Below are 140,824 nucleotides of genomic sequence, written 5' to 3' on the forward strand. Positions count from 1 at the left end.
CCCACGGGAGAAATGCAAAGAAAGCACCTTTAGGACCAAGAGGTGCTAATGTTTTAGGCATGTTTTATTTTAAGGTGTTTAAAAAAAAAAAGATCTGTAGTCGTGTCTGTGCCCTTTAAAAAGTTTATATCTCTGCTACCTAATCTTACATAGGTACACACGTGGTTCGGCCCAATATGGTCTCATTTTTGTCAGATCTGGCCCTCTACATGAGTTCAGCACCCCTGCTCCAGTGTTTCCAGCTGCTCAAAGCATCTCATTTCCGTCATAAGCAACAGTCCTGCAACGTAGGCCAGGATTAGCACTCCCCCAGTACAGCAGGTGGTAGAGTCTGCTCAAGGCCACCCTATGCCTTTGCAGCTGCAGTGAGATGCAGGCAGGACCCGCCTGGTTTGCTTCGCTTAGATCACCTGCTATCCCCCCCCCCCACAAACTGCTGTGCTAACCCCATTCAGGGCCTTTTTTTAAAATCAGGAACTCCTTTGCATATCAGGCCACGCCCCCCCTGATGTAGCCAATCCTCCTGCAGTTTACAGTCAGCCCTGTACTAAGAGCCCTGTAAGCTCTTGGAGGACTGGCTGCATCAGGGAGGTGTGACCTAATATGCAAAAGAGCTCCTGCTAGAATTCCAACCCTGGACCACACCCCTCTGATGTAGCCAATCCTACAAGAGCTTACAGTAGGCCCTGTCAGAAGAGCCCTGTAAGCTCTTGGAGGATTGGCTACATTGGGGCGGGGAGGGGGGCGTGGCCTGATATGCAAAGGAGTTCCTGATAAAAAAAATAACTGGGAGGAAGCCTGGGGGTCAGCAAGTGAAGGTTCCAGCTGCGCTTTTGAGATCTTTTGCTCCCCACCTGCTGGCAAAGACAAGGCACAAAGGAAACAAGAAACCAAGTCCAACTAATGGACAACCTGGCTGCAAGAGCAAGCCTTGCTCCCTTCCACATGGGTCAGAACAGTACCTTTCTGGATGTTGTAGTCAGAGAGTGTGCGCCCATCTTCCAGCTGCTTCCCTGCAAAGATCAGACGTTGCTGGTCGGGAGGGATACCTGCCAAGCAAAGGGAAAGCACGGGAAGCTGGGATGAATGTTCTCTGCCTCTACAGACACTGCTAATGCTTTATTGCAGGGATGGCCAACGGTAGCTCTCCAGATGTTTTTGGCCTACAACTCCCATCAGCCCCAGCCAGCATGGCCAATGGCTGGGGCTGATGGGAGTTGTAGGCAAAAAAAAATCTGGAGAACTACCACTGGCCACCCCTGCTTTATTGTTGTTGATGTGTTTCTGCAACTGGCATTCCCTTGGAGGCAGGCAAGGAATGCAGAACACCCCCTGAGGTCCTCATTAACAGATGCCGGATGTTTGCGATTATACACTCAGAAGAAAAGGAGAAAGAGGAGGAGATGAAGACTGCAGATTTATACCCCACCCTTCTCTCTGAATCAGAGACTCAGAACGGCTTACAATTTCCTATATCTTCTCCCCCCACAACAGACACCCTGTGAGGTGGGTGCGGCCGAGAGGGCTCTCACAGAAGCTGCCCTTTCAAGGACAGAGTCGCAGAGCAGCTCACAATCTCCTTTATCTCTTTTCCTCACAACAGACACCCTGTGAAGTGGGTGGGGCTGAGAGAGCTCTCCCAGTAGCTGCCCTTTCAAGGACAACTCTGCCAGAGCTAAGGCTGACCCAAGGCCATTCCAGCAGGTGCAAGCGGAGGAGTGGGGAATCAAACCCAGTTCTCCCAGATAAAGAGTCCACGCACTTAACCACTACACCAAACTGGCTCTCCTACACAGGGGCAATTGGCTGCTTGGTATCCCTGCTTTCTTGGCCATTGCAGAGGGTCACCCTGAGAAAGAGATCGGAGGCCCTGACCTGATCCCTCAAGCAGACAACTAGTTCTCCAGAGGGCTAAATTGAGCTCGGTTGCCAACCCTAAGGACTAGAATAAGAGAAGAGGAAAGCTCAGGTTGACTGAGATGTGGTGGTGGGGAAGCGGGGGCCACTCCAGCAGTTGTCCCTAAAGAGTCTAAGAAACACTGCTGCAAACAAGAGGTTTTTTCACATTTATTCTCAAGCCTTAACATAAGAAGAGGGGGATGGGCCAGGCTGGGCTAAGTTTCTGTGTCGAAAAGCTGTGGTTTTAACCCATATTTACAGTTCAGACAATCTTAGGGTCTTTCCCATAATACTAGCACTGAGCACGTAATGAAGATCCAAGGGATTGACTCAAGACCAACAAAAGGTTATAGCATTTCACACGGCGATAGAACTTGCCACCACAAAATTTAGTGACAGTGGCTAGCTTAAGAGTTTGTTTTTTAAAGGCGCTGGACAAATTCATGGATGCAAGTCTCAATGGAGAATTAGCCAGGAAAGCTAAACAGCATTTCTTTGTTCAGAGGCAACAAACCTTGGACGCCATTTACTAAGGCCTTTGTGACGTTTTTAGGAGGTGTCTGTTTGGCAGATATGGCAAAGAGAATGGAACATGGTTATAACCTAGCAGTGCTCAGAGTTCTTCGCTGCAAACCAAAGTTCCCTCTAAACTGTGGAGTCTTGCGAGCAAAAATTCTGCTTTATGAGCTACTGGCATCAAAATTGTGAGCTGCTGCATCAATTAGATTGCTCTGGGGCCATCCTTCCTGAGCTAAGACAAAAATGTGTGAGCCGGAGGCTAAAAAAACTGAGAATAGCTCACACTAACACAGCAAACAGGGAACAGTCCTCCTAACCTATTGCCCACACCACCCTGTTCCTTCTTTCCCCTCCACTACCCTGCTCGTTTTTGAACAAAATTCTTGGTGGACTGTCAGAAGGCTCACCTTCCTTATCCTGAATTTTGGCTTTCACATTCTCAATTGTGTCACTGGGTTCCACCTCAAGGGTGATGGTTTTCCCAGTCAGGGTCTTCACAAAAATCTGCATGGTGGCAGCTGAATATCACCTGGTGGAGAAGACACAGTTAAGAAGACCAAAGATTTATACTCCACCCTTCTCTCTGAATCAGAGTCTCAGAGCGACTCACAATCTCCTTTTTGTTTCCCCACAACAGACACCCTGTGGGGCAGGTGGGACTGAGAGAGCTCTCCCAGAAGCTGCCCTTTCAAGGACAGAGTCCCAGAGTGGCCTATAATCTCCTTTACCCTGCCCCCCCCACAACAGACATCCTGTGAGTGGGTGAAGCTGAGAGAGCTCTCCCAGAAGCTGCCTTTTCAAGGACAGAGTCTCAGAGCAGCCTATAATCTCCTTTCCCTTCCTCCCCCACGACAGACACCCTGTGAGGTGGGGGGGGGGGGGCTGAGAGAACTCTTACAGCAGCTGCCCTTTCAAGGACAGAGTCTCAGAGCGGCCCTCTTCCCTTAATATAGATACCACTAGAGGCCCCTCCCCCCTTAATATAGATACCCCCAGAAGCCCCCCTTTAAATAAATACAAATGCCCCCAGAGGCCCCTCTCCCCTTAATATAAACAGAGGCCCCTCCCCTTCTCCCTCCCCCAGCCCAGGGGTCCGAGGCGAGGCCCCCTCTCGTCACCCACCCGCCACGCGCTCCCGCCAGCCTCCCTTGGCCGAACGAAAAGAGAGCGAGCTCCCTGCGGCGGAAGCGGAAATACACCCCTCTTCCGCTTCCCTGCCCTCCCTTGCTCTATATTCCCCGCTCTGTCCGTCACAGGCGTCGCCCAGGCGACGGCCTCGCCTTTCCGCCGCTGTCCAACCAATCAAACCGCACGCTGAGGAGTGGCGTCATCACGCAGAAACCTCCCTCTCCTTTTCCCCCCTTCTCCGCTGGGACGGGACAGGGAGCCAAAGAGGGAAAGGTACTCGGTTACAGTGGAGACTTCCCATTTCCAATTGAAGGAGGGGTAGAGAGTGGTTAACTGCTCCAGTGGCCAACAAACTGCTCTTTGTTGCCGTTTTCAAAGTGGAACCGGAAGTGTAAAAACTCTAGCTTTATCTCTTTAAAGCAGAGGGGAGGAGCGAAGCTCCTTCTCGGCGCCGAACTAGCGTCACAAATAGCCACGCCCCCTCCAAAAGCATGAGCCGGAGCTCACTTACTCCTTACTGCGCAGGCGCGCAGGTCAGTGTCTCGTACAGTAGTGGCTGGAGTTTGTTCTTTCGCTAGTAGATTTCGATGGGTTTGAAGATTGTAACAATAAATAATATTTCATGCTCTGGATTTATGTCTGAAGACCTCTTTTAAGAAATCACTAAAATACAGCTTGCCTGGCTCATAGGGTTGCCAGGTCCGACTCAAGAAATATCTGGGGACTTTGGGGGTGGAGCCAGGAGACTTTGAGGGTGGAGCCAGGAGCAAGGCTGTGACAAGTACGACTGGAAATCATATTTAAAGGGCCCGCATACATTTTTAAACCGACCACAACGCCTCCATTGGGAATAATGAAGGACAGGGGCACCTACTTTTGGGACTCATAGAATTGGACCCCCTGGTCCAATCCTTTTGAAACTTGGAGGGTACTTTGAGGAGAGGTACTGGATGCTATGCTGAAAATTTGGTGCTTCTACCTAAAAAAAAGCCCCCCCCCCAGAGACTTGTGGATCAATTCTCCATTATACTCTGTGGGAATGGGTCTCCATAGGGAATAATGGAGGGCCCAGCAGACACGCCCCCCCCTGCTTTCCAATGACCCTGGTGGAGGGAGGGCCTCCAAACCTACAGATCCCCTGCCCCCACCTGGGACTTGACAGCCCTATGCCTGTGTGACCCTTGACATTTCCTTCTCAACATTTCTCTTAATAGGTTTAGAATTTACGGTTGAGGGAGCAACCGGTCAGAGAGCATGGGCAGTTAGTAAAGTCGCTCACAAGAGCAGTCAGTCTGGCCTGCAGCAGAAAAGAGAAGGCTCGGAGCCTGACGCAGGGAATCAGGGCCGGATTAACGAGGCCAAGTAGGCACTGGCTTATGGGCCCCCATGCCTTTGGGGCTCCGGACCAGCTTCCCCCCCTGCTTGCAGCCCTTGGAGCTTGCACGCACAGCCAACAACTGAGCCGCTCTTTGTCCCTATGGGAATAAATCTCCATAGGGAACATTTCCCTCCCCTCCCCCTGCTTTCTGATGACCCTGAAGCGGGGGGGAGGGCCTCCAAACCGGGGACTCCCCTGCCCCCACCTGGGGATTGGCAACCCTATGGAGTGGGGGCCATGGGTGGTGGGGCAGGCACTCTAAGATATTTGCAAGGCCCCCCCCCCCAAGATTTTGACTGCCTAGGGGCCTCTACAGGGTTTAATCCGGCACTGCAGGGAACTGTTGATCTCTGTACAGATATGTGGTGGGCCCAACCAGGGAGAAATTTCATGTTAGGATTTCCCTTTAGGAGCTAGATCAAGATGAGTAGCCACGTTAGTCTTGTCGCGGTAGAAAAGGGCAAGAGTCCCGTGGCGCCTTAAAGACTAACAATATTTGTGGCAAGATAGCTTTTGTGAGGGACGGTTCACTTCTTCAGAAACCTTTGCAGCGGCAGAAAAGAGCAAGAACCCGGTAGCACCTGAAAGACTAACACCATTTGTGGCAGGGCGGGAGCTTTCGGGAGTCCCCGCTCACTTCTTGAGAGAACTATAAAACAAAGGGTTTGTCAAGCTTTTAGTTGTTTCCATTAAAGATGTGGTTTAAGGCTCTTTCACCAGCAGGAGGCTTAAGGGAAAGAAGGTAGTCTCCTGTGCAAGCACCAGACATTTCCGACTCTGGAGTGACATCGCATCATGACGTTTTCATCGCAGACTTTTTTAATGGGGTGGTTTGCCATTGCCTTCCCCAGTCCTCTATCCTTTCCCCCCAGCAAGCTGGGGACTCATTTAACCGACCTTGGAAGGATGGAAGGCTGAGTCAACCTTGAGTTGGCTTCCTGAACTCAGCTTCTGCCGGGATTGAACCCAGGTCGTGAGCAGAACTTGGGACGGCAGTCCTGCAGCTTTACTACTCTGCAGAAGGAACTGCTAATTTCTTTGCAGGACCAAGCCTGAGAAAACTGCAACAGCGACCTCAGAAGAGCACATGTAGCTAGGTTCATTGCCATGGTGATTCAGGTTCACCTGCAACTATAAAGCAGGTGGGTTTAGGATAAATGTGCTACCTTGAAAAATGGTAATACCTTGAGTGTTTCCTTCTTTTTGGAAGCAATTTCATAATTGCTCGCCAAGCCATAAGGGTACTTCCCAGGGGTCATTTTGTAGAATAGGTGGTGCTCATTAGCATATGCCAACCCCCCCCCCCCCAAAGCAACCCAATGCAAGAAAGGAGAGCCCCGGGTGAGCGAGGCCTGCTTGCACTGGCTAAAGATTCAGCCAGGCCAAGTAGGCCTTGCTCATAGAGGGCTCTCCTGGGACGCCCCCCCCCCCCCCCCGCTGAGTCAAATGGCCAGCAAGCTACCCGTCACCCAAAATCACATAAGAAGTAGAGAAAGGGTGGCACGGGCTTCTCTAGGGGTTCATGAGGGCTGCTGGGGGCATGGTAAAGCCCCTGCTGGCTGCCTACCCGCTCTCCTAATCCAGGGATTGATATGCAGCTGCACCTCCTATTCAGTGGACAAGGTAGGTAGGTGGGGAGGAAGAGGGGGGAACCGTCAGAAAGGTTCAGCTGCGCTCCGGTGAGCTTCTACTGAATCTGAGGCCTGGTACTTCCCTTCATTGACTTGTTCCACCAATGGGAAAAGATAATTTAGGAAAGGGATTTTGTTTGGATAAATGCGCATAGCTTGTGACAAAGGGTGAAGAGACTGGCCTTCTGGAGAGTCAGTTTGGTGTAGGTTTTTGGTTTGCCTGTTGTTCACGTGATTTCTCTTTTTGTTTTGGGCCTGTGTAGAGCAAAGGTTTCCCATCCCCCAGAACACCTGCCTCTGAAATACGTATCTTCCTTACACAATGACGGCCTCCTCCTTTGTTGCCTCTTGGGACCCAAGCTGCATCCACCTCTCTGCCTTGACTGGCCAGCAGAGCACACCCTCACGCGACAGATCGGCACAGACCGGCATCCTGCCTTTGGCTCACAACAGCGAGGCAGCCCTCCGATTCACGCAACTCTCTTATTGGTTATCGCCTCTTTATTAGTCTCTGTAAACTCGAAGCCGTACAAAAATATTTCTTTCTATAGATTTTTGCATCTCGTGAGATCGCGTCGGGGGGGGGGGAGGAGGAGGGTGTCCGCGCATCACCCTCTCTGCGCACAAAACGTCGCCGTTCCTGTGCCAAAGTCTGGCAAAGGAACTTTTAATACAGACAGTGGTGCCACGGAGGGTGGGGGGTGTATACGCCTGCCAAGCCCCGGTTCGGGCGGGGGCTATCCCACCTGGGAGGTTCCCAACCTGCTGGCGCAATGACGTTACTTGCGAGTGAAGTCATCGTGCCGGTGACGTCACGCTCTAGGCTTTTCTGGGAAAGCTCTATGGTTTTCCCGGATGCTCTAGCAATTTGGGAGGGAAAACTCTATGGTACAATAGGCACTATAGAGTTTTTCCCTCCCAAAATGCTAGAGTGTCTGAGAAAACCATAGAGTTTTCCTGGAAACGCCTAGAGCAGCCGGCGCGTGTGAAACAAGTCCCCTGCCAGAGGCTGGGGGGGGGGGGGACTTGGCAACTCCAGGGGTGTATGTGTGTGTGTGGAGACTAAACCCCAGGCAAAGAGCGTGTATGAACTTTGTGGTGCTGTAACAGAAGGCAGGGACTGTTAAATGGGGCTTAAGAGGACAGAAAGCGATCTGATTGTTAAACGTGACGAGTAGTAGTTAAGATTCCTGCAAGGTGGATAGTTCGATGCACAGGGGCCCCTTTTTAAGCTATTAACGTGCATCGCTAGAGGCCAGGAGCGGACACATATATCTTTACACTGAATTAGAGGGAGCGGCGGTAGAGATGACGGAGCCCTTATGCCCTGTTGAGATAAGCAGGCCGGTAGGGAAATGGGGGACCACGCCTCAACTAAAGCAACAGAGGTCTTTGGAAATAACCGTTGCAGCAATCTACCGGGAACTGCCCACGTGAGCCCCGTATCTGAACAGGACCCATGTGTGAACGTGGCTTGTAGAGAAGGAGACCTGGGCAGCGACTGCTTCCGATGAACTGGACTCCGGGGAGAGACCAAAGCTAGCAGAGAGGCCACGCCAGGGGGACGTACGCATGACTGGAGAAAGCTGTCCGTCCTCACCTGCTCACCTTCCTAACCGTTTCCTTGAGTGCCCTTCCGCTCTCCAGCTACGGGCTGCAGCTTGGAGAAGCCGGCTTTGTACATTTTGCCCAAGGGCAGACCGGAGTACAGCAAATGGGAGAGGGGCAGGCTGCGTACTTCGTTGCCGGTCTGCAAGGTAGCCTAAATGAATCCCCGTAAGGGGAACGCAGCGTGGCCCAAACCCAGCAGGCGCTCCTTTGTGCAAGCAGCGGGCGATGCAGCTGGGCCCATTCCAGCTATTTGGGTCCTACGAATGTACAAACCCGCTCCACGTTTAACTTATTTGGCAAGTGAGGGATCGGTGCCATAAGGGTAAATGACAGTTCATGCATAAGCCCCTGTGCCCGCTCTGGCTCCTCTCTCCGGGGACACAGAAATAACTGGGCAAGACAACACAGAGATACAGAGATAAAGGGAAAGGGTCTCCAACGTGTGGTCCTGACGGCAGAGGGAAGGGAAAGCCTGTCGCGCGCAGGCCTTGCCCGGCAGGCTAGTCTGACTCGTTGCCGTCGTCGTCTGTGACGCTCTGTCCGTTCACTGCCGGCGAATCGTAGGGGCCCTGGGAGAGGTCTTCGAAGTCATGGCTCGTAGTGGGGGAGATGATATCCGGGCTGGTGTCGCAAGATTCAGTGCTCTGCTCTGAGGTAGCGATGGTCGTCGTGGTGCTCTTGGGGATGGGGTCGAAGTCGTCGTCTTCCAGGATGGGGGATTCGTGGATATCTACGAAGGGGAAGGGAGAGGCAATTAAGAACATAAGAATGTAAGAGAAGCCATGTTGGATCAGGCCAGTGGCCCATCCAGTCCAACACTCTGTGTCACACAGTGGCCAAAAAATCCAGGTGCCATCAGGAGTCCACTAGTGGGGCCAGGACACTAGAAGCCCTCCCACTGTGCCCCCCCAAACACCAAGAATATAGAGCATCACTGCCCCAGGCATAACATAAGAGAAGCCATGTTGGATCCAGCCAGTGGCCCATCCAGTCCAACACTCTGTGTCACACAGTGGCCAAAAAACCCAGGTGCCATCAGGAGGTCCACCAGTGGGGCCAGGACACTAGAAGCCCTCCCACTGTTGCCCCTCCCAAGCACCAAGAATACAGAGCATCACTGCCCCAGACAGAAGAACATAAGAGAAGCCATGTTGGATCAGGCCAATGGCCCATCCAGTCCAACACTCTGTGTCACATAAGAACATAAGAGAAGCCTTGTTGGATCAGGCCAATGGCCCATCCAGTCCAACACTCTGTGTCACAGAAGAACATAAGAGAAGCCATGTTGGATCAGGCCAATGGCCCATCCAGTCCAACACTGTGTCACACAGTGGCCAAAAAACCAGGCGCCATCAGGAGTCCACCAGTGGGGCCAGGACACTAGAAGTCCTCCCGCTGTTGCCCCTCCCAAGCACCAAGAATACAATGCATCACTGCCCCAGACGGAGCTGTGGCTACTAGCCACTGAGGGACCTCTGCTCCATATTTTTATCCAATCCCCTCTTAAAGCTGGCTATGCTTGTAGCTGCCGCCACCTCCTATGGCAGTGAATTCCACGTGTTAATCACCCTTTGGGTGAAGAAGGACTTCCTTGTATCTATTCTAACCCGACTGCTCAGCAATTACCCATGAGTTCTCATATTGTGAGAAAGGGGGGGAAGTCCTTCTTTCTCTACCTTCTCTATCCCAGACATAATCTTGTAAACCTCTATCATGTCACCCTGCAGTCGACGCTTCTCCTTTTTTAATTCGACAGCCTGGAGCGGTTCCTGCTTCTTGCTTACTGACACCGAGGGCAGGAGAAGAAGCAAGGAATCCCTCAGGAAGTCTTTGGTGAGGTACCCTGTCCAAAGCCCGGCCAATCACTGACCTTCCGTGTTACAGATTGCCGAGATAAGGTTTGCAGGGCGAGAGCATCCGAAAAGCAGCATTCCAGCATTATCATCCATTGCATTGCTCTCGAGTGTGAGTAAGAAACAGAAATTGGAGCTGAGCTACGCAGACAGGATAGAACAAGGGTGTCAAACATGCAGCCCGGGGGCCGAATCAGGCCCCTGGAGGGCTCCTATCAGGCCCCCAAGCAACTGGCTGTCGTCTGCGCCCTTCTCCCTCTCTCTTGCTTCCTTCTGCATAACGGCTTGCTTTGCCAGGCTTGCTCAATCGCACAGGAGCTACAGAGCAAAACCTCTATTTTCTCCATTAGCTGAGGCTCCTCCCTTGGGGAGGAAGGGGGAAGGAATAGCTTGCTTTGCCAGGCTCTCTCAATACCACAGTGGCGCTACTGAGCCAAGCCTCTCTTCCTTCTATTGGCTGAGGCTCCCCCCCTCCTCAGTCCCCTGGGGAAGGAAGGAAAGAGCCAGAGCTTCCTTGGCCCAGTTCCCTGGATCCCATGGGAGAAACACAAAGAAAGCATCTTTAAGACCAATGAGTGCTAAAGTTTTAAGCATGTTTTTATTATTATTTTTAAAGAAAACTGTCTTTGTATTCTTTATAAAATTTGTTTCTTTGCTACCTAATCTTAAATAGGTACACACGTGGCCCAGCCCAACAAGGTCTCATTTACGTCAGATCTGGCTCTCATAACAAACGAGTTCGACACCCCTAGGATAGAACTTAATTCTCCATGGTTGGAGTCGACAGGAGCAGGGCACGGTGTCCCTTTTCCCCTTGACAAGGTGGTTTCAGAGCATGTGCAGAGAGAGCAGAAGGCCCTTAAAGCTTCCCTTGAGCTTTTAATACGCCAAAGCACATGTGCAGAGTTATCTAGGACTGACCCCGTATCTAATAGTTAAAGCACCTGGGATCCATCCAGAGTCCCACGTACAGCAAAGCGAGACATCCACACGCAGGGGTGGAATTCTAGCAGGAGCTCCTTTGCATATTAGGCCACACCCCCTGATGTAGCCAATCCTCCAAGAGCTTACAAGGCTCTTTTTGGTAAGCTCTTGGAGGATTGGCTACATCAGGGTTGTGTGGCCTAATATGCCAAGGAGCTCCTGCTAGAATTCCACTCCTGCCCGCACAGAAGGTCTGTACCTACTCAAGGGGGAAGCCATGCTGGTCTGCGACAGAACAGCTAGATGCCATCCAGTCTAGGAGGTCCTTAAGGACCAGGCTAGAATGTTTTGGGCATGAGCGTTTCAGAGTTGAAGCTCCTTAACAAAGCTCATACTGCAAAACAGCCAGTTTGGTTGCGGCGGTTAAGAGCAGAAGACTCCAGTCTGGGAGAACCGGGTTTGATTCCTCCACACACAGCCAGCTGGGTGAGCTTGGGCCAGTCCCAGTTCTCTCAGAGCTGTTCCATCAAGAGCAGTTCTTGAAAGAGCTCTCTCAGCCCCACCCAGCTCACAGGGTGTCTGTTGGGGGGGGGGGGAGACAAAAGGGGAAAGAAGAGGAAGATATTGGATTTATATCCTGTCGTATATTCTGAATCTCAGAGCGGTCACAATCTCCTTTCCCTTCCCCACCACCCAACAACAAACACCCCGTGAGGTGGTTAGGGCTGAGAGAGCTCTCCCAGAAGCTGCCCTTTCAAGGACAGAGGCTCAGAGTGGCCTACAATCTCCTTTCCCTTCCTCCCCCACAACAGACACCCTGTGAGGCGGGTGGGGCTGAGGGAGCTCTCCCAGAAGCTGCCCTTTCAAGGACAGAGTCTCAGAGCGGCCTACAATCTCCTTTCCCTTCCTCCTCCACAACAGACACCCTGTGAGGCAGGTGGGGCTGAGGGAGCTCTCCCAGAAGCTGCCCTTTCAAGGACAGAGTCTCAGAGTGGCCTACAATCTCCTTTCCCTTCCTCCCCCACAACAGACACCCTGTGAGGCAGGTGGGGCTGAGAGAGCTCTCCCTGAAGCTGCACTTTCAAGGACAGAGTCTCAGAGCGGCCTACAATCTCCTTTCCCTTCCTCCCCCACAACAGACACCCTGTGAGGCGGGTGGGGCTGAGGGAGCTCTCCCAGAAGCTGCCCTTTCAAGGACAGAGTCTCAGAGCGGCCTACAATCTCCTTTCCCTTCCTCCCCCACAACAGACACCCTGTGAGGCGGGTGGGGCTGAGGGAGCTCTCCTGCAAGCTGCCCTTTCAAGGACAGAGTCTCAGAGTGGCCTACAATCTCCTTTCCCTTCCTCCCCCACAACAGACACCCTGTGAGGCGGGTGGGGCTGAGGGAGCTCTCCCGCAAGCTGCCCTTTCAAGGACAGAGTCTCAGAGCGGCCTACAATCTCCTTTCCCTTTCTCCCCCACAACAGACACCCTGTGAGGCGGGTGGGGCTGAGGGAGCTCTCCCGCAAGCTGCCCTTTCAAGGACAGAGTCTCAGAGCGGCCTACAATCTCCTTTCCCTTCCTCCCCCACAACAGACACCCTGTGAGGCGGGTGGGGCTGAGGGAGCTCTCCCAGAAGCTGCCCTTTCAAGGACAGAGTCTCAGAGCGGCCTACAATCTCCTTTCCCTTCCTCCCCCACAACAGACACCCTGTGAGGTGGGTGGGGCTGGAGAGGGCTCTCCCAGAAGCTGCCCTTTCAAGAACAAATCCTACGAGAGCTCTGGCTGACCCAAGGCCATTCCAGCAGCTGCAAGCGGAGGAGTGGGGAATCAAACCCGGTTCTCCCAGATAAGAATCCACGCGCTTCACCACTAGACCAAACTGAGATTGGAAGCCGCTCTCGAAACCCCCAGCGAAGAGCAGGGTAGAAATCCAATCTCTTCTTCTTCTTGCTGATCTCCCATGTGCTCCTGGAGTGGAATTGACTCAAGGGATTCCCTCGAGGTGCAGAACAGTGGGGCTCTGGACTGCCCACACAACAAAAATGGTCTCGATGAGGCCTGAGCATGCTTCAGGAGGCTGGGAAAGCAGTTGGAAGTGCCTTAAAAATAAGTGGAGTTGAGGTAAAGGAGCTGGACGTGGGGCGGGGGGGGGGCTTCAACTGAAAAAAGGAAAGTTCGGGGAGGGGATTTCCAAACAGTTACGCTTCTACTCCACAGTCCCCCAGGCCTCCGATATGTTAGTGCTAAGCAGGCCTTTTTTTGTAGCAGGAACTCCTTTGCATATTAGGCTACGCCCCCCTGATGTGGCCAGTCCTCCTGGAGCTTACAGTAGGCCCTGTAAGCTCCAGGAGGATTGGCTACAGCAGGGGGCGTGGCCTAATATGCAAAGGAGATTCTGCTAGAATTCCTTACAGGGCTCTTCGTACAGGGCCTACTGGAAGCTCCAAGAGGATTGGCTACATCAGGGGGTGTGGCCTAATAGGCAAAGGAGGTCCTGCTAGAATTCCTTACAGGGCTCTTCTCACAGGGCCTACTGGAAGCTCTTGGAGGATTGGCTACATCATGGGGGCGTGGCCTAATATGCAAAGGAGGTCCTGCTAGAATTCCTTACAGGGCTCTTCTCACAGGGCCTACTGGAAGCTCCAGGAGGATTGGCTACAGCAGGGGGCGTGGCCTAATATGCAAAGGAGGTCCTGCTAGAATTCCTTACAGGGCTCTTCTCACAGGGCCTACTGGAAGCTCTTGGAGGATTGGCTACATCAGGGGGGCGTGGCCTAATATGCAAAGGAACTCCTGCTAGAATTCCACCCCTGACCATCAGTCACTGATGAGGTCATTACCTGCTGGCTCAGGATTGGAGTTACGCAGTTGTGTCATAACCAGGCCTTTTTTTTTTGCAGCAGGACTCCTTTGCATATTAGGCCACACACCCCTGATGGAGCCGATCCTCCAAGAGCTTACAGGGTTCTTAGTACAGGGCGTACTGTAAGCTCCAGAAGGACTGGCTACATCCGGGGTGTGCGGCCTAATATGCAAAGGCGTTCCTGCTACAAAAAAAAAAAGCCCCACTGCTAAGCAGAATGCAACATTTGGCGTGGAGGGTTAAGACGGTTGTGCCTTGTTCAGGAATCGAATTGGAGACAACACACATGAACACGCAATGAAGCTACCTTAAACCAAATCAGACTACCATATGAACATATGAAGCTGCCTTCTACTGAATCAGACCCTCGTTCCATCAACTTCAGTCTTGTCTACTCAGACTGGCAGCGGCTCTCCAGGGTCTCAAGCTGAGATTTTTCACGCCTACTGCCTGGACCCTTTTGAGTTGGAGATGCCAGGGATCCAAGCAGATCCTCTACCACTGAGCCGCCGTTCCTCCCCAACAACTGAACACACGAAGCTGTCCTAAACTGACCAAGACCCTCTGTCTTATCTACTCAGACTGGCAGCGGCTCTCTGGGTCTCAGGCCTTCCACATCACATATGAACATATGAAGCTGGCTTAGAGTGAATCAGACACTCTACCACTGAGCCACGGTCCCTCCCTAAAGTCAGTATTGTCTACTCAGACTGGCAGTGGCTCTCCAGGGTCTCAAGTGGAAGTTTTTCACGCCTACTTGCCTGGACCCTTTTTAGTTGATGCCAGGGGATTGAACCTGGTACCTTCTGCTTACCAAGCAGATGCTCTACCACTGAGCCACCATCCCACTTTAGAATGGGTTTCTATTCTCATATATATGAACATATGAAGCTGCCTTATACTGAATCAGGCCCTCGGTCCATCAAAGTCAGTCTTGTCTACTCAGACTGGCAGCGGCTCTCCAGGGTCTCAAGCTGAGGTTTTTCATGCCTACTTGCCTGGACTCTTTTTAGTTGGAGATGCCGGGGGACTGAACCCAGGACCTTCTGCTTCTCAAGCAGATGCCCTACCACTGAGCCACCATCCCTCCCCAAAGAACATATGAAGCTGCCTTATACTGAATCAGACCCTCGGTCCATCAAAGTCAGTATTGTCTACTCAGACTGGCAGCAGCTCTCCAGGGTCTCAAGCTGAGGTTTTTCATGCTTATTTGCCTTAATCCTTTTTAGTTGGAGATGCCAGGGACTGAACCTGGGACCTTCTGTTTCCCAAGCAGATGCTCTATCACTGAGCCATTGTCACTCCCAGAAAGGTCAGTACTGTCTACTCTGACTGGCAGGGGCTGCCCAGTGTCTTTCACATCACCTCCTATCTGGTCCTGTCAACTAGAGATGCCGAGGATCGAACCCATGCAGTGCAGAGGCTTTTCCACTGAGCTGCGGCCCCTCCCGATATACAACATGCTCATACTTACTGCTAAAGGCCTCTGGATACTGTTTTGCTAGTTTCCCTTTCAGTGTCCTGCAAGAGACAGAAGGTAAGCTGTAAGTGGGATGAAAGTAATGGGGAGACAATTTTACTTAAATTATAGCAGTCCCCAGGGGTGGAATTCTAGCAGGAGCTCTTTTGCATATTGGGTTACACCCCCCTGACGTAGCCAATCCTCCAAGAGCTCACAAGGTTCTTTTTTGTGAGCTCTTGGTGGATTGGCTATATCGGGTGTGTGTGTAGCCTAATATGCAAAGGAGCTCTTGCTAGAATTCCACCCCCGGCTGTCCCCAATTTCCATACTTCATTCAAAGCAGTCCTGTTAAGTCATGGGTATCAAACATGTGGCCTGGGGGCCAAATCAGGCCCCGGAAGGCTCCTATCAGACCCCCGAGCTACTGACTGTCATCTGCTTCCTTCTCCCTCTCCCTTGCTTCCTCCCACATCACAGCTTCCTTTGCCAGGCTTGCTCAATTACACAGGTGCTACAGAGCAAAGCCTCTATTTTCTCCATTGGCTGAGGCTCCTCCCCTTCCTGGTCCCCTGGGGAAGGAAGGAAAGAGCCAGAGCTTCCATTGCCCAGTTCCTTGGATCTCATGGGAGAGATACAAAGAAAGCACCTTTAAGACCAATGAGTGCTAACGTTTTAAGCATGTTTTATTTTTTTAAAGATCTTTACTTGTGTTTATCTGTGTCCTTTATAAAGTTTATATCTCACCTGGTTAGATAATCAAGATTTTTAAGATTCTCTGGTGTGAACTTATTTTTTTCTTCTTTTTTCCTGTATTTTATACTGTAAGATTTACCTTTATTGGAATCGTCAAAATTATTAGATAACTTTATCAAAAGGTGTATACTATAAAATTTGAAAATGGATTATATACAACTGAGTCAAAATAATAGGGGACAATTTAGGTAAAGAAAAATTGTAGAATTAAGCTTCTTAAAAGTATTTTTTAGGCAAAATAATACCAGAACGTATTGTGCTTTTTATTTTCCTATTCCCCATCCCTTTCTTTTTCTGAAACTAATAAAACTTTTTGAAAACTGAAAGTTTATATCTCAGCTACCTAATCTTAAATAGGTGCACACATAGCCCAGCCAGACATGGCACAGCCCGGTCCGACAAAGTCTCATTTATGTCTCATAACAAATGAGTTTGACACCCCTGTGTTAGGTTATGCATCGCACAAAATATATTGCCCAAGAATCAAAGATGCATTCGCAAGGCTTGGTGAAATCCCAGGACCCAGATGAGGGGCCTGGCAGAGAGGGCCCTGCAGCTGAGGGGCAGCTGGCCTGCCCACCTGATTCTCCGGAAAATGCTGTCCAGGTCTTTCTTCATCTCCACCAGCGTCCGGGTATGGTGGAGGAAGCGCTCGTTCATCTGCTGCATTCGCATGCAGGACAGGTTGTTGAAGTTCAGCAGCATCTCATTGGTCTTCTCAAACCGGTCAAGCCTGGACAAGGAAAGCAAACCGTTTCAAACTGCGCTGGCTCAGAAATCTTTCTGCGGACCTCCTCTGTCACTGCTACCTGTCACAGACCTACCCTTGGGGAGGAAAGCAGCAATACAGAAACAGAGTTACAGGAAAGATCAGTCCTTTCTTCCTTTTGAAGGATCTCAAGCCAGTTTCCTGGTCGAAGAATGGATAGACTACCGCAGAGCTCAGGATTGGGTCCAATGCTTGTTAACTTTTTCATTAATGATTTGGAGTTGGGACTAAGCAGTGAAGCAGCTAAGTTTGCGGATGACACTACTGGTGAGAACCAGAGAGGATTGTGAGGCACTCCAAAGGGATCTGTCTAGGCTGGGCGAGTGGGTATCAACAAGGCAAACGAGGTTCAATGTGGCCAAGTGCAAAGTAATGCACATTGGGGCCAAAATCCAAACTACAAATACAAGTTGATGGGGTGTGAACTGGAGGAGACTGACCAAGAGAAGATCTTGGGGTTGTGGTAGATAACTCAGTGAAAATGTCGAGACAGTGTGTGATTGCAATAAAAAAGGCCAACGCCATGCTGGGAATTATTAGCAAGGGAATTGAAAACAAATCAGCCAGTATCATAATGCCCCTGTATAAATCGATGGTGTGGCCTCATTTGGAATACTGTACTGTGTACAATTCTGGTCACTGAACCTCAAAAAAGATATAGCATTGGAAAAAGTGCAGAAAAGGGCAACTAGAATGATTCAAGGGTTGGAACACTTTCCCTATGAAGAAAGGTTAAAATGCTTGGGGTTCTTTAGCTTGGAGAAACGTCGACTGAGAGATGACATGATAGAGGTTTACAAGATTATGCATGGGATAGAGAAGGCAGAGAAAGAAGTCTTTTTCTCCCTTTCTCACAATATGAGAACTTGTGGGCACTCAATGAAATTGCTTGTCAGAACTTGTAACTGTGATTTCTGTGCTTAGCCAAACTGCCTCCATGCTGTAACTTAGAAAGCTGACAGTGGTCATTGACCCGGGCCTCTCTGCTATGCCAAATATTTAGGGCAGTAAGACAGGCGGCAGAGAGTCTCTGCTTAACATCCACAGGTGCCCTTTGAAGCCGAGCCGTTTGGCCTTCACAATAGGGGGGCATCCTCCTTTGCTGATAACGAAGGCTGGGAAGGAGAGACAACTGCTTAGGACCCGTGTGAATTATTGTTTTATTATGCTTTGCTGTGGGCATAAAATGTAACCAACTGCCCAGAATCGCCATTACTGTTATTTCGTTACTATAGTACTGTAGTTCTTCCAATAAAGATTCCTAACTTGCAACAAGTATTGGACTCTTCTGAAGTTCATCCAAGTTCTGACATTATAACAGTAATCCCTTTGTTTGGGCTTATCGGAGCTGGCAACCTGGCCCCATGGCGGCACTGGAACCAGACAACGGAGAGCCCAATATCCCACCAGACGAGGAACCCCTCGACCCGAAAGTAACCGGAGCGAGGAGGAAGATTAAAGTTCCGGCGCCGTTCACCGTCGACGCTTTCCCCTCACGAACCTGGAGCCCGCGGAAATCGACGGCTGCTATGGAGGCCGCGGAGCAACGCTACCGACTCATCGCCACGGGCGAAAGGGAAGGGGACGAGGACGAGCCCAGAGACGAAGGGCTCGGGACCTACGGAGGAGGGGACCCGATCCGAACGCTGCGCAACGAGCTGTTCGATTGGGTGAGAGAGATCCACGACGAGGTTCATGCCTCCAGAACCCTGATGGCGGAGGAGATGCAACAGAACCTGGGAGCGATCCGCGACCAAATCCGCACGCTCCAAGGGGTCATGGCAACAGGACAAGCCCCGGGAGGAGGGCCCGCGGGCCCGCCGGCAGGCGCGCCGGCTGGACCGCCGGTTGGCCCTCCAGCAGGGCCACCGGCCGGACCGCCGGCCGGCCCCCCAGCAGGACCCCCAGCGGGGCCGCCGGCTGGGCCCCCCGCGGGACCCCCAGCCGGACCGCCGGCTGGTCCCCCAGCAGGTCCCCCGGCTGGACCACCACCGGGACCCCCGGCGGGCCCTCCGGCGGGTCCGCCGGCCCCGCCGCCGGCTGGGCCGGTGGCTCCGGTGGCCCCCGCTCCCGCCGCCCCGGCCGGGGGAGACGGGGGAGGACACCGGGAGTTGAAAATCACGTTCGACGGGGACGGAGAAGCGGTGGAATACTTCACGATCCAGTGCAACACGTTTTTTACGCACTGGGGAGCGGGGTACCCCACGGAAGCAAGCCGCGTGGCCCACATCGCCTCCAGACTGAGGGGACCGGCCCAGAAGTGGTACGTGGGGCTCTACACGGGGCGGAAGCCCGAACTAGCCACCGTGGCCGATTTTCTACAGGCGATGCTCCGACAATACGGGGATCCCCTGCGAGAAGAAAAAGCTGTCGCGGCCCTCCAAAGGATCAAGCAAGGCAACCGCACCACTCGAGAGTACGCCACCGAGTTCATGGGCTACTGCGCGGCAGCCAGGGGGTGGAATGAAGTTATGAAATACACCGCGTTCAAGAACGGCCTGAACGCCAACATCCTAGACCGGTGCTACCACCAAGGACGGCCAGATACCCTCGTGGGATGGATCCAACTGGCCGGGGAGGTAGAGACCGACCTCCAGCACGTCGGGATGCGACGCCAGCAACAGAGCAAGAAAGGAGGGAAACTAAGCCCCGCGCCGAGCAAGACGGAAGGGAAGCGGGGGCCCACAACCTCAACCCCGGGGTCGGCAGCAAGAAAGTGCTTCAGATGCGGGGACCCGAATCACCTGGCCGCAAACTGCCCAGTGAAATCGACCCCTACTCTGACGCCATCCAAAACGACGCCCACCGCACCGAAGAAGAAAGGCGGACGAGCGAAAGAGCCCAGTCGGGGCACCGTCGCCACTTCCCTGGCGATTGACGAGGATATTACCACCGTAGAAGAATCCAGTGAGGAGTCCTGGGAGCAAGAGTCGGCGGGAAACGACAGCGACCTGCTTTAACCAGTGCCGCGAGGCAGGTCGACAAAACGCCGGCACTACTGACGGTGAGAGTTACCGGGGGGTTGTTGTTCATGGCGGTCACTCTTTTGAACCCCAACTTGAAAAGATTTATGCATGCCCGAGCCCTAATTGACTCTGGGTGCATGAGAGACATTATCACCCCCCGCTTAGTGGAGGCGCTGGGGTTAGCCACGGCCCCCCTTCCCCATCCCATCCAGTTCGAGCAAATGGACGGGACACCGATGAGGGGGGAACCCTGCACTCTAGAAACCCAGGCTATCCCAGTGGGCACTGAAGAACACTGGGGGGTGGAAGCTTTTGTCATAGCCCCTTCCTGCTCTTTCGATGTGGTGGTTGGGTCAGGATGGCTAGCAAGGCACCAGCTGGACATTCGTTGGGCAGAGCAAATAGTGCGGTTCCCGGACTGGCGGTGCGAGCACCACCACTGGCGACCTGAGTGGGGCCCGAAGGCACCCCCGCAGAATGAAAGACTCTGCCTTACCCTCGAGGAGGTGGGATCGATCCCCAAGGAGTACAGGGACTTGAGGAAAGCGTTTAGCGAAAAGGAGGCGGACGAGCTCCCCCCTCACCGCCCTACAGACTGTGCCATTGAACTCATTCCAGGGCAGGCGCTACCAAAAGCAAAGCTGTACTCCATGGGCTGGGCAGAGAAAGAGGAGTTGAGAAAGTTCATTGACAAAAATTTGAAGCGGGGCTTCATTCGACCAGCTACCGCCCCCCACGCGGCCCCCGTGCTTTTCCGCAAGAAAAAGGATGGGGGGCTTAGGCTTTGCACAGATTTTCGTGGGATAAACGGGATTTCTATGTCCAATGCTTACCCGATCCCGCTGATAAGGGACCTTTTGAACACAGTGGCAGAGGGGAAGATTTTCACTAAGCTCGATCTCAGAGACGCGTACTTTCGCGTGCGGATTAAGGAAGGAGACGAGTGGAAGACTGCGTTCAACACTCCTATGGGACAGTTTGAGTATCTAGTGATGCCATTTGGGCTTCAGGGGGCACCAGGAGTCTTCATGAACTTTATAAATGAAGTGTTGAGAGAATTTTTATTTAAGGGGGTGGTGGTGTACCTGGATGACATCATTATCTATTCGAAAGACCTTGAATCCCATGTGCCCCTTGTGCGAAAAGTACTGGCTACCCTCTGTAAAAACAAACTGTATGCTAAACTGTCTAAATGTGAATTCCACAAAACGGAACTAGACTACCTGGGGTTCCAAGTGTCGGGGGAGGGACTAGCAATGGACCCCGCCAAAATCCAAGCCGTCCTAGATTGGGAACCACCCCGAACCCGACGGCAGTTACAATCTTTCATCGGGTTCGCAAATTTCTACCGCGGGTTCATTAAAGGGTTCGCCCGGGTGATGCTCCCCCTCACAGAGCTCCTGAAAACAAAGGAAAAAGGGGAAGCGGTGAAAAAACCCGGGGCGCGCCTGGCCTGGACGCCAGAATGTCACCGGGCGTTCCGCGAACTTAAGCAACTCTTTACCTCTGAACCAATACTGGCTCACCCCAATGAATTAAAACCCTTCGTGGTGCAATGCGATGCCTCCGACGTCGCCGTAGGAGCCATATTGATGCAGAGGAACGAAGAGGGGGAACTGCGTCCCTGCGCTTACATTTCTCACAAATTTTCAAATGAACAGAGAAACTGGTCGGTGTGCGACAAGGAGGCTTTTGCGGTGATGTTTGCTTTAAAAACTTGGAGATCCTGGCTAGAGGGTGCCCGAGTCCCTTTTGAAATCTGGACCGATCACAAAAACTTGGAGGCCCTCACGGGCCGTCGCAAACTGACCGCCAAACAAAGCCGGTGGGCGGGATTCTTCGCCAAATTTGATTTCGTGCTGAAACACATCTCAGGCACAAAAAACTTCTTGGCCGACGCGCTATCGCGCATGCCCCAACACGAAAGCCAGAGGGAGGAAGTGGTCGACTCTCTCATCCCCCCATCGGCAGTCGCGGGAGGGGTCACCACACGTTCCGGGAAAACGACCTGAGCCCCGGAGTTGCCCCATAGGGAGCGCTTTGCGTCAGAAGCAGACTTAGAAGGAGCAGAGCGCCCTGAAGGACTAGAGCAAGGGGAGGGGGGACTCTGGCTCCACAAAGGGAAAATTTACGTACCAAAGTCTATGAGGAAGGAGGTATTAGAGCAGGGCCACTCCAACCGCCTGGCCGGTCACTTTGGGTATGTGAAAACGCTCCACCTCATAACCCGACAATTCTGGTGGCCGAAATTAAAAAGAGTCGTTTCTGAATTCGTGCTGGCGTGCCCTACTTGCATCATGTCCAAACGTAGGGGAGGGAAGCCCCCCGGTCACCTAGTCCCTCTCCCCACGGCCAGCAGACCCTGGGCTGTAGTGTCGATGGATTTTATAGTGGAGCTACCCCCGTCCCAGGGGAAAACGGTGATACTGGTGGTGGTGGACACTTTTTCAAAACAAGCACATTTCATCCCTTGCAAGAAATTGCCCACCGCTAAGAAATTGGCCCAACTTTTCTTTAATCACGTGGTCCGCCTACACTCATTCCCTGAAAAGGTCATTAGCGACCGCGGGCCACAGTTCGTTGCCAACTTCTGGCGGGAGTTTTGCAAGCTAGCTGGCATCGAACAAGGGCTTAGCTCAGCCTATCACCCGCAGACGGACGGACAGACGGAGAGAGTGAATGGGCTTCTCGAACAATACTTGAGGTGTTACATCAATTACCAACAGACGAATTGGGTGGAACTGCTACCATTCGCAGAATATGGGTACAATAACAGCCTCCATAGTTCCACCAAAACCTCCCCTTTCCAAATCGTCAACGGCTACGAGGGGAGACCTTTCCCTAACCTCCCCCTTCCGGCAGGACCAAAAGAACCGACTTCCTGCCTCCAATGGTGGGAGGGAATAAGGGAGGGGTGGAAAGTGATTCAAGAAAACCTGGAAGAAGCAAAAAGGGAGTACAAACGGTACTTTGACAAGAAGCATGCCCCACAGTGGGACATGAAAGAGGGGGACACGGTATTCTTATCTACAAAAAACTTGCCCCTTCCACAAGGGTGTCGCAAACTAGCCCTCAAGTACCTGGGTCCATTCAAAATAAAGAAGGTGATCAATAAAGTGACTGTCGAACTGGAATTACCCAAATCCCTTAGTAAGATCCACCCTGTTTTTCATTGCAGCCTTCTTCGCAAGGATCCTGGAGCTACGCCATTCCATCCCCGCCCCCCGGAACCGCCGCCGACATTAGTGAGGGGTCAGAGTCACCATGAGGTGTTAGATATCCTAGACTCTAAGGTCCGGAGAGGGGTGCTGTACTATCTCATTAGATGGAAATACTTTCCCCCTAGCTGTGATGAATGGGTAAAAGCCGCCGATGTATCTGCACCGCAATTGCTAAAAAAGTTTCACCTACTGTACCCACACAAGCCCAAGCCGAAGGTCTTAGGGGGGGCAGTATGTCAGAACTTGTAACTGTGATTTCTGTGCTTAGCCAAACTGCCTCCATGTTGTAACTTAGAAAGCTGACAGTGGTCATTGACCCGGGCCTCTCTGCTATGCCAAATATTTAGGGCAGTAAGACAGGCGGCAGAGAGTCTCTGCTTAACATCCACAGGTGCCCTTTGAAGCCGAGCCGTTTGGCCTTCACAATAGGGGGGCATCCTCCTTTGCTGATAACGAAGGCTGGGAAGGAGAGACAACTGCTTAGGACCCGTGTGAATTATTGTTTTATTATGCTTTGCTGTGGGCATAAAATGTAACCAACTGCCCAGAATCGCCATTACTGTTATTTCGTTACTATAGTAATGTAGTTCTTCCAATAAAGATTCCTAACTTGCAACAAGTATTGGACTCTTCTGAAGTTCATCCAAGTTCTGACATTGCTGAGCAGTCAAGTTAGAACGGATAAAAGGAAATATTTCTTCACCCAAAGGGTGATTAACACATGGTATTCACTGCCACAGGAGGTGGTGATGGCTACAAGCATAGACAGCGTCAAGAAGGGATTGGATAAACATATGGAGCAGAGGTCCATCAGTGGCTATTAGCCACAGTATATTGTTGGAACTCTCTGTCTGAGGCATGAAGCTCTGTATTCTTGGTGCTTGGGGGGGGGGGGGAACAGTGTGAGGACTTCTAGCGTCTCGGCCCCACTGATGGACCTCTTGATGGTGCCTGGTTTTTTGGCCACTGTGTGACACAGAGTGTTGGACTGGATGGGCCACTGGCCTGATCCAACATGGCTTATCTGATATTCTTATGTCTGGGGCAGTGATGCTCTGTATTCTTGGTGCTGGGGGGGGGGGCAAGAGTGGGAGGGCTTCTGATGTCCTGGTCCCACTGATGGACCTCCTGATGGCACCTGGGTTTTTTGGCCACTGTGTGACACAGTGTTGGACTAGATGGGCCATTGGCCTGATCCAACATGGCTTCTCTTATGTTCTTGTGGGTATCTCAACCCCCCCCCCCCCCACCATGGCCAAACTCCATGCAGGGAAATCAGTCTTCCAAGAATTCAAAAGAAAGCTGGTCAACAAAGAAGGTTACGAAAGAGGTTTCTTCCAGTGGCCTGGAGTTCCTCAGCTTTCCCTCTCGTCTGGAAAGAGACTGTCCAGGACAATCCTTGCGCCCCAAAAGTTAGAGTTGGGCAGTGCCATGCCTTTGTTTCTCCCACCCTCCTTGAGCAAACTATTAAACAAGAGAACATCAGTAGGAGAGGAAACCATGCTGATGCTGCTCCATTCTCTCTGCTGCCAGTGAAGCCCAGCTCACTTTTAAAGGCTCTGTACACTGACATCCGAGTGAGAAGAAAGGAAAGACAATGAAAGCTAGGGCGAAGAGACACGGATCTTTTAAAAAAGCAAGCTACTCACATATTCTTCTGAGCCAGGATGATGGCGTTCACATCTTCCGAGTTCACCATGCTGAGCACCCGGCTGCAGAAAACACCAGAGGCAGAGGGCTCCATCGTACTGCGAAGAAGAAGACCAGAGAAAGACGGCCGAGAGACAGTGAGATATGGGGTTAGCAAAACACAAGACCAGGTTCAAATCCCCTCACCAACATGACGCTCACTGTATGATACGGAGCCAATTACTCTCTCTCTTTTTCTTTGCCAAAGTTACCTCCCAAGGTGGTTACGAGAATAAAAGTGGGGGAGGAGGGCCATGGACACCACCTTGCATTTTTTGAACAAGGAAAGGAAAGGTCCCCTGTGCAAGCACCAGTCGTTTCCGACTCTGGGGTGACGTCGCTTTCACAATGTTTTCACGGCAGACTTTACGGGGTGGTTTGCCATTGTCTTCCCCAGTTGTCTACACTTTCCCCCCAGCAAGCTGGGGACTCATTTGACCGACCTCGGAAGGATGGAAGGATGGAGTCGACCTCAGGCCGGCTACCTGAACCAGCTTCCAGTGGGATAGAACTCAGGTCGTGAGCAGAGAGTTCAGATCACTGCTGCTTTACCACTCTGCGCCACGGGGCCGCTTTTTTGAACAAAGGGCAGGATAAAAATCTAATTCTTTTTTTCAATTTCTATTATTTTATTACATCCTTCGAATAATACAAACACAACCAAATAATTTTCATTAGCAGATAAACACACAAAATTATATACTCTCAATAGGATTATCCTTATCCTATAACAAACAACATACATCCCAAGTGGGGTGATACTGTGGTATTAAAGTCCCGAATCGATAGTTAATATCTTTCCTTTCTCTTTGATACAATCACAATATAAATAATATTGAAACAGTTATCATTAACAATTACAATTCAATTCTTTTCCAACCATGCATATACTTTTCCCCATCTTTTTTTTGCTTCCTCCTTCAAATTTCCTTTAATAATATTAGCTAATATATCCATTTCGGCCACCTGTACTATTTTTTGAATTATTTCTTCCCTCTTTGGAAGCGTTTTAGACTTCCAATTTTGTGCAAATAATATTCTAGCCACTGTTATTATATATACTGAGATAAATTCATCCTCACGTGGAACCGTCCCTCTAACCAACGATAATAACATAAATTCCGGCTTAAAAGAAAAATTAACCTTAAGAATGTCTACCAACATTTTATGAATATTTTTCCAATACCTACTGGACACACTACAGGTCCACCATATATGATAATAGGTTCCTAACTTTACTTCGCATTTCCAGCATTTAGGTGGGATGACATGATTAATTTTATTTAATAACACCGGAGTGATATGCCATCTGTAAAAAAGCTTAAAGAAGTTTTCCCGAAAATTAACTGGCTTTATAATTTTGTAGTTATTTTTCCATAATATCTCCCATTGGTCCAGAGTAATATTAAGCTTTAAATTATTGGACCATTTTAACATTACATTTTTGACAGTTTCATCCTCGAGTTTTATTTGTAATAAATAATTATAAACCTTCTTAATCAGTTTTCCAGTCCTTGCTGTTATTATCATATCAAAATCAAAATTTGTCTTAGTAAACCCAGAAATTTTATCCTTATTGTACTTTGCCAGAATTTGTGTCATTGTCCACCAATCAATGGAGATCCCTCTTGCTTCTAGATCCTCCTTCCTTCTTATTTTATCATTTTCCTCTAGTAGATCTGTGTATCTTATTATCCTACCAGGGGACCAAAGTTGCGGTCGGGTTGATGCCTCCACTGGGGATATCCACCTGGGCGTTTTGTCATATATTTTCCTCTTTACTTTTGTCCAGACTTGAAATAAAGATTTACGAATTAAATGGTTTTTAAAACAGTTTTGGGGTTTTTGAATATGCCACATATTTGCGTGCCAGCCAGCCTGTAAATCGGCTCCTTCAATTGCTAATAAGCGGGTATCTTCCAAATTTACCCATTCTTTTAACCATAAAATTGAGCAGGCATTATAATAAATCTCAAAGTCAGGGAGGCCAAGGCCTCCATTCTCTTTTTTGTCTGTCAAGATTTTCCACCCTACTCTGGGTTTCTTTCCCTGCCATACAAATTTTTTAGACATCTGATTTAATTTCACAAGGAAAGATTTCTTTACGGCAAAATTTGCCACTTGAAACAAAAATAAGACTTTGGGAAGAATATTCATTTTAAGTAATGACACTCTCCCCATAAATGAAAGTCTTAAATTGGCCCATTTTTAAAATAATAAATCTATTTCCTTTAATAAAGGATTATAATTATCTTCATAAATGGAACTACACTTTTCAGAGATCACTAAACCTAGGTATCTTATTTTTTTTGTCCCTTTTAAATCCTGATTTCCTTTCAAGGTCCAAAATTGCCTGCACAGGCAAGTTTTTAGTTAATAATTTTGACTTGTTTATGTTTATCTTCAGGCCAGCAACTTTCCCATATTCTTCAAGGTGAGTTAAAACCACCTCTATTGACTCCAGGGGGTTTTGGAGAACAAGAGCCATGTCATCTGCATAGGCTAAGATGATAAAAATCTAATTCAAAACACTGAGTAGGTGAGAGAACGAAGGTGGCTTCCTAGTGAGAGCAACTGCGACTGTGCAAGAGAAAACAGCTGCGGCGTCCAGATAACAGAGCTCTCCCACAGCTTAGTGCCAGTGAGCCCAGCTGCAGCAGAAGGGAAGAAAGAGGGCACAAAGACAGCATTTTTGCCCGTCAGACTAAAAAGAAACCAGGATAGCCCAAAACATTTGGATTTGTTTTGAAGCCTCAGCAAGGTTGCTAACTTCAATTTGGGGAAGTTCCTGGAGATTTAGGGAGGGATTTGGGGAGTGACTTCAGCAGGCCATAACACCCTACAGCAGGGGGTGGCCAAACTCACAACGTAAGAGCCACATAGAATAAATGTCTGATGTTTGAGAACCACAAGACATCGGATGTTTGAGAGCTGCAAGACAAGAAGGAAGGCAGGCAGGCAGGCAGATGGGGAAGGAAGAGTTAGAAATAAAGCAACTTTAAGTGCCTTCTCTAAAGCCGCCAGCTAGCCTGGCTTGAAGAAGTGATTTAAAGAGAGAAATGTCTTGTCCAAGCCGGCCAACGTGGTGGTGGGGGCTTTGAGAGCCACACAAGATGTGTGAAAGAGCCACATGTGGCTCCTAAGCTGCAGTTTGGCCACCCCTGCCCTACTAAGCTGTCATTTTCTCCAGGAGAACCAAATCTCTGAAATCCCGTAAGATCTCCAGGCCCTACCTGAATGCTGGCCACCCTAAGCCACCAGGTAGGGTTGCCAACCTCCAGGTGAGGCCGGAAATCTCCCAGTATTAGAACCGATCTCCAGCCAACGGAGATCAATTCCCTGGAGGAAATGGTGGTTATAGAAAGTGGACCATATAACCCACTGAGCTACCACACTTCCCCAGATAACTCCCTCCCCAGGCTCTGCCCCCGCCCCACCAAAAAATCCCCAGTCCAGAGCTGATATCCCTGATCAGAAGGGGAAATGGAAGACCCTACTTTAGTGACTCACCGGAGAAGAGCTGCAGATACCCCCCACCCCCTCCCAGGTAAGGACCACCCGCTTGTGTCGACCTCTACCCCAGGAGTGGCCAAACTGTAGCTCTTTCACACATATTGTGTGACTCTCAAAGCCCCCACTGCCCTGTTAGCCGACTTGGAGAAGGCATTTAAATCATTTCACCCAAAGGGTGATTAACACATGAAATTCACTGCTACAGGAGGTGGTAGTGGCTGCAAGCATAGACACATTCGGAAGGGGTTCGGAAAAGCATATGGAGCAAAGGTCCATCACTGGCTATTAGCCACAGCATATTGTTGGAACTCAGTGATGCTCTGTATTCTTGGTGCTTGGGAGGGGCAAGAGTGGGAGGGCTTCTAGTGTCCTGGTTCCACTGATGGACTTCCTGATGGTACCTGGGTTTTTTGGCCACTGTGTGACACAGAGTGTTGGACTGAATGGGCCATTGGCCTGATCCAACATGGCTTCTCTTAGGTTCTCTTATGTGACTCAGAGTGTTGGACTGGATGGGCCACTGGCCTGATCCAACAGGGCTTCTCTTATGTTCTTATGTGACTCAGAGTGCTGGACTGGAGGGGCCATTGGCCTGATCCAACATGGCTTCTCTTATGTTCTTATGTGACTCAGAGTGTTGGACTGGATGGGCCACTGGCCTGATCCAACATGGCTTCTCTTATGTTCTTATGTGACTCAGAGTGTTGGACTGGATGGGCCACTGGCCTGATCCAACATGGCTTCTCTTATGTTCTTATGTGACACAGAGTGTTGGACTGGAGGGGCCATTGGCCTGATCCAACAGGGCTTCTCTTATGTTCTTATGTGACTCAGAGTGTTGGACTGGATGGGCCACTGGCCTGATCCAACATGGCTTCTCTTATGTTCTTATGTGACGCAGAGTGTTGGACTGGAGGGACCATTGGCCTGATCCAACAGGGCTTCTCTTATGTTCTTATGTGACTCAGAGTGTTGGACTGGATGGGGCATTGGCCTGATCCAACGTGGCTTCTCTTATGTTCTTATTTCTCCAAGCTGGCAGCTTGGAGAATGCATTTAAAGTTGCCTGCTTTCTACCTCCTCTCTCCCACATCTATTTCCCTTCCTGTCTGGTGGCTCTAAAACATCTGACATCCATGTCCATGTCTTGTGACTCTCAATCATCTGATGTATATTCCATGTGGCTCTTAGCTGAAGCAAGTGTGGCCACCCCTGCCCTTCCCTGCCCTCTTGCCAGGTTACCCTCCTAGCCCCTCCCCCAACAACCCCACCCCCACAAACTACCCCTCGCAGGAAACCCTGAGGCCTCCCCCCCCCCGTTGAATGGGGCCTCTGTCCTGCCCTTCCCCCACCTCCCAACTTCACTTTGCCCTCCCCCACTGCCAGGGAAGGGCGAGCCCCGCCCCTTGCCCAGGCCCCTCCCCCAACAGGCCCCGCCCACTTACTTCAACGGGCCCCGCGGCCGCGGCTCACATGCCGGGCGCTGAAGGGAGGCGGAGGAGCGGGAGCCGGACGGAGAGCGGCGCCCTGCCTGCCTGCCTTCACCGCCGACCGAGAACTCCCTCCCTGGCCATAGACCCAGCGGAGCCGCGCTCACTTCCGGGTTGGCGGCGGGGTCACGCACGGCGTGACTCCGTGCGTGACGTACGTCTGGCGCGCCGGGGTCGGACGAAGGGGCGTTGCCTTGGAAACGCGGCGCCTTCCGCGTTCCTCCTCTGGCCACGCCCCCGTAGGGGAGCTGGAATCCGAAGGCGGGGCTTGGGGAGAGGGAGGAGTCCGCCGGGGCAGTTTCTCTGAGAATGTGCAAAGTGCATTTCTCTCAGAGGCGTCAGCACTGAGGAATAAGGAATAATGTTTGTGTATGGAAGGACTGAAATAAAGAGTATTGGCTGTTTATCCGGCCCAACCCTCTGCCACATAGTGGCCAAAACCCAGGTGCCACATGGTAGGGTTGCCAATCCCCAGGCGGTTTACAAAAAAGCGTTAACTCCGTGTAGAAAATGCCTCTTCTCCAATATACACTATTTCACAAATACCCAATAAAGATGCTCTCTTCAATAGTTATGGAAAAATCAATTTGTTTACTCATATCAAAAGCCGCCCTGTGCCTGCTTCGGAGGGGAGGGTGGGATATAAATCCAATAAAATAAAAATATTGCATTCACCATAATTCCGGATTAGCTCTCTGTACGCACAGGTAACACAATGGTACTGAACTTGTGTTATCTGTGCATACAGAGAGCTAATCCGGAATTATTGTGAATGGAATAGGGGAGAGACGGTGGCTCAGTGGTAGAGCATCTGCTTGGTAAGCAGAAGCTCCCAGGTTCAATCCCCAGCATCTCCAACTAAAAAAGGTCCGGGCAAATAGGTGTGAAAAACCTCAGCTTGAGACCCTGGAGAGCTGCTGCCAGTCTGATAATAGATAATACTGATGGAGTGAGGGTCTGATTCAATAGAAGGCATGTTCATATGTTCATAACTTTTGACATGAGTGAAGAAATTGATGTTTCCATAACTATTGAAGAGAGCATCTTTATTTGGTATTTGTGAAATAGTGTCTATTGGAGAAGAGGCGTTTTCTACACGGAGTTAACACTTTTTTGTAAACCTCCTGTCCGTGCAACTTTTTTCTGCTTTATAATCCCCAGGTGGTGGCAGGGGATCCCCAGGTTTGGAGGCCCTACCCCTCACCCCGCTTCAGGGTCATCAGAAAGTGTGTGTGTGTGTGTGGGGGGGAATGTCTGCTGGACACTCCATTATTCCCTATGGAGATTGATTCCCAGAGGGCAGGGGTGGCCAAATTTGCTTAACATAACAGCCACATAGAATAAATGTCAGATGTTTGAGAGCCGCAAGACAGGGAGGGAAGGAGGTGGAGAATAAACAACTTTAACTTTAGATGCATTCTCCAAGCTGCCAGCCAATGGGGCAGTGGAGGCTTCAAGAGCCACACAATATGTGTGAAAGAGCCACAGTTTGGTCACCCCTGCCATAGAGTTGGATAATTGATCCATGGGTATCTGGGGCTGTGGAGGGGCTCTTTTTTGAGGTAGAGGCACCTGATCTGCAGCATAGCATCCAGCGTCTCTTCTTAAAATATCCTCCAAGTGTCAAAAAGATTGGACCAGGGGGTCCAATTCTATGAGCCCCAAAAGAAGGTGCCCCTCTCCTTCATTATTTCCTATGGAGGGAAGGCATTTAAAAGGTGTGCAGTCCCTTTAAATGTGATGGCCAGAACTCCCTTTGGGGTTCAGTTATGCTTGTCATAACCTTGTTCCTGCCTCCACCCCCAATGTCTTCTAGCTCCACCCCCCCAAAGTCCCCAGATATTTCTTGAATAGGATTTGGCAACCCTATGCCACCAGGAGGTTCACCAGTGGGGCCAGAACACCAGAGGCCCCCCTGTGTCCCCCCCAGCACCAAGAATACAGAGCATCACTGTGCACAGTGAAAGAGGTCATAGAGGAGTCCCTTCTCTCTCTGAGAGAAGTATATTGTAGTATAGTGGTTAAGAGTGGTGGGCTCTAGAAGCAGGTTGGATTCCCCACTCCTCCATAAGAACCTTGCTGGGTGACCTCAGTCACAGTTGTCTCAAAACTCTCTCAGCCCTACCCAGGGGTGGAATTCTAGCAGGAGCTCATTTGCATATTAGGCCACACACCCCTGATGTAGCCAGTCCTTCAAGAGCTTACAAAAAAGAGCCTTGTAAAGTCTTGGAGGATAGGCTACATCAGGTGGTGTGGCCTAAGATGCAAAGGAGCTCCTGCTAGAATTCCACCCCTGGCCCCACTTATTTCACAAGGTGAGTGTTGTGGGGGAGAGGAAGGGAAGCCAATTTGAGTCTCCTTAGGGTAAAGAAAAGCAGGATATAAATATTCTTCTTTCTCCCCTTACAGTTCAGATTGGCTAGTGACTATGCAGTTTTTAAAATGAGTGCAGCCGCTGATGGTAAGGCTGTTTGTTCAGGTTCAACTAGAGATGCATGGAGGAGGCAGCTATACTTAACTATCAGCCCACAGTGCAGCTGCTTAAAGTAGAGGAGCCCTGCCATGAAAGGCATGTGGCAAGCCAGATGGCTTTATAAAAACCTGAAAAATCGCTTTTATTTCCCTCAGTATCTTCACACTGTCCAGTACAATTCATGTTTTAGGAAACTTGCGTGGGCGGTGGGAGGAAATAGGATTTTCTCCTCCTCTTTTCCTGTCCAAACCTTTCAAGCAAACAGAGGATTGCTCTGGACCAGGGGTGGCCAAAGTACCTTGATATAAGAGCCACATAGAATCAGGGAAATTTTTGAGCAGGAATGCACAGGAACACAGTTGCGGCTGGCTTGGTGTCGGAGTTGTGGCCTAATATGCAAATGAGTTCCTTGCTGGGCTTTTTCTATCAAAAAGCCCTGCATTGAATAAGCGTCATATGTTTGAGAGCCGACCCACAAGACATGAACGTCAGATGTTTGAGAGCCGGAAGGCAGGCAGACAAGATGGGGGGGGAGGTGGAAAGAAAGCAACTTTAAATGAACTTTAAAGGGAGAAATGCCTTCTCCAAGCCAGCTGGCAGGGCGCTGGGGGCTTCAAGAGCCGCACAATACGTGTGAAAGAGCCACATGTGGCTCCTGAGCCACAGTTTGGCCACCCCTCTAGACCTTTCTCAGACATTCCTCCACCCCTCCTTATAGTAAGAAAAATTATTTGAGTAGTATGAAGATGAAGATTTGGTTTGAAAAAATTTCTAAGATTTCACCCATATTTCAATGGTGCTTAATTGGTTAAAATATAACATGTCATTGGCTTTTGGATTTTTTTTTTTTAAATCTAGAAATAAAACAAAGAAATCCAGTAGTTTTCCCCCCCAGAAGCTGCACTTAAACGGATACGATTGCTACGTGTTTCGCCACCTCCCTTAGAATCTTCTAGTCCCTCCATTTTGTAGGGCAAATAGCCTTTTCTAAACCTTTTTATTAATAATACGAAAAAGTCATTAACATTTAAACAATAGCAGCACAGTCATTTGCATCAAAAACGATCAAACCACCACTCAGTTAAAATAACAATAATGTGTGGGAAAAAAAAGAATATCTTACAGCTTAGCCATTAATGCAAAGGAAAATGAGCATATTTTCTAGGTAACTTAGTTTCTTTCTAGGTGGAATTTGAAATATAGCCCCAAAAAAGAAAAGCAAACCATCTAGAGGCTAGATGGCCATCTGACAGCAATGAGGATCCTGTGAATTCAGGGGGAGGTGTTTGTGAGTTTCCTGCATTGTGCAGGGGGTTGGACTAGATGACCCTGGAGGTCCCTTCCAACTCTAGGATTCCATGATTCTATGACAGCAATGAGGATCCTGTGAATTTAGGGGGAGGTATTTGTGAGTTTCCTGCCTTGCGCAGGGGGGTTGGACTAGATGACCCTGGAGGTCCCTTCCAACTCTGTGATTCTCCATAAAATGTGTCTCTGATAGGTGGGACTTTCTAAAAGTAATACCTGGTGGTCTGATATTTTATCCATGCCTATATTTTCCAAATGCAACCTTTCCTTGAACTCACTCAATTAAAAAAAGAAAGAAGTAAAAGCCACCCTGTCCCTTTAAGACTTCTCTGTTGCCAAAGTAGTTGAGAAAGAGGCGGAGCTCTTGCTGTGAGAAACAGGCGAGCAGCCAGTAGCATCGGCTTCCTGCGGTCAGCTGAGCCAGTCTGGGGAACTGAAGGGGTGGGGCTGGGGAAAAGGATCATTTCTGGGGACCAGGTGAGTGTTGCAAACAAGGTAGCTCTCCGGGTGGGGGAGGGAATCCTTTAAAAAGGGTGGGGGGAAGCTGCTAGTCCCTGCTATGTATTGCTAAAAAGCTTGCAGGGTGTGTGTGTGTGTGTGTGTTTTAGCCAAACCTCTGAAGAGGTAGCACCTTGGGGTTTTTGCAGTTGGACGGGGGCCCCCTGCTCAGTTGTTTCCCCCCCTCTCCACGTGAAATAAGGGCTGGTCGATCTATGTACTCTCTGAATCCAAGACAGAAAAATCTCTTTAACCACAACAGAGAATCGGGCAGGCTGTAAAGTGGGTGGGGGTGCGGAGTGGAATGTTCAAGTGTGAATGTTTGTGGATGTTCAAGTGAAACAGATAGGTTTAAAGATTAAGATCTGAGTTTGGAAGGGAAGGAGGGAGTGGGGGGGGGGGAGATGGAATTGAAGTCCTAGCTGCAGATTCTCCCCCACCTCCCCAAATCTTTCTTTAATCCCATCGCCCGTCTTTCTCTCCTTTTTGCATATTCTGGTTTAAGTCTGGTGGTGCTTTTTAAAGATTAGCAGCTCAATCCTCGGCAGAAACTCTGGTGGACTGGTCACCTCCCGGTCTGGTGTGACTTTGGCCCATGACGATCCTGGCAATGAAGATCCTGTGAATTTAGGGGGAGATATTTGTGAGTTTCCTGTATTGCGCAGGGGGTTGGACTAGATGGCCCTGGAGGTCCCTTCCAACGCTATGATTCTCTGTCAAGCCAACAGCCAATCGGTTAAGCATCTCCCCTTGCATTTGCAATTGGAAGTTGTGGCTAATGATTTTCAATAGGTCTTCTGGGGAGTAAGCCTGGATTCAAAGTCCATCGGGCTGAGCTGAGTCTTGTGGAGCCTTCCTCATCCATGTGCACCTGGTCGCCGTCCTGAAACTAGGAAGTGAGCCTGGCTGTGCTTTCTTCAGAAGAGGTGGACTTTGGATCGAGTTGTTGATCTTAGCACGCAGTCTCTTTTTTGTGCCTGTGTGCTACAAGAAGTCTGCGCTTATGTAGTAGTTGGGAGCATTCGTGTACATTATTTTTATGGCTTTTAAGAATTTCCCCACGAGGCAGATCACGGTGAGGTCGTTCCCAAATAAGCGTGGAATAATTTCCTCTTATCCTTGCCTGAGCGTTCCTCGCGTGCCTTTTGCGAAGTCAAAACAGTCGGCCAGAATTTTGGCCCGAGTTTTCTTGCCGCTTGAAGAGAATTGCCATCCGACAGGTGATCTCAAGGTTATTCCTGTTTTGCCTATGAGGAATTTAGGCAGCGCTGAGTGAGGTCTTCCCACCCTTTGGGGTTTTCAAGCTGGAGGGCGCAGCAACAGGAAAAGAAGAATTTATTTGGAAATCTAAGGTCTGTCTGGACCTACATCCATTGTTTTAGAAACAGATGCTGTCTTAGAAGCTTGCAAGCAGGCTCTGAAAGAGCCACCCCTGTTGTTTGTTCCTAAAATATGGTAATAGAAGATAGGCTGCCTCTGGATATGGAGGCTCGTGTATAACATATTGTGGGTAATGGTCATTAACGGGCATTGTCCGGGACTTAGGCTAAAAGCTTGTTGTTTTTGAAAAGCTGTGCAAACTAGAGAACATGGCCGCACCTTATGGCAAGGAGTTTCACAAGCGCAAGGATTGACTAACTGCTCTTTGTCTGGCATTGTCTTGCTTGGGAAGGTGCTTAGATGATTCCGGAAGGATGAGACGCTGGGCCGAGGAGAGAGTGCGTCAACATGGGTCGATCCTGGCTCGCGTGTAGCGATTGCTCCGCGCAATCTGCCGGTGTAAAAAAGCTGGTGTTTGTGCGCCTTTCGTTTTGATGTGGGAGTCTGAGTCGGCAGCCAGCGTGAGCGGAAGCGTCGAGGAGACTTGTGTTCGAATCCCTTCTCGGTTGAGAAACTTGCCGGGCAAACTGAGGCGAGCCACCGTCTCTGAGCCTAATCTATTTTTGCAGGATTAAAGGAGAAGGGACTGCGTCGCCGGCGGTGAGCCGCTTCGGGAAAAGGTGGGATTAAGTTGTAATAAATACAATTATGGGCTTCGTGGATGTTGCCGAACCGCGGTGACGAGATCGACCGGCGTTCTGCAGCCTGTCCTGCCAGTCAGTTGAGGCTGGATCACTGCCTACCCAAACCAGTTCTTCATGTGTCGCTCTCTTCCTTGGGGCTTGGGTGTTTGTTCCCTGCTTCTTTCGGGAGTTACTGATATCACTCAGCCACCCCCGTCTCTTAGTTAATAGCCAGCACAAATCTTTCACCTGTCTCTAGTGGCACGGAGTTTGGTTGGACTTCCCAACACCTCTCTTTGTCACAAGGAAGGCATCGAAAGAGTGGTTGGAGCCTCCAGTGTGAATCTCTGCTCCGCGGCTAATTCTCTCGATGGTTTTTAGGAAAGTCACTTTTGGCTTTGACCTTCCCTTTTGCGGCGGGAGAATATTAACGCCAGACTGCCTCTCAGAGCCTGAGGGATCGCTGTAAACTCTTCGTTCCTTTCCCCTGTAATTTCCTTGGAGTTTCAGTTTCCAAATTTCCTACAGCCAATGAAATATAATAATACTGCGCGTTGTTCTCCAAAGTGCTGCGCTTTGGTTTTAAAACACCCTCACTCGTTGCTGTTTCACAGCCGTCCCTGTTTTAATTAGGTGTTTCAGGGGAAAACCACTGTAGGCAAGGCCGTTTATCGCCATAGAAAACATGGCTTTTGGACGTTTAGCCTTGAAGGGGGAATGTAGCCCTGAGGCACCTCGGCCTGTCTGTGCTGGGAATCAGCACGCACTGTAGAAGATTCCAGAACTTTCTCTCAGTCAGGAGAAAGGTTGGGCTTTGTTGCCTGCCTTGAGCAGACAGAATATGAGGACTGGCGTCAGGCGTAGGTGGTGTTGGGCGGCCGCTGAGGCCCTGTGGATTCAGGAAGGCCTTCCGTTGCTTGGTGGTGGTAGCAATAACAGCCTGCCCTTTTGCTCTGAGTGGTGGCAGTCATGGGATCAAGCCTGCCCGTGTCTCTTTCTGCTGCCTCCTGCCTTCCTCCCTAGGGCTGCCAATCCCCAGGTGGGGGCAGGGGATTCCCGGTTTGGAGGCCCTCTTCCTGCTTCAGGGCCTTCAGAAAGTGGGGAAGGGAGTGAAATGTTTGCTGGGAAATGTCATTCCCTATGGAGACCGATTCCCATAGGGTTTAATTGAGAATTGATCCAGGGTTTGGGGGGGGGGGGCTATTTCTTGAGGTGCCCCTATCCTTCATTATTTCCAGTGGAGGGAAGGCATTTAAAAGGTGTGCGGTCCTATGAAATGTGATGGCCAGAACTCCCTTTGGAGTTCAATGATGCTTGTCACAACCTTGCTTCTGGCTCCACCCCCAATGTCTCCTGGCTCCACCCCCAAAGTCCCCGGATATTTCTTGAATTGGACTTGGCAACCCTATTCCTTCCTCTTCTGCCTGCTGGTCTGAGGTCGCACTAGTAGTGATGGCCAGAAGGAGAACCCACCAAATATAGTAGACTCCAAAGCTCTCCATGTGACAGGGTGTAAGGCAGGGGTGTCAAACTCATTCGTTATGAGGGCCAGATCTGACATAAATGAGACCTTGTCAGCCATTAGAGTACCTATTTAAGATTAGGTAGCAGAGGTATAAACTTTATAAAGGACACAGACAAAAACCAATATTAGCACTTGTTGGTCTTAAAGGCACTTTCTTTGTATCTCTCCCATGGGATCCAAGGAACTGGGCAAAGGAAGCTCTGGCTCTTTCCTCCCTTCCCCAGCAGACCAGGAGGGAGAGGAGCCTCAGCCAATAGATGGAAGAGAGGCTTGGCTCAGTAGCTCTACTGTGCAATTGAGAGAGCCTGGCAAAGCAAGCTCTGCCTCCCCCCCCCCTCCTCCCCAAGGGAAGAGACTCAGCCAACGGAGAAAATAGAGGTTTTGCTCTGTAGCTCCTGTGCGATTGAGCAAGCCTGGCAAAGCAAGCTGCAATGCAGAAGGAAACAAGAGAGAGGGAGAAGGAAGCAGACAGCCCTTTGACACCCCTGGTGTAAGGTTTTGCCCAGGTTCAATCAAAAGAAATGTAATGATGATAATTAAGCAAGTGTTTAGTACATGGCAAGTGTTTTACCAGTTCAGGTCTTGCCAGACTGGGGCAAAATTGAAAGTTACCAATTAATGTAGAAAAGGAGGGGGGCAATGGCTATTTTTTTCCCGTGCCCGCCAAAAGTCCTTTGAAAGTCTTTATTTATTTATTTATTTTTATTTTTTTTATTTAATTTATATCCCGCCCTTCCCACCAGGTGGCTCAGGGCGGCTTACAACATATAAAATCTAACATAAAAGTATAAAATTAAACATTTCACAATTTACATAGTTAAAATCTAAACATTTCACACAGTTATGTACTTAAAACATTCGAGACATACGGCGGTCTTACAAACTACACTCAGTTTCAAGTTTCAGTGCCGGTTAGTTGTAAGCCAGCCGGAAGAGGACTGTTTTACAGGCCCTGCGGAATTGAGCAAGGTCCCGCAGGGCCCTTACCTCTTCCGGCAGCTGGTTCCACCAGGAAGGGGCCATTACGGAGAAGGCCCTATCCCTTGTAGTTTTCAAACGGGCTTCCTTTGGCCCGGCCCATATATTTATGAAAATAAAATACAGTTCTTTCCAAGCTGTAATAGTCAAGGTAAAGTCTGCCCTTCAGTTGGCACTGAATGGTGTTGTTCAGGGAGGCGAGATGATACGTGTCTTCCTGTGGCCACTTTCCACCGGCCAGTTGCATCTCATATCTCACCAACTGCCGAGTGTTTCATTAAGAGACCTTGTGAGTGTTAGTAAATGGAAACATGTTTACACAATACGGTTAGTACCAAGTGGAATCTAAATTGGATTACAATCAGGGCATTTTTTGGTAGAAAAAGCCCAGCAGGAACTAATTTCCATATTAGGCCACTCCCCCTGACATCACCATTGTTTCACGCAGGACCTTTTTGGTGGCAAAAGCCCGGCAGGAACTCATTTGCATATTAGGCCACACCCTCTGGCACCAAGCCGCCAGAACTGCGTTTCTGTGCGTTCCTGCTAAAAAAAAAAAAGCGCCCTGGTTATAATTAATATAGCCTGTTAATAAACAAAGATGGCGAGAACCAGAGAAGATTGTGAGGCACTCTGAAGGGATCTGTTGAGGCTGGGCGAGTGGGCATCAACATGGCAAATGAGGTTCAACATGGCCAAGTGCAAAGTAATGCACATTGGGGCCAAAGAGCCTAACTATAAATACAAGTTGATGGGGTGTGAACTGGAAGAGAGAAAGATCTTGGGGTCATGATAGATAACTCACTGAAAGTGTCGAGACAGTGTGCGTTTGCAATAAAAAAAGGCCAACATCATGCTGGGAATTATTAGGAAGGAAATTGAAAACAAATCAGCCAGTATCATAATAAAGAAAGGTAGTCCCCTGTGCAAGCACCAGTCGTTTTCGACTCTGGGGTGACGTTGCTTTCACAACGTTTTCACGGCAGACTTTTTACAGGATGGTTTGTCATTGCCTTCCCCAGTGATCTACACTCCCCCCCCCCCAGCAAGCTGAGCACTCATTTTACCGACCTTGGAAGGATGGAAGGCTGAGTCAACCTGGAGCCAGCTACCTGACCCAGCTTCTGCTGGGATTGAACTCAGGTCGTGAGCAGAGGGCTCCGACTGCAGCACTGCAGCTTTAATGCCCCTGTATAAATTGATGGTGCGGCCTCATTTGGAGTACTGTGTATAATTCTGGTCACCGCATCTCAAAAAGATAACGGCAGGCAACCCCCTTGACCTTTCTCCCCCTTTCTTTTCACAGCTAGGCAGATCCAGCGGGCACGGGCGCCATGGCCTCCAGTGGGGACAGCCCTGGGGATGTTTCTTCGGACTGGGACGGTGCCAGTCTCCTCGACCTGACCTCACCGGAGCTTGCCAAAGCCAACGCTTCCGTGATGGACAGTGGCGAAGACTTTGAAGTCCTGGACGATGAGGAAGAGGATGACATGAACGACCTTCCTCCACTGGAGGATGTGCCCGCCAGCAAGCCGACGGCACCGAAGGAGGAAGCCCCGGGATCCATGTCGGAGCGGCCAGCTGAGGAAGGCTCGGAGACGGCAGAAGAGTGGACGGATGTCCTGGGTAAAGAGCTCTTGCTTTACGGATCAGGAAGGTGCTTTCAACGGCAGCGGGGCAGGCCAGAATTCAGGTGGTGCGAGGGAAGTGGAATTTGAACACGGCGCCTTCTTGATCGGCTCTGGCCAGCCAAAATCTTGCCCTGTACTAGGTGTGGAATTCTAGCAGGAGCTCCTTTACATATTAGGCCACACACCCCAGATGTAGCCAAGAGCTTACCAAAAAGAGCCTTGTGAGCTCTTGGAGGATTGGCTACATCAGGGGTGTGTGGCCTAATATGTAAAGGAGCTCCTGCTAGAATTCCACCCCTGCTCTGTACAACTAGGCAACCAGAAAGACATGACTGGGCCATAGTCTTTCCTTTCTCGTTCCCGTCTTCTTGTTTGTTTCCCCTTCGTGTATTTAAGATATTGTGTAGCCTGCATTTCAAAATATTCTTGAACTGTCATACAGTTAAAACATCCTTCAATTAGTCCTGGAGGGGAAGGGAAAGAGATAGCACGCCATCTAATTACCCCACCGTCACGTTAACTGGAAGAAGTGTGTGACGTTGTTCTGAAAGTGTTACATACACCAACCCTAAATCAGACTTTTCCCTGCAGCCACTGTGGCCGGACCTGCCTGTCCCGCATTGGTCTTGTCAGCCACCAGCGAGCCTGCAGCAGACATGGACTATTGCACCCTTCTTAAATCTTCGTTCGCGAAGCCAAGCCGAGAGAGAGAGAGAGAAAGAGAGAGAGAGAGAGACATACACACTGATGGCCTTGGGGAATAATGGTGACGATGCAGTGTGGAAGGCCTTAATAATAACGATTAAAAAGGTAAAGGTAGTCCCCTGTGCAAGCGCCAGTTGTTTCTGACTCTGGGGTGACGTTGCTTTCACAACGTTTTCACGGCAGACTTTTTACAGGGTGGTTTGCCATTGCCTTCCCCAGTCCTCTACACTTTCCCCCCAGCAAGCTGGGTCCTCATTTGACCGACCTCGGAAGGATGGAAGGCTGAGTCAACCTTGAGCCGGCTACCTGAACCCAGCTTCTGCTCATGACCTGAGTTCGATCCCAGCGGAAGCTGGTTTCAGGTAGCTGGCTCAGGTTGACTCAGCCTTCTATCCTTCCGAGGTCGGTCAAATGAGTACCCAGCTTGCTGGGGGGAAAGTGTAGATGACTGGGGAAGGCAATGGCAAACCTCCCCGTAAAAAAGTCTGCCGTGAAAACGTTGTGAAAGCAGCGTCACCCCAGAGTTGAAAACGACTGGTGCTTGCACAGGGGACTACCTTTACCTTTTTTTAGAGAAGGTAGGGAAAGAAGCACTTTTTCCCCCTTTCTCACAATACGAGAACTCATGGACATTCAATGAAATTGCTGAGCAGTCGGGTTAGAATGGATAAAAGGAAGTCCTTCTTCATCCAAAGGGTGATTAACAGATGGAGTTCACTGCCACAGGAGGTGGTGACGGCTACGAGCATAGCCAGCTTCAAGAGGGGATTGGATAAACATTTGGAGCAGAGGTCCATCAGTGGCTGTTAGCCAGGGAGTATAGATGGAACTCTCTGTCTGGGGCAAGTGATGCTCTGTATCCTTGGTGCTTAGGAGGGGCAACAGTGAGAGGGCTTCACCTCCTGATGGCACCTGGAGTTTTTTTGGCCACTTTGTTGAGGGTTGGACTGGATGGGCCATTGGCCCGATCCAACGTGTCTTCTCTTATGTTCCAATCATGGTGGTATTAGCTACAGCCATCCCTCCCTCCTCTCATCCTCCTTCAGGGAGCGGTTCGTTGAAGAAGAAAGTCCTAGTAGCCGGTCAAGGCAGGGAGACGCGGCCGGTTAAGGGTCAGGACGTTACCATTCGATTAAAAGCCACATTGGAGGACGGCACGCTGGTGGAGGAGAATCAGAGCCTCACCTTCACGCTGGGCGATTGTGATGTCATCCAGGTGGGTGTGCATCTGCAAACAGAGGCCTTTTTCAACGCCCTGTCCCCCACCCCTGCTGGCAATAAACACTTTAGCTGTCCACATGTTAATACTGGTAAATTGGGGCTGCAGGCACAGCTCTCTTGTTGTTGGTTTGTTCGGTTTCAGCTGGACTTGGTGACAGCTTGGTGTGGAGAAGCGGGAAGAGTGTTGGTCTGGGATCCGGGGGGGCTCATGTTCAAATCCCTGCTCGGCCGCGCTGGCTCTCTGGGTGACTTTGGGTCAGTCACATCCAATACTCTAAGCTGTGAAGTCTTGTGAGCAAAAATTCTAATTTGTGAGCTACTGGCATTCAAGTTGCGAGCGACTGCACAAATCAGTTTGCCCTGGGGACATTTTTCCTGCATGAAGACAAAAATGTGTGAGCCAGAGGGTAAAAAATTGTGAGCCAGCTCACACTAACTCAGCTTAGAGGGAACAGTGGTCACATCCTCTCACTCTCGCCTCCCTTGCAGGGTTGCTGTAAGGGTAAAATGGCAGAGAGGAGAATGTTTTGCATCCCCAGTGGGGAGAAAAGCACGGAATAAGTGAAGTAAATACGTACAAAAATGTGTCCCCGCTGCATGTGCAAAGAACTCGAGGCTTGGACATAGAGGAAAGCAGGGGTGGAATTCTAACAGAAGCTGCTTTGCATATTAGGCCACACCCCACTGATGTATCCAATCCTCCAGGAGCTTACAAAAAAGAGCCTTGTAAGCTCTTGGAGGATTGGCTGCATCAGAGGGGTGTGGCCTAATATGCAATGGAGCTCCTATTAAAATTCCAGCTCTGGAGCAAAGCTTAGATCTATTTGCCAGCATGCTCTTTCCAATCTAAACATGCGGCTGTTCTCTGCTCTGATGTAGGGTTGCCAATCCCCAGGTGGGGGCAGGGGATCCCCCGGTTTGGAGGCCCTCCCCCCTCTTCAGGGTCGTCAGAAAGCGGGTGGGGAGGGAAATGTCTGCTGGAAACTCTTTTATTCCCTAGGGAGATTTATTCCCATAGAAAATCATGGAGAATTGATCCGCAGATATCTGGGGCTCTGGGGGGGCTGTTTTTTGAGATAGAGGCACCAAATTTTCAGTATAGCATCTAGTACCTCTCCCCAAAATACCCCCCAAGTTTCAAAAAGATTGGACCAGGGGGTCCAATTCTATGAGCCCCAAAAGAAGGTGCCCCTATCCTTCATTATTTCCTATGGAAGGAAGGCATTGAAAAGGTTTGCCGTCCTTTTAAACGTGAGGGCCAGAACTCCCTTTGGGGTTCAATTCTGCTTGTCACAGCCTTGATCTTGGCTCCACCCTTAATGTCTCCAGATATTTCTTGAATTGGACTTGGCAACGCTACTCTGATGTCTGGTGCAAAGTGTATCAGGTTTTCACCGCAGAGGTGTTAAGGAATGGGGATTGCCACTCCCAGTGCCCATCATGGCATCGTTTTTACTGGAAGTACTGGAACATAACAAAACAAAGTTTTGAGTCCAGCAGGACCTTTAAGGTGAAGGGGGTCACACTTCAGAGAGCCAGTTTGGTGTAGTGGTTAAATGAGCGGAATCTTATCCAGGAGAACTGGGTTTGATCCCCCACACCTCCGCTTGCAGCTGCTGGAATGGCCTTGGGTTAGTCATGGCTCTTGCAGAGCTGTCCTTGAAAGGGTGGCTTCTGTCAGAGCTCTCTCAGCCCCACCCACCTCACAGTGTGCTGTGGGGGAAGGAGATAAAGGAGATTGTGAGCCACTATGAGACTTTGTCCTTGAAAGGGCAGCTTCTTGAAGAGCTCTCTCAGCCCCACCCACCTCACAGGGTGTCTGTTGTGGGGGAGGAAGGGAAAGGAGATTGTAGGCCGCTCTGGGACTGTCCTTGAAAGGGCAGCTTCTGGGAGAGCTCTCTCAGCCCCACCTGCCTCACAGGTTGTTTGTTGTGGGGGAGGAAGGGAAAGGAGATTGTATGCCACTCTGTCTGTCCTTGAAAGGGCAGCTTCTGGGAGAACTCTCTCAGCCCCACCTGCCTCACAGGGTGTCTGTTGTGGGGGAGGAAGGGGAAAGGAGATTGTAGGCCGCTCTGAGACTCTGTCCTTGAAAAGGCAGCTTCTGGGAGAGCTCTCTCAGCCCCACCTACCTCACAGGGTGTCTGTTGTGGGGGAGGAAGGGGAAAGGAGATTGTAGTCCGCTGAGACTCTGTCCTTGAAAAGGCATCTTCTGGGAGAGCTCTCTCAGCCCCACCTGCCTCACAGGGTGTCTGTTGTGGGGGAGGAAGAGAAGGGATAGTAAGCTGCTTTGAGAGTCCGAGTGAAGATCTGGGTATAAATCCAGTCTCGTCCTCTTCTGTACACAAAGCTGGTGCTGAGCTGTGTTCAGGAGAGGGTCACCCTCCCCATGTCTCTGTTTATGGTCTTGACTTTTAAGGGCACCATAATTTAATAAGGATATAGACCAGCTGAGACATGTCCAGAGGAGGGCAAGGGGCCTAGAGACCAAGTCCTATGAGGAAAGGTTGAGGGAGCTGTGTATGTTTAGTCTGGAGAGGAGATGACTGAGGTGATATGATAACCAAATACCTGATGGGCTGTTATATAGAGAATGGTGCTGTGTTCTTTTCTGTTGCCCCAGAAGGTCGAACCAGAACCAATGGGTTGAAATTAAAAGTTTCCAGTTAAATATTAGGAAGAATTTCCTCACAGAGCGGTTCCTCAGTGGAACAGACTTCCTCGGGAGGTGGTAGGCTCTCCTTCCTTGGAGGTTTTTTAAACAGAGGCTAGATGGCCATCTGACAGCAATGAAGATCCTGTGAATTTAGAGGGAGGTGTTTGTGGGTTTCCTGCATTGTGCAGGGGGCTGGGCTTAGATGACTGTGATTCGAAGGGATTTTCAAAAAGCCATTTCTAGCTGCTCACAACCTCCATTTATTTCCCTTGCAGGCCCTGGACTTATGCGTGCAGCTGATGGAGGTGGGGGAGACTGCCCTCATCCAGTCGGATCCGAAATATTGCCATGGCTCGCAGGGCAGGTGTGTGGCAGGACAGACAAGGGAAGTGTGTGGGGGTGTGTGTGTGAGGGGAGTCTTTCCACACAGGGAGGCTGTTTCAAAAGAGCAGTGGGATCGACAGAGGGTTTGCCAGTCTCTGCGTTATGAGGAAAGGCTTTAAAAGTTGGTGTTTGTTGTCAGGCTGGGAGAGAGCCTAAAGGGAGATGTGATAGAGTGGCGGAACGGAGGGTGGGGGGCCAAACTGCAGGTCGTGAAGCACATGTGGCTTTTTTCACACAAGGAGATCAGGTGGGGAAATAATCTTGTGGGAAAAGGATTTTCCAAAACTTGTTTACGCAGTTTTAATTGTTTAACTTATTGTTTAATTGTTTAAGTGGTTAAAATTGTTTATTTTAATGTTTAATTTCTTTTTTAATTATTATTATTTATTTGGTTAACTTATATTCCGCCCTTTCCCACGCGGACTCAGGGAGGATCAGAGTCGCAATAAAACGGTTAAAATGCAACAGTCACTTGATAATATATAATAATGATGATAATGACGACGACAATAATAACTATAACAACAACTACAATAATTTGTTTGTTTATATTCCGCCCATTCCCCTCAGGGGCTTGGAGCAGAGTACAACGTAAATAATAACATTGCAATAAAATCGCAACAGCAGGACAATAAAAACCAGTTACAATGTTCAGTCCAACAGAATGGTTCAGCAGGACCATATACGGTAATGAGATGGTGTAGCAAGACAGTACAGCTAATCAGCGCAGTAAGATAGTACAGTAGGGGAGGCCAACCGATCTAATGGGCAGATGCCCGCCGCCTCACCCAAAAACCTTTCCGAACAGCTCCGTTTTACAGACCCTACAAAAGGCTAACAAGCCAGATAGGGCCCGGATCTCCATAGGGAGCTGATTCCACCAGGTTGGGGCCAGGACCGAAAAGGACCTGGCCCTGGTAGAGGCAAGACGGGCATCTCTTGGGCCGGGGACAGTCAGCCTATCTTGGGAGGCCGAACGAAGCGACCTCCGGGGCATATACGGGAAGAGACGGTCCCGCAGGTATGCTGGTCCCATTTAACTGTTTCTGTTGTTATTCTATTATGTTTGTGAGCTGCCCTCAGCCTGCTTCAGTGGGGAAGGGCAGGGTATAAATCAAATAAACCAGGGGTGGCCAACGGTAGCTCTCCAGATGTTTTTTGCCTACAACTCCCATCAGCCCCAGCCAGCATGGCCAATGGCTGGGGCTGATGGGAGTTGTAGGCAAAAAAAACATCCGGAGAACTACCGTTGGCCGCCCCTAAAATAAACTGAACTATATTGTGTGGCTCTTGAAGCCCCCACTGCCCCGTTGGCCAGCTTAAAGAAGGCATTTGTCTCTTTCAATCATTTCTCCAGGCCAAGTCAGCCAGCGGCGTGGAGAATGCATTTAAAGTTAAAGTTGCTTTCTTTCCACCCCATCTATCTCCCTCCTTCCCTTCCTCTCTCCCTCCAACATCTGAAGTTTATTCTGTGTGGCTCTTATGTTAAGCTGGTTTGGCTACCCCTGTGATAGAGGCTTATTAAGCGATTAGTGGTATAGATTGAACATACGCGTGAACATGTGAAGTTGCTTTACGCTTAATCCTTACATTGTGCCCACCACGTCGGTTGGTAGTGTCTACTTAGACTGGCAGCAGCTCTCTGGGGCCTCAGGTTGAGATCTTTTTATACCATGCACTCGGGTGGAATTCTAGCAGGAGCTCCTTTGCATATTAGGCCACACCCCCCAGATGTAGCCCATCCTCTGAGAATGAAACGTCTGGAAGGAAAACTTTCTCCAGTAGAACACGGCACTTGATCCCGAAAGATTCTACAAACCCTAATGAAGTTACCAGCCGTGAAAACCTGAAATCTTTGATAACATCCTCCGAGAGCTTACAGGGCTCTTAGTACAGAGCCTACGGCAAGCTCCAGGAGGATTGGCTACATTAGGGATGTGTGGCCTAATATGCAAAGGAGTCCCTGCTACTAAAAAAGGCCCCACCCAGAAGCATCAGGGCTGGACACTGTCAGAGACAGGACACTTGACTAGGCGGACTGTTGGTTTGATCCGGCAGATGACTTCCTTGCTGATGGGTGTTCTCCAGGCCTTGGATTCCGCAGGAGCTCACAGGAGCACAGCTCCTGAAGCTTTCTGATGACCCCCCTCTTCCTCTCCACCAACCTTGTCCATTGAATAGGAGGTGCAGCTGAATAACAATCCCTGGATTAGGAGAGCGGGCAGCCAGCCAGCCACCAGGGGCTTTGCCACACCCCCAGCAGCCCTCACTAGCCCCCGGAGAAGCCCACACCACCCTTTCTCCACTTCTTATGTGATTTTGGGTGGTGGGTGGCTTGCTGACCTTTTGACTGTGGGGTGTGTGTGTGGCCCCGGAGAGCCCCAGGTGAGCGAGGTCTGCTTGGGTTGGCTGGATCTCTAGCCAGCCCAAGCAGGCCTCGCTCGCCCGGGGCTCTCCTTTCTTGCACCGGGTTGCTTTTGGCTGGTGGTGGTGGGGGGGCGGCATGTACTAATGAGCTCCGCCACCTATTTTTCTACAAAATGGCCTCTGGTGTTCTCGATCCGTTTGAGCAGGAGCCCGGACATCCCTCCCGACGCGGCCCTCACCCTCGAAGCGGAGCTGCTGGCCGTGCGGGATGCCCCGGACTTGGAGCTGCTCAGCGGGAAAGAGAAAGTGGAGCTTGCCAACCGCAAGAGGGAACGCGGCAACTCCCACTACCAGCGAGCGGATTACGTGCTGGCCATCAACTCCTACGACATCGCCCTGAAGGTTATCGGCTCCAGTTCCAAAGGTACCTGGTGGCCACTCCGCGAGGCACCTTTTAACTGCTTTGTAGTCTGCCTTTCTCGCCAAGGCGTGAGGTGGATTCCCGAGTGTTAAGTCGGCGTAATTGATAGGTTGAGACCAGCGTTCCTTCTAAGCTGAGTTAGTGTGAGCTAGCTCACCATTTTTTTTAGCCTCCAGCTCACACATTTTTGTCTTTGCTCAGGAAGAGGGGCCCCAGAACAAACCTAATTTATGCAGTAGCTCACAAATGTAATGCCAGTCGCTCACGAATTAGAATTTTTGTTCACAAGGCTCCGCAGCTTAGAGCAGGGGTGGGGAACAGTGGCTCTCCAGATGTTTTGTTTTGCCTACAACTCCCATCAGCCCCAGCCATTGGCCATGCTGGCTGGGGCTTATGGGAGTTGTAGGCAAAATACATCTGGAGAGCCACTGTTCCCCACCCGTGGCTTAGAGGGAGTATCGGTTGAGACATCTAATAAGCAATGTAATAGGACTAGGAAAGCAATAATTTGGAAGAGATGTATGCTGACACTTGTGTAGGCTGTTACCCTCACCCAAACCGTGCAGCTTTTACCACTTAGAATTGTAGTGTTGGAAAGGACCTCCAGGGTCATCTAGTCCAACCCCTTGCATAATGCAGGGAATTCACAACTATCTCTCCCTTCAGCCCCCCCAGTAACACCTGAACCCAATGCTCTCTCTAAGATGAGGAAGTCCTTTGAATATTAGGCCACTCTCATGATGTAGCCAATCCCCCAAGAGCTTACAGGGCTCTTCTTGCAGGGCTTACTGTAAGCTCCAGGAGGATTGGCTAAATCTGGGGGGAGGGGTGCGGCCTATTATGCCAAGGAGCTCCTGCTAGAATCCCACCCCTGCTCCTAGGGCTTTTTTTGTAGCAGGAACTCCTTTGCATATTAGACCACACACCCCTGATGTAGCCAATCCTCCAAGAGCTTACTGTCAGCAAACGGTTCATTGAAGTTTCAAAATGATCAAACTTGTCTTTGTTCAAAACTAAGTTTCATTTATTGATTACAACAATGTTACTCTCTACATGGATTCATTGAAACTGATAACGGACAGTGGAAACCATTGGCATTTATGAATACACTTCAAAGGCTTGGGCTTTAAACTATTTCTCATAATAAAACTACAGTCAGCCCTGCAAGTAACTCCTTCACACGCCTGCTTATCTGTTACTGGTGATGGCTCCACTCTCCCCCCTGGTGATGTCCTTGCTTCGCTTGGGAGGCGCCAGAGAGGCGAGCTTGGCGCTCTGCACTTCAAAGGCTTTACTGGCCTTTGGAGTTTTAGCGCCTTCCATTCCCACCCCTCCTCCTTCTCTTGCAGGGCGCAGATATTAGTGGCATAGTATTTTATTCAGCAATGGGGTTAGTAAGCATGAAATAGACATGATCAGAAAGCATCAATAACTTCAATGAAACATTGCCTGACAGGGCTCTGCTTACAGGGCCTACTGTAAACTCCAGGAGGATTGGCTACATCCGGGGGGGTTAGGGTTGCCATGTGAAGGAGTTACTTGCAGGGCTGACTGTAGTTTTATTATGAGAAATAGTTTAAAGCCCAAGCCTTTGAAGTGTATTCATAAATGCCAATGGTTTCCACAGTCCGTTATCAGTTTCAATGAATCCATGTACAGCTCTCAAAATCTTTTGACAATCCCTGGGCCAAGAGAGGCTAGATTGAAGACGACCAGGGAGCAAGCCTTCTCAGCAATGGCCCCTCGATGGTGGAATCATCTTCCAGAGATGGTGCGAGCCCTGCGGGACCTGAATCAATTCCGCAGGGCTTGTAAAACATTTCTTTTACAGCTTGCCTTGGAAACAGAACCTGGCTAAACTGATGTGTAGCTACCCAGCCATCTTGTGGATATTATGACTCATAGTAATTTAGCACCTATTTTATCTATTTTAACTAATTTATTATGTAATTGATTATTTAAAATTATTGTCTGTACTGTATTGTTTTATTGAACCATGGAATGCCATGCCTGTGAGCCGCCCTGAGCCCGCCTTCGGCGGGGGAGGGTGGGATATAAGAATAAATTTATTATTATTATTATTAAGAAATATCTGGGGACTTTGGGAGTGGAGCCAGGAGTCTTTGGGGGTGGAGCCAGGAGACATTGGGGGCAGAGCCGAGAGCAAGGGTGTGACAAGCATAATTGAACTTCAAGGGAGTTTTGGCCATCACATTTAAAGGGACTGCACAAATTTTTAAATGCCTTCCTTCCATAGGAAATAATGAAGGATAGGGGCACCTTCTTTTGGGGCTCAGAATTGGACCCTCTGGTCCAATCTTTTTGAAACTTGGGAGGTATTTTGGGGAGAGGCACTAGATGCTATACTGAAAATTTGGTGCCTCTATCTCAAAAAACAGCCCCCCAGAGCCCCCGATACCCGCGGATCAATTCCCCATCATTCCCTATGGGAATCGTTCATGGAGGTGCATGATGGCTCTGGGGGCGGGGCTTCCCCTGCCGGCCAGCTGGCTGGGGGAAGGGGGAAGCCTGTAAAACTGGGGTATCTCCCGCTGGGACCTGGGGATTGGGAAGCCTAGGAGGGGCCTAATATGCAAAGGAGCTCCTGCTACAAAAAAAAAGGCCCTGAATGTCACCCTTTGTTTGCTCAGTTGATTTCAGTCCAGAGGAAGAGGCTGAGTTGCTGGACGTGAAGCTGAAGTGTCTGAACAACTTGGCAGCGTCTCAGTTAAAACTGGACCACTACGAGGCGGCGTTGAAGTCCTGCAATCAGGTGCTGGAGCAGCAGCCGGACAACATCAAAGCCCTCTTCCGGAAAGGAAAGGTAGAGCTGGGGTCTTAGCTGGGGGAGGAGGACGGGTGTGTTGCGGAGCCCCTTTTGGGGAATTCTTTAGAGCAGCATCCTGTTGTCTGTGCTTACCAAATGTATTATTAATGATCAGGGCTTTTTTTTGGTAGCAGGGACTCCTTTGCATATTAGGCCACACACCCCTGATATAGCCAATCCTTCTGGAGCTTACAGCAGGCCCTGTACGAAGAGCCCCGTAAGCTCCAGGAGGATTGGCTACATCACGGGGGGCATGGCCTAATAGGAAAAGGAGCTCCTGCTACAAAAAAGCTCTGTTGACGATGATTTTATTTACAAGGTAAGTTGTCTGGCTTGTCAGCCGGGGGCTTCCGTGCAAGATGCATTCAAATCAGCATAACAATTGCGTAAAAATCTTAAAATTACTAAAATCAGAACTGAAATGTAATGGGAAAATTATGTTTATGTATTTGTGAGCGGGTTGGTGGGTAAGCTTGGTGCTAGTTTGGCGTCGTGAGCGGATTGGTGGGTAAGCTTGGTGCTAGTTTGGTGTCGTGGTGAAGTGCGCGGACTCATATCTGGGAGAAACGGGTTTGATTCCCCACTTCTCCACTTGCACCTGCTGGAATGGCCTTGGGTTAGCCATAGCTCTGGCAGAGGTTGTCCTTGAATGGGCAGCTGCTGTGAGAGCCCTCTCAGCCCCACCCACCTCACAGGGTGTCTGTTGTGGGGGAGGAAGGGAAAGGAGATTGTAGGCCACTCTGAGACTCTGTCCTTGAAAGGGCAGCTTCTGGTAGAGCTCTTTCAGCCCCACCCACCTCTCAGGGTGTCTGTTGTGGGGGAGGAAGGGAAAGGAGATTGTAGGCCGCTCTGAGCCTCTGTCCTTGAAAGGGCAGCTGCTGGGAGAGTCTTTTCAGCCCCACCCACCTCACAGGGTGTCTTTTGTGGGGGGAGAAGATATAGGAGATTGTAGGCCGCTCTGAGCCTCTGTCCTTGAAAGGGCAGCTTTTGGAAGAGCTCTCTCAACCCCACCCACCTCACAGGGTGTCTGTTGTGGGGGGAGAAGATATAGGAGATTGTAGGCCGCTCTGAGACTCTGTCCTTGAAAGAGCAGCTGCTGGGAGAGTCTTTTCTGCCCCACCCACCTCACAGGGTGTCTGTTGTGGGGGAGGAAGGGAAAGGAGATTGTAGGCCGCTCTGAGACTCTGTCCTTGAAAGGGCAGCTGCTGGGAGAGTCTTTTCAGCCCCACCCACCTCACAGGGTGTCTGTTGTGGGGGGAGAAGATATAGGAGATTGTAAGTCGCTCTGAGACTGCTTCAGAGAGAAGGGTGGGGTATAAATCTGCAGTCATCTTCTTCTAAGTTTGCTCATCGTAGAAAAGGAAAAAAAAAATAACCAAAAGCCTAGGGGAAATGTTAAATGTTTTTTGGCTTGGCTTCTGAAACTGATAATCAGAATGCAAAACCCACGGGTGCAAGCCATGGGACAAGCATCCTGCCATAGAAAAGACTCTCCATTGGACTGGCCAGTGTTCATACCGGCAGTTTCACATTTTTCAATCCTGTGTTTACTAAAGAGGAAGACAGCCGTCTTAAAAAAGTTACGCACCCACAAAATGTTATTATCAGGCGTAAACTGTAACTTGTTTGCAAATGGAAGATGACCTAATCTTTTTTTATTTCATTCCTGTGAAAAAAAAAAAAAACATCCTAGCCTTGCGCTCACAGTGGCGTCATCGCACCGGCTGCTCTAGGAACTTCTGGGAAAACTCTATGGTTTTTGCTGGACGCTCTAGCAATTTGGGAGGGAAAACTACAGGGGAGGCTGCAGGGGATTTGGCAACCCTCATTCCTGCAAACACCCCGCCCCCACCCAAACAAGAACAAAATCCATGAAATAGCTTTTACTGGACCAACCACCTTTTGTCCCTGGATTCTCGTTCCTGGAGTTTGTCCGCTCAGTGGCGCCCCGGCAGTTGTGTTTCTCTGCTTCCCTCCTAGGTCCTGGCTCAGCAAGGGGAGTACAGTGAGGCTATCCCTATCTTGAAAGCCGCGTTGAAACTGGAGCCAGCCAATAAGGTAAGCGGAGGAGACCTCACGCCTCTAGCAGGTCATGAGCCAGGGCAGAGGTCTCCAACGGGGGCCATGGCACCCTATGGCACTGTTGACCTGTGAAACGATTTTAGAAAATGAGCAATGCTAGGCCGGGGTCTTTGCCCAGCAAGGCTTCGGAGGGGCCACTGGGGCTTTGATTGGCTGTGCAAATTCTTTTTTAAAAGCGTTGCTTCGGCAGCAGCTGCTGCCACCGCATGAGAATCTCCACTGTGTGACCGAAGGTAAGCCATGGCAGCTATTCTGTGGCCCCATCCACCGCTCTGTGTCAGAATTTCCAAGGCTCCCGCAGGCTCAGACAGGACCCCAAGGTGTAGGGGGCCACCCGTGGGTGCAGTTCGGTTTATTATTACAGTCGTTGACCAGAAAACTTTAGTCATCTAGAACAACCTTAAAAGTACCTTATAGCACAGGGGTGGCCAACGGTAGCTCTCCAGATGCTTTTTGCCTACAACTCCCGTCAGCCCCCCAGCCAGCATGGCCAATGGCTGGGGCGGATGGGAGTTGTAGGCAAAAAAACATCTGGAGAGCTACCGTTGGCCACCCCTGTAATATAACAAATCCCGCAAAGATTCTGACTGTTAAAATTTGATGACTTGAGGGTTATAACAATAAAAAACGGAATTTTAAAGATTATTATTTAACCCTTGAAACCCTTTTTAGAAGTCACTTTAAAATTTGTTAAACGATTTACAGTTTGGCCTAATTGTCTCGCTTTTTGCATTCTTTATGAGCCTGGGGACAGAACCTAGCCACCTGCCTTGTTGTTTGGCAGCTCCTACCTGACAGAAGATAATCTAATTTGAGTTTATTTGATCTGCCAGGCAACCTTTCCAACAACGGGCTGATAATTTCTCTTATAGGTGGCAGATGTACTTGCCCTGGAGGAAGCAACTCTCTGCTAGACTCGATAATTGTGATCAGGAAAGGGGGGGGCTACGTCACGCAGCACTGAGTTAACTTTTGGAACTCCCTGCCACAGGAAGGAGGGATGGCTGCTGGCTTAGATTTTTTTTTTCCAAAGGGTTAAACAAATTTTATTAGCCATGGAGCTTCTGCGTTCAGTCTACCTCTGCATGCCAGTTAATGGGGACATCCGTTCAGAGATGGGCTTTTTTCTTTGTGCTTTACTTCTGAGCTTCTCCGAAGCTTCTCTCTGCTACTGCAGGAAACAAGAAGCTCTGCTATCTGGACTCTTTTGGGCTGATCTGGCAGAGCTTTTTAAACACAGATTCATAAGCATACTAGAAGCTGCACTGCTAGATCCAGCCAAAAGTCTGTCTGGTCCTACCCTTTTCTTCCTGCAGTGGCTTCACACACTCCTCTGCATGCAGCTGCTGGGTGACCTCGGGCCAGCCACAGTTCTTTAAGAGCTGTCCTCTCAACAGCTATTCTCCCAGAGCTCTCTCAGCCCCACCCGCCTCACAGGGTGTCTGTTGTGGGGGAGGAAGGGAAAGGGGATTGTAGGCCGCTCTGAGACTCTGTCCTTGAAAGGGCAGCTTCTGGGAGAGCCCTCTCAGCCCCACCCGCCTCACAGGGTGTCTATTGTGGGGGAGGAAGGGAAAGGGGATTGTAGGCCGCTCTGAGACTCTGTCCTTGAAAGGGCAGCTTCTGGGAGAGCTCTCTTAGCCCCACCTACCTCACAGGGTGTCTGTTGTGGGGGAGGAAGGGGAAGGAGATAGTAGGCCGCTCTGAGACTGTCCTTGAAAGGGCAGCTTCTGGGAGAGCTCTCTCTGCCCCACCCGCCTCACAGGGTGTCTGTTGCGGGGAGAGGAAGGGAAGGGGATTGTAGGGCGCTCTGAGACTCCGAAAGAAGGGCAGGGTATAAATCCAGTGTCATCTTCTCCCCACCAGAAAGCCCAGAAAAATGACCCATGAGGTGACACAGAGCTTTTTTTGTAGAAAAAGCCCAGCAAGTACTCATTTGCATATTAGGCCACACCTCCGACAACAAGCCAGCCAGAACTGTGTTCCTGTGAGTTCCTGCTCAAAAAAAGCCCCGGGGGGACGTCACATCAGGACATTTTCACGGCAGATTTTTTAGGGGGTGGTTTGCCATTGCCTTCCCCAGTCATCTACACTTGACCCCCAGCAAGCTGGGTACCCATTTTACCGACCTTGGAAAGATGGAAGGCTGAGTCAACCTTAAGCTGGCTACCTGAACCCAGCTTCTGCTGGGATTGAACTCAGGTCTGGTTCTATAGGAACGCCATATTGTTTGGGAAATTGTGGTTATAGGAAGGGCTTATGTACTGGAGCAAGGGAAAATTGCTCCCACGCTGGCGTTCATTTGACTTGCCGTTTCCAGTACTTTCTCGAAGAGGGGTCTCAGAAGACTTTCGCGTCAGCACTTATTGCAACGGACACTCCGAACAAGCACCCAGGTCTCTTTCAAGGCGTGTCTATTGCAAATTTCCCAAATTACGTTGTGAAACGGTTGGAATATTCCGTTTGAAATATTTGCTGGACATTGTACTATATTGGTTTGGTCATGAGTCTGTGTGTGAGAAACACTGGAGTGGATTATGGTAGCACGCCTATTATTGTGATTATATGCATGGGTTGTTAGAAAATTGTAATTAATATTTTCGTATTCTGTTCTATGACGAGCCCCACGGCACAGAGTGGCAAACTGCAGTACTGCCGTCCAAACTGCTCACGACCTGAGTTCGATCCCAGCGGAAGCTGGGCTCAGGTTGGCAGTGCAAGGTTGACTCAGCCTTCCGTCCGTCCGACGTCCGTAAAATTTGAGCGCCCAGCTTGCCGGGGGTAAAGTGTAGATGACTGGCAAAGGCAATGGCAAACCACTCCGTAAAAAAGTCTGCCGTGAAAATGTCGTGAGAGCCTGGGGTGGAATTCTAGCAGGAGCTCCTTTGCATATCAGGCCACCCCCCCCCCCGATGTAGCCAATCCTCCAAGAGCTTACAAGGCTCTTTTTTGTAAGCTCCTGGAGGATTGGCTACATCATGGGGTGTGTGGCCTAATATGCAAAGGAGCTCCTGCTAGAATTCCACTCCTGGTGAGAGTTGGAAACGACTGGTGCTTGCACAGGGGACTACCTTTTACCTTTTCTTCTGTTCTATAAGTCGGTTGAGACAATCGGTTCCCTGCAGCAGCCTCACCCCCCCCCCGAAGCCCTGACCAATCGTACGGGACCTTGGCCGAGCACCGAGTTCCAGGAATACAGAGTGCCTCCTGAAGTGGTGTGTTTCTGTTTAAAAATACCCCCCAAAACCCCTGCCCCCAAGAGAGTTGGTGACGTCTCCCTCTCCTCTGTTGGCCTGCAGACCATCCACACGGAGCTTTCAAAGCTGGCAAAGAAGCACGCCGACCAAAAGAGCGTGGAGACACAGATGTACCGCAAGATGCTGGGGACTGCTGATTCCAGCGGACCCCCTGCTAAGTGTAAAGATAAGTCCTCCCGGGTAGGTGGAGGGAAAGGAGTTCCGTCCCACGGGGCCTTACAGAGAGGGGAGGACTTTTTTTTCATTGAGTCACGTGTTTCCGTGGGAGGGGGAAGCCGGCGTCCTTTAACCTGCGGCCCGAAGGCTCGGCATGGTCACAAACACTCCAGATGCTGAGGGACCAGAAGTTTTGGCGTCCTCGCAGCCCTTCCGAGAAGACCGGCGTACTTCCGAAAGGGCTGCCGTTCAAGCTGACGGGTGCCAGGTGCGAGTGCCACACGTTGTGAGGACTCGACAGGGCTAGGAAGGGTGGGTTGGTGGAGGGTGCGAGGGGAGAGGGTGGGAATTTCACAGCTCCGTTTGAACTCCCTCTCTGGTTCCTGGCTTCAAGTTCCTGGAGAGTCATCAGAAAAGGGAGAAGGCGAATGGGGGCGTGTGATGTAGATTCTGACTTAAACTGGAGGGGAGACAGCAGTGTAGGGAGCTGGATGAGCTCAGTTTTTTAGCATTGCGACTCTTCATGCTTTTATATTATCTGCCATCTATCTGTTCTGCACCGCCCACCCAACTTTTTCTTTAGCCCTCTGCCGTTCCCTAAACTAACCCCCCCAACTCCTCTGCTTTTCCTGCTAGAAAAGGTTTCCCAATCCTTCTGCTTGTTTCGTTTGCAGCTCTGCCTTCTTGAATTGAGGGCAGCCATTAATACCTGGCATGCATGTACATTTGTGTTCAAGAGGACTTTCCATGCATTGTCTTGTATTCACAACATTCCTGCAAAGTTTGGCCATTGATATTCATAAGGCGGATGTGGGGGGCAGGTGGGTTAAGCGATGTGCCAGCTTGCAAGCTTACGGCAGAGGCAAGATCACAACCAAAGGCCTTTGGGTAGATCCCAGGGGGGCAGCCGTGATGGTCTGAAGCAATAGAACAACGTAGGAGTCAAGTGGCACCTTTAAGACCAACCAAGTTTGATTCTGGGTATAAGCTTTCATGAAGCACGCTTCCTCAGACAGTACGATGGAATGGCAACCAGTCCTAAGTATAGAGAAAGTGGGCAATGGATTAGAAATGGCTGAATTACAAGTTATTATGAAACTTGGAACAAACACCTCCCCAGGACTGAACAGGGATATTGGGTTTTTTAATCTCATTACAGATGCTAAACCCACTCTCAGTGAGGATCCTCATATATCGACAGTATTCCAATGTATTTCTCTTTTAGAAGAATGTATCAGAATAATATTTTTTTGTATTGACATACTCGAGGTATATTGGCTGTTGACATACTCAAATAAGGTCTATTGGCTGTATATCTCATATACTAACCCATCTTCCACTATATTTGAACATATCCTTTTTTTTTCTGATGGCAAACTAGAATTATGTTTATTTGTGTGTTACGTGTTTAAATTAAACCTCTGAGAAACTAATGCCCTCATTTTAAACCCAGAGCTAACATTACAACAGACTCTTATTTATGGCACTTCACACCTAATGACATAGACATCAATCTGCCATTCTGACTTATATGGCCTCCTTGTTGTTGCAGCCCAATTAGCATAAACTAACAATCGCCAGACCCCAAATTGTGATTCGTTTAATCTGCTAACAAACATTTCCATGATTTCGCATACTAACTCATTGCCCACTTTCTCTATATTTAGGACCGCTTGCCATTCCATCCTATTCTCTGACGAAGTGTGTTTAGAGCACACGAAAGCTGACATTCTGAATAAAGCTTTGTTGGTCTTAAAGGTGATACTTGACTCCTACTTTGTTCAGCAGCCTCTGGGTTAGCAGCTCGCTCACTTCACCGCTACGGCTCCCCAGCTCCGGGCAAGACCACTCACAGTATTTGAAACATAGAGTCCGGCTTCTGGTACTGAAGGCTGTTTTTTTCCTTTCTCTTTTTCTCCCAGGCGATTCCTTGGAAGTGGCTATTCGGTGCCACGGCTGTGGCGCTAGGAGGCGTGGCCTTGTCGGTCGTCATAGCAGCCAGGAACTAGCGCCGTCGCCCAGCAAGCGCATTTTGGCGAGCAAGGCCCCGAGACTGGCCCTTTCCCCCCCCACCCGACCCCTTTCCACCCATATCTGGCCCTCGGTGATCGCTACACAGCATGGACTGTTAGGCTGGCTGGGGACGGGCTGCGGGGACTTTGCTTCATCTGCCCCGAAATGCCACTGGAACCGTTCCACGGGAGCTGCCCCCTCCTGGTGGCAATGAAGGCCCAGCGTTGTGTGGCTGCTGGCTGGAAAGCCAGGGGTGAGAAAGGGCCAGGTGGGGGGGGGAGTCTTTGGGGAGGGGCAAGAAAAACTGGACACACGTGCCTCTCCGCATCTCCCTACCATGGACATGCTGCACAATCTTTCGCGGTGCGTGGGTAGGCGTCTCATTTCTCCTCCCCTGCTTTCCCAGCCCCCTGGGACTCATTTCTGCTCAGCTTGTCCTTTGCAACCCCAAAGAGAAAAAGAGAAGTGTCTTGTGTGGATTGAGCCGGCAGGGAAATGGGGAAAACGTAAAAGGAGGAGAAGCCAGCGGCTGCTGGAGTGGGAGAGGCAAAAGTTTCGAGACTGGCGGTTGCGTTGGCTTTAATCCCGGGAAGAGAAGCTGTTCAGGGCTACTGGGGTGACTCGGGAGTAACAGCTCCTGTCAGTACCCTTTTTTGGGGGGTGGGGCAGAGGAGGGTTATGTTTTCGATATGTTGCTTTACAAGGCCCCAGCCGTACAGGAGCAAACAAATTAAGGCCAGGGGTGGATCCTGCCCTGTTTTTTGGTGCACGGCCTGCTGTCGGAGTGTGCCTGTCGCCCCCCTGTAGAAAGTTGTCCCGCGGAGGTTCAGAATCCAATCGACAGGGACCGGGGACATCGGAAGGATTCCGTAGGTGACATGTGTGCCTGGAAGTGAACGCACGCAGGCGGCTGTGTGTGTTGGGGGACGGGAGTAACACCGGAGATTGTTTGGAGTACTCTACTCCAGCCACCCCTGCCCCCTGTATACCCTCAACCCAGGACTTCTTTTGTAGCAGGAACTCCTTTGCATATTAGACCACACACCCCTGATGGAGCCAATCCTCTAGGAGCTTACAGGGCTCTTAGTACAGGACTTACTGTAAGTTCCAGGAGGACTGGCTACATCAGGGGGGTGCGGCCTAAGATGCAAAGGAGCTCCTGCTACAAAAAAAGCCCTAGGAGCAGGGGTGGAATTCTAGCAAGAGCTCCTTTGCCTATTAGGCCACACCCCCTCGATGGAGCCAATCCTCCTGGAGCTTCCAGTAGGCCCTGTGAGAAGAGCCCTGCAAAGTCTCAGAGGATTGGCTACATCAGGGGGATGTGGCCTAATATGCAAAGGAGTTCCTGCTAAAAAAAAAAAAAAAGCCCTGCGGCGTCACCCATGCATGGTCACCTGCTGCCTGTACCAAAGCCGTTTTGATGGAAGCCTTTTGATTTCCCTGGTTCTTGCCCGTCCCTACTGGTCGGTCCCCTCCACTCCCTTGTGCCCCCCTGCCCGCCAAGACTGCACAGCTGCCCCCCACACTCCATTCCCAGAACCAGGGCTCTTTTGGTAGCAGGAACTCCTTTACGCATTAGGCCACTCCCCCTGCTGTAACCAGTGCAGGAGCTTCCAGTAGGCCCTATACTAAGAGCCCTGGAAGCTCTTGGGGGATTGGCTACATCAGGGGGTGTGGCCTAATATGCAGAGGAGCCCCTGCTAGAATTCGACCCCAGTAGCCAATCCTCCCGGAGCTTACAGTAGGCCCTGTATGGAGAGCCCTGGAAGCTCTTGGAGGATTGGCTACATTAGGGGGTTGTGGCCTAATAGGCAAAGGAGTCCACGCTACAAAGAAAGCGCTGCCCAGTACGTTCCCCGTCGTGGCACCAGCCTTGTGTTGGCAACTCTTGGCGCCAACCTTAGCTAGCCCTGCTTCAGTTGGAGAAATATATTTTTGAGAATACTGTAGGGGGGCGGGGAGTTGGCCTTCTGTCAGATATAAACTGTGAACCGACAGCGTCCCCTCCTCCGCCCCTAATAAATTAACACCTCTCAAGGCACTTGCCTTCTCAGAGTCCTCTTGTTTAAAAACGACAACGACACACTTTTGGAGAGACAGCGGGGCGTTCTGGAAAAGAGGCGGAGGGTTGCGTTGTTTTATAAAGGGGGAGAGGGGAAAAGGTAGCTGGAACAACTTGTCTGCCTGCGTTGCAAAGAATGATGATGATGTTGGATTTATATCCCACCCTCCAAGTCTCAGAGACTTTCAAGGACAGAGTCTCTGTGCGGCCTACAATCTCCTTTACCTTCCTCCCCCACAACAGACACCCTGTGAGGCGGGTAGGGCTGAGAGAGCTCTCCCAGAAGCTGCCCTTTCAAGGACAGAGTCTCAGAGCGGCCTACAATCTTCTTTCCCTTCCTCCCCAACAACAGACACCCTGTGAGGTGGGTGGGGCTGAGAGAGCTCTCCCAGAAGCTGCCCTTTCAAGGACAGAGTCTCAGAGTGGCCTACAATCTCCTTTCCCTTCCTCCCCCACAACAGACACCCTGTGAGGCAGGTGGGGCTGAGAGAGCTCTCTCAGAAGCTGCCCTTTCAAGGTCACAGTCTCAGAGCAGCCTGCAATGTCCTTTCCCTTCCTCCCTCACAACAGACACCTGTGAGGCGGGTGGGGCTGAGAAACCTCTCCCAGAAGCTGCCCTTTCAAGGACAGAGCCTCAGAGTGGCCTACAATGTCCTTTCCCTTCCTAACTCGCTACAGACACCCTGTGAGGTGGGTGGGGCTGAGCGAGCTCTCCCAGAAGTTGCCCTTTCAAGGACAGAGTCTCAGAGCGGCCTTTCCCTTCCTCCCCCACAACAGACACCCTGTGAGGCAGGTGGGGCTGAGAGAACTCTCTCAGAAGCTGCCCTTTCAAGGTCAGAGTCTCAGGCCTATAATCGCCTTTCCCTTCCTCCCCCACAACAGACACCCTATGAGGTAGGTGGGGCTGAGAGAACTCTCTCAGAAGCTGCCCTTTCAAGGTCAGAGTCTCAGAGCAGCCTGCAATCTCCTTTCTCTTCCTCCCCCACAACAGACACCCTGTGAGGTGGGTGGGGCTGAGAGAGCTCTCCCAGAAGCTGCCCTTTCAAGGACAGAGTCTCAGAGCGGCCTACAATCCCCTTTCCCTTCCTCCCCCACAACAGACACCTGTGAGGTGGGTGGGGCTGAGAGAGCTCTCCCAGAAGCTGCCCTTTCAAGGACAGAGTCTCAGAGCGGCCTACAATCCCCTTTCCCTTCCTCCCCCACAACAGACACCTGTGAGGTGGGTGGGGCTGAGAGAGCTCTCCCAGAAGCTGCCCTTTCAAGGACAGAGCCTCAGAGTGGCCTACAGTGTCCTTTCCCTTCCTTCCTCGCTAAAGACACCCTGTGAGGCGGGTGGGGCTGAGAGAGCTCTCCCAGAAGCTGCGCTTTCAAGGACAACTATGAGAGCTACGGCTATGACTGACCCAAGGCCATTCCAGCAGGTGCAAGCGGAGAAGTGGGGAATCAAACCCAGTTCTCCCAGATAAGAATCCGTGCACTTAACTACTACTCCAAACTGGGGTGGGGGCTTCACAGGAGTGCACTGGTAAAGACATCTCCCTAGGGCAAATGCTTCCTTTACCCTGGTATGTTTCGAAGTTTGGTTCGGGGCCATTTCTCCGCCCCTATTCCCATTATCCGGGAGACAGGGGGATGGAGAGCGAAAGTTGACGGGCTGCCCCTCTCCTGTATTGATTTATTTAGTAGCCTTATATTCCACCCTTTTCCCTAATGGGCTCCGGGTGAATCACAACCTAAATTGAACAATAAAAGCCTACAATTCAAATGTAGAACAAGACAATAAAAACTATTAACAGTCGCACAATCCAATGAAATAAGGTGCATCGCTGGTGGAAAGGGCACACTTCACAAGATGCAACCGTTTTTGGCCCAAGAAGAAATGATGGTCTTGTTAACCAGCTTCAGCACCACCACAAGGCTGTAAAGCAGGATGTCACTAGGGAGGCCCGCTGATAGAATAGTTGGTGTAACAGGATGCCCACTGCCTTAACCAAAAGCCCGGCAGAAGCCCTCCGTCTTGCAGGCCCTATGAAACGGCAGTAGCTCAGATAGGGCCTGGATCTCCATAGGGAGTTGATCCCACCAGGCAGGGGCTGTAGACTGTGTTCCCGTGTCCTCCATTTCTAGCGTGCACATATTCGTTCATACCTCAGTGTTGTGCAGACTTCAAAAGAAGATGATACTGGATTTATATCCTGCCTTATACTCTGAGTCCCAGAGTGGTCACAATCTCCTTTTACCTCTTCCCCTCACAACAGACATCCTGTGAGGCAAGCAGGGCTGAGAGAGTTCTCCCAGAAGCTGCCCTTTCAAGGACAGGCTCAGAGTGCCCTACAATCTCCTTTCCCTTCCTCCCCCACAACAGACACTCTGTGAGGTGGGTGGGGCTGAGAGAGCTCTCCCAGAAGCGGCCCTTTCAAGGACAGAGGCTCAGAGCGCCCTACAATCTCCTTTCCCTTCCTCCCCCACAACAGACACCCTGTGAGGTGGGTGGGGCTGAGAGAGCTCTCCCAGAAGCTGCCCTTTCAAGGACAGAGGCTCAGAGCGCCCTACAATCTTCTTTCCTCCTCCCCCACAACAGACACTCTGTGAGGTGGGTGGGGCTGAGAGAGCTCTCCCAGAAGCTGCCCTTCCAAAGACAGGGTCAGAGCGCCCTACAATCTCCTTTCCCTTCCTCCCCCACAACAGACACCATGTGAGGCGGGGGTGGGGTGGGGGCTGGTGGAAGCTGCCCTTTCAAGGACAGAGCGGCCTACAATCTCCTTTTACCTCCTCCCCTCACAACAGACACCCTGTGAGGCAGGTGGGGCTGAGAGAGCTCTCCCAGAAGCTGCCCTTCCAAAGACGGTCAGAGCGCCCTACAATCTCCTTTCCCTTCCTCCCCCACAACAGACACCATGTGAGGCGGGGGTGGGGTGGGGGCTGGTGGAAGCTGCCCTTTCAAGGACAGAGCGGCCTACAATCTCCTTTCCCTTCCTCCCCCACAACAGACACCCTGTGAGGTGGGTGGGGCTGAGAGAGCTCTCCCAGAAGCTGCCCTTTCAAGGACAGAGGCTCAGAGCGCCCTATAATCTCCTTTCCTCCTCCCCCACAACAGACACTCTGTGAGGTGGGTGGGGCTGAGAGAGCTCTCCCAGAAGCTGCCCTTTCAAGGACAGAGGCTCAGAGCGCCCTACAATCTCCTTTCCTCCTCCCCCACAACAGACACTCTGTGAGGTGGGTGGGGCTGAGAGAGCTCTCCCAGAAGCTGCCCTTCCAAAGACAGGCTCAGAGCGCCCTACAATCTCCTTTCCCTTCCTCCCCCACAACAGAGACCATGTGAGGCGGGGGGGGGGCTGGTGGAAGCTGCCCTTTCAAGGACAGAGTCTCAGAGCGGCCTACAATCTCCTTTCCCTTCCTCCCGCACAAAAGATACCGTGTGAGGCAGGCGGTGCTGAGAGAGCTCCCCCAGAAGCTGCCCTTTCAAGGACAGTCTCAGAACGGCTTACAATCTCCTTTCCCTCCCTCCCACAACAGACACCCTGTGAGGCGGGTGGGGCTGAGAGAGTTCTGACGGAAGCTGCCCGTTCAAGGACAACACCTACAAGAGTTATGGCTAATCCAAGGTCATTGCAGTAGCTGCAGGTGGAGGAGTGGGGAATCAAACCCAGTTCTCCTAGATAAGAGTCCATGCACTTAACCAGTACACCAAACTGGCTCTCAAAAAAGCCTCGGGCAGATTCTGTGTAAAGACTTTTTAAACAGGCTGGGCGTGAAGCTACCTGGTGGGCTTTTTCCACCGTTTCTCTGAAGATTTTGCGGCAGCGTAAAACTGTTCTGCCCCCCCCCCTTCCAAAGATCCTTAGGGGGAAAAAGTGATTTGTCCAAGAAATGTGTTTCAAGGCAGAGTAGAAATCTGGACCTGGATCTTCCCATTTTAGGAGAATGCTCTAACTGCTATACCACACTGGGTTAAGGAGGAGGGTGCTCACCTTAAAGACAGTGTGCGATTGCAATAAAAAAAGGCCAACACGATGTTGGGAATTATTAGGAAGGGAATTGAAAACAAGTCAGCCAGTATCGGAGTGCCCCTGTATAAATCGATGGTGCGGTCTCATTTGGAGTACTGTGTGCAGTTCTGGTCGCCACACCTCAAAAAGGATATTATAGCATTGGGAAAAGTGCAAACAAGGGCAACTAGAATGATTCAAGGGTTGGAACACTTTCCCTATGAAGAAAGGGAAATAAAATGCTTGGGGCTCTTTAGCTTGGAGAAATGTCGACTGCTGGGTGACATGATAGAGGTTTACAAGATTATGGGATGGAGAAAGTAGAGAAGTACTTTTCTCCCTTTCTCACAATACGAGAACTCGTGGACATTCAGTGAAACTGCTGAGCAGTCGGGTTAGAACGGATAAAAGGAAGTTCTTCTTCACCCAAGAGGTGATTAACACATGGAATTCACTGCCACAGGAGGTGGCAACAGCTGCAAGCACAGACAGCTTCATGTGGGGACTGGATAAGCATATGGAGCAGAAGTCCATCAGTGGCTATTAGCCGCAGAGTATTGTTGGAACTCTGTCTGGGGCAAGTGATACTCTGTGTTCTTGGTGCTTGGGGTGGGGGCACAGTGGGAGGGCTTCTAGCGTCCTGGTCCCACTGATGGACCTCCTGATGGCGCCTGGTTTTTTGGCCACTGTGTGACACAGAGTGTTGGACTAGACGGGCCATTGGCCTGATCCAACAGGGCTTCTCTTATGTTCTTATGTGACACAGAGTGTTGAACTGGAGGGGCCATTGGCCTGATCCAACAGGGCTTCTCTTATGTTCTTATGTGACACAGAGTGTTGGACTGGATGGGCCACTGGCCTGATCCAACAGGGCTTCTCTTATGTTCTTTTGTGACACAGAGTGTTGGACTGGATGGGCCACTGGCCTGATCCAGCATGGCTTCTCTTATGTTCTTATGTGACACAGAATGTTGGACTGGATGGGCCATTGGCCTGATCCAACATGGCTTCTCTTATGTTCTTATGTGGCACAGAGTGTTGGACTGGATGGGCCACTGGCCTGATCCAACAGGGCTTCTCTTATGTTCTTTTGTGACACAGAGTGTTGGACTGGATGGGCCACTGGCCTGATCCAGCATGGCTTCTCTTATGTTCTTATGTGACACAGAATGTTGGACTGGATGGGCCGTTGGCCTGATCCAACAGGGCTTCTCTTCTGTTCTTATGTGACACAGAGTGTTGGACTGGATGGGCCGTTGGCCTGATCCAGCATGGCTTCTCTTATGTTCTTATGTGGCACAGAGTGTTGGACTGGATGGGCCATTGGCCTGATCTAACATGGCTTCTCTTATGTGACTCAGAGTGTTGGACTGGATGGGCCGTTGGCCTGATCCAGCATGGCTTCTCTTATGTTCTTATGTGACACAGAGTGTTGGACTGGATGGGCCATTGGCCTGATCCAGCATGGCTTCTCTTATGTTCTTATGTGACACAGAATGTTGGACTGGATGGGCCGTTGGCCTGATCCAACAGGGCTTCTCTTCTGTTCTTATGTGACACAGAGTGTTGGACTGGATGGGCCGTTGGCCTGATCCAGCATGGCTTCTCTTATGTTCTTATGTGACACAGAGTGTTGGACTGGATGGGCCATTGGCCTGATCCAACATGGCTTCTCTTATGTTCTTATGTGACTCAGAGTGTTGGACTGGATGGGCCGTTGGCCTGATCCAGCATGGCTTCTCTTATGTTCTTATGTGACACAGAGTGTTGGACTGGAGGGGCCACTGGCCTGATCCAACAGGGCTTCTCTTATGTTCTTTTATGTGTGAAAGAGCAACATGTGGCTCCCAAGCCGCAAATTGGCCACCCTTCCCCAAAAGGTCTCCTTCTTCCCGTAACGCCCAACATGCCAGCGAAGATCTTCCTCACGAGGCCTTTTCTTTGCACCCCTGGCTGGAGAAGTGAGATGAGTGGACAACCAGAGACAGGGCTGTGTTAGTGGTGGCACTGGATCTTTGAAATCCTCTTGCTCTTGAGGCCCACCTGGAACCTACTTCTCTTCAGGCTAAGGTAGTCAGGTCTGGGTTGGAAAATACTTGGGAGACTTTGCGGGGGGGGGGGGGGGGTGAATATAGATCCCAAGGTCAGTTAATACAGAGAGAAGTTAAAAATAATTTCAAGCTGTGCGTAGTTGCTACAAAATTAATTTGGTGTGTTTACGACATGAAAGACCAAAAGCTGGCCTTGAGGCTCAGAGAGGGCAGCAGGCCAGGTCCGCGGCTTCTGGTTTGTCCTGCGCCTGCAGCTTAATGCAGGAAAACAGCCGCAGGTGGCTGAAGGCTGCTGCTGGGAACTGCAGAGGTGAAACTCAGAAAACTGCAGCTCTGGCCGGGTGTTCCTGAGCCAGTCCTCAAGCGCAACAGCTCCTGAGCTGAATCATCTCAGAACAAGGCAACGTACCTGGCTACTGCTACCTGGACATTTTGGCAGCAGTGCCCTAAAGCTGAGTACGCTTCAAATGAAAGAGCTCTACATTCTTAACATCAAACAGCAGATATGTCGGAATTCTTAAATACATTTTAAGAACCTAAGAGAAGCCATGTTGGATCAGGCCAATCGCCCATCCAGGCCAACACTCTGTGTCACACAGTGGCCAAAAAGCCCAGGTGCCATCAGGAGGTCCATCAGTGGGACCAGGACACTAGAAGCCCTCCTACTGTTGCCCCCCTAGCACCAGGAATACAGAGCATCACTGCCCCAGACATAAGAACATAAGAGAAGCTCTGTTGGATCAGGCCAGTGGCCCATCCAGTTCGACACTCTGTGTCACAAAAGAACATAAGAGAAGCCCTGTTGGATCAGGCCAGTGGCCCATCCAGTCCGACACTCTGTGTCACATAAGAACATAAGAGAAGCCATGTTGGATCAGGCCAGTGGCCCCTCCAGTCCAACCTCTGCTCCATATTTTTATCCAATCTCCTCTTGAAGCTGGCTATGCTTGTAGCTGCGGCAGTGAATTCCACATGTTAATCACCCTTTGGGTGAAGAAGTACTTCCTTTTATCCGTTCTAACCAGACTGCTCAGCAATTTTATTGCATGCCCACGAGTTCTTGTATTGTGAGAAAAGGAGAAAAGTACTTCTCTCTCTACCTTCTCCATCCCATGCATCATCTTGTAAACCTCTATCATGTCACCCCACAGTCGACGTTTCTCCAAGCTAAAGAGCCCCAAGTGTTTTAACCTTTCTTCATAGGGAAAGTGTTCCAAACCTTTAATCATTCTAGTTGCACTTTTCTGGACTTTTTTCCAATGCTATACTATCCTTTTTGAGGTGCGGTGTCCAGAATTGTACACAGTATTCCAAATGAGAACGCACCATCAATTTATACAGGGGCATTATGATACTGGCTCTTGAAATATATGGTGTGGCTCTTGAAGCCCCCGCTGCCCCGTCAGCCGACTTGGAGAAGGCATTTCTCTCTTTAAATCCCTTCTCCAAGCCAAGCCAGCTGGCGACTAGGAGAATGCATTTAAAGTTAAAAGTTGCTTTCTTTCCACTTCTCCCTCCCCCAGTCTCTTTGCCTTCGTTCCTTCCAGTCTTGCGGCTCTCAAACATCTGACATTTATTCGACGTGGCTCTTATGGTAAGCAAGTTTGGCCACCCCTGCTATAGGGAGTCCAGTCGCAAACTAGAATAAAGCAGCACTTTGAATCTTGCCTGGAAACGGACGGGCACCCGATGCAGATATTTCCACACAGGGCTGATGCGATTTCCAGATCCAGTCCCTGAAAATAACCCAGCTGCTGCATTTTAGCCCACCTGAAGTTTCCAGATGGTTCTAAGGAGCTCTGCATAAGGCACATCACAGTAATCTAGCTGGGAAGTGATCAGAGTGTGGGTCACCATATTATTATTATTATTTTATTGGATTTTTAGCCCGCCCTTCCCGTAGAAAAGGCTCAGGGTGGGTTACATCGTAAAAGCAATTGACAGTTAAAAACAATTTAAATATATAAAATCTAAAATTACATAAGACCATAAGAGAAGCCCTGTTGGATCAGGCCAATGGCCCGTCCAGTCCAACACTCTGTGTCACATAAGAACATAAGAGAAGCCCTGTTGGATCAGGCCAATGGCCCATCCAGTCCAACACTCTGTGTCACATAAGAACATAAGAGAAGCCATGTTGGATCAGGCCAATGGTCCATTCAGTCCAACACTCTGTGTCACATAAGAACATAAGAGAAGCCATGTTGGATCAGGCCAATGGCCCATCCAGTCCAACACTCTGTGTCACATAAGAACATAAGAGAAGCCATGTTGGATCGGGCCAATGGTCCATTCAGTCCAACACTCTGTGTCACATAAGAACATAAGAGAAGCCCTGTTGGATCAGGCCAATGGCACATCCAGTCCAACACTCTGTGTCACATAAGAACATAAGAGAAGCCATGTTGGATCAGGCCAATGGTCCATTCAATCCAACACTCTGTGTCACATAAGAACATAAGAGAAGCCCTGTTGGATCAGGCCAATGGCCCATCCAGTCCAACACTCTGTGTCACATAAGAACATAAGAGAAGCCCTGTTGGATCAGGCCAATGGCCCATCCAGTCCAACACTCTGTGTCACATAAGAACATAAGAGAAGCCATGTTGGATCAGGCCAATGGCCCATCCAGTCCAACACTCTGTGTCACATAAGAACATAAGAGAAGCCATGTTGGATCAGGCCAATGGTCCATTCAGTCCAACACTCTGTGTCACATAAGAACATAAGAGAAGCCCTGTTGGATCAGGCCAATGGCCCAATCCAGTCCAACCCTCTGTGTCACATAAGAACATAAGAGAAGCCATGTTGGATCAGGCCAGTGGCCCATCCAGTCCAACCCTCTGTGTCACATAGGAACATAAGAGAAGCCATGTTGGATCAGGCCAGTGGCCCGTCTAGTCCAACACTCTGGGTCACATAAGAACATAAGAGAAGCCATGTTGGATCAGGCCAATGGCCCGTCTAGTCCAACACTCTGTGTCACATAAGAACATAAGAGAAGCCATGTTGGATCAAACCAATGGCCCATCCAGTCCAACACTCTTTGTCACATAAGAACATAAGAGAAGCCCTGTTGGATCAGGCCAATGGCCTGTCTAGTCCAACACTCTATGTCACACAGTGGCCATAAAACCCCAGGTGCCATCAGCAGGTTCACAAGTGGGGCTAGAAGCCTTTCCACTTTGCCCCCCCTCCCCCGCAGGCACCAGGAATACAGAGCACCACTCCCTCAGACAGTTCCAATAATATGCTGTGGCCAATAGCCACTGATGTACCTCTGATCCATATTTTTATCCAATCCCCTCTTGAAGGTGGCTATGCTTGTAGCCGCCACCATCTCCTGTGGCAGTGAATTCCACATGTTAATCACCCTTTGGGTGAATACAGAATAACAATGGCAAATTCTGTCTCACACACATGGCCTATTGTCTGTGGCTTCGACTGAAGCGCTTAGGACAATGAGTACAGCTTCTCTCTTCTGGTTCATCCTCACAACAACCTTGCAAAGTAGGTCAGGCTCCTATCCAAAAAGCTGCTTCCTGGACTCCATAGCAATGAAAAAGTACAGCCTGCCCTGCATCCAATCTGATGCATTCCTTCCTGCCGACCTCTTAACACACATATACGCCAGGTCTTGAAATCCCACCCCTAACCTCCACTTTCCCCATAACTCCAAGAGAGAAAACTCCACTATAGGGTTGCCAATCCCCAGGTGGGAGCAGGGGATCCCCCGGTTTGGAGCCCTCCCCCCCCCGCTTCAAGGTCAGCAGAAAGTGGGGGGGGGGGAGGAAATGTTGGTTGGGCACTCCATTATTCCCTATGGAGATCGATTCCCATAGAGTATAATGGCGAATTGATATGCGGGTATCTGGGGCTCTGGGGGAGCTGTTTTTTTTAGAGAGACGCACCAAATTTTCAGCATAGCATTCAGTGCCTCTCTCCAAGATACCCTCCAAGTTTGAAAAGGATTGGACTAGGGGGTCCAATTCTATGAGCCCCAAAAGAAGGTGCCCCTATCCTTCATTGTTTCCAATGGAAGGAAGGCATTTAAAAGGTGTGCGGTCCCTTTAAAGTTTGACGGCCAGAACTCCCTTAGGAGCTCAATCATGCTTGTCACACCCTTGCTCCTGGCTCCACCCCCAATATCTCCTAGCTGCACCCCCAAAGTCCCCGGATATTTCTTGAATTGGACTCGGCAACCCTACTCCACACAAAAATCCAGCCTCACGCAGATCATTCTGGAAAAAGAAAAGGTTTATTACACAGAGAGCAAGAGGTCGTTATGGGCCTGGCCCGGCCCTGATACAGCATAGAGGTCAAACAGCACCCTCCCCAGTGCATGCAAAATCTTGTCTCCAGAGTCGTCTGATGCCACTGCAAGTTTGCTTTTCCATGTCAGAAGCGAGGGTGTCCCACAGTTATCAGGTCTCCTTTGCCTTGGTTCCATCGCCGCTCCCCGGTTCTTTCTCTTCCCCGTTGGGTGGGTTTTGCGCTGCGGGCTGGACGTCGATCGGGATGGCTTTCTCCGTGGTCGTGGAAGAAGCCAAGCGTGGCGCCTCGACGCACAGCTGCCCGCCTGGGGTCAAGGAGCACGAGACGGCCTGGAGGTCCACGTCGAGCGGAAGGAGGGTCTCCCGCCGCAACTCTTGGTGCTCTTGCCAGTAGCCGGCCCCCTCACTTTTGCTCTCTCTCTGGCGCTTGGCAGTCACTGTGACTTTTCTGCCATCCAGCTTCACCGTCATCTCCTCGGGGGAAAAGCCTGCCACGTCCACGGAGAAGCGGTACTTCCCGTCCGGTTGCCCCTTCGTGGCGGCCTCCGTGGCACTCTCCTCGCGTGGCTCCCTTGGGCTCTCGCGCTCCCATGTCAGCAGCGGGGATGCCTGGAAGAAGGCCCGGGTCATCCTTTCCATGTCCTGCATCTGCCTCTCCACGTCGGCCACGACTCGGTCCACGAGGCCGTGGCTGGACGGCCACAGGACCCTGCAGGCCGGCTGGGGGTCGCTGAGCCAGACGGGGCCCAAGCCAGGCAGTGGCCATCGACGCAGAGGGAGCATCCGCAGCAAGAAACGGCTGTAGGTCGCCATGGCGATGATACGGCACTGCTGAGGGGAAAATCCTTCGTTGGCGTCTTGCCTTTCTGTCTGGCTTGAGAGCCGTGTGGGCCTTTTTATAACTCCCTCGCCCGCCCACAGACACGGCTGAGGGGAAGGCCTTGGCACTGCTTCAAGGGTGACGCAACAGCCTGTAACCGGCGCTCTGCCTCGCCTGGAGTTTTCCCAGCGCGGCTGGAAAGGAGGAGGCCGTTCTGGAAGGATCTAGGACACTCTTCTTCTTCGAGGAAGAGCCAGAAAGGCCCCTCTGCCTCTCACTGAACCCAGGAGCTCAGAGAAAGCAGGAAATAACCTGTCTCTCTAGCAGCCTCTCGAATAATCTGATTATTCACGGTCATGGGACAAACTGCCTGGCCCGGGATGCCAGATAACAGCTGAGCTGCCTGCCTGCTTGCAGCTAGTGGTAGCGAATTTCTAAAGCCTGCATTCATGTTTTACTGTTCCCCTTTCAAACAAATGCTGGTTAACAGGGGTTGTTTTGTAGAAAAATAGGTGGCAAAGCTCATTAGCATAACATATTAGCATCTGCCCCACCCCCCCAGCCAAAAGCAACCCAATGGAAGAAAGGAGAGTCCCGGTTGAGCGAGGCCTGCTTGGGCTGGCTAGAGATCCAGCCAGCCCAAGCAGGCCTCACTCACCTGGGGTGCTCCAGGGCTGCTTGCCCCCAGTATAAAGGCCAACAAAACACCTGTTACCCAAAATCACATCAGAAGTGGAGAAAGGGTGGTGTGGGCTTCTCCAGGAGTTCATGAGGGCTGCTGGGGGGCGTGGCAAAGCCCCTGGTGGCTGGCTGGCTGCCCGCTCTCCTAATCCAGGGATTGTTATGCAGCTGCACCTCCTATTCAATGGACAAGGTAGGTGGGGGGGAGGAGGAGGAACCCTCAGAAAGGTTCAGGAGCTGCGCTTCTGTGAAGACTAAAGTAATAATAGAAGACTAAAATAATAATAATAAAAAAATCTGAGGCCTGCTGGTTATTAATTCCTGTGGGGGGAAGTAAGAGGCTGCAGGTTCTCAAGGAATGAACCTCTCTGCTGCTGATGCTGCCCCTGCCCCCCCTCCCAGCCAGGAGCAAAAGATCCAACTCGCCTAGGGGTTGCCAACCTGTCCAGGAGGAACCTGGAGATCTCCTGGAATTATAACAGTGGCAGAAATCAGTTCCACTGAAGAAAATGGCTGCTTTGGAGAAAGGACTTGGACATTTAACCCTAATCGTCCATCCCCCCCCAGTCTCCAAGAATTTCCCAATCTTCAGTTGACAACGCTGCCATTTATCCAGTCCATGTTTTGTCTTAGTCTTTTGCCAAGAAGAAGATGATATTGGATTTATATCCTGCCCTCCATTCCGAATCTCAGAGTCTCGGAGCGGCTCACAATCGCTTTTATCTTCCTCCCCCACAACAGACACCCTGTGAGGTGGGTGGGGCTGAGAAGACTCTCACAGCATCTGCCCTTTCAAGGACAACCTCTGCCAGAGCTATGGCTGACCCAAGGCCATCTCAGTAGGTGCAAGTGGAGGAGTGGGGAATCAAACCTGGTTCTCCCAGATAAGAGTCCGTGCACTTAACCACTACACCAAGATTTGGGCAGGCAAACATTCCCCCCACCCTGCACTATTTTATCCTAACAATAGCCCTATGAGGTATGTTAGGCTGAGAGAAAGGAGGCCTAGCCCAAAGTTATTCATGTCAGAGTAGAAATTGGAACCCATGTCTCTCAGTAGGGCTGCCTTGCCAACCTCCAGGTAGGGCCTGGAGATCTAGAATTAAAACCTCCAGACTAGAGATGTGTTGTATTGGAAGAAATGGCTGCTTTGAAAGGTTGTCTGTATAGCATTAACTCCACTGAGGTCCCCTTCCCGGCTACATGCTGGGATCTCCAGGAATTCCCCAGCCTGAAGTTGGCAACCTTATGTACTATTCTGAGACATGACGACACCACAGTTGGCTCTCGTTTCAGCATCCTGTTTCCCACTGTGACCAACCAAAAGTGTTGAAAAAATTGTTAGGGAGGCCAATGCAACCAAATTTCCCTCTGCTGTTGCCCCCTGAGCAACTGGTATTTATTGGTAGAATGCCCCTTCACCTGGAGGTTTTATTTTGCCATCATGGGGCTGAATTGAGGGGTAGAACAAAGCAGGAGTCAAGTTGCACCTTTAAGACCAACAAAGTTTTATTCAGAATGTGGGGAGGGCATGACAAGGCGAGAGATCTCAGTGAGGTATAATGTCATACAAGAGCTCCATGGCGGAGTAGTAAAGCTGCAGTACTGCAGTCCTAAGCTCTGCTCATGACCCGAGTTCAATCCCAGTGGAAGCTGGGTTCAGGTAGCCGGCTCAAGGTCGACTCAGCCTTCCAGCCTTCCTAGGTCAGTAAAATGAGTACCCAGCTTGCTGGGGAGAAAGTGTAGATGACTGGGGAAGACAATGGCAAAGTCTGCCATGAAAACGTAAATGCAACATCACCCCACAGTTGGAAACGACTGCTGCTTGCACAGGGGACTACCTTTTTTTATAATGTCATACAGTCCCAGTGCTGGATTAAACCCCGTGGAGGCCCCTGGGCCGTTGAAATCTTGTGGGCCCCCTTGCAAATGAGCTCAGAGTCTGAGCGCCTGCCCCACTGCTCCTGCTGCAGCCTGCAGGCAACTTCTTAAAAGCCCCTTTGGCAAAACTGTGGGGGAGAGGCAGAGAGAGGCAAACTTGGCGACCACGCCAGCAGCAGCCTCACCAGGCAAGTCCGCTCAGTTGCTGGCTGCGCGTGCAGGCTGGGAGGGCTGCAAGCAGAGGGGAAAGCCAGCCCCGGGGCCAACTAAAAGTGTGGGGGCCCATAGGCCAGTGCCTACTCGGCCTAATTGTTAATCCGGCTTTGTACAGTCCGCTCCCCAAAGCAGCCATTTTCTTCGGGGAAACTGTGGTCTGGAGATAAGCTGTAATTCTGGGAGATCTCCAGGCCCCACCTGGAAGATGGCATCTCCACCTTCTTATTATTTTGGCTGCTGCAGATGCACACAGCTAACCCCCTCCCTTCTGCCCGATCATTTCAGCCTCTTGCATCATTTCCAAGGCTGAGTCAGGGCCGAGCTGGTTCCAAAATACACACGGAAGGCAGAAGCCTTTCACCTTTCCCTCAGGCGCCCCCAAGCGGCCAAACTAGGGAAATACTGCAAAACCTGAAAAGCCCTGAGGCAAGAGAGCAAGGGCAGACGAATGCTTAATTTTGAAAATATTTGTACAAGCATCTGATCTTTTCCGGTTGCCATTCCCCAGGTGGGGGCCTGGTTTGGAGGCCTTGCTCCTGCTTCAGGGTTATTAGAAAGCGGCGGGAGAAGGAGGGAGGGTAATGTCTTCTCGGCACTCCGTTATTCCCTATGCAGACCGGTTCCCATATGATGTAATGGAAAACTGATCCATGAGTATCTGAGGCTCTGGGCGGGGGCAACGTTTTGAGGTAGAGGCACCAAATTTTCAGCATAGCATCCACTTCCTCTCCTCAGCCGCCCCCCCCCCCCAATGTTTCAAAGAGATTGGACCAGGGGGCCCAATTCTATGGGCTCCAAAAGAAGGCGACCCTCTCCTTCACCTTTCTCCCAAATGGAGATTCAAAACAGCCCTCAGCTTTCTCCTCTCTTCCGCCTTTTCCTCAGTGAGGTAGGTTCAGACAGACTGACCTTTACTGGCATATCAGAGGTTAAAAAAATACAGCAACAGTGAGGTAGGTTAGGCTGAAGAGTCCCATGGTGCAGAGTGGTAAAGCTGCAGTACTGCAGTACTAGCCCTCTGCTCCCCACATGAGTTCGATCCTGGCGGAAGGTGGGTTCAGGTAGCCAGCTTCAGGTTGACTCAGCTTTGCATCCTTCTGAGGTCAGTAAAATGATCACCCAGCTTGCTGCGGGGGGGTGGGGAGTGTAGATTGTTAGCCGCCCTGAGTCTGCTTGTGGAGAGGGCGGGGTATAAATTAAAGGTAATAATAATAAGAACATAAGAGAAGCCATGTAGGATCAGGCCAATGGCCCATCCAGTCCAACACTCTGTGTCACACAGTGGCCAATATATGTGTGTGTGTGTATATATATATATATATATATATACACACACACACACACACTGTGGCTCCATATTTTTATCCAGTCCCCTCTTAAAGCTGGTTATGCTTGTAGCCACCACCGCCTCCTGTGGCAGTAAATTCCACGTTAATCACCCTTTGGGTGAAGAAGGACTTCTTTTTATCCGTTTTAAGCTGACTGCTCAGCAATTTCATTGAATGCCCACGAGTTCTTGTATTGTGAGAAAGGGAGAAAAGTACTTCTTTCTCTACTTTCTCCATCCCATGCATAATCTTGTAAACCTCTATCATGTCACCCCGCAGTCGACGTTTCTCATCATTATTAATAATAATAATAATAATAAATGACTGAGGAAGGCAATGGCAAACCATCCCGTAAAAAGTCTGCTGTGAAAACGCCGTGATACAACATCACCCCAGAGTCGGAAACGACTGGTGCTTGCACAGGGGACTACCTTTACCTTTAGGTTAGGCTTACAGAATGACCTGCCCAAGGTAACTAGCAGGCTCACACAGTGGAATAGGGGTCTAACCAAACCACCACACTGTATATCTCCAGAATCTGCTTCGAAGATAGACTGTCTGCACATGGAGGTTCCATTTAGTTATTGAGTTTAATAGCCATCAATAGACTTATTTCTGCATCGTATAAATTCCTTTCTAAAGCCATTGGGGTTGGTGACTGTTATTATGTGACAGGAACTTAATAAGTTAGTTTCACATTGGGGGGAAAAAAGACTTTTTAGCCGTCCTGAATTCAGTGCCAAGCAATTTCATGTGGTGTTCATAGTTCTAGCATTATTAGGAAAAAAATCTGTCCCTTTTTGGCATGGTTGGAACAGAACCAGCATTTTCTGTAAATGTCATACGAAACTGCAGGCTTTTCCCCCCCATTAGTATACTCATTCAGAGATTCAACAGACAACCTCTGGGACAGAAAGTCACTGTGCTACATCTTTGCCTGGGGTGAAATTGAATGATACTTTCCCATCCAATACAGAGAGACATACCAAATTACCTAAGGATGGCTGACCAAAGGGTAGCCAGGCAAGCAAATCAACCAGAGATGCAACGGGCAGCTTCCTCTGAAGGTCAGTGTTCTGAACTTATAGGAAACTAGAGAGCAAGTTTGGTGTAGTGGTTAAGGTTTGATTCCCTACTCCACTTGCACCTGCTGGAATGGTCCTGGGTCAGCCATAGCTCTTGCAGAGGTTGTCTTTGAAATGGCAGCTGCTGTGAGAGCCCTCTCACCCCCACCCATCTCACAGGGTGTCTGTTGTGGGGAAAAGAAAGGAGATTGTAGGCCACTTTGAGACTCTGTCCTTGAAAGGGCAGCTTCTGGGAGAGCTCTCAGCCCCACCTGCCTCACAGGGTGTCTGTTGTGGGGGAGGAAGGGAAAGGAGATTGTCGGCCGCTCTGAACCTCTGTCCTTGAAAGGGCAGCTTCTGGGAGAGCTCTCTCAGCCCCACCTGCCTCACAAGGTGTCTTTTGTGTGGGAAGAAGGGAAAGGAGATTGTAGGCCGCTCTGAGACTCTGTCATTGAAAGGGCAGCTTCTGGGAGAGCTCTCTCAGCCCCACCCACCTCACAGGGTGTCTGTTGCGGAGGGGGGTGGTGGTGAAAGATAAAGGAGATTGTGACCACTCTGAGATTCAAAGTATAGGGTGGGATATAAATCCAATATCTTACACTGAATGTTTCTAATAGCGTGTTAACATTCTCCCCTTGTTTCGTATTGAAGACATTTTGCCTTTCACCAACCAGATTTGTTCACATCCCAGATACATGATCCCCTTCTCTCTTTTCCATCTCCAAATTCACTGCAAGCACAAACAAGATCATATTTAAAAGGATATTTATTAGCACAGCATATCAGTCAATAGTTTCTAGCTACATAAAAAAAAAAGTCTTTCCCCATTCAGTCTCTCATGCTTTGGCCCTGGGGTCTTCGGTGCCCCCTGATTCTCTCTCGGCTCTGGCCCCATTCTCCAGCTGGCTGACTTCGATGGGCACTGTTCTCGTGGCGGGTTCTGACGCCATGGAAGGGGCTTCAATACGCAGCTGCCCCTCGCTAGAAATAGAGCAGGTCAAATGGTCCCGGTCCACGGTCTCGGGCACATCCCACTCCCTCCGGAACAGCTCATACCGGAAGGGGCCGTTGGGCGTCTGCGTGGCCTTCTTGCCTGTGAGGACCAGCTTCTCCCCAACCAGTTTGACCACTAACTCCTTGGGGTCAAACCCAGCCATATCTTGGGTCACCGCAAACCGTTCGGTGGGGCTCTCCACGTCCATCTGACGGGCTGTCTCGTGGCTGGTCGTCGCAGAGGGCCAGTGGCTCCTCAGCCGCTCCCAGATGGTGTCCATCTCTCGCTCCAGTTCCTCAAACAGTGACCCAGGGCCGGGCCAAAGGATGCGGCTCCTCAAAGGGCTGCGTGGCGCGGTGAGATGCAAGCGGCATAACATCTCGGGCAGGTGTGGCGGACTTCTTCCAAGCTGTTCCAAGTCTCGTGGAGTTCCGTCTGTGTCCGCCGAGGCTTGCTTTGCTCTGCCTCTGAAACCGGCGGGGCTTTTATGCGTGTGTCCCTCACAGACCCTGCCGGGGGGTGGGGGGTGGGAAATATTTACTTCCTGATGATGCTACCAAAATACGCTTTTAACTCAGTGCACAGACTTCTCCTTTCTGTCAGTCAGTCGCTAGGAGTGGCTCAATGAGACATAACCTTGCGAATTTCGTCTCTCTTTGGCCTGTGGCTGGTTTATTATTAGGACAGAGCTCAACCTGACAGAAACAGAATCTGGGGACAGCTGGCCTGAAATGAGGGGCTGCTGCTGGTAAACAGACTGGGTGACGTCAGAGAGACGCAGGACCACAAAGGAACTTCAGAGAGAGAGGGAAGCTAGAGTTGCCAAGTCCAATTCGAGAAATATCTGGGGACTTTGGGGGTGGGGCCAGGAGACTTTGGGGGTGGAGCCAGGAGCAAGGGTGTGACAAGCATAATGAACTCCAAGGGAGTTCTGGTCATCAGATGAAAAGGGACCACACACCTCTTAAAATGCCTTCCTTCCATAGGAAATAATGAAGGATGGGGCACCTTCTTTGGGGGCTCATAGAATTGGACCCGCTGGTCCAATCTTTTGGAAACTTGGGGGGTAGTTTGGGGAGAGACACTGGATGCTATACTGAAAATTTGGTGCCTCTATCTCAAAAAATAGCCCCCCCCACCAGAGCCACAGATACCCGCGGATCAATTCTGCATTATTTCCTATGGGAATAAGTTTCCATAGGGAATAATGGAGCACCCAGCAGACATTCCCCCCCCTCTCCCCGCTTTCTGAGGACCCTGAAGCGGGGGGAGGGCCTCCAAACCAGGGGATCCCCTGCCCCCACCTGGGGATTGGCAACCCTAAGGGAAGCTGATCCAACCTAACTTTTGCCAACTAAGTCATTTATTTTTGTTCAGCCAGAGGTGGAGGCCTCTTACAACCAAAATGGCTTCTTTCAGAGAGTGATTAATCCAGTTTCTCTGTTGGAGTCACTGGTCATATGAAGCCGCCTTATTCTGAATTAGGTCATTGGCCGCTCATAAGTTCAGCATGGTAGCTGGGAGTAGGGTTGCCAATCCCCAGGTGGGGGCAGGAGATCTCCCAGTCTGGAGGCCCTCCCCCCGCTTCAAGGTCGTCAGAAAGTGGGGCGGGGGGGAAATGTCTGCTGGGCCCTCTATTATTCCCTATGGAGACCAATTCCCATAGGGCAGAGGTGGCCAAACTGTGGCTCTTTCACACATATTGTATGGCTCTTGAAGCCCTCACCGCCCTGTTGGTCAGCTTGAAGAAGGCATTTGTCGCTTTAAATCAAGCCAAGCCAGCTGGTGGTAGGCTTCCCAACCCTCCCGCCCTGGCGGGGGACCCCAGGATTTCCACCCTCTTCCCCCGCTTCCCCAAAAAACGGAAGCGGGGGGAGGGGGTAGAAACGGCGCCGGGGAGCATGGCCGGCCGCCGCATCCCAGAGCCGGCGAGGCCGCTGCGCCGCTGCTGCCCCCTCTCCTCCCACCGCAGCTGCTCCTCCGAGATGAGCCCAGGCTGAGCCCATCTCAGAGGAGCAGCCAAGAGACCGCAGCAGCGCAGGGGAGGGCGAGGCAGGCCAGTAGCATGGCGAGCCGCGAATCCGGGCCCTTCTAAAACCGGGACTCGCGGCTCGCCACGTCCCCGGCCCGCCTCCACCCCCCCGCTTCCACCCCAGAAGTGGAGCGGGCGCGGCGGCAGCGGCGGCCTCTTCTCCGCTCGCCGTGGCTGCTCCTCCAAGATGGGCTCAGATGATCTCCTGTCTGTTTGCATGATGGCAAAGATCACTGAACAAAGTCACTTTGGCAGATCCATTAGTTCGGCAATCCTTAATCAGAAGTCTGCAAAGGCCAACCTAAAAAGGATGGTCTTGCAGGCCCTGCGGAATTGGTCAAGACTAATGTTAAAGTTAAAGTTGCTTTCTTTCCCCCTCCCCATCTATTTCCCTCTTTCCTTCCCTTCCTGTCTTCTGGCTCTCAAACATCTGACATTCATGTGACTCTCAAACATTTGGCGTGTATTCTATGTGGCTCTTATGTTAAGCAAGTTTGGCTACCTCTCCCATCGGGTATAATGGAGAATTGATCTGTGTGTATCTGGGGCTCTAGGGAAGCTGTTTTTTGAGGTAGAGGCACCAAATTTTCAGCATAGCATCCGGTGGCTCTCCTCAAAACACCCTACAAGTTTCAAAAAGATTGGACCAGGGGGTCCTATTCTATGAGCCTCAAAAGATGGTACCCCTAGCCTTCATTATTTCCAATGAAGGGAAGGCATTTAAAAGGTGTGTGGTCCCTTTAAATATGATGTCCATGACTCCCTTTGGAGTTCAGTCGTGCTTGTCACAATTTTGCTTATGGCTCCACCCCAATATCTCCTGGCTCCACCCCCAAAGTTCCCATATATTTCTTGAATTGGACTTGGCAACTCTAGCTGGGAGGGATTATTTGCTTTTTCCAGTTTTATTCTTGTTATTCAGTCGCACAGTCGAGTCCGACTCTTTGCGACCCCACGGACCAAGTCACGCCAGGCCCTCCTGTCTTCCACCATCCTCCAAAGCCTGCTCAAATTCATGTTTGTTACATCAGTAACACTGTCCAGCCATCTCATCTTTGCCGTTCCCTTCCTCTTTTGCCTTCTGTCTTTCCCAGCATCAGGATCTTCTCGTGAACTGTAGGCCCCAGAATAACTGGCAGTGCACTTCAAGAAACCCAAGCATCCCGACTGTAGAGGATGCCTATTATGCCTATGTGTGAGTCACTGTTCTGGCCTCTGCTGCTGCACTGGCTGCAGCTGAATTATCCTCATGCAGAGGCTCCGGCACAATATTCCGGAATCTGGACACACTTGAAGCTTCCTACTCCACAATTAATTCTTCCCAACCAGGCTCTGCTGAAGGTAATGAAGGTCTCTCTGACCACTGGCAGGGTATGGGGAGGTTGGGCTACCAGCTCCAGGCTGGGAAACTCCTGGGGATTTAGGGATGGAGTCTGGAGTGGACCTCAGTAGGGTACAATGCCATGGAACCCACCCTCCAAAGCATCCAGTTTCTCCAGGGGAACTGACCGCTGTAGTCTGGAGATGAGCCGGGGGATCCTCAGGTCCTGGTGGGAGACTGGCAGCCCTGAATTCTACCAAGCCTTTGTTTGTAGAAAAAGCCCAGCAGGAACTCATTTGCATATTAGGCCACACCCCCTCACACAACCATTGCCTCACACAGGGCTTTGGTTGTAGGAGAAGCCCAGCAGGAACTCATTTGCATATTAGGCCACACCCCTTGACACAACCATTGCCTCACACAGGGCTTTGCTTGTAGGAAAAGCCCAGCAGGAACTCATTTGCATATTAGGCCACACCCCGACTCAACCATTGCCTCACACAGGGCTTCGCTCGTAGGAAAAGCCCAGCAGGAACTCATTTGCATATTAGGCCACCCCCTGACACCACCATTGCCTCACACAGGGCTTTGTAGGAAAAGCCCAGCAGGAACTCATTTGCATATTAGGCAACACCCTCTGACATCACCATTGTTCCACACAGGGCTTTGTTTGTAGGAAAAGCCCAGAGGGAACTCATTTGCATATTAGGCCACACCCCCTGACACACGGTTGTTTCACACAGGGCTTTGCTTGTAGAAAAAGCCCACCAGGAACTCATTTGCCTATTAGGCCACACCCACTGACATCAAGCCCTCCAAAGCTGCATTCGTGTGAGTTCCTGCTCAAAAAAAGCCCTGAATCCCACCCTCATTTTTACTACACAGTCACTTCACATTGCAGACTTATATAGAGAGATGAGGAAAAGTCTCCAAGATTACTCTCTCCTACGTGACAGAGGAGAAATTTAGACCAGAGTCTTGTAATTCCTTCGTTTGAACTTACGTACAGAATAGGCATGAGGTCACATAGCGAACATTTAGCTAAGAGAGACTCACGTTTGCTTGAAATAGAAGTCTGTGAACAGACTGACCGTGTGAGTCACCTCCCCACTGATAACTTCTTGAGATCACACCTGTTTTAGTCATTCCTTACCCATCTTGCAAACCACCAGAGCCGTTAAGGGGTCAGAGCTATGGTTGCCAACCCCCAGGTGTGGGGGGAGAACAAAAGAGCACAATAAAATTTAGAGGTTCTGAAGCTCCGTTTCTATGAGCTCCTACCCAAATAAGGCCTGGATCTGTGTAGGATAGGGTTGCCAATCCCCAGGTGGGGGTGGGGGCAGGGGATCCCCCAGTTTGGAGGCCCTCCCCCCACTTCAGGTAGGTTTGCCAAGTCCAATTTAAGAAATATCTGGGGACTTTGGGGGTGGAGCCAGGAGACTTTGGGGGTGGAGCCAGGAGACATTAGGGGTGGAGCCAAGATCAAGGCTGTGACAAGCATAATTGAACTCCAAAGGGAGTTCTGGCCATCACATTTAAAGGGACAGCACAGTTTTTCAATTCCTTCCATAGGAAATAATGGATAGGGGCACCTCTTTTTGGGGCTCATAGAATTGGACCCCCTGGTCCAATCTTTTTGAAACTTGGGGGGTATTTTGGGGAGAGGCACTAAATGCTATATTGAAAATTTGGTGCCTCTACCTCAAAAAACAGCCTCCCCAGAGCCCCAGATACCTGCAGATCAGTTCTCCATGATTTTCTATGGGAATAAATCTCCCTAGGGAATAATAGAGTTCCCAGCAGATATTTCCCTCCCCTCCCCCCGCTTTCTGACGACCCTGAAGCAGGGGGAGGGTCTCCAAACCGGGGGATCCCCTGCCTCCACCTGGGGATTGGCAACCCTAGCTTCAGGATCATCAGAAAGCGGGGGAGGGGAGGGAAATGTCTGCTGGGCATTCCGTTATTCTCTATGGAGACCGATTCTCATAGGAAATAATGGAGCATTGATCTGCGTATAGGGGCTGCGGGGGGGGGGGCTGTTTGAGGTAAAGGCACCAAATTTTCAGCATAGCTTCCAGTGCCTCTCCCCAAAATATCCTCCAGGTTTCAAAAGGATTGGACCAGGGGGTCCAATTCTATGAGCCCCTAAAGAAGGTGCCCCTATCCTTCATTATTTCCAATGGAGGGAAGGCATTTAAAAGGTGTGCGGTCCCTTGAAATGTGATGGTCAGAACTCCCTTTAGAGTTCAATTGTGCTTGTCACACCCTTGCTCCTGGCTCCACCCCCAATGTCTCCTGCCTCCACCCCCCAAAGTCCCCAGATGTTTCTTGAATGGGATTTGGCAACCCTAGTCAGAGCAGCCAGGATATTTAAACTGGTATTCCCACCTCACTGGCGGATGCTGTTTCCTGTTTTGAACACTGCCATCTTTTTTTTAACAGTGAGACCAAACCACACAGCTTTGGAAGTACAAACGTCTCCACTTCCGTTTTGTTTCTTTGTTCCACGAGACAAGCTCCCTGGTATATTTTTGCAACTGTTTCTCTCTCCCAGATTGCCAGTGAAAACTAATCTGTTTTAAAATATTTGGGTCAATTGCTTATAACAGAAATGATTAGGTCCCCAAGATTCCCTTCAGGTGAAGTCAGTGAACTTAGAAGGCTATAACTCTTAGGGTAGCACTATCTGAAAACCCTTAACAATGCACAGGGGTCATGTTGTAGAAAAATAGGTGGTGAAGTTTATTAGCATAACTCATTAGCATATGCCACTCCCCACCAGCCAAAGGCAACATGACGCAAGAAAGGAGAGCCCCGGGCAAGTGAGGCCTGCTTGGGCTGACTAGAGATCCAGCCAGCCCAAACAGGCCTCATTCACCTGGGGCTCTACTTGGCTGCCCCCCCCCCCGCAGTCAAAAGGCCAGCAAGCCACCCGTCACCCAAAATCACATAAGAAGTGAAGAAAGGGTGGTGTGGGCTTCTCCAGGGGTTAATAAGGCCTGCTGGAGGTGTGGCAAAGCTCCTGGTGGCTGGCTGGCTGCCCGCTCTCCTAATCCGGGGATTGTTATGCAGCTGCGCCTCCTATTCAATGGACAAGGTAGGTAGGAAGAGGGGGAACCATCAGAAAGGCTTAGGAGCTGTGCTCCTGTGAGCTCCTGCTGAATTCAAGGTTTGACAGGGCTAGATATTGCTATACCTACATCCTGCAATCATCCTAGTAAAGTTAGTTGATCCATCTCCCACACATTGCATTCTCAGCAGAACTTCCGACACTAGGGTTGCCAAGTCTAATTCAAGAAGTATCTGGGGACTTTGGGGGTGGAGCCAGGAGCAAGGTTGTGACAAGCAGAATTGAACTCCAAAGGGAGTTCTGGCCATCACATTTACAGAGACTGCACGTCTTTTAAATGCCTCCACTCCACTGGAAATAATGGAGAGGGGCACCTTCTTCTGCGGCTCACAGAACTGGACCCTGTAGTCCAATCCTTTTGAAACTTGGAGGGTGTTTTGAGAAGAGGCACCGGATGCTATGCTGCAAATGTGGTGCCTCTACCTCAAAAACAGCACCCCCAGAGCCCCAGATACTCACAGGTCAATACTCCATTATACCATAGGAATCAGTCTCCATAGGGAATAATGGAGAGTCCAGCAGACATTACCCTCCCCTCCTGCTTTCTGATGACCCTGAAGTGGGGGGAGGGCCTCCAAACTGGGAGATCTCCTGCCCCCACCTGGGGATTGGCAACCCTATCCTACACAGATCCAGGCCTTATTTGGGGCAGGAGCTCATAGAAACGGAGCTCCAGAACCTCTAAATTTTATTGTGCTCTTTCTTTCTTACCCGCCCTCCCCAAATACTTGTTTCTGGGCTCCATTGTTCAACCGTCCTGTGAGAATTCTGCTAAACTCTGACAAACTTTCTAATATTTCCCCCCCACAAAAAATGGGAGAATAACTAAAACCTATCAAGCAGACAGCTGGAAATCTTCATCATGCCACTGTGGCCACAGAGGAGAAAGAAATTTTAGAAGTATGATGGGAGTAAGGTTTGTTATGACAATTCTAATTCAAGAAGCATTTTAAGAACATAAGAGAAGCCATGTTGGATCAGGCCAGTGGCCCATCCAGTCCAACACTGTGTCACACAGTGGCCAATATATGTGTGTATGTGTGTATACACACACACAAACATATACACACACACACTGTGGCTAATAGCCACTGATGGACCTCTGCTCCATATTTTTATCCAATCCCCTCTTGAAGGTGGCTATGCTTGTAGCTGCCACCACCTCCTGTGGCAGTGAATTCCACATGTCAATCCCCCTTTGGGTGAAGAAGGACTTCCTTTTATCTGTTTTAACCCGACTGCTCAGCAATTTCATCGAATGCCCGCAAGTTCTTTTCAGGTAGATGCTGAGCTGATATAAGTTAGTGTGCCTTCAGGTGCTATCAGCGGTGTGTGGCATATGCAAATGAGCTGTGCTAATGAGCTCCAGCACCTCTTTTTCTACAAAATGACCCCGAGCTATTGAGCGGATCAGTTATTATGTTCCTGAAATTTAAAAAAAGAAAAGAAAACAGGTTAATTTTTCTGGATAAAAGCTCATTGTACAGAAGCAGATAGGCAGGTACTAGTGTGAAAAATATCCCTTTATTGCAAACTTCCCAAAAGAGAGACTTCATTAGGCAGGTTCTCCAGTCTCCAAAGGACTTCTGGTCAGCAGCACAGATGACATCTCCAGCAGGCACTGGCATTCGGCATCTCTGACGAATCAGAGTTGCCCGTGGCAGCTATTCTAGGAAGAAAATTAGAGATTAGGGTTAGTGTGAGAGAACGGAAATGAAAACAGGCTCGACACTCATTCCAAAGTGTCCAGGCCTTGAAGTCAGCAGGAGCTCACAGCGGCACAGCTCCTGAACCTTTCTGATGCCCCCCCCTCCCCACATACCTTGTCCATAGGGTTGCCAAGTCCAATTCAAGAAATATCTGGGGGCTTTGGGGGTGGAGCCAGGAGACATTAGGGGTGGAGCCAAGATCAAGGCTGTGACAAGCATCATTGAACTCCAAAGGGAGTTCTGGCCATCACATTTAAAGGGACAGCACACCTTTCCAATGCCTTCCTTCCATAGGAAATAATGAAGGATAGGGGCACCTTCTTTTGGGGCTCATAGAATTGGACCCCCTGTTCCAATCTTTTTGAAACTTGGGGGGTATTTTGGGGAGAGGCACTAGATGCTATGCAGAAAATTTGGTGCCTCTATCCCAAAAAACAGCCCCCCCAGAGCCGATGGGGCAGTGGGGAGTTTGAGAGCCACAGAGTATGTGTAAAAGAGTCACATGTGGTTCCCAAGCCACAGTTTGGCCACTAGGGTTGCCAATCCCCAGGTGGGGGCAGGGGATCCCCCGGTTTGGAGGCCCTCCCCCCCGCTTCAGGGTAATCAGAAAGTGGCGGGGGGGGGGAGGGAAATGTTTTCTGGGTACTCATGATTCCCTGTGGAGACATTCCCATAGAAAATAATGGAGAATTTATCCACGGGTATCTGGGGCTCTGGGGGGGCCTGTTTTTTGAGGTAGAGGCACCAAATTTTCTGTATAGTATCCGGTGGCTCTCCCCAAAATACTCCCCAAGTTTCAAAACGATTGGACCAGGGGGTCCAATTCTATGAGCCCCCAAAGAAGGTGCCCCTATCCTTCATTATTTCCTATGGAAGGAAGGAATTGAAAAGGTCCCTTTAAATGTGAGGGCCAGAACTCCCTTTGGAGTTCAGTTATGCTTGACACAGCCTTGATCTTGCCTCCACCCCAATGTCTCCTGGCTCCGCCCCCAAAGTCCCCAGATATTTCTTGAATTGGACTTGGCAACCCTATTGGCCACCCCTGTATAAAAGCCTGTGGCTAGCCTTGAACTGTTTCAGAGAAAAGGCTGACATGGTGAACAAAGGTTAGCAGGACAGCAAACAAAACAGCAGGAGCTTTTCCCCCCTTCAACGTGGGTAGCGCTTCAGCTGCAAAGAGTGCAACGCCAGGCCTCTGTTTCATCAGCTGAACATTAACCAGCTGTTCTGCTGTGCCCACTCACGAGCCACTAGAGGGAGCACTTGGCCACCATTTTTAGTATGAATTAAGTTTGAAGGGATAGCAGCCTCCAAGTAGGACGGGGGATCTTCTGCAGTTCCAGCTGATCTGCAGACTACAGAGATTACGTAGTTCCCCGGGAGAAAAGGGATGTTTTGGAGGGGGGACTCTAGGGCAGGGGTGGCCAACGGTAGCTCTCCAGATGTTTTTTGGCCTACAACTCCCATCAGACCCAGCCAGCATGGCCAATGGCTGAGGCTGATGGGAGTTATAGGCAAAAAACATCTGGAGAGCTACCCTTGGCCACCCCTGCTCTAGGGCACTGTGCCCCACTTAGGTCCTGTTCTCCCCAAGCTCCATCCCCAAATCTTTCCCAACCGGGATCTGGTCACCCTACCCCCTCATTCGCTGCTGGTAGGAAGGCAGGGCCTGGTAACCTCACAATAGAGCCTTGGTTAAGAAGAATATTTTGGATTTATATCCTGCCCTATACTCTGAATCTCAGAGCAGCCTACAATCTCCTTTTCCTTCCTCCCCCAAAACAGACACCCTGTGAGGTGGGTGGGGCTGAGAGAGCTCTCACAGCAGCTGCCCTTTCAAGGACAGAGGCTCAGAGTGGCCTACAATCTCCTTTCCCTTCCTCCCCCAAAACAGACACCCTGTGAGGTGGGTGGGGCTGAGAGGGCTCTCCCAGAAGCTGCCCTTTCAAGGACAGAGCGTCAGAGCAGCCTTCAATCTCCTTTTCCTTCCTCCCCCGCAACAGACACCCTGTGAGGTGAGTGGGACTAAGAGAGCTCTCCCAAAAGCTGCCTTTTCAAGGAGAGTCTCAGAGCAGCCTACAATCTCCTTTCCCTTCCTCCTCCACAACAGACACCCTGTGAGGTGGGTGGGGCTGAGCGAGCTCTCCCAGAAGCTGCCCTTTCAAGGACAACTCCTGCAAGAGCTATGGCTGACCCAAGGCCATTCCAGCAGCTGCAAGTGGAAGAGTGGGGAATTAAACCCAGTTCTTCCAGATAAGAGCCCACCCAGTTAACCACTACACCAAACTCTTTGTATGCAAAGCTGTTAAGAACCAACTGCCAAAATGGTCTGTCAGGTCCAGTGGAGGAAAACCAGCCATGCTACCGTAGAGAATCGTTCCTTTGCGTCTCAGCTATTTACCATGTCCCAGTTAAGACCACCTGCTTAGCAAAGTAATGTGCTGTTTGCCAAATAGTGTGGTACTGCTAGGAAAAAACCCCTGGTTCCCTTTCCACCTTGAAGAGGGGAAGGGAGAAAAACCTACAATTTTGTCGTCTCTGCAACCTCCCCATCATTCCCAAACTGAAAGAGGCCTTTCCCTACCAGATGAGTAACAACTAAGGCTGCCAACCACCAAGTTGGGCCTGGTGATGTCCTGGAACATCAGATATCAGCTCCCCTGGAGAAAATGACTGGAAGGGACGTGAACTGAACTTGAGACCTTCTGTATTCAAAGCACATGCTTCACCACTGCACCACAACCTTATGGTATCTAAAAACATCAGAAGAGCCCTGCTGGATCAGACCAGTAAAGGTCCATCTAGTCCATCATCCCATCTCACACAGAGGCCAACCAGTTCCTCTGGAGGGCCAGCAACATGGCAGAGAGGCTGAGGCCTTCATAAGAACATCAGAAGAGCCACTGCACCACAACCTTATGGTATCTAAAAACATCAGAAGAGCCCTGCTGGATCAGTCCAGTGGTCCATCTAGTCCAGCATCCTGTCTCACACAGTGGCCAGCTAGTTCTCTGGACAACCCACAATAGGGCATAGAGGCCGAGGCCTTCACAAGAACATCAGAAGAGCCCTGCTGGATCAGACCAGTAAAGGTCCATCTAGTCCATCATCCCATCTCACACAGTGGCCACCCAGTTCCTCTGGAAGGCCAACGACAGGGGGCATAGAGGCCGAGGCCTTCACAAGAACATCAGAAGAACCCTGCTGGATTAGTCCAGTGGTCCATCTAGTCCAGCATCCTGTCTCACACAGTGGCCACCCAGTTCCTCTGGAAGGCCAACAACAGGGGGCATAGAGGCCGAGGCCTTCACAAGAACATCAGAAGAACCCTGCTGGATCAGTCCAGTGGTCCATCTAGTCCAGCATCCTGTCTCACACAGTGGCCAGCTAGTTCATCTGGACAACCCACAATAGGGCATAGAGGCCGAGGCCTTCACAAGAACATCAGAAGAGTCCTGCTGCATCAGACCAGTGGTCTATCTAGTCCAGCATCCTGTCTCACACAGTGGCCACCCAGTTCCTCTGGAAGGCCAACGACAGGGGGCATAGAGGCTGAGGCCTTCACAAGAACATCAGAAGAGCCCTGCTGGATCAGACCAGTGGTCCATCTAGTCCAGCATCCTGTCTCACACAGTGGCCACCCAGTTCCTCTGGAAGGCCAACGACAGGGGGCATAGAGGCCGAGGCCTTCACAAGAACATCAGAAGAGTCCTGCTGGATCAGACCAGTAAAGGTCCATCTAGTCCAGCATCCTGTCTCACACAGTGAGCAACCAGTTCCTCTGGAGGGCCAGCAACAAGGCAGAGAGGCCGAGGCCTTCATAAGAGCATAAGAACCCTGCTGGATCAGACCAGTGGTCCATCTAGTCCAGCATCCTGTCTCACACAATGGCTAGCTAGTTCATCTGGAGGGCCAACAAAAGGGCAAAGAGGCCAACGTCTTCTCCTGATGTTGCCTCTCGGCTCTGGGATTCAGAGGCTTAGTGCCTCTGACTCCTCGGTCACCATGGCTGGTAGCCACTGATGGAATCTCTGATCTATCTAACCCTCCCCCCCCCCTTTTAAAGCTGTTTGTTCCTGCGGCCATCACTACATCCTCTGGCAGCAAATCCCACATTTCAGTCATTCTCTGAAATTATCAGCTGCAATCCTTTTGACCTATGACTTATCGACTTCAAACGAAGGGACAGACTGTTCTCTGCGGGGCCAGTGTGGAGGAGAGGGGATGCAGGGCTAGGTGGGCCTCCCGTCTGATCCAGCAGGGCTCCAACAGTTGACTACCCGCTGTACACAGAGTTGCCAAGTCCAATTCAAGAACTATCTGGGGACTTTGGGGATGGAGCCAGGAGACTTTGGGGATGGAGCCAGGAGGCTTTGGGGATGGAGCCAGGAGGCTTTGGGGATGGAGCCAGGAGCAAGGGTGTGACAAGGAGAATTGAACTCCAATTGAACTTCTGGCCATCACATTGAAAGGGACGGCACACCTTTTCAATTCCTTTCTTCCATAGGAAATAAGGATAGGGGGACCTTCTTTGGGGGCTCATAGAATTGGACCTCCTGGTCCAATCCTTTTGAAACTTGGGGGGAATGTTGGGGAGAGGCACTGGATGATACACTGCGAATTTGGCATTTCTCCCTCATAAAACAGCCCCCCCAGAGCCCCAGATACCCGCGGATCAATTCTCCATTATTTCCTATCGGAAGTGGTCTCCATAGGGAATAATAGAGTTCCCAGCAGACACCTCCCTCCCCTCCCCCTGCTTTCTGATGACCCTGAAGCGGGGGGGGGGCTTCCAAACCAGGGGATCCCCTGCTCCCACCTGGGGATTGGCAACCCTAGCTGTAGGAGCAACAGAGCGTACCGAGCATGCTTACCACTCAGCTCCACCCATTGATCCTGAGAGTCGCTGCTGAGGCTGATGTCAGGGCATTCAGAGTCAGGACGGCTTTCCCCGGCTTCTTGGCTGTCCAAGTCCTGCCCCTGCCCACTTGGAGCAGCGGTGGTTCCTGGATGCTCACTTCCATCCCCCAGCGAGGGCGACTCCAGCTTCCACTGTTCAAGCTCTTGCAACTCAGCGTGGCCTCTCAGCTCGCCCTACAACAATTCAATGGCAGCTTTACAGGCAGCCTGAATCTCAGAAGCAGGAAGGCAGATAGCTCAGCCAAGCATCTCATGGATCATAGTTGGCAGATGCAGACTGAGAGCCTTCTTAAACTCTGATCTGGTCCATTTAGATCAGGGGTGCCAAACATGCGGCCTAGGGGCTGAATCAGGCCCCCGAGCAGCTGGCTGTCGTCTGTTTCCTTCTCCCTATATCTTGCTTCCTCTGCGTAACAGTTGGCTTTGCCAGGCTGGATTAATTGCAGAGGAGCTACAGAACAAAACCTCTATTTTCTCCTTTGGCTGAGGCTCCTCCCTTGGGGAGGAGGTGCTTGCTTTGCCAGACTCTCTCAATCGCGCAGCAGAGCTACTGAGCCAAGCCTCTCTTCCTTCTATTGGCTGAGGCTCCTCTGCCTCCGCATCCCCCCGGGGAAGGAAGGAAAGAGCCAGAGCTTCCTTTGCCCAGTTTCCCTAATTGCACAGGAGAGATACAAAGAAAGCACCTTTAAGACTGAGTGCTAATGTTTTAAGCACGTTTTAAAGGTTTCTTTAAAAAAAAATTAATTGAGTTTGTCTGTCCCTTATAAAGTTTGTATCTTTGCTACCTAATCTTAAATAAGTACACACATGGCCGGCCCGATAAAATCTCATTTATGGCACATCCGGCCCTCATAACAAACGAGTTCAACGCCCCTGATTTTGAGGGCTTTCCCACATTCACGTTTCCCTTGCTTGTGTGTTCCTGCGGTTTCCTTGGTTTCCCCCCCAGTTCTGCATGCGTTTTGCTCTCTCTAGTGGCTGATTCAATATTACATCACTTTATGTCCGGTGTGAAGCAAGCAACGTAACATTAAACCGGCCAGCAGAGGGAGCAGGGCCTTTTTGGTAGAAAAAGCGCAGCAGGGACTCATTTGCATATTAGGCCACACCCCTGATGTCACAATCGTTTCACACATGACTTTTTTTTTTGAGAAAAAGCCTAGCAGGAACTCATCTGCGTATCAGGCCACTTCCCCTGACACCAAGCCAGCCGGAACTGCGTTCCTGTGCGTTCCTGCTCAAAAAAAGCCCTGAGAGGGAGCAAAAAACATGCAGAACAGAATCTCCTGCCCAGTGGCAAAAGCATACAAGGGAGGAAAATGAAAATACAGTAAAGCTGAGAGAGTGTGGAGTTGTGGAGAAAGTGACAGACTAGAACCCCTGGGAGACCCAGGTTCGATCCCTGCTTCCACCATGGAAGCTGGCTGGCATACCCGGGGCCTCAGAATTATTGTTGAGAGAATGGAGGAAGTGAGAACAACGTTCTGATAGACCATCAGTGCTTCACTCAAACAGAGCTCACATTTTTATCCCAGCTGAACGTTAGCTTGCTCCTCCACACCTGAAAGAAGAGCCAAGCCTTTACCTGTTGATTCAGCTGTTCCTTCAACATCATCACTCCATCTTCCTCCATGATCTCCAGATCTGTCTCTGTGTCATTCTGGGATGTGTACTCCTCGCTTTCACACTCAGACTTGGTGGGCTGGTGGGAAAACAGAGAGAACCTTGCTGGCCTTCACCCAAAGGGTGATTAACACATGGAATTCACTGCCACAGGAGGTGGTGGCAGCTACAAGCATAGACAGCTTCAAGAGTGGATTGTGTAAGCATATGAAGCAGAGGTCCATCAGTGGCTACTGGCCATAGCGTATTGTTGGAACTCTTTGTCTGGCGTAGTGATGCTCTGTATTCTTGGTGCTTGGGGGGGCACAGTGTGAGGGCTTCTAGTGTCCTAGCCCTACTGATGGATCTCCTGATGGCACATGGGTTTTTTGGCCACTGTGTGACACAGTGTCAGACTGGATGGGCCATTGGCCTGATCCAACATGACTTCTCTTGTATTCTTATGGTCTCAACCTGTTCTCTACCTGGAAGGAGCAAGCATACTGCAGAAGGGGCTGTGAAGAAGCTAGGGTGAGATTCTGAGGGTCCTGGTAAGTCACTGGCTTGTTTTCATATAGTTTTTGGGTTGTCCAAGATGACGCTCAGGGGATATTTGTCTGGGAACTCAAGGTGGCTTTCACAGTCCCGACTGCAGGAAAGAGTATCATTCAAAGAGGGGTTTTTTGTAGCAGGAACTCATTAACATATTAGGCCACACACCCCTGATGTAGCCAATCCTCTAAGAGCTTACAGGGCTCTTCTTACAGGGCCTACTGTAAGCTCCAGGAGGATTGGCTACAACTAGGGTTGCCAAGTCGAATTCAAGAAATATCTGGGGACTTTGGGGGTGGAGCCAGGAGACTTTGGAGGTGAAACCAGGAGGCATTGGTGGTGGAGTCAGGAGCAAGGTTGTGACAAGCATAATTGAACTCCAAAGGGAGTTCTGGCCATCACATTTCAAGGGACCGCACACCTTTCCCTCTCTTGGAAATAAAAAAGGAAAGGGGCACCTTCTTTTGGAACTCAGAATTGGACCCCTTTTGAAACTTGGAGGGTGTTTTGGGAAGAGGCACTGGATGCTATGCTGCAAATTTGGTGCCTCTACCTCAAGACACAGCCCCCCCCCCCGAGCCCCAGATTCCCCTGGATCAATTTTCCATTATACCCTATGGGAAATGGTCTCCATAGGGAATAATGGAGTACCCAGCAGACATTCCCCCCCCCCCGCTTTCTGATGACCCTGAAGTGGGGGGAGGGCCTCCAAACTAGGGGTCCCCTGCCCCCCACCTGGGGATTGGTAGCCCTAATTACAATATTGTTCGTTTTAGTCTCAAATTCCTTTCGGAACTCTCAAGGTGCCCACAGGCTCAAAGGCTGGAGACATTCTGGTCCAAGTTGCATGCTGGGAGACTAGGGTTGCCAATCCCCAGGTGGGGGCAGGGGATCCCCCAGTTTGGAGACCCTCTCCCCGCTTCAGGGCCGTCAGAAAGCGGGGGAGGGGAGGGAAATGTCTGCTGGGAGCTCTATTATTCCCTAGGGAGATTTATTCCCATAGAAAATCATGAAATTGATCTGCGGGTATCTGGGGCTCTGGGGGGGCTGTTTTTTGGGGGTAGAGGCACCAAATTTTCAGTATAGCATCTAGTGTTTCTCCCCAAAATACCCCCCAAGTTTCAAAAAGATTGGACCAGGGGGTCCAATTCTATGAGCCCCAAAAGAAAGTGCCCCTATCCTTCATTATTTCCTATGGCAGGAAGGCATTGAAAAGGTGTGCCGTCCCTTTAAATGTGATGGCCAGAACTCCCTTTGGAGTTCAATGATGCTTGTCACAGCCTTGATCTTGGCTCCACCCCTATTGTCTCCTGGCTCTGCCCCCAAAGTCTCCTGGCTCCGCCCCCAAAGCCCCCAGATATTTCTTGAATTGGACTTGGCAACTCTCTGGGAGACAGCAAACTCCTCCTGGGACCGACATGAGCGACACTGAGGAGCTTGGATACCGCAGAGCTTGTGCCGCCCCCCTCCCGAACCTCGTAGGTTGAATCCTCAGGGTCATCTTCATCCGGCAGAGCTCCCTGGATGGCTTCCACCCAGCACGTCTTCTCTTCCTGTGCCAGATTGCCCTGATCCCTTCGGCTGCCTTGGCGGGATGGGTGGATTAGGATCTTCTTGAGCTCTAAAGGATAGGGAAAGGACAGAAAAATCAATCCAGAGTTCTGGTTGGCACGATTGGCTGGGTGCCAATCCCCAGGTGGGCAAAGCAAGAAAAACACCGCGCACCAAATGTTGCTCAACCACTTTATCACTGTAATTCTGAAATGTCCTATTAGGCCACATATTAGGGGGTTGGACCAGATGACCCTATAGGTCCCTTCCAACTCTATGATTCTATGATTCCCCAACAATGTAGCCAATCCTCCAAGAGCTTACAAGGCTCTTTTTTGTAAGCTCTTGGAGGATTGGCTGCATCAGGGAGGTGTGGCCTAATATGCAAAGGAGCTCCTGCTAGAATTCCACCCCTGGGATTTCCCATATTAATCGTGCAACCCCATTGCCAGCAGCTGCATTGAAATGGTACAATTCAGGAAGCGCTGGGTGGGTCACCTCACTGGCTGCTTTATCGACTCACCTTCGGCCTGTAACCCACAACAAAAGATTGTCGCGCCGCAAAATTTTACGTATTTTAAGTTTTTATATTATTCTATGGTTTATGGTTTTAATGCATTACTGCATTTACTCATGCACACGCATGTCTCTGTGAGCCGCCCTGAGCCCGCCTAGGCGAGGAGGGCGGGATACAAATGGAATAACTAAAATACATAAAATAAAATAAAATTAAATTAAATTAAAAAAAAATTAAATTAAAAAAATAAAAAAGGCCAACCTGCGTTTCTTAATGCCCCAGGCCGCCCTGTCTCTTACCTTCAGGGATGAGATTTCCTGCAATGGTGTCCACCAGAAAGTACTCCCAAACCCAGTGGAACCGAAAGGGAACGAAGGCCAAGAGGAAGCGGATCAGCGTCCCCAGCTGCTTCTTGGTGCACCGGAAGAGTCTCTCCGGAGAGGGGATGTCTTGGTTGCCGAGAGTCTCCACCGGAATCATGGTGTGAACCCAGGGGGCCATCTTGTGAAGGCACTGCAACTGAGGGGTGCAAAACAAGCTAGTCAGAGAGTCGGGTTTTCAGCAGTCCTCCTCAGAGCCTTTTTTTTTGTAGAAAAAAGCCCAGCAGGAGCTCCCCAATTCCTTCCCCAGTGCGCCTACCACAGCAGGCATGCTGGAGAAGGCTGAAGCAGAGGTCCATCATTGGCTATTAGCCACAGCGTATTGTTGGAACTCCCTGTCTGAGGCATGTGATGCTCTGTATACTTGGTGCTTTTTTGGGGGGGGGCAACAGTGGGAGGGCTTCTAGTGTCCTGGCCCCACTGATGGACCTCCTGATGGCACCTGGGGTTTTTTTTTGCCACTGTGTGACACAGAGTGTTGGACTGGATGGGCCATTTGGCCCGATCCAACGTGGCTTCTCTTATGTTCTTATGTCTGGGTCAGTGATGCTCTGCATTCTTGGTGCTTTGCAGGGGGGGGGGGGGACAGTGTGTGGATTTCTAGTGTCCTAGTCCCACTGGTGGACTTTCTGATGGCACCTGGGTTTTTTGGCCACTGTGTGACACAGAGTGTTGGACTGGATGGGCCATTGGCCCGATCCAGCATGGCTTCTCTTATGTGATCCAGAGTGTTGGACTGGATGGGCCATTGGCCTGATCCAACAGGGCTTCTCTTATGTTCTTATGTGACACAGAGTGTTGGACTGGATGGGCCATTGGCCTGATCCAACATGGCTTCTCTTATGTGACACAAAGTGTTGGACTGGATGGGCCACTGGCCTGATCCAACAGGGCTTCTCTTATGTTCTTGTGTGACACAGAGTGTTGGACTGGATGGGCCATTGGCCTGATCCAACATGGCTTCTCTTATGTGACACAGAGTGTTGGACTGGATGGGCCACTGGCCTGATCCAACATGGCTTCTCTTATGTTCTTATGTAAATCAAGCCAACGGTCACTATTTCTGTCAGTGAGCTTTGTAATCAGGTTTGAAATAAGTTGCATCTACAAAGAAGTAGAGGTCTTCTTCCCTTTCTCTTCCCAAAAGCCAAATCTCAAGGCAACATCCTCAAGGGAACCAGACCTACCCACCATGTAGCGATGCCTGCCACCAGGTGGGACCCATGTTCTCCCAGAATTATAGCTCATCTCCAGACTACAGAAATCAAATTCCAAGAGAAAATGGATGCTTTGGAAAGAGGACTCTATTAGCAGGGATGGCCATACTTGCTTAACATAAGAGTCACAGATGTTTGAGAGCCACAAGACATGAATGTTAGAGGTTTGAGAGCTGCCAGGAAGGAAGGAAAGGTGGGAAGAATGTAATAGATGGAGGGAGGAGGAGAAGTGGAAAGAGAGCAGCTTTACCTTTAAATGCATTCTCCAAGTCCACGGCTGGTTTGGCTTGGAGAAGTGATTTAAAGAGACAAATGCCTTCTCCAAGCTGGCTGACAGGGCAGTGAGGGCTTCAAGAGCCACATAATATGTGTGAAAGAGCCACATGTGGCTCCCGAGCCACAGTTTGGCCACCTCTGCTCTATAGCATCATATCCCACTAAGGTCTCTGTCCACCCAGGCCCCACCCCCACCCCCATATCTCCAGGTGTTTCCTAACTTGGATCTGGCTGCCCTACTTCCCACTGGTAGCCGGAGGGGGCTCAGCAACCCTACTACCATGGCTACCTAGGGGTAGGACAGGTACAGAAATCCAAATAGCTCCCCACAGTGTCTTGGACACTTTACAATAGGGCATTAAACGGGTCATTACTTACCAGTGTTTGCATCAGGCGTGGAGGAACCCTGTTCTCAAGCCACCTTCTTAAAAAGTCTTCTATGCTTCTCTGAAAGGGACTCGCATCCTAAAGAAGAATCCAGAAAGAGTGCAGAACTTAAAATTCTTTTATATGCCTATAGGACAGTCTAGTCTAGAGAGACTGGTAGAGTCTCAGAAGCCAACGAGTTTTTTGAGGTGTAAGCTTTTGAGAGCCATAGCTTTCTTTGTTAGATACGAGTTGGAAGGGACCACTGACTCTTGAAAGTTTATACCCTGAAAATCAGGGATGTTCACAAACCAGTTCACGAACTAAACCAGGGGCGGGGAAAGTTCATGATGAATTTTGGCCAGTTCACAGTTCGCTCAAGTTTGTGGCAGGTCAACCAGCACGAACTTTCATGCAGTTTGTGAATGGATACAGTTCCAGAGAGTCTCTGCTCAATCAAAATGTTTACCAAACTTCCAAGCAATTGTGGTGTGTGTGTGTGTGTGTGTGTGTGTGGAACTAGCAGGGCTTTTAGAGGAGCATCTGTGGGAGCTCCCTTGCGAGTTTGAGGCCTCTAGTTTGCACAGGGTCTGTTCTGTACACTCCAGAACCTGCACAGTCATTTCCCCAGAAAGCAGTTTCCTAGGGGCACCGATGGGGGGATGTAATCTGGACCCTTGGAGATTGGCAACCCTGTTCCATACACAAGGGCTGCCAAGGTCCTGCGGGGTGGGGGATCCCCTGGTCTGGAGAGCCCCAACCTGCAGGGAGCAGGGGAGATTCCTGCCCCTGAAGACCCCCCCCCCCCTTTGCTGTGCACCATCCCCAGCACGATGATGGCACCTGGAAGTGACGTTATCAGCCAGGGACATCGTGCCAGTGACGCTCTAGGACTTGGGGTAAAAACTCTATGGTACCATAGAGTTTCCCCACAAGTCCTAGAGAGTCCCTGGCATGACATCTCCGGTGCAATGACGTCACTTCCTGGCGATGTCATCTTGCCGCATTGGCGGAGGGCCATGGCAAACCTACCCTACACCTCAGTGTACAAAAACAGTGCCCATTTCTTCTCTAATTTGAAGCTAATAGGAGCTGGAGACTAGGACTGCCAGGTTCGAAGTGGGGCTTGGAGATGTCTCAGAATTACAACTGACCTCCAGAAAACAGAGAGCAGTTCCCACGAAGGAAGCAGCAGCTTCGGAGGGTGGACTCCAGAGCATTACAGCCTCCACAAACCCCTCCCTCCTCATGACCAGATTGCCAACCTCCAGGTGCAGCCTGGAGATCTCCCGGTATTACAATTTATCTCCAGCCAACAGGGGTCAGTTCCGCTGGAGAAAATGGCTGCCTTGGAGAGTGGACTCTATGGCTCTGGGCCCAAACCCTGCCTTCCCTAGTCGCCCCCCCCTCCCCACAAATCTCCAGTATCTTCCAACCTAGACTTTTCCTATCTCACGTATACAGAGGGATGAGGTGGTAGACTCTGGAAGAGAGCCCGTTTGGTGTAGTGGTGAAGTGTGCGGACTCTTATCTGGGAGAACCGGGTCTGATTCCCCACTCCTCCACTTGCAGCTGCTGGGATGGCCTTAGGTCAGCCATAGCTCGCACACAGTTGTCCATGAAAGGGCAGCTGCTGTAAGAGCTCTCTCAGCCCCACCAACCTCACAGGGTGTGGGGGAAGAAGATATAGGAGATTGTAAGCTGCTCTGAGTCTCTGATTCAGAGAGAAGGGCGGGGTTTAAATCTGCAGTCTTCTGCTGCTGCTGCTGCTGCTAGAATGGAGGGGGAGGAAGGGAAAGGAGATGCAGGCTGCTCTGAGACTGTCCTTGAAAGGGCAGCTGCTGTGAGAGCTCTCTCAGCCCCACCCACCTCACAGGGTTTCTGTTGTGGGGAAAGAAGATATAGGAGATTGTAAGCCGCTCTGAGTCTGATTCAGTGAGAAGGGCGGGGTTTAAATCTGCAGTTTTCTTCTTCTGCTGCTAGAATGGACTAGTTAGGGTTGCCAAGTCCAATTTAAGAAATATCTGGGGACTTTAGGGGTGGAGCCAGGAGACATTAGGGGTGGAGCCAAGATCAAGGCTGTGACAAGCATAATTGAACTCCAAAGGGAGTTCTGGCCATCACATTTAAAGGGACGGCACACCTTTTCAATTCCATCCTTTCATAGGAAATAATGAAGGATAGGGGCACCTTCTTTTGGGGCTCATAGAATTGGACCCCTTGGTCCAATCATTTTGAAACTTGGGGGGTATTTTGGGGAGAGGAACTAGATGCTGTGCTGAAAATGTGGTGCCTCTACCTTAAAAAATAGCCCCCCCCAGAGCCCCAGATATACGTGGATCAATTCTCATTATTTTCTATGGGAATAAATCTCCATAGGGAATAATAGAGTTCCCAGCAGACATTTCCCTCCCCCCGCTTTCTGACGACCTTGAAGCGGGGGGAGGGCCTCCAAACCGGGGGATCCCCTGCCCCCACCTGGGGATTGGCAACCCTAGGACTAGTCCACTTTCAGTTGCCTTTTATGAGCACCGTGGAGAAGGGATTACCAAACCTCTTTTTCGTTAGTAAGAGCTACCTCTGAATAATGAAAAGCATCCCAAGCTACTTCACCCAGCAGGTTTTGAAGTTTTGCTCCGGCCCTGGAAACAGAACATCAGCTAGGAAGAGCACAAGATGCTAATCTACATGAAGAAAACCCACCCATGAAATAAGAGCTCATTTTTCAACAGAGGCTGGATGGCCATCTGACAGCAATGAGGATCCTGTGAATTTAGGGGGAGGCATTTGTGAGTTTCCTGCATTGTGCAGGGGGTTGGACTCGATGACCCTGCAGGTCCCTTCCAACTCTGTGATTCTATTTAAAAGCCTGGAGCTGATCTTTTCCTGGGTCTTCTGTCCCTGCATATTTCTTTACAGTAAAAACCCCCAGTACACAGAAAACAGCAGAGAGAAGAAGAAGAAGAAGAAGAAGATATTATATCCCGCCCTCCACTCCGAAGAGTCTCAGAGCGGCTCACAATCTCCTTTCCCTTCCTCCCCCACAACAGACACCCTGAGAGGTGGGTGGGGCTGGAGAGGGCTCTCATAGCAGCTGCCCTTTCAAGGACAACCTCTGCCAGAGCTATGGCTGACCCAAGGCCATTCCAGCAGGTGCAAGTGGAGGAGTGGGGAATCAAACCCGGTTCTCCCAGATAAGAGAGCTCTGGCTGACCCAAGGCCATTCCAGCAGCTGCAAGTGGAGGAGTGGGGAATCAAACCCGGTTCTCCCAGATAAGAGAGCTCTGGCTGACCCAAGGCCATTCCAGCAGCTGCAAGCGGAGGAGTGGGGAATCAAACCCGGTTCTCCCAGATAAGAGTCTGCACACTTAACCACAACACCAAACTGGCTCTCCAAAACTTAAACAGCAGTTTATATCCCCATCTTGAAAGATTCAGGTGAGTAGCCATGTTGGTCAGAAGCAGCAGAGCAAAGTTTGAGTCCAGTGGCACCTTTAAGGACAACAGAGTTTTAGGTATAAACTTTCATGTGCTTGCACACTTCTTCATCCACGCAAAAAACGTATACACAGAATAAAACCTCATTCCCATCTTGGTTAACTGTAGGTCTTAAACAGGCGCACCACCACCTTGTATCCTGCTTGCAGGAATTCACACACCAAAGCAGTGGTGGCCAAACTTGCTTAACCTAAGAGGCACACAGAATAAACGTCAGATGTTGGAGAGCCACAAGACATGAGCGTCAGATGTTTGAGAACTGCAAGGAAGGAAGGAAGGAAACAGATGGGGAATGGGTAGGGAGGGAGAAGTGGAAAGAAAGCAACTTTAACTTTACATGCATTCTCCAAGTTGCCAGCTGGCTCAACTTGGAGAAGTGATTTAAAGAGACAAATACCCTCTCCAAGCCAGCCAACAGGTTGGTGGGGGCTTTGAGAGCCACACAATGTGTGTGAGACACATGTAGCTCCCGAGATGCAGTTTGGCTACTCCTGACCAATGTGCGACTCCCTTCACCTGAAAACAGTCTTCATCTGCAACATTCCACCATCTTTTTTTTTTTTTTTTTCTGCATCTGACCCCCAGATGAATGTCATTCATCTCTGACCAATATAGCCTTCTTCCTTACCTGGGAGAGAGCTTGCTCACCAGACACTACAACTTGTTTCTCCTCCATAGCATTAACATTTAAATACAAACTTCCCAGCTATACCAGCCTCCTCCAAGGGCTCCTTATATGTCCTGCACCAACTGCAGCCGTCCAATGCTTGTTAGAGATGCAACAGTGCTATGTCTGGCCCTGATCCACACAAGCACTTATGCTGGGGCTTTCATGAAGTGCAGGGATCTGTTTTGCTCATTTCCAGACTTTAACATAAGAACATAAGAGAAGCCATGTTGGATCAGGCCAATGGCCCATCCAGTCAAACACTCTGTGTCACACAGTGGCCCAAAAACCCAGGTGCCATCAGGAGGTCCATCAGTGGGGCCAGGACACTAGAAGCCCTCCCACTGTGTCCTCCCCAAGCACCAAGAATACAGAGCATCACTGCCCCAGACAGAAGAACATAAGAGAAGCCATGTTGGATCAGGCCAATGGTCCATCCAGTCCAACACTCTGTGTCACACAGTGGACAAAAAAACCAGGTGCCATCAGGAGGTCCATCAGTGGAGCCAGGACACCAGAAGCCCTCCCACTGTGCCCCCCCCAAAGCACCAAGAATGCAGACCATCACTGCTTCAGACATAAGAACATAAGAGAAGCCATGTTGGATCAGGCCAATGGCCCATCCAGTCTAACACTCTGTGTCACACAGTGGCCAAAAAACCCAAGTGCCATCAGGAGGTCCATCAGTGGGGCCAGGACACCAGAAGCCCTCCCACAATGAAGGCTTGTGATATATCTGTCCCCTGTATTTCCCAGCAGTCTTCAGAGATGGGTTACTCCATCACTGACACATCAACCGTCACCAGGACTTTCTGCAAGAGGAGACACTGAACAAGCATCTGCATTTCCCAAGGGAAGGGCGAGGCAGCAGGGCCCTGAGAAGAGGAAACATTTTGCCCAGCATTCTGCTATGAGTCAGCAGCGTTTTAGAAAACAATGCCCCTCTCCATGGCTTCCTGTGCAACAATATGCTTGGGAGTCATCAGAGCAGAATGATGTATCCACCAGAAACTGTGGCACACATACAGGCCAGCCTCACCACAAAACACAGGAATACTGCTTTTTTAGAGTAGCAGATTCCAAAAGGAACACCATGATCTTGCTCCTACAGTTCTAGTGTCTGTGGGAGCTTCTGGAATTCTGAGAGCAGAGAATGAGCACAGTGTGTCACACAGTGGCCAAAAAACCCCCAAACCCGTGCCATCAAGAGGTTCACCAGTGGGGCTAGAAGCCCTACTACTGTGCCCCCCCCAGGCACCAGAATACAGAGCATCACTGCCCCAGAGAGTTCCAATGATAAACTGTGGCTAATAGCCACTGATGGACTTCTGCTCCATATGCTTATCCATCCCCCTCTTGAAGCTGTCTATGCTTGAAGCCGCCACCACTTCCAGGGGCAATGAATTCCTAGGAAGAGGGAATTGTGGCTAAGGGGTAGGGTTGCCTGGTCTGTTTTGGAAAATACCTGGAGACTTTGGGGGTAGATCCGAGAGAGGGCGGGGTTTGGGGAGAGGAGGGACCTCAGCAGGGTACAATGCCATAGAGTCCACTCTGAAACAGCCTAGAGTTGCCAAGTCCAATTCAAGAAATATCTGGGGACTTTGAGGGTGGAGCCAGGAAACTTTAGGGGTGGAGCCAGGAGCAAGGTTGTGACAAGCACAATTGAACTCCAAAGGGAGTTCTGGTCATCACCTTTAGAGGGACCACACACCTTTTAAATGCCTTCCCTCCATTGGAAATAATGAAGGATAGGAGCACCTTCTTTTAGGGCTCATCGAATTGGACTCCCTGGTCCAATCTTTTTGAAACTTGGACGGTGTTTTGAGGAGAGGCACTGGATGCTATGCTGAAAATGTGGTGCCTCCACCTCAAAAACAGCACCCCCAGAGCCCCAGATACCCACGGATCAATTCTCCATTATACCCTATGGGAATCAGTCTCCATAGGGAATAACGGCGTGCCCAGCAGACATTTCCCTCCCCCCACCACTTTCTGATGATCCTGAAGCGGGGGGAGGGCCTCCAAACCGGGGGATCCCCTGCCCCCACCTGGGATGGAGAACCTGGAAATCTAACAGACATGTTCTGAACCTTGTTGGTCTTCTATGGATGTGTTGTAAAGATTGGGTTCCAGTGATAAATAAGCCTCCAAACTGAAGAAAGAGGGAAGAAACGTCTTGATATCTAGAACAGACATCTTTGGAAGGGCTTCCTTTATTTCTTTGAACTAAATACTGAAATATTGTTACTCCTTTGTGATTGGAAAGACTGTTTTTGAACTGTCTTCTGTAAATATCTTTTTGCTACATGCTCTTGTCTAGTTGAAGTTCTATGTGCAAGCTTTGTCCGAACACCACAGACCTCTACATTATACTGTCTTCTTGTTTAAAATTTATGGTGTCTCTTAACAGTTTTTTATTTACACAGCTGTACGCTAAGATCCTATAGTTTCGCTACCCCCTTGGGGATTGGCAGCCCTAAAACAGCCATTTTCTCCAGGGGAGCTGATCTCTGCCAGCTGGAGATCAGTTGTAAAAATGGGAGATTTCCAGGCCCCACCTGGAGGCTGGTAACCCTACTAAGGGGAGGAAGTTGGGCTGCCAGCTCCAGGAAGGGAAATACCTGGAAATTTGGGGGGCGGGGTGGATCCTGAGGAGGGCACGGTTTGGGGCAGGCCTCATTTTGGGCAGGAACTCACAGGAGCAGAGCTCCAGAACCTCTAAATTCATCGTGCTCTTTCTTTCTTAAACACACCCCCTCCCAATGCTTGCTTCTGGGCTCCGTTGTTCAAACCCCCTGGGAGAATTTTGCTGAACTGTTAAGATTTGACAAACTTTCTAAAAAAAAAAAAAAAGAGAGGAAAATAACCAAAACATATAAAGCTGACAGATTAGGGTTGTCAAGTCCAATTCAAGAAATATCTGGGGACTTTGGGGGTGGAGCCAGGAGCAAGGTTGTGACAAGCAAGGTTCCCTATGGGAATCGTTCATGGAGGTGCATGATGGCTCTGGGGGCGGGGCTTCCCCCACCGGCCAGCTGGCTGGGGGAGGGGGGTAGCCTGTAAAACCGGGGGATCCCTCTCTGGGACCTGGGGATTGGGAAGCCTAAGACAGATGGAAATCTTCCTCATGCCACTGTGGCCACCGAGGAGAAAGTAATTTTTAAAAGTATGATGGGAGGAAGGTTTTATTACGACAATTCGAATTCAAGAAGCATTTTAAGGTGGCTGCTGAGCTGATATAATTTAGTACACCTGCCGGTGATGTCAGGGGTGGTGGTGGTGGTGTCAGGCAATCTAACTCTTCCTTAAATAAAATGCTTCGCTTAAGAGCTGCCATATTGAACCGCTGTTACTAACCATGAGAAAGACCTTGCATATCAAAGTAGAATGTTGTAGATTGTTACCAGTGCTTGATGTGAACCTCTCTCTCCCCACCTAATAATAACAAAAGCAAGAGTTCCCCTTTGAAGATAAAGTGCCTCCAGGGACGAGCCTCTTGGCCATCTCCGGAAGACAAACCGTAGGAATAAGATAAGAGAGAGGGACCGTGTGAACCTTCACACCTCAGCTCAGCAATGTTTAGAATTGTGGCTTTTGTTTAGAAATCTTTGATGTAGCCTTCGAAGAAGAAGAAGAAGAAGAAGAAGATATTGGATTTATATCCCGCCCTCCACTCCGAAGAGTCTCAGAGCGGCTCACAATCTCCTTTCCCTTCCTCCCCCACAACAGACACCCTGTGAGGTAGATGAAGATATTGGATTTATATCCCGCCCTCCACTCCGAAGAGTCTCAGAGCGGCTCACAATCTCCTTTACCTTCCTCCCCCACAACAGACACCCTGTGAGGTGGGTGGGGCTGGAGAGGGCTCTCCCAGCAGCTGCCCTTTCAAGGACAACCTCTGCCAGAGCTATGGCTGACCCAAGGCCATGCTAGCAGGGGCAAGTGGAGGAGTGGGAAATCAAACCCGGTTCTCCCAGATAAGAGTCCGCACACTTAACCATTACACCAAACTAGCTCTTAAGTATGCCTTGTACTGTTACACTGTATCAGTCCCAATTTCTTCATTCTCCTACATATGGAGTATCAAATAAAGCCTAACTTTGTATCAATTCAAGGTCTGGTTGTTTTGAAACCTTATTGCCTGACAGGTGGGGCATATGCAAATGAGTCGTGCTAATGAGCTCCGGCACCCTTTCCCCCCCCCCAGGAAATGACCCCCTGCTTGTAAGACAGAAGTCAAACTAGAAATGTGCCGCATTTCCTTATTGGGATGCAGATGGCAAGTGAAGCCATCATACTTTCACCAAGAAGGTGCTTGTGGTCTTAGGAGAGAACCTGAAACTGCAAAGCCACCCTCTCCAATTCTCACAGGTTCCCTGCTTGCTTAAAACAAGACATAGTTAACCTGAAGCAGAATTCATATTTAGATCGCGTGGTCACTTGACATCATTTTATGTTACTGCAGAATTAAAAAGGTAAGGGTGGTCCCCTGTGCAAGCACCAGTCGTTTCCGACTCTGGTGTGATGTCGCATCATGACATTTTTCATGGCAGACTTTTTTACAGGGTGGTTTGCCATTGCCGTCCCCAGTCATCTACACTTCCCCCCCTCCCAGCAAGCTGGGGACTCATTTTATCAACCTTGGAAGGATGGAAGGCTGAGGCAACCTTGAGCCGGCAACCTGAACCCAGCTTCCATGGGATTGAACTCAGATCATGAGCAGAGCTTTGGACTGCAGTACTGCAGCTTTACCACTCTGCACCACGGGGCTCCTCACAGCAGAATTAGATATGCAATAAAATGTAACACATTAGATTGCTCCCCCTAGCATGTGCAAAGTGTTTTTGTATTGATTTAAAGTTTTAAGCGCAGTTTTCTTTTAATGTTTGGTAAGTTGGTGGCCATGATCTTAGGGGTTTTTTTAATGTTGAGTTTCAAGCCTACTTTTGTGCTCTCCTCTTTTACCCTCAACAAGAGGTTCTTTAGGTTCTCAACATCAAAAAAACTAAGATCATGGCATCCGGCCCCATCACACCTTGGCAAATAGAAGGGGAAGACATGGAAGTAGTGATAGACTTCACTACTCTGGGATCCAAGATCATTGCAGATGGTGACTGTATCCATGAAATTAAAAGATGTTTGCTCCTTGGGAGGACAGCTATGGCGAACCTGGGCAGTATAATAAAAAGTAGAAACATCACCCTGCCAACAAAAGTCCGTATAGTCAAAGAGATGGCATTTCCAGTAGTAATGTATGGCTGTGAGAGCTGGACCATAAGGAAGGCCGAGTTCAGTAGAATAGATGCTTTTGATAATAATAATAATAATAATAATAATAATAATAATAATAATAATAATAATAATAATAATAATAATAATAATAATAATAATAATAATAATAATAATAATAAACTTTTATTTATATCCCGCCCTCCCCACCAAGGCAGGCTCAGGGCGGAGAAGGGGTGCTGGAGAAGACTCTTGAGAGTCCCTTGGACTGCAAGAAGATCCAATCAGTCAGTCCTAAAGGAAATCAACCCTGACTGTTCCCTGGAAGGTCAGATACTGAAGTTGAAGCTCAAATACTTTGGCCACCAAATGAGAAGGGAGCACTCACTGGAGAAGATCCTGATGCTGGCAAAAGGAGAAGGGGACGGCAAAAGAGGAGATGGCTGGACAGAGTTACTGATGTAACAAACACAAATTTGAGCAGACTTTGGAGGATGGTGGAAGACAGGAGGGCCTGGTGTGACTTTGTCCATGGGATCGCAGAGTCAGACTTGACTGTGTGACTGAACAGCAACAAAGTTGAAGAAGAATGGGCAGGTGGTGAAAGAGGGGTCTAGATCCAGAAGCCCTGTTTGACAGGCAAAAACTCTGGTTATCCAGAGGAGCCCAAAATGATGAGGAACTGCTCCCCTTAAGCTACAAGAGTCTGAGGAAGGATTTGAATTTTACACCATCCTCTTATCTTTCAGACATTACTCAAGCGAGGCACAGACCCCGCTTTAATGTCTTTCCTTCTGCCAAAAATCTAAGCGGTAGATTTTCCATTTTGCCTATCCAACAGCGCTGTTGCCCTTGTTTGAGTAATGCGATTGAGACTATCACACACATACTTTTACACTGTACCCTCTTATCAGGATGAGAGATGTCAAATACTTATCCCATTACTCTCTAAATTTAAACCCTTGCAAGACTATATTGACCTCAGTCTTGAAATATTGCAGACGTTCTTGTTAAAGGATAGCCAGATATGGGTGGCAAAATTCTGTGCATTAGCTCATAGGAAAAGGAACTGTGTGATTCAGGGAATGTAACTGACTTAGAACTTATTTTTACGTACATTTACAAACCTGCTTTTCTACTTGCTTCAAATTGGCCGGTCCTTGGACTGTAATAAAGAATTGATTGATTGATTGGTGAAAGAGGGGGATGAGCGAGTGAAGTGATTGGTTGGTGACAGAGTGTCTGGGCGGAGCTAAGAAGTGTGTGTGGAGAGAGGGAAGGCAGAAGTCAGTTGGCAGTTAACAGTCAGTTGTGGTCAGTTGCAGAGGCTGACAAAACCACCCAGCAAAGTATTGTGGCATTAAGATTCCTGAGAAGAAAGTAGAATACTTATAGAAGGCACATTAGCGACTAGAGAGAGCTAAATCCTAATATTGTCAAAGTATAATAAGAGTGTGGGGGAAAGCAGCTGACCGAAACCTGAATTAAAAGCAAGGGAAAGTGTCAACCGAGCAATATGTATATTAAAACCCGGACAAAGTACATTCTGAGGAGAAAGAAGTGAAGTGAAAGTGTGTGACCCCTCAGAAGTTATTAATAAACACTGCTTTATTAAGAGAGAAGTTACAAAACGCCTTGAAAACAATACACTTCTTGTACAAATAAAGTTATATTTGGCTTTATATTAACCTGGATAATAACGAGTGTGGGGAAAAGCGGCTGACCGAAACCTGAATTAAAAGCAAGGGAAAGAGTTAACCGAGCAATATGTATATTAAAACTCGGACAAAGTACATTCTGAGGAGAAAGAATCTGATAAAGAGGAGTGAATGTAAAGTGAAAGAGTGTGACACCTCAGAAATTATTAACAAACACTGTTTTATTAAGGGAGAAGTTACAAAACATCTTGAAACCAATACGCTTCTTGTACAAATAAAGTTATACTTTGCTTTATATTAACCTGGAGTTCTATGCTATTAAAATATAAGAGTCTCATCCTCGGCCACATAGTCCAACCAAGGAGCCTTAGAGCTTGGGAACAATACTGGGGAAAATGTTAATTAATAAGATTTGGTTTAAATTCCTGGGGGCAGCATTATATACCCTGAGAGAAGTAACAAGAAAGTTAAAGACACACCATATGTAACCATTTAACTAAAAGAGAGTAGCCTCAGGAAGAGAAAATATTTTAGGTGGGAATAAAACATCCTGAAGAAAAAATATTCTAACTGAGACAAAACATTCTGAGGTGATGGGCTTGTCTCAAATAGGGATATACTATCGTGAGAGGAAAGGCATTCTGTTGAGACAGATGGCTGAGGAGATTTAATGTTCAATCAAATTTTATGAGGGAAACAGAACTGTTATAAAGGAAAGATACATGAAGAAACTAGCAGGAAATGCAATTAAAAGAGAGAAAAATGGCAGAGTTTCCAGGATTGAAAAATGAGGTTCTGATTCAGAAGTGCAAAGACTTAAATTTACCTCATGAGGGGAAAAGTGTGGAAGAGTGGAGAGTTATTCTGATACAAAGTAGTGTTGAGCCTAGTAGAACTACAGCTGAGAAAAAGGCTGAAGGGATGTATAACACCAATCCAGACTATTTCGTTTCTGAGAGAGCAGAGAGAGTTTGAAATGGGAAAGTGGAACTAGAATTTAATATTAAAGAAACGGAAAAGTTGAAAGTTGAAGCAGAACACAGAACTAAATAAATTGAACTCAGAGATTCAGCGATAGAAAGACACACCACTTTGGAAGCAGAAGCAATTAGAAAGAGAGACACTTGAGAACAGGGATAAAAAGGAGGGAAACCCTGAACCCAGAGTTGATTTTTCTCTACTTATACCAAAAGATTTCATGATATATGTGTTAGGAGAAGATCCACAAATCTTCCTGTCCTTTTGAAAGATCTGCTCAGAACTGGGGAATACCAGAGATACAATATATGAAGTATTTACCCAGTTTAATTAGAAGGGAATTGGCGGAGACCTACAACACATCTCCCTCAGACAAGCCTATTGTCTAGGCTGAATTAAAAGAGGCAGTATATGAGAGATTCAAGTTAAGTGCTGATTTCTTGAGAAAGAAGTTTTAAAGCTTAGTGCCTCAGAAGAAGTCATTTTTAGTGCCAAACTAGCAGACTATTTTGATCACTCTAAAGAGAAAACAAGGGATCTAATAATTTTAGATCAATTTTTATTTCAATTTCTCTCAGAGATCAGGTTTCTGGTGAAAGATAAGCTTCCAGAGAATGTTAAACAGGCTGCTGATCCGGTTGATAAAGTTAATACTTAATAGAGGGTGCCATGAAAAGAGAGACTTTCCTTATAAACCAGCTTTTAAAATGAGAGGACAAGAGGAGGGCGGGCAACACATGAAAGAGTTGAAATTACAAAAAGACAGGATAAAAGTATAGAAGGAAACAAAAGTGGATACTGGAAAGATGGACAATAGGTATTGTTCTGAAAGGGCATTTGACTTACAAATGTCCAAAGAACCAACCCAAGCAGACAACACTTTGAGCATGTGCAGAGGGTCACTAGAGCTAGCTCAGAGACTGAGGGGGAACAGTCTGGAATGGAGACTCCAGTAGCTCAACAGATGCACCTGAAAGATCCAGTAAAAACACTCCCTTACCCATAAATACTGAAGAAACAGTTTACCTGTGTGGAGTAAAGACTGATAAGTTTGCACAAGATATTGAACTGAGAGAGGTGGTACAAATAAATGGGAGAGATATCTGAGCCATTCTAGACTCAGGAGCATCAGTAACAGTGGCCAGGGAGGATTTGATTAATATAGAAAACATTAGCACCACTGAAAATTGACTGGAAGGGAAAAGAAAAATACTTCCTTATTGCAGTTATTAAAAAACAGAAAATACCAGTAATATTAGGAAAAGATGTAACGAGAGTAAAGGCAAGGATTCAAATATGCACAAAGAGTTACTACAAGGTGAACCAACAGGACCAGAAAACAGGTCCCTAGGTATTTTAGCACCAGACACAACTGATACATTGCAGGAGGAGAGGAAAGACACAAAACTCAGAAACCTGTCAGTACTGCTGAAATGTTCCAAGAAAAAAAGGAGACATAAATAAAAATTCTGAGGAGAGATTAAGGCACACCCTGAGTTATTAAAGGACATAAAGACAGAAAGCCAGGCAGAAAGAGGCTGACACGGAACGTGACCACTTTGTGTGGAAAAATGAGCTAATTTGGATTTGGAAACCAAAAGGGACCAAGTCAAATTGGAAACCTGCAAAACAGCTGATTATTCCTACAACGTACAGACAACCCTTGACTAAGCTGGTACATGACATCTCATGCTCAATTCATTTAGGAATTAGTAAAACAAAGAAAAGGTTAATGAAAGACCATTACTGGCCCAGAATTTCTTGCTGACTAGCCTGGCCAACTCAGATTCTAGATCACCATTTCTGTGTTTCAGTTGATTTTTCAGGAAAGCATTATTAGCAGCTTTTATTTATTCCAAAGTTTCTTGTGAGGCTGCCTGTGTCTGGGACATATATTTTACCTTTTCGATTTCCTTTTGAAGCTCCTGTTTATCCTCTTCTAGGTGATTACAATAATAGGTTGTAACTTCAAGGGCAGCTTTGGACATGGACTGCTTCTTAAGAGAATCTGCCAGCTCTTACTGCAGTTGTTTTAGGGCACTCTAACAGAAACATTTTCATGAAAACGGTCCGATGCAATTAAAAGTGACTTTCTTGGTTACAGTTATTTCAAAGACCAATATGTTTGTCTAGCCTCTCTGTGGGTTGCTGCTTCTTGTTTTGCTGCATCGGTTTGTGAAATATGTTCCTCACCCAGCACAGAATGGTCTGGATGCTGAGGCAGAAAGATGGAAGGTGAGCCACAGAAGCGCCGAGGTGGACCACTAGATAGATAGTAGGTTCCCTTCTTGTACAAATCAACCAAAAAGACGTGGACAGTTCACAGCACTTGTGACTAGTAGGAAGACAGTAAGCTTTCCATGCCATTTATCTATAATTTACAGAGCAATCCTGAGCCACAGTGGCACTGTGGTGGCCAGCCGCCACATCACTAGAGTGGCCACAAATCTATTCCCTAAGGACATAATTTATGCAGTGGCCAGCAGACAAAAGTCAGTGCATTTGCAGTGCTTTTGTATGTAATCTGGGTAGCATCTATAGCAACTGCACTGCAGTGGTCAGTGGGAGACATTTGTGGACAAGGCTGGGAGAATCAATCAAGGGCCATGTGGCACAGGGGTGGAGCCTAGTGTCCATCTCAGGCAAGGGGGCAAAGAGGGGCAGGCTTCAGGAGCTGCAGGAGTCCTGCTCATTTTCAGCAGCACGACATCCACTCACTTAAAGGCAGAGCCGGGGTGCGTTCAGATGTACCATTAGTGGCGACACAGCTCTGTCTCGCTGACGGATTAAATGTGTTTGTTCAGACATCCACATCTGGCAATCGAGCGTCATCCAGGGTCATCCTGGCTTGCTGCGCCTCAATGCTGCATTAATTTGACAGCGCAGAAAGTCCGGCCCTTTTTCAAAAAAGCGGCACAAGATCGGCTTTTTCCTGTTTGGACAGCTCACGTGCGATACTGCCCCTTGGAATGTTTACCACCCCCCACACTTTTTTTTTTTTTTTTTAAAAAAGCTCCAGCAGACATGTGCATTGCCAGATCATCTGGGAATCTAGGGTGGCCATTATATCTGCAGGCCAGCCAGGGACACCTTGAGGGGGGAATGAATGTGTGTGTGTGCGCGCGAAGCGCGCGCCGCCGCAAACAGGAAGTGATGTCACTTCCAGTGACGGCACTTCCGGTGACACCATGCCACCGCCGGAAACAGGAAGTGACATCAGGGAAGGAGGGAGGGAGGGAAGGAAGGAGGGAGGGAGGGAGGGAAGGAAGGAAGGCCGGCCGCCCCCTCCCGCCAGCCGCCTCCCCGCTTTTGGCCCCCTTCCTCCCTGCCTGCCTGCCTCAGGGGGGGCTTACCGTCTCGCAGGGCGTGGGTGGCGGCCTCGGCAGCTTTGGGGAATCGGCGCTGGTCGAGGAGGCGTCGGAGGCGCTGCCAGGTGGGCGCCCTGCGAGAGTGGCGCGGGAAGCAGCGCTCGGCCAGGCGGCTCAGCTGCACGGCCGCGGCGGGAGGAGGCCTTCGCACCAGCTGCACGCGGTACATGCCGCAGTAGCGCCCCCCGCGCACCAGGCAGTGCCGGCAGAACGCGTGGCCGCACGACGCCACCACCGGATCCAGCGGGAAGCCCCGGCACGCGCTGCAGCCGAAGAGCCCCGCACGCCCCGCTGCCGCCACCTCCGGCTGCGCTTGCGGGTAGCCCTCCTTCAGGCCTGCCGCCAGCTCCCGCAGTGAGGGCGAGCCACAGCCCGGCCAAGCCTCCGGCACATGCCCGCCCAGCGCCCGCAGCCTCCGGCGCTGCTCCTCCCACAGCGCACATATCTGCGCCGCCAGCGAGCTTGCCGCGCCTCCACCAGGGCTTCTGCCTCCTCCAACTCCAGATCTTCCTCCAACTCCTCCTCGGGATTTTGGCGAACCTGGGATTTGATTGGTCCCGGGTTAGCCAACCCATGAGGTGGGAATTTGGGGGCAGGGGCGGGACTTTCCCGGGTGGGCGGGACAATCTGGCCACCCTACAGGAATCTGAGGTGACGCTTCTGCTTCTCCAATCAACACAGGATCAGAAGGTGGGGGAAACGTTATCCCACTATTCAGAACAGGGGAAAAAATCTTTTTTTTTCAATGTGGAAGATTTCCAGATATCATTGTCACTGCCAATTTCTAGGAAAGTAATTCCTGGCAGTTCCTTGGTTTGAATCGGCAACATTAATACCAAAAACTTTCCCCCCTTCCCTCCCGCCTCTGAAGCAATGTTTGATTTCCCACCTCCAAACAGTTGGGCGCATGTTCAATGGACCCCCCCCTCCCAAAAATCACCATCTGATCACGCATGCTCCAAGAAAAGAGCGCGATAGTATTGGATGTCTGATCGCTCAACAACAGAATGAGTCACATTCTTGGATGTTCATCTGAATGGCCCTGCATCGAATCAATATTCAGCGGTTCAAATTTGAGCGCTACACACCCGCTTTTAATGGTACGTCTGACTGCACCCCTGGATTAACAATTAAGCCAAGTAGGCACTGGCCTAAAGGCCCCCAGGCATTTAGGGGCCTGGGCTGGTTTCCCCCCAATTCCCCCCTGCTTGCAGCCTTCCCAGCCTGCACACACAGCCAGCAACTGAGCTGCTCTTTGCCCAACTTGCCTAGTGTGATTGCTGCTGGCACTGTTGCCAAGTTTGCCTCTCTCTGCCTCACCTCTGCAGCTTAGCAAAAGGGGCTTTTAAGAAGGTGCTGCAGGTTGCAGCGGGGGCTGTGGGCATTGGGTCCGGCACTTAGACTTCTTGCAAGGGAGCCCCCAAGATTTCGACTGCCTAGGGGCCTCCACAGGGTTTAATCCGGCACTGCTTAAAGGGGGCATGTCAGCAGATCCAGGCACCTGATAGTGGGTAAGGGGTTCGAACAGTCTGCTGCTGAGGGCACTCCCACACTGCCCCTGCCAGTGGTGGAGCTGGACACTGGGGTGGCCTCAGGTGTGGGAGCATGCAGCACCTCCCTCAGATCCCTCAGTTCCCTCCTCGATGGAGCAGAGGTGGTCTTGGACTGAAATGACTGCCATTCTGCTCTGGCCGCTTTCATTCCTGTTCCAGAGCAATCAGTGCTCAGAGACTGTCCATCCAAACCCATTCAGCATTCATAATGTCTCTCGTGTGTAGAGATGTGATGTATTGAGATAGAAACCATGTAGATCGTGTATCATTCCTGCATGCCAGTATGTCCAATGCTCAACCCCCTCCCCACTCCACTCCCCAATGGAAACATGAAGTCTAGCTGCGGCATATCTTCCCCCTGGATGACAGAAGCACTTAATTCCCCCCCCCCTCTTTGGCTTACATCATTCCCCTCTCTTCTGTTTCATGCTCACAATGCTGTAAAGTTGGTTAGGTGAGGGTGTACATCTGACCCAAAGCTACCCACCTGGCTGCCTTGGAGCAAGTGAGGAATGGAATCTGGGTCTCCCATGCTCTAACCATCACACCAAACTGGCTGAAGCCCACGGCAGAAGACAATTTTTCCACACACTGGAGGGGGTGGGGCATGCAATGATTTCGGATGATACAATTGTGCCCTTTATTAGTTTGGTGTGGTGGTTGAGTGTGCAGACTCTTATATGTGAGAACTGTGTTTGATTTCCCACGCCTCCACTTGCAGCTGCTGGAATGACCTTGGGTCAGCCATAGCTCTTGAAGAGTTGTCCTTGAAAGGGCAGCTTCTGGGGAGAGCTCTGTCAGCCCCACTCACCTCACAGGGTGTTTGTTGTGGGGTGGAAGGTAAAGGAGATTGTGAGCCAGTCTAGGACTCTGAAATTCGGAGTGAAGGACTGCATATAAATCCAATGTCTTATTATTACTATATTGTAATTTATAATGAAATAATTATACAACTCACAGCCCGGTTGCTAACAGACCACCGGTACCGGTCCATGGACTGGGGGTTGGGGACCCCTGGTCTAAAGCATACAGACAGAGACACAATTGAGGCACAACACAAACTTTATTGAACTGCTTTATTGAACTGCAAGGCACAGTGAGGTGTGAACACTCTTTTCATTTCCTGCCAGGATCCACTGGGAAGAGGACTGGGTCCCTTTATAGCATGCATCGATGTGGGATGGCATTGCAGGTGGAAGGGCTTCTTCAAGATGAGGGCTGGGGCCACAGAACAAGCCTGGTGTATGGGTGGGGGGATGGGGTTTGCTAGACCCACATGTCTTCCTGTCGAATGTCCACCTGCAAGAAAGTGAAACAGAGATACATCCAGCTGTGACAAGCTGGGCTCAATCCTGAATGCGTTGTTCTGATAGGGTCTGCAAATGCAGGTGTGTGTGCCACCCCCCCCCCCCCATGGCATATAATGATCTCATCCCAATTACATTCTCCTGTCCTGCTCCAAGACTGCTGGTGACCCATCCACAGTGCCACCTGCAGTTACTGCTCGAGGCTATGAGCCTGCAAGGCAATGAGTTTCAGGGTCACATGGCTAATTGATTCACCATGTACACTGGAGCAGCTGCCAGACCCCTCCCCATAAAGACACCCTGTCCTCTGCCAAAGGTTGGAAATAGGCACATGATAGAGCACCCTCCTCAAGATCTCCTGGAAAACTTTCCTGGAATCTTTTCGGTCACCCTCCCACAATGCCGGGCACCTAATGGGCACCAAAAACAAGGTGGGGATGGCATATGATTCTTATTCTTGCTTACTTGTCTGCGCATCATTGCCCTTGTGGCTTGAGCCTCCAAAGATGTAGTACCTGTTAGGGTTCTGAAATGGGAGAGGTCAGTTCAATGGGAGTCTATGGGCTGGCTATGCCATGTTTTTGTTAGTGTAACTTTCTGCCTCTGGCAGGGGGCATTCTCCTGCCAAAAGGGCTCAGGGAGCCGGCTAACCCTGGCCACACCTCCAAAACCACCCACAACCACACCGGTGCAAGAGCCAGTGCCTCAACTGCAGAAGAAGAAGAATTGTTCAAGCGGGTGGCTGCCACACCCCACCGCCTGCAATTGATGGGGCAACACTGGTAGTCTGTGTCATTGTAAGCAGCCCTTATGTGGACATACCTTAGACATGCCAATGCATCGGTCATGAGCGCTTTCAGCTGCCCATGCCCATCTTATGATTGCTCTGTTAGGCTACAGTGCTTAAAATAAAGGGCACAATTAATCTGATTTTATATCAGTTTCCTTCTGCAGTATCAAACAGCTGCTAAAGGCAAGATGTGTGAATGCTCATTTGGAAGATGACACCACATGGATGAAACCGCTGTGCCCAAACAATGCTCCCAAGTTGCATTCATTCTGCTAGATCAGGGGTGGACAAACTTGTTTAATGTAATAACCATATAGAATAAACAGATGTTTGAGAGCCGCAAGACATGAACAAATATTACACACATCATGTCTTTGTTAAAACCCTTAATACTGTTTTTACACAGAAAGAATAATTACACATGTATGCACTTCACAACATGACCATGCTAGAAGGAGACTTAAAAAAAGAAAACGAAAGCTGGGAATAACAGTCCCCATAAGACAAGTATAGGGAAAGGTTAGGGAATTATTTTTTGGCACCAGTGGAATACATACCATATAAATCACTAACCATCGTTTGCACCATTATGCATCTCTTTTTGACTTAACACCAAGGTTAGCATATACAGCTCCTACAAGAGGTATGAAACTAAGGGGGAACCCTGTGCCTCTAGGGTGGCCATTATATCTGCAGGCCAGCCAGGGACACCTCGAGGGGGGAATGAATGTGTGTGTGTGCGCGCGAAGCGTGCGCCGCCGCAAACAGGAAGTGACGTCACTTCCGGTGGCACCATGCCACCGCCGGAAACAGGAAGTGACATCAGGGAAGGAGGGAGGGAGGGAGGGAAGGAAAGAAGGAAGGAGGGAGGGAGGGAAGGAAGGCCGGCCGCCCCCTCCCGCCAGCCGCCCCCCCGCTTTCGGCCCCCTCCCTCCCTGCCTGCCTGCCTCAGGGGGGGCTTACTGTCTCGCAGGGCGTGGGTGGCGGCCTCGGCGGCTTTGGGGAAGCGGCACTGGTCGAGGAGGCGTCGGAGGCGCTGCCAGGTGGGCGCCCTGCGAGAGTGGCGCGGGAAGCAGCGCTCGGCCAGGCGGCTCAGCTGCACGGCCACGGCGGGAGGAGGCCTTCGCACCAGCTGCACGCGGTACATGCCGTAGTAGCGCCCCCCGCGCACCAGGCAGCGCCGGCAGAATGCGTGGCCGCACGACGCCACCACCGGCTCCAGCGGGAAGCCCCGGCACGCGCTGCAGCCGAAGAGCCCCACACGCCCCGCCGCCGCCACCTCCGGCTGCGCCTGCCAGTAGCCCTCCTTCAGGCCCGCCGCCAGCTCCCGCAGCGAGGGCGAGCCACAGCCCGGCCAAGCCTCCGGCACACGCCCGCCCAGCGCCCGCAGCCTCCGGCGCTGCTCCTTCCACAGCGCGCATCTCTGCGCCGCCAGCGAGCTCGCCGCGCCTCCACCAGGGCTTCTGCCTCCTCCAACTCCTCCGCCTCCAGATCTTCCTCCAACTCCTCCTCAGGATTTTGGCGAACCTGGGATTTGATTGGTCCCGGGTTAGCCAACCCGTGAGGCGGGAATTTGGGGGCAGGGGCGGGACTTTTCTGGGTGGGCGGGACAATCTGGCCACCCTATGTGCCGCCCTCTTTAATTCCATTCCTCCTTCCAATGACTCTTCTTGCACTCTCTTTCCCTACTCTAGATCTCTGGGTGATCTCTATGGTGGAGGAGAAGAGCTTGCAAGCCTGCCTATTTCCAGTAGAAATAGCCTACTTGTGGGTCAGAAGATGATTAAGGTCTTGATGTTAAGCATGCTTACTTGAGAGTACACCTGCATTAAGTTCCTCCTCAGCCTCTGAGAGCCACACAATATGTGTGAAAGGGCTGCATGTGGCTTCTGAGTCACAGTTTGGCCACCCCTGTGCTAGATGTTGTTACTTGTGCATTACACCCTCAGTATCTTAACATTTCTTAACAGTATCTTAATATTTAAAGTAGTGTTGATAGATTATACGTAAGATATGTCCTCTCTCTTTGCCTTTTCCATTTCATATTTTAATACGATTCCTTAGATTATTACATTTTGTGGTCAACTCCTTGTTCCTGTCTTCTGTCGTTTGTGTTTGTTTCTCACTATCAGCTCTGAGTTGAGTAAAAATATCATTAAATCTATCTTGAACATTGCTCAACTACTCTTTAATAATGCCCTGTTTTTTTGAAAATCTTCAAGTTGCTCATGGAGTGAAAGATTTTCATTCTGGCACTTCATTATTGCAAGGATTCCTGTTTTACAACACATTTCCTTATTTGATCCTTTGCCAAATGCCATGTAATTTCAGGTTCCTTCACTTAACACTGGGCAAAGATCCCTTTGAATACCTTCAAGCAGTACATTTTTTCCGGAGTGTGTGTGTTACACGATGAAGCTCATTTTCTAGACTTCTAGCTTTGCTTTCAGTTCTTCTTTTTTGTTGAGATGTGATATTGTTGGTCTCTTGCAGATTAAACAGATCATGATTCCATTTGTCTTAAATGAACCCTGAAATAAACCGAGTTCAGCCAGCTCTGAATCAACCAAGAACACTTTATTGCAAGAAGAAACAGCCACAAACAGCACAGGCACTTCACTCATTAGCCATGGTTAACCATGCCCCCATAGCAGGCGTTACTCCTATTGGATCACTCCAGAATCCTTCATTTGAATCTCTTTGTTACTAATTGTTACATGCCTAGCATCCTGATTGGCTTACTCCAGAATTCTTTATTTGCATCTCTTTGTTACAAGTTGTTACACACCTAACATCCTGATTGGCCAGTTCTGCCAGGCTTCAGGATCTTGGTTTGCAAGGAGTGCCTGTCTCGAGCTCAGGCAACAAGACCCCAGTACAACACAATACATAACAAACCCACCCATCATGCTCTCGTTGCAGTGTTCATTCAAGATCACTGAATGAACCAAAGGCCTGGCAGAATACAAAGAGCACTGTTGTACAGGCCCTCTGAAATTGTTGTAAGTTCTGCAGGGCCCTGGTAGGGTTGCCAAGTCCAATTCAAGAAATATCTGGGGACTTTGGGGGTGGAGCCAGGAGACATTGGGGCGGAGCCAGGAACAAGGGTGTGACAAGCATAATTGAACTCCAAGGGAGTTCTGGCCATCACATTTAAAGGAAGCGCACACCTTTTTAAATGTCTTCCTTCCATAGGAAATAATGAAGGATAGGGGCACCTTCTTTTGGGGCTCATAGAATGGGATCCCCTGGTTCAATAGTTTTGAAACTTGGGAGATACTTTGGGGAGAGTCACTAGATACTATACTGAAAATTTGGTGCCTCTACCTCAAAAAACAGCTCCCCCAGAGCCCCTGAAACCTCCAGATCAATTCCCCATTATACCCTATGAGAATCAATCTCCACATAGAGAGCAGACGTGTCCCCCCTCCCCCCATTTCTGGGGACTCTGAAGGGGATGGGCCTTTCTACTCACGAGTTGCTGCCAACTTCTTCAAAGTAACACAGACACACCATCCCAAGAGGAAGCCTTTCAATCAGCGACTGAAGCCTCTGGAGGTAGAAACGCACATGGTCCTCCGGGGGCGGAGCTCCCCCCCCCACCAGCCAGACTCCCTGAGGAGACGCCACCCGGCAACCAGAGAGGATGCAAGGACTACAAGTCCCAGCATGCACCTTGTGAAGCGAGGCTGGACTGGAGCGAATAGCAGGCCGGCGGTGGGCGGGTCTTTGTGACCCGGAGGAAGGGAGAAGCCTGAAGCCAGGCAGGGAAAGATACACGGCGCCATTCCACCCTCCCACCCCCGCTTTCAGATTTTTAGATAGCGGGGGATTATGTTGCTAATCCAGGGGTCCCCCGGCAGGGCGGGGGGGGGGGCGGTTGGGAAGCCTAGGCCCTGGCCTGATCTCAGTTGGAAGGCTTTTCCACCAGGCTGGGGCCAGAGCCAAAAAGGCCCTGGCTCTGGTCAAGGCTAAGCAGACATCCTTAGGAAAACTGGTCTGGGAAAACTGCAACGGTGTTACCTTTGAATTGCAGCCCCTGGCTTTCGCGTGACAGGCTTAATATCTCCTTCTGCACTCCAGAGCCTGCAAATTCAGCTTCAATGTCTCTGACAATAATTTACTGAGCCCACTCTGTAGGCTGTAACAATATATGGTGCCACTCCGTCCTCAGGATGGAGGATCCCTGCCAACCAAGATGCCAGAAAAGTAGGCAGCTGCTCTGCAGCTAAGTCCTCAGCCTCAAATCCACTGAATTTCAGGTTCTGTTCATGTAGGTTACTTTCCAGGGCCAAGATTTTATCTGTCACCCATCTCTTATGCTTCTGTAACTGCTGAATCCCATCCTGATTTGCCAGCTGTTCTCCATTGCAGTCTCTGCTGTATTCCCAATCTCCTTCATTGATGCCTGGAAGGATTTAAGTTGACTTGTTAAAGGCCATAGAAAGCAAGGGTGGCATTGGGTTTTTTTGTTGCCCCAGACTGCCCGCATGGTTGCACCCCCCCCATGGGGGCGGGTCTGAGCAAGGCTGCGTGTTCCTTTTGTCCGCCCGGCTGCTGGGTGGTAGAAAGGGGCTGTGGGACTGCTGTGCCTCGCTCTGAGGCTGTCTCCCCTTGCGGGGGAGAGACCTCAGCATGGTACAATGCCCCTTACAAGCAGCCATTTTCTCCATGGGGGCTGATCTCTGTCAGTTGGAGATCAGTTGTCAAAGTGGGATTTCTCCAGGCCCCACCTGGAGGCTGGCAACCCTAGACCACAAAATGTCTGCTGACACTTACTTTCAGTCACACAGCAAAGATCCTTCTACTGCGGTGGCAGCTGCTGCCAAAGTCAACATTTCTAAATATCTGTGGAGTCAACCAAATCTCCGATGGCCAATCAGAAGCCATGCTGGGCAAAAGCCCCAACCAGCCCCACCCACTTTCTAAAAACATTTGCGGGGGACCACAAAAGGGGCTGATGGGAACCATGGTGCCCCAGACACCACCTTGGGGACCCCTGGAGTAGATAGATCAGGCTGGGATCTTCTGATGATCTAGGTGGCCTCTTTTTGTGGGGCTCTTCCTCCTATTCTGGGTTTCAGTTTCTGGGGTCAAAAGAATGCCTTAGGTGAGGCTGGGTGGGGATGCTGGCTGCTTGCCTCCCTGTTTGTGGTTCATTGGCTTTCTAAAGTCACCCAAAAAAACAAAGACCGAAATGGCAGCAAGCCTTTGTTTGGTTGTGATACCTGCTGTCAAAACTAACTTCTTAACCTCGGGGAGAGTTGTGCAAACCTGCTCTGTCCCTCAAGTGCCTTGATCATCTGCTATAATGTGGGTCTCTGAGCATTCTGTGCCCCCCCCCCCAATTGTATATTTCTGTTTCTGGTTAGTAGCTTTCTTATAACAGCAACGTGGCTCATGGAAAAGGCAGATTAACTGGATTACTGGGGGAAAATCCCTGTTCCTGTGTTCCATGTAAAGAGTAGTGAATGAAGGGAACTCAAGTCTGAGCCAGAAGACAATTGTAGCCTGGCTGGGAGCTTCTTGAAGACATCCTTGCCTTTATTGATTTTATAAATCTCTATGATGTCGCTGCTCAGCACTCTTGCTTTCTAAACTGAAAAGTCCCAGATTCTTCACTTTCCTCATAGACACTATTTGTATGCCCTCCTCTGCACTTTTCCCAGCTCTGCCATATCCTCTTTGAGATACGGTGACACAGTACTCCAAATGAGGTCCACCATAGGGCATTATAATATTGGCCATTTTACTCTCAATCCTTTTTTTAAAAAGATTCTGCCTTTTTCATTGCTACCGCAAACTGAGTCAACTTTTTCATTGAGCTGTTGCTTTCAATCTTGGTCTCAATGGGTGATTACAGACTGGTGGTTTGGGGTGATTGAGAGAGGCCTCTGAAATCAACCCAAAAATCCTTCCACACACAAACATCTGCTGCTCGTCCTTGTTCCATACTCACCCCGACCTCCAGCCTCCACAGTGCGACTCAAAAAGCTACCACTTCTGAAGTGGTAGCAAATATTTGAGCCGCACACCAATCGCCTCCTTGGCGTCTGGAAGCGGAAGGATGCAATAAAAACTGTTTAGTGCACATGAGCACATGACTACTGAAAATGTATGGGGAAGCTGAATGATGGGAATGGTGTGCAATAGCCATCTGAACACACCCATGTTGTCCCATAGACAGGATGGGAACGGTTTATGGGGGAGCCTGTGGAGACTTCAGGATGGCTTCCCAGCTGCCCCCAAAATGCCTGTCTGTTATCAGCCAACAAGTTCAAAACCTATCGGCTTATATTTAGACTAGGATTTTTTGGTCCACTGTGCATCACTTTAGACTTCCCTACACTGAACTTCATCTGCCGCATTGTTGCCCACTCACCCAATTTATGGAGATCCTCTGGATCTCTTCACAATCTGTTTTCGCCATCCTGAATAATTTGGCACCATCCACAAGCTTGGCTGCTATATTGCTCATCCCCAATCAGTACCAGCCCAAATTCTGATCCTCGTGGGACCCCACATGGAACTCCCCTCCAGTGTTTCCCCTAAGCTGAATGCGTATGAGCTAGCTCAGTTTTCTAGCCTCCAGCTCACACATTTTTGTCTCAGGTCAGGAAGGATGGCCCCAAGCAAACTAATTTATGCCAGGGGTTTCAAATTCATTTGTTATGAGGGCCAGATCTGACATAAATGAGACCTAGCTGGGCCGAGCCATTTCAGGTTGGGCCAAGCCATGTTGGGAAGGGCCATGTGCATACCTATTCACGATTAGGTAGCAGAGATATAAGTTTTATAAAGAACACAGGCAAACACAAATATATATTTTAAAAAACATGAAATGTTAACACTCCTTGGTCTTAAAGATGCTTTCTTTGTATTTCTCCCATGGGAACCAGGGAACTGAGCAAAGGAAGCTCTGGCTCTTTCCTTTCTTCCCCAGGGGACTGGAAGGGGAGGAGCCTCAGCCAATAGAAGGAAGAGCGGCTTCGCTCAGTAGCTCTGCTGTGCGATTGAGAGAGTCTGGCAAAGCAAGCTATTCCTCCCCTCTTCTTCCCCAAGGGAGGATCCTCGGCCAATGGAGAAAATAGAGGTTTTGCTCTGTAGCTCCTGTGTAATTGAGCAAGCCTTACAAAGCAAGCTGAGATGCAGAAGGAAGCAAGATATAGGGAGAAGGAAGGAGATGACAGCCAGTTGCTCAGGGGCCTGATTCAGCCCCCAAACTGCATGTTTGACACCTCTGATTTATGCAGTAGCCAGATTGCTCACTCACAACTTTAATGCCAGTAATTAACGAAGTAGAACTTTTGTCACAAATCTCCACAGTTTAGAGGATGTGCTGCCAGTCCCTTTCATTCTGACAATTCTCCATTCATTCTTACTCTGTGCTTCTGGTTCTCAGATTTTAGGGGGGCAGAAAAGGGGTGTTCCTTTGTCAGCATTCATGTCCAACCTCCCCACTTCTGGGTTGCCGATTCCCCACTTCAGGGTTGCCGATCACCTGATGCTGATGCCTGGAGGGTCACAGGGTGGAGCCAGAGTGGTAAGGGGTGGAGCCTGATGGGGTAGAGGATGACACCTAGAGGGATAGACAGAAATATACTGGTATAGCCAGATCTCTCTGCAGCTCAGGTCTTGAGATATAGGAGCAACTGGGAGCAAAGAGGCAGTGCCTGAAACACCGGGCATGGAGCCTAGAGAATGTTAGGCCAAATGCCCTCAAAACGAGGTTGGGGAATTAGTTAGGTGGACACCTGGCTTAATAGGAATCTTTTTACCAATTTATACCAGGCTCAACCATCCAGAGGGTAAATGCTCAATAAAAAGGACTCTAATTTAATAAAAACCAATTTTAGTTTATTTAGAATAATAGTTCTTTCACACAAGATAAAAATACAATACAATCACACATTCACACAGGCCTAAGAAACACAGATAGATTGATAGGGGAACATATAAGGGTAAACAGACAGGGTAATATTTACCATCGTAGTCTTCGAGGAAGGTTCCAATGGCGACATAAGAGGACAGGGGAAATGGACCCAAAACTGTGGCCAGAATTGGGGATGGATCTAGACAGCGGACCTGGGATACTGTTAGATGCACACATGAGTGGAGTTGGGTCAGAGGTTAAATAGACTCCCTTAGACCCCTTAGGTGCTGGGAGGGAGGAGGGAGGAGAGAGGGGAGGCTCTGTGATGACCAGGAGGGCTGGACCATTACAGAGCCAATAGCAAGTTCCCTGGTGGTGCCTCATTGGGTACCTGCTTTGACCAATGAGCTTGCCTGGATCCTGGGTAGCTGAAAGAATTTTCCTGATTAGAACAGGCCATGGGGTGGCTCCGAAGTGAGAGTTGGGAAAATGAATAGAAGTGATTACTGGGTGGGGAACACTTAAGATTAGATGGACTTATCTGAAAAGGTGACAATAGGGAATCAAATACTGGCCTAGGTATCACCCGGTTTGGACAAAAGACTTAGCTGTGACAGGAGACGTTCTTCCTCTTTTCTCATCATCTTCTGGGCAGGAGCTATTGTTTAGGGTATTGCCAGACAATCAGGAACATTAGTTGAGCTGTTAATCCATTCATGGGGCAGATGGGTTGCTTGCAGGCCAAGGGTGACACAGGGTGTGTCCCACTAAGAAGGAATGGAGTCCAGCCTGGCAGGGTATGCTTGGATAAGCTTATGCAAAAGCTGAAGCAGATGCTGGAGATGGAATCAGGAAAGCAAAATGGATTCTGGTGGTGTTAGCCCTTGGTGAACATGGTGCCCTGGCTTCTTCCACTGCAGCGGCCAAGACTGGGCACACAAGGAGTAGCTGGAGCACGTCTGTAGTTCTGGCTAACACCCTTCCGGATGTAGAACGCTGCTGCAAAGCTGAGGCTTATAGTATCCACATATGCCTTAGAAACTGTAAGCAAAGTCCACTTCTTAGAGCAGATGTGTGAGAGTCAAAACTCCAGGCACCCTGGCAACCATACTGGTGATCACGATGTCCATATGTATGAAAAGTAGGGGGCTTTTTCCTCACAATTATGGGGTTGAGCCTAATGGCAGAAGATGGCAGCTCTCTTCTGACACCTGTGAAGGGGATAGGGCTGCCAAGCCCACGGTCTGGGCGGGGGTTCCCCCACCTGGGAGGTTCCCAACCTGCTGGCCCAAAAAGGGCCAGTGGGTGGAACATCCCCCGACGTCATCGGTGCGATGACGTCACCCGGAAGTGATGTCATTGCACCGGCGATGTCGCTCGCGGCTGCTCTAGGCATTTCCGGGAAAACTTTATGGTTTTTCCAGACACTCTAGCCATTTAGGAGGGGGAAACTCTATGGTACCTATTATAGAGAATGCAGAGGAACTTGCCAACCCTAGAAGGGGAGCAGTTTTGGCTAATGCTCTTGGGAAGTTTTTGTCAAGGATCAGGCCCCTTCCTGTCGGCTGAGGCCAAGACTTTGCCATGGGTATACAACAGCATCACTGGCTTGTGACCGTTGCACAAAAGGTGTGTGTTCAAAGCCACAGCTCACTGCCCCAGCGGTGCCACATCAGCGACTGCCCGTAGGGTCAGGAAAGCAAACAGGATTAAAATGCCTCCTGTCCCCAGCACGCAGTGGCAGCTGCTCGCTGCCTACCCTGGAGGATGAGGCAGAGTTTTGCCACAAAGAAGCACAAGGGAACACCACAAGGCAAACAAAGACGGTGGCTTTGTGTCCCTTCTCTGTCAACAGGATGACTAAGAAGGGCAGATTCTGATACAAGTTGCAACGTATCGTTTTCTTTGTTGAATTAAGGCAGTTTGCATACTTTTTCCCTCTCTGGAAAATGGATTTGTGCCCGGTCCCGTTTTTTTATATGCTATTATTCAATGATGGAAATAAAGCAAATTCCATGCTGGCTGTTATTAGGAAAGGGATAAAAAACAAAACAGCTGTGATTTGCCTGGCTGCCCTTCTATAGATGAACGGTTGCAGCTGCATTTGGAATATAACTTGCGATTGTGACTGATTTTATTGTGATTTTATTGTAATTTATTGTGATTCACTGATGTACGCCACCCTGAGCCCCCATGGGGGAATGGGCGGGATATAAATAAACTATTAATAATTAATAATAATAATACTGTGCCCAGTTGTGCCTAAAAGGAGCCCCCATGTTCAGAGCCATGTACCTCTGAATTCCAGTTGCTGGGGGAGTATTTAAAGGAGGGGGGGCTTTAGTCTCTCTGCTGTGCTTGGGCATGCCTAAGGCTATCCAATGAAGGGTTGCTAACCTCCTGGAGGTCTACTATTCCCATTGCTCTCCAGCCAACTAAGATCAGTTCCCCCAGGAGAAAATGACTGCTTTGGAGGGCAGACTCTCTGGCGGGGGTGTTGAACTCATTTGTTATGAGGGACGGATCAGCTATCAATCAGACCCTGTCAGGCCGGCCATGTGTGTGCCTATTTAAGATTAGGTAGCAGAGATACAAACTTTATAAGGGACACAGACAAACACAATTATTATTTTTTTTTTTAAAAAAAACCCTTAAAATATGCTTAAAACATTAGCACTCATCGGTCTTAAAGGTGCTTTCTTTGTATTTCTCCCATGAGACCCAGGGAACTGGGCAAAGGAAGCTCTGGCTCTTTCCTTCCTTCCCCAGGGGACCAGGAGGGGGAGGAGCCTCAGCCAATAGAAGGAAGAGAGGCTTGGCTCAGTACCTCTGCTGCGCGAGTGAGAGAGTCTGGCAAAGCAAGCTGTGATGCAGATGGAAGCAAGAGAGAGGGAAGAAGGAAGCAGCCAGTTGCTCGGAGGTCTAAGAGGAGCCCTCCGAGGGGCTGATTCGGCCCCTAGGCCACATGTTTGACACCCCCGCTCTATGGCATTACACCCTGCTTTGCTGCTTCCACAGTCCTCTTCAAGATGGGTAATTATCACTCATCCCACAATGCTTTCTCCTTTCCTCCCTGGTTCTCCTAGTTAGCTCTTGTGAGTGTTTGCAGCATGCAACACTGTTTTATTCTGTTCTCTTTTTGTTTCCATAAAACCTTTTCCCATAAATAACAGCCTGGTAATTTCCAGGAGCGCTCATAGGGACAATCCCAGCTGCCTCTCTTTTCACAGTCTCCTGTGTTAATTCCCCCAACAAATTGGAAACTGCTTCTTTGGGTAGCATCCCCAGGCTTCACCCCCCAAAAAACTCTCTGAGTATTTTCCAGTCCAGATCTGGCAACCTCAGCCAGAGGCCACATTTGAACCAAAAGCCTCCCAGATCACAGCCTATTCACTTAGCTCTTGCTGATGACTCTTGCATTTCTGCTAGTGGTTCCCAGATAAAGGAGAAGGGGATGCGGCCCTAGTATTGCCAGTTCTGGCTTGGGAAATAACTGGAGATTTTGGGGGTGGAGTCTGAGAAGGGTGGGGTTTGGAGAGGGGAAGGACATCAGTCGGGTATAATGCCATAAAGTTCACCTTCCAAAGTGGTCATTTTCTCCAGGTGAGCTGATCTCTGTTTCCTGGAGATCAGTTGTAATCCCAGGAGATCTCCAACCACCACCTGGAGATTGGGTAAACCAAACAGAGAATATGGAGGAAAGTGGCAAGAGAAAACCCAAAGGGTTTCACATTAACCAGCCTCAGTAATCACACAAGGAACAGCATTGAGAAAATTAAGCACTTTCTTATAAACACTCTCATTTAAATCAACTCTTAACCATCATACCCTGATATAAAAACACCAGTCATAAGTGTAACAGAAGGACTTACATAGGTACTTATAACAGTCTGAATCAGTAAAACAAGTCCTTCTACTTCAAAGGGATCCTCTGTCTTGCTTCCAAGGAAATCCAAAGAAGATGTAGATTTCACTTCATAAGATGATTCTTCAGTGTAATATGCCAAAGCACAGCAAACACAGCGACAAGGTAGTACTTCCCCCGTTTCGATAAAGCTTTGACTAGCTGTGCCAGAATATCAAAAAATTAAAAAAAAACAATATTCAATACTAACCTAATACATTATGAATACACCTGAAATAATACAAATCTTGTTGCTGAACTTATCAGAGCATGGCAAGATTCCATAGGCTTTGCACACAATTAAGTTTCCATTCAAAGGGTCTTGAACCTTAGTCATAGGTCTTACCCAAGATATACCCACATACAGGTGCTAACAATTAACAGATGCTTCTTAAACATCATGTACTACAAGAATTTTTTTTACAGCAAACTTAATATAAACCAAAGAAAACATGAGAGGTCCCAATCATTATTCAAACCATGAAGTGTTAGGGATTGCGGTCTGAAAATCTACCGCATTTTTTTCCCGAGGAAGCCATTTAATAGGATCACATTTATAATGCTCTCTAGGTGAAAACCTGCTAACTACAAAATATTTCAAGGAGTCAGCATCATGTTCAAAGGTTCTAAAATGTTCCACAAGAGGGGCTTCAGGTACGTAGTTCCTAACCTGGGATTTATGCTCCAAGACACGTGTATGAATGACACTTGTCGTGCTCCTGATGTAGATTTTAAAACACGGGGATAAAATTATGTAAATACACATTTTTGTTCCACATGTAGTGGTGTCTTTGAGGGTTATTCTGTAACCTGAATGTGGATCAATATATTCTTTAACCTGAAGACATGCTGAGCATGCGGCACACCCGCTGCAGCAGAAGTGCCCCCTCATTTTAGAGTTCGTTTCCTTTTTAGATTTTAAATCAGTTTTAATTAAGCAATCCCCTGTGCTTTTCGCCCTTCTGAAGTCTACCCTAGGAACTTTCTTACAGTCTGGTATATCTTTAACCACAAACCAGAATTTTTAAACAATGTTTTGAATGGAATGAGTCACTGAAGAAAATTGAAAAGCGCATGAGATTTTATCAGTAGTGGTGATACCCAGGAAGATACCCCTGTACTTATTCCTAAGCCATGCACCCCTGGAATGTGATATTGCAATGTAACCCTAGAATATTAATTGGATACAGCAATGCCCATTTGAATTGGAATGGTCTTTCTTGCACATAAGGGAGACAAATCCAGTTCCTTCTTGACCCAAAGCAGGTCTGTAATGTGATTCTGGTTCACAAGCCAGAACAACATGATGCCAGCTGAAAGGTTGAGAAGCATCCATCTTTCTGCTCCTGGGAATGAAGAGTTCCGGGCTCAGAGAGACTGGTGGGCAGTGCCTTAAAAATTCCTTCACTTTTGACAACCTTTAAAAGTATAAGAATGACCCAAAAAAACCTCCAACACAAATAAATGGCTTGTGTCTGGTAATTCTCAGGACAAGACAGCAGGAGCACAAAGGTTAGAGACTAAGCACTCCTCTTGTTGTGAATGTGTGGTATAACCTGTAAACTGATTTCACAATTCTGACTTTTAACAAAGTTTCTATTTTTCTTTAATTAATTGCTAAGGCCGTCAAAGTCAGCCAGTCCCCTGACCACTTGATGGATGCCTATCCATGGTTGACACTAAGAGAGAAATCTATCACTTTTGGGGAGCTTCAAAGGAACCAGTTTTGGGAAAAACAAGGCCATAAAGTCATTTGGCCAGTGTAATTAAAATGCCTATGTTGGGGTATGGATCTATGATGTGAATGGTCTCTGATTGGATATTACACATATGACACCCCGATTTTCCATTGGTGTGACACTCTTCCCCCTCATTGGGTAGGTTAATTGAGTGATGTGACGTAATTTACCCTAGAAAACAGACAACCCAACCTGTCAGGTTTAGCGGAGCGCAGCGTGGGGTTCAGGGATCCTGAGTGCAGAAGAAGAAAAAGGAAGGAAAAAGGGAATCCCTTCACCCTCTCCTTCCTCCACCCCCTTCCTACCCTCACCCCCCCTTCCTCTCAAGAGAAATCTCCCTCCAGAGGCCTTGCATTTCCTCTGACTGAGTCTACCCTGCAAGATATAGGTATTGTATCACCCTCCCCCATCCTGCTTATTCAGCTAACCTCTTTATAATTCCTCTTGTATGCTTGAAATTGTTTGATTGGGATGTAACTATTTGAAACCCTATGCTATAATAAAATCCATTATTAACCAAAGGATTTTCAGTGGTCTATCTCCGTAGACAAAGACATAGATCCTATACACCTCACCTCTCGTAGGCCTACCATTTTGAGCTAAGAAATATTAATATTCCCCAATAAAAAGTTGTTTGAGGTGTAACAGTGGTGGTCCCCTGTCTTCCTTCAAACAGTGCAGATCTAGGACATTTAGCAATTCTTTCTTCTGCTCTATCTCAAATAGCTTTAGGGTAGTCCCTACTTTTAAACTGGGCACGTGATCAGTTCTTTTCCTTACAAAAGTCATTCCAATGGGAGGAGTTTCTTTTAGCCCTCACTATCTGGCTATACAGTAAGCTCTTGTGTAAGTGTGCCGGGTGGCATGATTGAAAGTGTAAAGGAACAGTTTTGTCCGTGGGCTTCCTATAACTTTTCACAGCCAAACGATTATGTGAGTCCCTGAACACCACAATATCCAAGAAAATCACACAATCTTGATCAAATAAAAAGTAAACTTAATCTCAGAATGTAAACTATTCATCCAGTGGTTCGACTACTTCCTTATTGGATAGAATCAGGATGACATCATCAGTATATCGTTTGAAATACACAATGGAATCCAAAAAAGGGTTACATGCAGGATTACAATAAAATTCTTTTTTCCAGTTTATCCATAAACAAACAGGCCACACTTGGCGAAAAAATGCTGCCCATAGCTACCGTTTTAACTTGGAGATAAAACTCCTCCTGAAATCAAAAGAAACTATATTCAAGAATATCAGCCAATTCCAGCAAAAACTCGGTAGAAGGTGTGTGCACCTCTCTTCGATCCAACGTGTCCAGAATAACTGCCCAAGCTTCCTCATGGGGATTGCTGGTATAGAGTGCGTTAACATCCATGGTTACTAACACTGCTTGTGTGTCAATTTCGTGGCCTTCAATATTCAAAATCTGTTGTGTCTTTAATATATGTGGGAATTTGAAACACGAATGGCTTAAGAAAAAAGTCAAAGAACTCACTTAAAAACTCCAACAGTGACCCCGTAGCTGATACAATTGGTCGTCCGGGAGATGGAAAGCCCTATTTATGAACCTTTGGTAGAATGTAAAATATAGGTACCTTAGAAAACTTATTAATCAAAAATTCTTTCTCCTTATTAGATACAGGGCCCAATTAATTTATATAGGTCAATCCTGGTTTGAAATGGATCATAACTCGGAGTAGGTACAAAGCCAAGTCCATGTTAAAGACTTGCTTTTCCCTATCCGACAACTTATAAGAAGACAAATTAATAACTAGGTTCGTGGTCTGTCAGACTTCTGGTGCTGTTTTAAAAAAGAGGACTTTTTTGGTCTGTTGTTTCTTAATTGATAAACGTTCGTTCTCTTAGACAGACCCTCATCCCCTGAAGACACTGCAGACTCGTCACGTTCGGACGAGTCAGTTTTTTTCCTAGTCTGTAAGGACCACCAACTATAAACTCTAGACTGTTCATAGTCTTTAGCATCACGAGTAAACTTTTTTTGTTTTAACTTCTTCAGTTTACATTCGAACTGTTTGGCTTTCCCCAAAATTTCCTGTAGGTTAATTTCAAAGGTATTCTGTGTGGATTTTTCTTTTAACGTCATGATCATAGACTCTATTTCTGTTTTAGTTTTGGCTGCTTCTGCTATAGATCTTTTTATTGTCAGCAGCATCAAGTCCAAAGAACACTTATTCAAGACTGCTGCCCTTTGGGCCTTGAATTCTTCATTGCTGACAAACATTGCAGGTGACTTTTGAACCTTAAGACCCCTTGGTATTCTATCCACATTGCAATAATCCCTTAAAGATATGTAACGGTCCGACCCTTATGACCGAGACCAGGCGGGCCGTTAGAATGGTGGCTCAAACAAAAATCCGAATATCCAGGCCCAAAGCCGGATCCTGGGGTAAACTGCCACCAGGCTGGATTACTTTTTATACTCTGAGATCCCAGCCCAACCTCAGAGTTTTATCCTCTAAGACCAGGGAAAGCCCAACCACAGCAGATGTGGCCGGGAGTTCCCCAGACAAGGTATTTTTTCTTATTTGGTAGATTAGGCGACTTTCTGGGCAGTCGAGTAAGCTTTTGGCATGTTGCTACAACCCCCCACACAAAACGACAAGAAAGCTCTTTTTTTTTTTTAAACCAAAAAAGAGTTTATTTAAAGATAGGCTTAAAAATTATCATTAAGAGCAGTGAGCCAAAACAATAGCGTTGCAAAATATACTTAACTAAAGGCACCATATGGTTCCAAAGAAATCAGGCAACAAAGTCCATTGAATCCACAAACAGAGAACCCCAGCGTAGAGCCTAGGGTCCCAGAGTCTAGTCCAATCGTCCCGTAGAGGGCCCAGAGCAAAGAAAAAGGTAATCTTTTATTCTTAAGGAGCCCTCGTGGGTAGATTCGAAAAACCCAATCAGAACTCAACTCCACAAAATAACATTAATGAGACCCAGATATGGGTGTCAGCCACAGGTGTCTCCCTTCAGTTCCCTGGGCAACAAATCTGCAGGTGCACCAACTCAAGGCCCTCTCAAATGGGCCTGACCTTTAGGTTCTAGGGCTTTGCAAAAAAATAAAATAAAATAAAACATTTAAAAATTCATAAGCAGGCCTCAAGCCTGCCCAAACTTAAAATTTAAGAGGAATCATATATAATCTTGGTCCACAGCATTACAGCATGCATGTTCATTCTAAGTTCTTTTTTCATGAGGAATTCCAAATTGGAGCAATTAAATGTTCCTTCCTCATGGAGGCGATGACTGCAGCTAAAATTTCATCTTTATCTTTCTCTGAAAAAAAGCTAAATAATCTTTCCATGAGGTCATTCTCACTTGGAGATTGTGTAAACCAAACAAAGAACATGGAGGAGAGTGACAAGAGAAAACCCAAAGGGTTCCGCGTTAACCAGCCTTAGTAATCACACAAGGAACAGCACTGAGAAAATTAAGTACTTTCTCTGTACTTAAGTACAGAGAGTGGTCTTAGTGGAGTCTTTTGGTATAAAAACATTGGAATGAACTTTAGATGTGAAAAACCTCTCTGGATACAAGCACTCTTTTGCGCTCTGCACTTTAATGGAAGTGAAATTCTTATAAGTATTTGTGTGTGCTTAGATGTATGGGTTAAATTGTTGAGAAATTTCTTACCCATCTTTGAATAATTGTAATAATTGTGTGTAGATTTCACTTTATTTAAATTTATATATTTAGTACAAGCTGTGTTAATAGTTTCGTTACTGTATCATGGTATATTCCTGTTTCCAATCACCTGGAGGTTGGCAACACCAGGCTCACAACAACAAATATGAGCATATTCATACAGCCTTAAAAACAGAACCTTTTCTGTTGTGGGACCATGTCTGTTAAATGCTCTCTCCTATGCCCCTGGCCTAGCCATTTAGTGTTAGGCTAAAGCTTTATATATATTTCCAGTTTATTGGTACAGACACCTCCACACTTTGACAAATGAGCAAATAATTAAATATACAAACAGTATGACATGTTACAGTGAACACAGTTTGTTTTCCTCACAGGTTTACAGAATCCGAGAGAGAGAAAGCCATTCCAAGATCTACATGACAGAATCAAACCGGTTTGAAACTAGTGTGAGTGGTCATAGAGTGTTTTTACACTGGCAATTTGCGACTCTCTATCACCGCATTGGAAACTCACCTTTTACATTACCTAATGTTTTCACAACTATCAAAGATTTTAGGTTTTCACAGCTGGTAACATCATTAGGGTTTGTAGAATCTTTCGGGCTCAAGTGCCATGTTCTACTGGAGAAAGTTTTCCTTCCAGACGTTTCGTTCTCAGCTGCGGAGAACATCCTCAGTGACATTGCAGCCAGAGCAGGCGCTCTGACCTTCTTGGCTGCTGTGCATTGAGTGGGGCCAGGGCTGCTGGAGAGCTGCTATTTCTAGGCTGGAGGGGGTGTGGTGAAAGGGCAATTGGTTTTTGGATGTGCCCATTGTTTGGTGGGGCTTCCTGGAAGTGTAGTGATAAGGAAACTGTCTGTTGAATGTGACCATTGTTCTGTGTTAATTGCTGGGAGGGTTGGAAGGGGTGTGAGTTTTAACAGAAAGGAAGAAGGCATTTTCATCCACCAATCTTGGTACCCAGCTCTGCAAAACACCCTACAGACTATAAATTGCAGAAAGTCACAGAACAACCAGTACATTCCACAGAACAATCAGCACAGTCAACAACCATCTTCCTTATCTTCACACCCCTTCCAACCCTCCCAGCAATTAACACAGAACAATCGTCACATTCAACAGACAGTTTCCTTATCACCACACTTCCAGGAAGCCCCACCAAACAATGGGCACATCCAAAAACCAATTGCCCTTTCACCACACCCCCTCCAGCCTAGAAATAGCAGCTCTCCAGCAGCCCTGGCCCCACTCAATGCACAGCAGCCAAGAAGGTCAGAGCGCCTGCTCCGGCTGCAATGACACTGAGGATGTTCTCCGCAGCTGAGAACGAAACGTCTGGAAGGAAAACTTTCTCCAGTAGAACACGGCACTTGAGCCCAAAAGATTCTACAAACCCTAATGGTTTTCACAACTGTTTTGCATCGTTGCTGCCTGAAGCATCTACATTTGTTTCGGTGAGATGAGTTTCCGAGCTGCTGCTGCAACGTTTTTCTCCACATTAGTTTTGATCTGATCTTTTCTCTACAGGCGTTTCAAACTTGTATTGTAGAAGTTTTCATGCATTTTAAAAGACTCCTCCAAAAGCCACCACAAGGTGCAGTAATTTGCATCAGAACTGACAGCACTTGAAATTTTTACATATAATTGCTTGCCTCATCTAGTAATTTAAATCTGTATTGTTTTTGCAGTGTTGACACCATTTCCAAGCAATCGTATAAATTTAACTAAGCACTGGTATTCCGGCTGCCCTCTGATCAGAGACTCCTCCCCCCCCCCCCAAATTGAAACACTTAAATGTAAAAGGAAAATAATTAAAGCAGAACAGTGGCAGGCGATTTGAAGACTCTAAAACTCTGGATCAAACTGAATGTAAAAACACCCATAATTGCTGGGAAGGAGCCGTGCCTTTGGGGGAGCCCGTCAAGTTCTCAATGAAAGATTGCAATCTCATGTCACGGAGTGACGATAACATCTCTGCAATTGAAACAATTTATTTGAATGAACTTTGTCATGGCAAAGACATATGAAAGGAGGTTCTCAGAAAACTGACTGCTGGCTGCTTTGGTCTGGCCAATGGACATTATTTTCCACACGCTGTGTAATTAACTTATAGAAATTACTTCCTCAGAGATTAGTCTCTGGCTCAGAAGGATTGGACTACATTTTAGAAGATAGCAGTGGAAAGCGCCGTCACAGCAGATTCACGGTGACCCCGAGGTTTTCGAAGCAAGAGACGGACAGAGAAGGTTTGCCGTTGCCTGGCTCTGCAGGGCAACCCCAGACTTCCTTGGTGGTCTTCCATCTGAGTACCACCAGGGCTGACCTTGCTTAGTTTCTAAGACCTGATGAGATTAGGCCTAGAAGGCCCATCCAGCTCACTCAGGAAGTTAACCTCTCAGCATAAAATGACTACGATAGAGTTGGCATAGAATCATAGAGTTGGAAGGGACCTCCAGGGTCATCTAGTCAAACCCCCTGCAGAAAACTCACAAACGCCTCCCCCTAAATTCACGGGATCCTCATTGCTGTCAGATGGCCATCCAGCCTCTGTTTAAAAACCTCCAAGGAAGGAGAGCCCACCACCTCCCGAGGAAGCCTGTTCCACTGAGGAATCGCTCTAACGGTCAGGAAGTTCTTCCTAATGTTGAGCCAGAAACTCTTCTGATTTAATTTCAACCCCTTGGTTCTGGTCCTACCTTTAGGGGTCACAGAAAACAATTCCACCCCATCCTCTAGATGACAGCCCTTCAAGTACTTGAAGATGCTGATCAGATCACCTCTCAGATGCCTCCTCTCCAGGCTAAACGTGATCAGAGGCAACCTATTTCGGCATACTTGGCATTGACAGGTCCTCTCCAGCCACCAGCAGGGGATGGGTGGGGGGAGTAGGGTTTCCAAATCCAGATTGGGAAATTCCTGGAGATTTGTGGGTGGAGCCTGGGGAAGACAGGGACTTCAGCAGGGCACAATGCCATAGAGTCCACCCTCCAAAGCACCCATTTTCTCCAGGGGAACTGATCTCTGTGGTCTTTTCTTCTTTTTATAGTTAGGATTTCTGCCCCAAAGTGCATTACTTTGCACTTGGTCATGTTAAACCTCATCTGCCACGTTGATGCCCACTCACCCAGCCTCGACAGATCCCTTTGGAGGGCCTCACAATCCTCTCTGGTTCTCACCGCCCTGAACAATTTAGTGTCATCCACAAACTTATCCACTTCACTGCTTGCTCCCAACTCCAGATCATTAATGAACAAGTTTAAAAGCATTGGACTGAGTACTGAGCCCTGTGGTACCCCACTGCCTACCACCCTCTGCTGCAAAAATTGCCAATTTATACTCACTCTCTGTTTCCTATTAATTAGTCTGTTTTTGATCCAGAAGAGATCATGACTCCCTAGTTTACAAAGGAGCCTTTGATGAGTAACTTTAGCAAAAAGCTTTCTGGAAGTCAAGGTAAACAACATCTATCAGGTCTCCTTTGTCCTCATATTTGTTCATCCCTTCAAAGAACTCTAACAGTTTAGTGAGACAAGATCTTCCCTTACAGAACTCATGCTGAGTCTTCCTCAATAATTTTGGTTCCTCAATGAGCCTACTCATTTTCTCTTTGGTAACAGTTTCCACCAACTTTCCTGGTATTGAAGTCAGACTGGCTGGCCTGTAATTTCCCGGATCTCCTCTGGAACCCTTTTTAAGATGGGGGTGACATTTGCTACCTTCTGGTCCTCAGGAACAGAGGCAGATTTCAATGAAAGATTACATACTTTTGTCAGGAGATCCTAGGGTTGCCAAGTCCAATTCAAGAAATATCTGGGGACTTTGGGGGTGGAGCCAGGAGACTTTGGGGGTGGAGCCAGGAGACATTAGGGGTGGAGCCGAGATTGAAGCTGTGACAAGCATCATTGAACTCCAAAGGGAGTTCTGGCCATCACATTTAAAGGGACGGCACACCTTTTCAATGCCTTCCTTCCATAGGAAATAATGAAGGATAGGGGCACCTTCTTTTGGGGCTCATAGAATTGGACCCCCTGGTCCAACCTTTTTGAAACTTGGGGGGCATTTTGGGGAGAGGCAGTAGATGCTATACTGAAAATTTGGTGCCTCTACCCCAAAAAACAGCCCCCCCCATTGCCCCAGATACCCGCAGAGCAATTCTCCATGATTTTCTATGGGAATAAATCTCCATAGGGAATAACAGAGTTCCCAGCAGACATTTCCCTCCCCTCCCCCCGCTTTCTGACGACCCTGAAGCGGGGGGAGGGCCTCCAAACCGGGGGATCGCCTGTCCCCACCTGGGGATTGGCAACCCTAGGAGATCCACAAGTTCACCTTCGAGTTTTTTCAGAACTCTCGGATGTATGCCATCCAGGCCTGGTGACTTATCAGTTTTTAAACTGCAACTTAAGACTCTGGAGGCCGCTGCCAATTGAAGTAGGCAGGGCTTTTTTTTGGTAGCAGGAACTCCTTTGCATATTAGGCCACACACCCCTGATGCAGCCAATCCTCCTGGAGCTTCCAGTAGGCCCTGTGAGAAGAGCCCTGTAAGGAATTCTAGCAGGACCTCCTTTGCCTATTAGGCCACACACCCCTGATGCAGCCAATCCTCCTGGAGCTTCCAGTAGGCCCTGTACGAAGAGCCCTGTAAGGAATTCTAGCAGGACCTCCTTTGCCTATTAGGCCACACACCCCTGATGTAGCCAATCCTCCTGGAGCTTCCAGTAGGCCCTGTGAGAAGAGCCCTGTAAGGAATTCTAGCAGGACCTCCTTTGCCTATTAGGCCACACACCCCTGATGCAGCCAATCCTCCTGGAGCTTCCAGTAGGCCCTGTACGAAGAGCCCTGTAAGGAATTCTAGCAGGACCTCCTTTGCCTATTAGGCCACACACCCCTGATGTAGCCAATCCTCCTGGAGCTTCCAGTAGGCCCTGTGAGAAGAGCCCTGTAAGGAATTCTAGCAGGACCTCCTTTGCCTATTAGGCCACCCCCCCCCTGATGCAGCCAATCCTCCTGGAGCTTACAGTAGGCCCTGTGAGAAGAGCCCTGTAAGGAATTCTAGCAGGACCTCCTTTGCCTATTAGGCCACACACTCCTGATGCAGCCAATCCTCCTGGAGCTTACAGTAGGCACTGCACTAAGAGCTCTGTAAGCTCTTGAAAGATTGGCTACATCAAAAGGTGTGCCTAATATGCAAAGGAGTTCCTGCTACAAAAAAAAAAGCCCTGTAGGTAGGCAAAGCTAACCTCGATGAACCAAGGGTCTGATTTGGTATAAGGCAGGTTCATGTGTTCATTAACCACTAGGCTGAGTGGCTCTCGGTAGAGCTGTTACCATTAAAATTGCCACCACAAAAAAAAAAGAGTGGGAAATGAAACAGGATGTCAATGCTCCTCCCAAAAACAAAAGTAAAGGTTAAATGAACAGGCTTCTTCTGGCCAGCTGGCAGCCTTCCAGGAGGAGTCCCATTCATGAAGGAAACCCGGAGTGGCAGATGAGGTTGGGTATAGGCTTGCCAACCCTCCCGCCCTAGCGGGGGGCCCCCGGATTTGAACCCTCTCCCCCCGCTGTGCATAAAAATGGAAGCGGGGGCCGCCGCCGCGCCCTGCCGCCGCCGCGTCCTGCCGCCGCCGCGTCCTGCGAATTTGATTTTTTTTCCTGAGCGAGCGGTTTACTCTTCTCATCACCTCTAAAAACTCCGTTGGTCTTAAAGGTGCCCCTGGATGGAGACTTCGTCACGCCAACCCCCCACATTTGGCATGGTTAAGTTCCTTTGCGCCAAGCCGCGCTCCATACGGAAGCCGGGAAGCCGCGCCGCCTCTCCAGTCTCCTTGGTGAGCGCCTGAAGCTCCTCCCCCTTCAGCTGCCTGGCACAGTCGTCAGCGCTTCGAACGTGGAGCCGGCCGGGGCGAAGGCGGAAGCGGCCTGAGGAGGAGACTGGAGGGCAGCCCTGGGTAGCTGCCGCCTCAGCCTGAGGAGCCTCCGGCCATGGAGAGGACCTTGGAGAAGGTCAGCGCCGGCTCTGGATGGCTGCCTGCCTGCAAGGGGGACCCGGGGCCGCCTTGTGCGTGCCAGGGGGAGAGGTCATGCCAAGGAATGAGCCAGGGAGATCTTTGAGCTGGACACGTGAGTGTGGGGTTGTGCCATGAAAATACTGTTTGTAAAAATGAAGTAAAAACAGCCTCTAAGCACATTCTTTTTTTAAAAAAAATAGCCTGCATTTAGGGGTGATTTTAGGGAACTACGACTGTTCTCCAGACTACCAAAAAATCGTTTTCCCTAGAAAAAACAGATGCTTTTGATGGTGGACTTTATGGCATCGAACCCCGTGGAGGTCCCTGTCCTCCCCATACTCCACCCTCAAATCTTCAGGATTTTCCAATTTGGAGCTGGCAAAAAGGGGTCTGCACCAAGGCAAAACAAAGAAGAAACAAATTGGTATAGAGGGAAATAGAATCTTTAATAATTGAACAGTTATTCCCCTGATGAAGCTACACATGAGATGTGTAGAGGCTGTATAATTATTAAAGATTCTATTTCCCTCTGCACCAATTTGTTTCTTCATCTTCAATTTGAAGCTGGCAACCTTGCCCCCTGCCAATCCCTGCTGATGACTGGGAAGGACCTGGAAACTCTAGCCTGACTTGTAATTGTTTTAAACAATTATACTCTCTTTTTAAAAGTATGTGCTGTGTTGAGGGGAAATCCTTTTGTGCTTCTAGGGGCAGGAAAGGCTCTCTCTGCTTTTTCCTTAGAAGAAGAGCAATAGCAACAGTAGAGCCTGGAAAGGATGGGTGTATTTTGAAGTATTGTGATATTTTGACCAAGTACCAACACCTCTAGAGTCTTCTGTATCCCATGGGTATGAAGCAGAAATGATGCATTTGACAACTTGGTATTATGGCCAGATTCTGCTTTATTAGCAACGTTCTGTGATTTTTTTTTTAAATAGCAGTCATAATTGCTAAAACAATTTCAAGTACAAATAGGGCTTTTTTGTAGCAGGAACTCTTTTGCATATTAGGCCAAACCCTAGGGTTGCCAATCCCCAGGTGGGGGCAGGGGATCCCTCGGTTTGGAGGCCCTCCCCCCCACTTCAGGGTTGTCAGAAAGCGGGGGGAGGGGAGGGAAATGTCTGCTGGGAACTCTGTTATTCCCTATGGAGATTTATTCCCATAGAAAATCATGGAAAATTGATCTGCGGGTATCTTGGGCTCTGGGGGAGCTATTTTTGGGGTAGAGACACCAAATTTTCAGTATAGCATCTAGTGCCTCTCCCCAAAATACCCCCCAAGTTTCAAAAATATTGGACTAAGGAGTCCAATTCTATGAGCCCCAAAAGAAGGTGCCCCTATCCTTCATTGTTTCCTATGGAAGGAAGGAAGGAATTGAAAAGGTGTGCCGTCCCTTTAAATGTGATGGCAAGAACTCCCTTTGGAATTCAATTATGCTTGCCACAGCCTTGATCTTGGCTCCACCCCTAATGTCTCCTGGCTCCACCCCCAAAGTCTCCT

The 140,824-nt window shown here is 49.4% G+C and overlaps 6 protein-coding genes across 11 annotated transcripts in view; 1 reads left to right on the plus strand and 5 right to left on the minus strand.

The window, feature by feature from the left end:
- Positions 1–3,694, minus strand: part of UBA52 (ubiquitin A-52 residue ribosomal protein fusion product 1) — an 8,050-nt gene extending 4,356 nt beyond the window's left edge. Inside the window, exons 1-3 of the mRNA XM_060232814.1 lie at positions 3,541–3,694; positions 2,826–2,947; positions 963–1,049 (exon numbers count right to left, since the gene is read on the minus strand). Coding sequence (XP_060088797.1) covers positions 963–1,049; positions 2,826–2,928 — 190 coding nt within the window. The 5' untranslated portion in view covers positions 2,929–2,947; positions 3,541–3,694. The remainder of the gene's footprint in view (positions 1–962; positions 1,050–2,825; positions 2,948–3,540) is intronic.
- A 3,347-nt stretch (positions 3,695–7,041) lies between these two features.
- On the minus strand, positions 7,042–24,753 carry KXD1 (KxDL motif containing 1). The gene is made up of 4 exons (XM_060233440.1): positions 24,609–24,753; positions 16,584–16,736; positions 15,263–15,309; positions 7,042–8,896 (listed from the first exon to the last, which is right to left on the minus strand). The coding sequence occupies exons 1-4, from the start codon at positions 24,701–24,703 to the stop codon at positions 8,667–8,669; spliced, it is 525 nt and encodes a 174-aa protein (XP_060089423.1). The 5' UTR covers positions 24,704–24,753; the 3' UTR covers positions 7,042–8,666.
- Positions 24,754–33,988: 9,235 nt separating this feature from the next.
- Positions 33,989–60,191, plus strand: FKBP8 (FKBP prolyl isomerase 8). The gene is made up of 9 exons (XM_060232816.1): positions 33,989–34,056; positions 39,743–40,062; positions 41,819–41,988; positions 44,922–45,010; positions 47,604–47,821; positions 50,470–50,642; positions 52,626–52,703; positions 56,024–56,161; positions 58,060–60,191. The coding sequence occupies exons 2-9, from the start codon at positions 39,771–39,773 to the stop codon at positions 58,144–58,146; spliced, it is 1,245 nt and encodes a 414-aa protein (XP_060088799.1). The 5' UTR covers positions 33,989–34,056; positions 39,743–39,770; the 3' UTR covers positions 58,147–60,191.
- A 10,300-nt stretch (positions 60,192–70,491) lies between these two features.
- Positions 70,492–71,464, minus strand: LOC132567751 (heat shock protein 30C-like). Its single transcript, XM_060233442.1, has one exon. The coding sequence runs from the start codon at positions 71,337–71,339 to the stop codon at positions 70,677–70,679; it is 663 nt and encodes a 220-aa protein (XP_060089425.1). The 5' UTR covers positions 71,340–71,464; the 3' UTR covers positions 70,492–70,676.
- Positions 71,465–77,331: 5,867 nt separating this feature from the next.
- On the minus strand, positions 77,332–77,901 carry LOC132567752 (heat shock protein 30-like). The gene has a single exon (XM_060233443.1). The coding sequence runs from the start codon at positions 77,887–77,889 to the stop codon at positions 77,353–77,355; it is 537 nt and encodes a 178-aa protein (XP_060089426.1). The 5' UTR covers positions 77,890–77,901; the 3' UTR covers positions 77,332–77,352.
- Positions 77,902–85,498: 7,597 nt separating this feature from the next.
- Positions 85,499–101,375, minus strand: LOC132567165 (uncharacterized). Of its 6 annotated transcripts, none has more exons than XM_060232819.1 (7): positions 101,210–101,375; positions 97,096–97,182; positions 95,144–95,363; positions 94,252–94,397; positions 92,208–92,324; positions 90,577–90,796; positions 85,499–85,662 (listed from the first exon to the last, which is right to left on the minus strand). In XM_060232819.1, the coding sequence occupies exons 1-7, from the start codon at positions 101,255–101,257 to the stop codon at positions 85,658–85,660; spliced, it is 843 nt and encodes a 280-aa protein (XP_060088802.1). In that variant the 5' UTR covers positions 101,258–101,375; the 3' UTR covers positions 85,499–85,657. The 6 variants fall into 6 exon arrangements, with proteins under 6 accessions (XP_060088802.1, XP_060088800.1, XP_060088801.1 ...); XM_060232817.1 differs by having other exon boundaries at positions 85,499–85,657; positions 101,210–101,343; XM_060232818.1 differs by having other exon boundaries at positions 85,499–85,657; positions 90,564–90,796; positions 101,210–101,343.
- Between the last annotated feature and the right edge of the window lie 39,449 nt (positions 101,376–140,824).

The sequence above is a fragment of the Heteronotia binoei genome, chromosome 2, assembly GCF_032191835.1.
Source record: "Heteronotia binoei isolate CCM8104 ecotype False Entrance Well chromosome 2, APGP_CSIRO_Hbin_v1, whole genome shotgun sequence".
Classification (NCBI taxonomy): domain Eukaryota; kingdom Metazoa; phylum Chordata; class Lepidosauria; order Squamata; family Gekkonidae; genus Heteronotia; species Heteronotia binoei.

Excerpts from the sequence above, each read along its gene's own strand:
- KXD1 (XM_060233440.1), bottom strand. The coding sequence starts at position 24,703 with ATGGAGCCCTCTGCCTCTGGTGTTTTCTGCAGCCGGGTGCTCAGCATG. Across the intron at positions 16,737-24,608 it reads ATCCTGGCTCAGAAGAATAT|GCTTGACCGGTTTGAGAAGA; the intron begins GTGAGTAGCTTG and ends TTCCTTGTCCAG. Across the intron at positions 8,897-15,262 it reads GTATCCAGAGGCCTTTAGCA|ATATCCACGAATCCCCCATC; the intron begins GTAAGTATGAGC and ends TCCCCTTCGTAG.
- FKBP8 (XM_060232816.1), top strand. The coding sequence starts at position 39,771 with ATGGCCTCCAGTGGGGACAGCCCTGGGGATGTTTCTTCGGACTGGGAC. Across the intron at positions 47,822-50,469 it reads TATCGGCTCCAGTTCCAAAG|TTGATTTCAGTCCAGAGGAA; the intron begins GTACCTGGTGGC and ends TTGTTTGCTCAG. Across the intron at positions 56,162-58,059 it reads GTAAAGATAAGTCCTCCCGG|GCGATTCCTTGGAAGTGGCT; the intron begins GTAGGTGGAGGG and ends TTTTTCTCCCAG.
- LOC132567751 (XM_060233442.1), bottom strand. The coding sequence starts at position 71,339 with ATGGCGACCTACAGCCGTTTCTTGCTGCGGATGCTCCCTCTGCGTCGA.
- LOC132567752 (XM_060233443.1), bottom strand. The coding sequence starts at position 77,889 with ATGTTATGCCGCTTGCATCTCACCGCGCCACGCAGCCCTTTGAGGAGC.
- LOC132567165 (XM_060232817.1), bottom strand. The coding sequence starts at position 101,257 with ATGGAGGAGAAACAAGTTGTAGTGTCTGGTGAGCAAGCTCTCTCCCAG. Across the intron at positions 94,398-95,143 it reads AGGAAATCTCATCCCTGAAG|AGCTCAAGAAGATCCTAATC; the intron begins GTAAGAGACAGG and ends CCTATCCTTTAG. Across the intron at positions 85,658-90,576 it reads TCAATGGGTGGAGCTGAGTG|CTGCCACGGGCAACTCTGAT; the intron begins GTAAGCATGCTC and ends TTCCTAGAATAG.